The sequence below is a fragment of the Bactrocera tryoni genome, unplaced genomic scaffold (assembly GCF_016617805.1).
Source record: "Bactrocera tryoni isolate S06 unplaced genomic scaffold, CSIRO_BtryS06_freeze2 scaffold_11, whole genome shotgun sequence".
Lineage (NCBI taxonomy): Eukaryota > Metazoa > Arthropoda > Insecta > Diptera > Tephritidae > Bactrocera > Bactrocera tryoni.
In genome coordinates, this window is record NW_024395824.1 from 20,691,058 (window position 1) to 20,835,236 (window position 144,179).

Genomic DNA, 144,179 nt, shown 5'->3' on the forward strand with positions numbered 1-144,179 from the left:
GTCTTCGCCCATGACAAATTCCAGAAAAGTCCACAATTGCAAGAAAACACTGAGCTCAATAAAAGATAAGCTCCACCTAGACTTGATCTGGGTTCTTGGCCACAAGTACATTTTCGGCAACGAAAAAGTCGACGAGTTGGCAAAGGCAGGAGCTTTCCTCAACGAATCCAAAGCGGAGCTAATACCAAGCCCGCTGGGATCGATCAAAAAAGAGATCAATAGACAATTTCAACAAGTTGCAAATAACAGATGGGGAAACATAACGAAATGTATTATAACTAAACAATTATGGCCACCATATGACAACAATTTTCCATTTTTCTGTGAATGCCCAGCCCCATCGCAGATCTCACACAGAACACGTGGAATCCATCAAACACCAAACCTTAAATGGATTTCTACTAAAAGCATATCGGACATAAGTAGCTTCATCGAAACCTCAAAATGGTTTGAAAGATATGGTGCACTAATCGCATCAAAATGGCACAACCAGTGCTAATTGAACCGGAAGGATAACAGGGCTGCACTCTTACCTACCTACCTACGAACCTCAAAAAAAGCTGCTGAAAATACAAACAATCTACAGCTTTTCCCTGACTCATTTGCTGAATCAAGCATTTTGGTCATTACAATCTAAACTTAATTCGTCAATGTACACTTACCCTTGCCAGAAGAATCGAAGTCACTTCTTCCACCTGTGCCTTCCATGCCGCTTGCATTGTATTCTGAAATAATTAATTATATTATACATTTATGATAGACTATATCTAAAAACTTTAAATTATAGTAAATATTCAACCTCACTGTTTTTAATACATAAGTTCTAATCGAAAGAACGATCAATTCGTAATAGAGCCAATTCCTAGAACAGACAAATCTACGTTGTTGGAATTGATCTCATCCGACCAAGGGCTGTTATTTCAAGAATCTAACCACGTTTGGAGCAAATAAAATAGAGCTCGTAGAATACAAACGTAGAAAACAATGCCTGACAAAATTAAAAAAAATTTTTGCTTCTTTGAATTTATCAACTGATTCTAGTTAATTTGGGCGCGCTGAATTCAAATTTGCAATCAGTTTGTCTCCATCAGCTCTAGTTTTCATGATATAGCTTTTTTATACCCTCCTCTTAACTTATGACCTAAAAAAAACATTTCGCAAAACAATTTCGCATTAAAAATTTATCAACTGATTCTAGTTAATTTGGGCGCGCTGAATTCAAATCTGTAATCAATTTGTCTCTATCAGCTCTAGTTTTTATGATATAGCTTTTTTATTTTTTTTCTCCAACATTAATTGTTCGACCATGAAAAAGTTCGAATAGCAATTACCCGTCTGAAAAACAACAAGGCGGTGGGGGCCGATGGATTGCCGACCGAGCTATTCAAACACGGCGGTGAAGAACTCATAAGGAGAATGCATCAGCTTTTTTGTAGAATATGGTTGGACGAAAGCATGCCCAACGATTGGAATTTAAGTGTGCTCTGCCCAATCCATAAAAAAGAAGACCCCACAATCTGCGCCAACTACCGTGGGATAAGCTTCCTCAACATCGCATATAAGGTTCTATCGAGCGTATTGTGTGAAAGATTAAAGCCCACCGTCAACAAACTGATTGGACCTTATCAGTGTGGCTTTAGACCTGGCAAATCAACAACCGACCAGATATTCACCATGCGCCAAATCTTGGAAAAGACCCGTGAAAGGAGAATCGACACACACCACCTCTTCGTCGATTTCAAAGCTGCTTTCGACAGCACGAAAACGAGATGCCTCTATGCCGCGATGTCTGAAATTGGTATCCCTGCAAAACTAATACGGCTTTGTAAACTGACGTCGAGCAACACCAGAAGTTCCATCAGGATCGGGAAGAACCTCTCCGAGCCGTTCGATACCAAACGAGGTTTCAGACAAGAGTCGCCCTATCATGCGACTTTTTCAATCTGCTGCTGGAGAAAATAATTCGAGCTGCAGAACTTAATCGAGCAGGTACAATTTTTTATAAGAGTGTACAGCTGCTGGCGTATGCCGATGATATTGATATCATGGGTATAATGGGTCTGGCAGTGAACGAGGGCAAGACGAAATATCTCCTGTCATCAAACAAATAGTCGTCGCACTCGCGACTTGGCTCTCACGTCACTGTTGACAGTCATAACTTTGAAGTTGAAGATAGTTCCGTATATTTGGGAACCAGCGTAAACACCACCAACAATGTCAGCCTGTAAATCCAACGCAGGATAACTCTTGCCAACAGGTGCTACTTCGTACTGAGTAGGCAATTGAGAAGCAAAGTCCTATCTCGACGAACAGAAACAAAACTCTATAAGTCCCTCATTATTCCCGTCCTGCTATATGGTGCAGAGACTTAGAAGATGACAACAACAGATGAGTCAACGTTGAGAGTTTTCGAGAGAAAAGTTCTGCGAAAGATTTATGGTCCATTGCGCATTGGCAACGGCGAATATCGCATTCGATGGAACGATATACGGCGACAGACTTCGCCGGAGCCCGAAATATGGCTATCTGTAATACTAGATTCCAGCATAAATAAATACATACATTAATACATCAAGCTACTTGCCCGTAGTGTTCAGGACGTGCGTACGATCCGAGGTCCTAACATCGACTCGGACCACTATTTTGTTGCAGTCCAGATTCGTACACGCCTCTGTGCTGGAAAAAACGCTCGTCAACAAACACAAGGAAGATTCGACGTCGAGAATCTGCAATCACAACAGACAGCCGAACGGTTTTCTAGTCGACTTGCACTCCTGCTCTCTGAGAACTGTGGGACGGCATTTCAAACTCCCTACGTACAGCTGCAACCGAGACCATTGGTTTTCGGAAAAATGCAAAAGAACAGCTGGTACGACGAGGAGTGCCGTGTCGCAGCGGAGAGAAAGCAGACTGCCTACCTCGCAACGTTACAATCGACCACAACACGTGCGAGATGGGATAGATACCGAGAGTTGAAGAGGGAAGCGAGACATAGTGTTAGACAAAAAAAAGAAAAAGGCCGAAATGAGTGAGTATGAAGAGGTTGACAAGCTGGCCGACAGGGGTAATGTTCGAAAACTAAAATAAAAAATGCGGCGACAAACAGAAGCGAAGCGACATATTCATGTAGAACCCAAGGAGGTGATCTAGCGACTGGTGGCCAGAGCATACTAAAATTATGCAGGGAACACTTCTTCAGCCTGCTGAATGGCAGTGAACGCACAACGCTAGAAGGCGAACCCGATTCCCCAATTGATGACCATGGAGCGGACAGCGGACGGAGAACAACAAAGCGGCGGTGTTCGATGGATTGCCGGCCGAGCTATTCAAACACGGCGGGGAAGAACTGATAAGAAGCATGCATGAGCTTCTTTGTAGAATAAAGAAGAAGAAAAATAAATAGTATTACTTGGCGACCTCTGCATCAGCTTCACGGAATTTCTAGCGAAAGTTTTTACCTCCTTTTTTATTAACTGCCTTCAAAATCAATTTATCTTTTGTTAAAGTAATTTTAAAAAGCAAGTATATAAAGAGATTGTATAGATAACCAAACGTTTTTCTGTTGAATGGTCATCGGAAATCCCTTCCGAAGTGCAGTTAACCCTACGTTCTTAGCTGGACCATTTCTTTGGGTCAGAGCCAAGAAAAAAAATTTGGACCCAACGGCAGCAATTCTTTATATAAATACATAGCCGACAGCATTTGGAGTAAATTCAGAAAGAGTCTCGTAATATTACAAGTAGTACATGGTCGAATACTGCAAATAAGCGTAATTTGCTATACTATATTAAAGGTTAGAGGGCCAAAGCAAAGGTTGATGTTATTCGGCGTTAAATCATTTAACAAGTTTTGCTTAATTTCATAAAAAAATCATAATGGGTATATCAGGGCTAACCGAAGATCTGAGCTGATTGTATTTACCATTATTTATTTGCATTAACAGTGAAACCTCCCATAACCGGACACTGACGGGTCCATAATTTTTTCCGATTATCGGCGATGTCCGCTTATAGGAGTGGACGAATCAAAACTTTTCTCAAATAAATTAGATTTATTGGTCATTATTTACATATTTCATTTTTATTGTCAGATATTTCATAGTTATAATAAATTCTACATACATTATTTATTGGGAGCATACTTCATTTAGGTCTTCGGTTTCTTTATCAGATAATTCCTTTGTAACATTTTCGTCAATGATAATGTCAATATTATTGTCATCTGTAGTCACAATTTCGTTGATTAACAAGAAGTCGTCGGAATGCTGCCCTTCCACATTTTAATTTAAAATCTTTATCAAAGCCGATAACGTCAATATGGCAATATCGTCCTCTGCATCGAAGTTTGAAAACCAGCTTTTGAAAAGCAGTTTTTTATTGTTTCCATTGTTACATTGTCCCATGCAGTATTAATAAAATAAACAGCCTCCAAAATGTCAAATATTTTTTAAAGTTTGTTTATTGAAATGTCGTCTACTCTTGTCAATATATGTTTTATAATATTGCATCTGCAGTGACATTTGAAATACTGTATAATGCCCTGATCAAGGGGCTGACAAACGGATGTTGTATTAGCAGGTAAAAAGATCAACTTTATGTAATTAAGTTTAATATTCTGAGCGTGAATTGTGATATTGTCCAAAAATAGCCCATTTTTTATCAAACGTTAGTAGCGCTCACACGTAATTTCACGAGACATCCAAGCTTTCGATTTTTGACTTCCATTCAACTGGCGGCCTTCCTCAATCGCAATTTTTTAACGCTCGAGGGCATGTTGCTTCTCCGAACACTAACGGTTTTTCTTTATCTCCAGCCATATTGACACACAATAGCACTGTTAATCTTTCTTTCAATAATCGCTTCAGTTTCATCTGCGTTAAATATATGTATCTTCTGGTCTGTAGCCCAATAATAAGTCTGGTAGCTTTTGTTTGAATTGATGTATGTACATCCTCAGGGTTAACCTCAGCAGATTCTCCACATATGCATTTGAAAGTCACATTATGTCCTTTCCGCCATTTTTCCACCCATCCATTTGATGCCGAAAAAGCTTGAACTCCTAATTGACCCGCACAAATTGTCTATTTTTGAACCATCACTATTTAAGAAGTTTTTCTTTTTATTTACTTATGTTATCTCCACTCAACCATATCTCTTTAATGTCTTCCTTTTTTCAGAACAGTGACAGCCTGGGTTTTTCAAATATCGAATCATTAAAAGCAAACAAATAAAAGTAAAGAAATTTTTACTAACCTTTTTCCGAGTGCATGAACAGATAAATTTTCTTTCTCCAACACATTTAAAATTTCCATTTTTTCTTTAATAGAAAGTATTTTCTTTTTTTGTGGCATCTTTTCCCTGTTGATTGATTAACACGACTAAACGATTTGCAACAAATCGAATGAATCATAATTATTAAATTTTTCATGTCAATAGCTACAAATTATTACATATAGATCCCGTTGCATCATAACATGTTACTGTTTGTTCCGTTTTCTTTTGGTCTTCGTTATCCGCAAATAAGAGTTTCACGTCCGCTTATCAGAGGTTTTTACTGTTTTTTACACTTTCGTTTAGCAATTCAAATTTCTTGTCCGTTATCGAGAGGCCCGCGTCCGCTTACGAGAGGTAATGAAAATAAAAAGTAGTAAATAAGTAAGGAAGAGCTAAGTTCGGGTGCAACCGAACATTTTATACTCTTGCAACTTGCTAGAATTAAAGCCAGGGAAATATTTAAGGAGTAAAACGTTAACCAGAGGATCGCAATCTAAGAAACTTTATATATACATACACTATATATCTATAACTTATACAATGATCTATATATATATTCGGCATACAATTTGTTAGAAGAACCCTAATCATTATACATAGTCAATTGTATCCATTTTAGGCAGAATGGTATACTGTATGAGTAAAATAGGTTCTGAAATTTTCATTGAGATAACTCAAATATTGGCCGATATATCCAGCATAAAGTCATCAGGAAGTTGGAAAATCTTTATATTAGGTATATAGGCTCAGCGAAGAATTTACCCGATTTCAACGATATTTTCGATCAAAAGTCAACTTTACGTACACTGGGGTCCACATATTCGGTACAGAGGATTGGATTTGAACAATTTTTGTCATAAGATGGTATACATTAAAGGCATTATTCGTGCAAAGTTTAACCCCATTATATTAATTGCTTCTTGATTTGTGTACTGGGAAGTAAAAGAATTAAGTGGAATTTAAAATTGTGCTATATGGGAAGTAGGCGTGGTTATTGTCCGATTGACACGAAATATAGGATTTTAACAAAAAATTGGCAGTGCCGCGCCCATCGTTTAATTTTTACCCCGCCCCTATAAAGCCTTGTCATACTATCCCGGCTATAAATTTTTACTTTTCTGGCGCATTTAGTTATTGATTTGTCGCGCTTTTAATAGTTTTCAACAGTACCGTTATATGGGGAGTGAATGAGGTTCTTATAAGATTTGTACTCAGCAAATTTGATTATTGTACTTAAGTGGTTTAAGAGATATGTACATTAAACTTGTTAGAGGGCGGGGCCACGCCCACTTTTTCAAAAAATATTGCCCACAGGTGCCCCTTGTTACTGAGATTGTCTGTGCCAAATTACAGTTTTATATCTTAATTTGATGCTTAGTTACGGCCCTTGACGATTTGTGGGCGTCGTAGTCTTCCGATTACGCTCTTCTACGAATTCGAAACTTTTTTTTTGCTAAGGAACCCACATACCAAGTGTCATCGAGATATCTAAATTTTTACTCAAGTTACAGCTTGCACGGATGGAAAGACAGAGAGACAGTCATTTGGATTTCAACTTTTCTCGTCATCCTGATCATTTATACATATGTATATAACTCTATACCTATCTCGCTTAGTTTTAGGTGGTACGTACGTAACTATAATACTCTGTAGCAACTGGCTGCAAGAGTATCAAAATGTGTCCGGGTCATTAGAGGGTCCGGGTGTTAGATGGAAATTTGTTCTGAAGACGCAAAGTAGAACTTGGTCCTTGAATTTTTGTCCGGTTAAGAGAGGCGTTCGCTTATTGGAGGTGTCCACAAGTAGAGGTTTCACTGTATATTAAAAGTATGCTCTAGAACATGTTTCTACGATCATCGGTCGATTTATCTGACATAAATAGCGAAAATCATTATACTTGTATATACTGCTTAGATAGTCTTCCATATTGACCGATATGTACTTAGATAGTCTCCCATATTGGCCGATATGTAAGGCAGTAAACAGATAGTTAATAAGATAGCATCTTTATCTTAGGTATATTGGAGTTAGGGAAAATTTTGACATAACACTATACCTTTTTGGCAAAAGGACAAAATATCAGGAAAGTTCTCCTTCGTACACGCGTACGTAAACGCGAAAAAATGTAAACTTATTTTTTTGAACTTTAATTATAACCTTGGGATTAAACATTTTTTTGTTCAATCAGCTTTTTGGGGTTTCCAGATTTTTTTGGATGAAACCTTTTTCATTGCTATGTTTGGGATTAAAAATTAGTGTCTTCTCTTATCGCTGGCGACTAACCCCTACAAAGCCCCTGCATGAAGGATTACAGACTGCGCTAAAGATTAAAGTTGGCGACATCTCTAACAACATTTTATGAATTCGCGATCTTTTCTGGTATTACTGCCTCTTGAGGTTTTCCTGAGTAGGGTGCATTATTTGAGCTGCACCAGATATGTCGTAACACGGAACAAGCCTTTGCTATGCGTTAACATTCACGTTTTCACATCAGGAATCAAACAAACTCTAAACATTTTTTTCACTATATAATATCCAAAGAGAAGGATAGAGATATTTTAATAGTGGCAAAATCTCTGGATCAGGTCAACGAGTTTTCAGCCCATTTAGAAGATTTTTCAATATATAAATTGATTTGGGTGCAATAGTTCTTGTTTAAAAAAACTCTGGCAACTCATACAAAATTAGATCACGAAAATCTCAGAAATGATTTAATCGGATATGAAAATTAAATCTTGTTTTTCCTCATTGAAAGAGTATTTATCTTCTTCATTATCTGGTACAAATAGCACTTGTTGGCATGAGGAATTCTAGGAATGATTTCTAAGCTGATATATCGCTTTCTCTATTCTTGCTGATCGATCACAAAAAAACACCAAATTTTGAAACCCGTTTTACTTACTATTTGCATCACTTAGAAACTATTTTACACTTTACTCGTTTTAATTTAAATAGGAGAACGTTTGTTTGGTGCTTTAGCAACGATCAAGCTTGTAACAAGGTAGGATTTCAGAACAAGCTACGCTGTACCTAGAGGCAGAATTAACCAAGAAATAGGATTTCCAGACTATTATCGACGCTTTCGCGGCCGGCAATATTCGAAAAGGTCAATTCTAGTTTCTAAATAATTGAAAATGTTATTATTTAAGTTGCACGTTCCTAAACCATGATAGTAAACAGATTTCAACAGAACCATGTTTTCATTAATTAGATCGGGAGGGGGGCCTACCTTTTTACCCCTAGGCCAGGGTTTCTTTTTGTCGGTGTCATGTCCGACTGACCTTTTGTTTGAGTCTCTCGAGGACTTCCACGTAAAACTTGGCGTTCACGGTTTGTCTAGGAGGAATAAATTCATGGTAAACGATTCCTCTGATGTCAAAAAAGACAATGAACATCATTTTCACTTTGGATCTACTCATTCTTCCCTTTTTTGGCGAGGAGACGCCACCGTGTGCCACTCGGAAGATTGCCTCTTTATCTCGGGATCATACTCAAAGATCCATGACTCGTAACCTGTGATTACGTTATTCAAACGTTTCTGTCGTAGATTTACCGAGTTTCACGCAGAATTTAATCGCGTACCTCTGCTCTAACAAACGTTGCATTATCGCCTTGCACCACTCACAGAAACACGTCGAGAGAAAATGTTTGTCATTACTCTCCAGGTGCTCGGAAACAACTGACCAGTCGCTCAATCGTTAGCTAGGAACACCCTCTACCGAATACAGTAGGTGCGCGCACGCTTCGAAGTACAATCGCGGCGGAAGAAAATCAGCCGTATAACTTTCCGAACAAACCATATAGACTACTTTGGTTCACCTAACGGTTGTTTGTACCATCCTAAACAAATCGCGTCCGATATAGAGGCATATATGTATGTACACATATAAAAGATCGTTACGACGAGTCAAGTTGAATTTAGGGTGACTGTCTGTCCGTCCGTTTGTGCAAGTGTCAACTTGAGTAAAATAGCGATGAAACAACAATAAACCATAAGCTACGTCGACCAAACTTGCTAAGGGACTATTTTCACATCTCACCCTAAAATGGTTATGTTGAAAACTGCTCAAGGTGCCATAAATTCCTAAATAAATATGTCAGAAGCATACCATTTTACTACTAAAATTGAACCGTTTCAAGCGATGCGTTGTAAAAATTGGAAAATTTGCGTAGCGTAACAACTCAGGAACTACTCCATCACTTTCAACAATTTCTATGCGTAACGTTATATTTGTATTTTATCACAGTGTGAGAATATGCGAAATCACTTACTTCCCATTATCACAAATTTAAATTCCAATATTCTTTCACCACACAGTACACAAATTCTTCTTCTTCTTAATTGGCATAGACACCGCTTAAGCGATTATAGCCGAGTTAACAACAGCGCGCCAGTCGTTTCTTCCTTTCGCTACGTGGCGCCAATTGGATATTCCAAGCGAAGGCATGTCTTTCTCCACTTGGTCCTTCCAACGGAGTGGAGGTCATCCTCTTCCTCTGCTTCCCCCAGTGGGTACTGCGTCGAATACTTTCAGAGCTGGAGTGTTTTCGTCCTTCCGGACAACATGTCTAGCCAGCGTAGTCGCTGTCTTTTAATTCGCTGAACTATGTCAATGTCGTCGTATATCTCGTACAGCTCATCGTTTCATCGAATGCGATATTCGCCGTGGCCAACGAGCAAAGGACCATAAATCTTTCCCAGAACCTTTCTCTAGAAAACTCGTAACGTCGACTCATCGGTTGCTGTCATCGTCCAAGCCTCTGCACCATATAGCAGAACGGGAATTATGAGCGACTTATAGTTTGGCTTTTGTTTGTCGAGAGAAGACTTTACTTTTCAATTGCCTACTCAGTCCAAAGTAGCACCAGTTGGCAAGAGCAATCCTGCGTTGGATTTCCAGGCTGATATTGTTGGTGGTGTTAATACTGGTTCCTAAATAGACGAAATTATTTACAACTTCAAAGTTATGACTATCAACAGTGACGTGAGTGCCAAGTCGCGAATGCGACGACTGTTTGTTTGATGACAGGAGATATTTCGTCTTGCCCTCGTTCACTGCCAGACCCATTATACCCATGATATCAATATCATCGGCATACGCCAGCAGCTGTACACTCTTATAAAAAATTGTACCTGCTCGATTAAGTTCTGCAGCTCGAATTATTTTCTCCAGCAGCAGATTGAAAAAGTTGCATGATAGGGCGACTTTTGTCTGAAACCTCGTTTGGTATCGAACGGCTCGGAGAGGTCCTTCCCGATCCTGACGGAGCTTTTCGTGTTGCTCAACGTCAGTTTACACAGTCGTATTAGTTTTGCGGGGATACCAAATTCAGAGATCGCGGCATAAAGGCAGCTACTTTTCGTGCTCTCGAAAGCAGCTGTGAAATCGACGAAGAGGTGGTGTGTGTCGATTCTCCTTTCAAGGGTCTTTTCCACGATTTGGCGCATGGTGAATATCTGGTCGGTTGTTGATTTGCCAGGTCTATAACCACACTGATAAGGTCCAATCAGTTTGTTGACGGTGGACTTTATTCTTTCACACAATACGCTCGATAGAACCTTATACGCGATGTTGAGGAGGCTTATCTCACGGTAGTTGCCGCGGATTGTGGGGTCTCCGTTTTTGTGGATTGGGCAGAGCACACTTAAATTCTAATCGTTCGGCATGCTTTCTTCCGACCATATTTTGCAAAGAAGCTGATTCATGCTCATTATCAGTTCTTCGCCGCCATGTTTGAATAGCTCGGCCGGTAATCCGTCGGCCCCTGCCGCTTTGTTGTTCTTCAGGCGGGCAATTGCTATTCGAACTTCTTCATGGTCGGGCAATGGAACGTCTGCTCCATCGTCATCGATTGGGGAATCGGGTTCTCCTTCTCCTGGCGAACCCTTTGGGGGTTATACAAGAGTATGCTCCGGTTTTGAAACCTTCTGTAAGCCGCCGCATTTGTTCGTAGAATTTTCGAGCATTACCCCTGTCGACCAGCTTATCAAACCAAACGTACTCACGCATTTCGGCCTCTTTCTTTTTCTGTCTGCAAATGCGTTTCGCTTCCCTCTTCGACTCTCGGTATCTATCCCATCTCGCACGTGTTGTGGTCGATTGTAACGTTGCGAGGTAGGCAGTCTGCTTTCTCTCCGCTGCGACACGGCACTCCTCGTCGTACCAGCTGTTTTTTTGCATTTTTCCGAAAACCAATGGTTTCGGTTGCAGCTGTACGTAGGGAGTTTGAAATGCCGTCCCACAGTTCCCTTATACCGAGTTGTTGACGAGTGCCCTCAGAGAGCAGGAGTGCAAACCGAGTAGCAAATCGTTCGGATGTCTGTTGTGATTGCAGCTTCCCGACGTCGAACCTTCCTAGTGTTTCTTGACGTGCGTTTTTTGCTGCACAGAGGCGGGTGCGAATCTTGGCTGCAACAAGATAGTGGTCCGAGTCGATGTTAGGACCTCGGAGCGTACGCACGTCTAGAACACTAGAGACGTGTCTTCCGTCTATCAGTACATGATCGATCTGGTTGGTGGCTTTTCGATCCGGAGACAGCCAGGTGGCTTGATGTATCTTCTTGGGCTGGAATCTAGTACCACAGATAACCATATTTCGGGCCCCGGCGAAGTCGATCAGCCTCAAACCCATTTGGGTATGTTTCGCCGTGGAGGCAGAATTTACCGACCGTAGTGCCAAATATACCTTTTTTGCCCACCCAAGCACGATATTGACATCGTGGTGGAGGCAGCTCTCATAAGCACGCTCCAAGCGCTCATAGAAGGCATCTTTGGTCACATCGTCCTTCTCTTCCGTCGGAGCGTGGGCGCAAATCAGCAATATGTTGAAGAACATCGCTTTGATATGGATTGTGGCTAGACGTTCATTCACCGGAGTGAATGATAGTACTCGGCGACGGAGTCTCTCTCCCACCACGAATCCAACACCAAACTTGCGCTCCTTTATATGGTCTACTCGCCTCGTAATTGTCCCGTCCATCGTATTTCTTGGACGGCGGTCATGTCGCCATTATTTTCGTGAGGACATCAACCAGCTGGGCAGCGTCACCTTCCCGATTAAGGGTCCGGACATTCCAGGTGCATGCTCTGATATCGAAGTCCTTATTTCGTTTGCCATGGTCGTCATCAAGAGGGGGGTCTCTCATCCTCACAAATTACATTATAGAAATACATAAAATATTGCACAAAATATATTTAAAGTATACGATTTCACTCTCAACAAGTAAGAAAGCGCTGAATTCGTGTGTAACCGAACATTTAGTACTCTTGCAAGTTGCCAAAATCAAAGCGGGGAGATAAACCTTCAGATAACTTAAAAAAACTTTATTTTAAAATTGTTACGAAGGAGTTAGCAATTTTTCTCGACGTAATTGTGAATGAATAAATTGCAAACAATTTTGTGTCTTTTTAACTTGTTTTATAAGTCATCCACTAAAAACGTTTTATAACTATATTTTTCTTCCCAAAATTATATTAAAATCATCATCAAGTAGGTTAGGCTAGGTCCTCAACTAAGGTATATCTGACACAAAATCAATCGAAAAGGCTAAATTTTTTTGAGATGATGAGCAAAACGTCTGTCTGATGATCGGAATTCATTAGTTAGGAATATGAGGTGTTTACCAAAGTCGAAACCAATTCTATTCCAATTATAGGCTAAACCACATAATTTTTAAGAAAGCTTTTAACTTAATTTCACTAAAATATCACATATATTGACCAACCTAAAAGTTCAAATAGGCAAAAAAGTTCTGGCCTGACTGTGAAAACTTTTGGCATTAATCAGATATACGGGACAACATATAGTATATTCAAACAATTTTATAAAAACAATATAGATTTTATAAACTGGACGACATATTCGGCGTATGATTTGTTAGAATAACGAAAATGATGACATGTATGTAGTATATAGCAATTTGGGTAATTCGTGGAACAATTTAACATACTTTCGGCATTAAACTAAAGTATATCCAATAAGATACGTTTAGTTAATTTTGCAAAAATATCTTACATATTGAACAATAGGCGTCTTTTATTTGACCAGCATATTAAGCTATTACCTAACTTTGTAAGACTTATAACGGGATTCTGTAACCAGTCTCTATTTGAGACATTTTGAGGTAAAGTCTCAATTTGTGACTAGTTACTATTGACTGAACAATCTCTAGCCTTAGTCTCAAAATATTGCCTCGAATTCGAAACCTGATAGTTAGCAGGTCACAAAACTAAAAAGAACTCTTGTCTGCCATTTTGAATATACTGAGTAGAGATCATCATAGATATCAGATTGTCGTTTTTTATATTTTGTAAACAACTCAAACACGAAAAGGTTAAAAATAAATCAATTTTTCATAAATTTCGTAAATATTATGAAACAAAGTCAACTTATATTTTATTTTTATTGATAATTATGTTTTTAACTATGTTATAGAAAATTTAATATAACTTAAAATCTCAAATTTAGAGACTTGAGACTGTATCACAGCACAGAATCGCACGGTTAGCCAACATAATTATGACAACTATCATAGCTTGTATGTATATTGAACTAGAGGCATTGCCTTATTTCATTCTCAATAGCTATAATTTTTCAAAAAAAAAGTAGTTGACAATAACGATAAAGTTCATTTTGACAGATGAAAATGTGTAGTATTTAAGTTAAAATTAATACAAATCTGAACATTTGTTATAATTTTTTTGTATTAATATCATCAAATGAACAAAATAAATATACTTATATAGTCATTTAATATCCCGTTTGCACATTGAAGAATTCAAACCAGCCTTTTCTCCACATCAGACATTTTGAAACAAATTGAATATCAACTGACAGTTCCCGCACGCATTGCCAACACACTTCGTTTTTAAGCGAAAATATGAAATAAGCTTAATGCGTTTTATTTGTCCATGGTGTAGCTATTAGCTTATGATGGTCAAATAAAACACGGCTAATATATGTGGTATAAAGCCAACCAAAAAAATCTTATAAAAGGTATATGAGAGATTTGGGTACCATTGACCTGATTTTATCAATTTTTTACTATATCCTATGACCAGAAAAATATGCTCTCTGTGAGTTTCATTAAGGTACCACAACCTAGATGTTTGAAAATCCTAATTTTAGTTATATAAGGTTATATTACATATATCTAATTTTAGCTATATCAAAGGCAAGTTTTCACCGATTTCTGAATATGGCTTTGTGTTGTATGTAAATCAAATTGGTCTTGACTTTGACCTAAAATTCATATCCCAGATATTATGACTTCCAATTATTTGTTTGCCATTTCCCTCATATACCCAGTATATTAATTTAGCCCCTACAGATGTGTTTATATGAGTTTATATACCTCATATGAATTAATAAGAATGATTTTAAAATAAATTTTGCGCACACGAAGCAAAATGTACTAGTGAAACTGAGTGAGTCTACAACTTACTCATAATATAGTTTAATAAGAAAAATGTGTTTGTAATCAAATAATGCATATTAACTTCTTATTAAAAATGTTTATATGTTGTATATATACACATTTCATTATTTTTGTATATATATACATATATGTACATATACATATAAACATTTTGAGTAAGAAGTTAATATGCACTCCACATTTCCTCAGCTTAGTTCCATGCAAATTTTGAGAGTATAACATGTTCGGATAGACACGAACTTAGCTTATAGGGTAGTCGAAAGAGTCTTTTCGTATTTCAACATCAAATACATATGTACCATTTTGCTCCACCACCTTTTGCCATTAGAGACATTACTCCATTAGTGTACATTTTTCTGGTTTCTTGGCGAAAACCTGCGACAAGTAATTTTCATAGGATTCTCTTGAAGCGAACTTTACTCCATTAAAGGAGTTCTGCATTGACTGACAGAAATGGTAGTCCAATGATGTAAGGTCAGAGCTATATGGTGGATGCATCAAAACTTCCCTGCCAAGATTTCCCAGTTTTTGCCGAGTCATCAAAGATGTGTGAGGACAATGCTAGAGTCCTGATGGAAGACGAAACCCTTTCTGTTGATCAGTTCAGACCGCTTTTTTCGATTGCTTGACTCAATCCCATCAGTTGTTGACAGTAAAATGTAGAATTAATCGTTCGATCAGGCTGGAGCAGATCATAGTGAATGATTCTTTTCCAATCCCACAAAACACTAAGCATAACCTTTCTGGGCGTCAATATAGGCTTTGCGACCATTTGTTTTCTTCACCACCCTTGGACCATGATCTTTTTTGCACATTATTGTCGTATTTGATTAACTTTTCGAGCGAACCATTGTTGTGCTACACGAACTGATACAGCATCGTCTCCGTATACAAAAATTTCAAAATATAGCGAACTTCTTCATTATTTTCATTCATTTTTGAACAGCTGTAACATTTTTTCAACTTCCCCAAATTTATTTTTGGTTAAATGAAGCTTAAAATCCCGCCTTTCCAACACTATATAGTATGACACAATGCCTTTTCGAGTACCCAATATATTAATAATTGTTCTTCTTCTTCCTAATTGGCGTAGACACCGCTTACGCGATTATAGCCGAGTTAACAACAGCGCGCCAGTCGTTTCTTCTTTTCGCTACGTGGCGTCAATTGGATATTCCAAGAGAAGCCAGGTCCTTCTCCACTTGGTTCTTCCAACGGAGTGGAGGTCTTCTTCTTCCTCTGCTTCCCCCGGCGGGTACTGCGTCGAATACTTTCAGAGCTGGAGTGGTTTCATCCATCCGGACAACATGACCTAGCCAGCGCAGCCGCTGTTTTTAAATTCGCTGAACTATGTCAATGTCGTCGTATATCTCGTACAGCTCATCGTTCCATCGAATGCGATATTCACCGTGGCCAATGCGCAAAGGACCATAAATCTTTCGCAGAACCTTTCTCTCGAAAACTCTTAACGTCGACTCATCGGTTGCTGTCATCGTCTAAGCCTCTGCACCATATAGCAGAACGGGAATTATGAGCGACTTATAGTTTGGCTTTTGTTTGTCGAGAGAGGACTTTACTTTTCAATTGCCTACTCAGTCCGAAGTAGCACCTGTTGGCAAGAGCAATCCTGCGTTGGATTTCCAGGCTGTCATTGTTGGTGGTGTTAATGCTGGTTCCAAGATAGACGAAATTATCTACAACTTCAAAGTTATGACTGTCAACAGTGACGTGAGAGCCAAGTCGCGAGTGCGACGACTGTTTGTTTGATGACAGGAGATATTTCGTCTTGCCCTCGTTCACTGCCAGACCCATTTTCTGTGCTTCCTTGTCCAGCCTGGAGAAAGCAGAACTAACGGCGCGGGTGTGCCGATGATATCAATATCGTCGGCATACGCCAGCAGCTGTACACTCTTATAGAAGATGTTACCTTCTCTATTTAGTTCTGCAGCTCGAACTATTTTCTCCAGAAGCAGGTTGAAGAAGTCGCACGATAGGGAGTCGCCTTGTTTGAAACCTCGTTTGGTATCGAACGGCTCGGAGAGGTCCATCCCGATCCTGACGGAGCTTTTGGTGTTACTCAACGTCGGTTTATACAGCCGTATTAGTTTTGCGGGGATACCAAATTCAGAAATCGCGGCATAAAGGTAACTCCTCTTCGTGCTGTCGAAAGCAGCTTTGAAATCGACGAAGAGGTGGTGTGTGTCGATTCTTCTCTCACGGGTTTTTTCCAAGATTTGGCGCATGGTGAATATCTGGTCGGTTGTTGATTTGCGGGGTCTGAAGCCACACTGATAAGGTCCAATCAGTTTGTTGACGGTGGGCTTTAATCTTTCACACAATACGCTCAGAACCTTATATGCGATGTTGAGGATTCTAATCCCACGGTAGTTGGCGCAAATTGTGGGGTCTCCTTTTTTATGGATTGGGCATAGCACACTTAAATTCCAATCGTTGGGCATGCTTTCGTCCGACCATATTTTACAAAGAAGCGAAGAACTGATAAGGAGCATGCATCATCCTTATCAGTTCTTCGCCGCCGTGTTTGAATAGCTCGGTCGGCAATCCGTCGGCGCTGCCGATTTGTTATTCTTCAGGCGGGCAATTGCTATTCGAACTTCTTCATGGTCGGGCAATGGAACGTCTGCTCCATCGTCATCGATTGGGGAATCGGGTTCGCCTTCTCCTGGCGTTGTGCGTTCACTGCCATTCAGCAGGCTGGAGAAGTGTTCCCTCCATAATTTAGGTATGCTCTGGGCATCGGTCACTAGATCACCTTTGGGGGTTATACAAGAGTATGCTCCGGTCGTGAAACCTTCTGTAAGCCGCCCCTTTTGTCGTAAAATTTTCGAGCATTACCCCTGTCGGCCAGCTTATCAAGCTCTTCGTACTCACGCATTTCGGCCTATCTATCCCATCCCGCACGTGTTGTGGTCGATCGGAACGTTGCGAGGTAGGCAGCCTGTTTTCTCTCCGCTGCGACACGGCACTCCTCGTCGTACCAGCTGTTCTTTTGCACTTTCCGAAAACCAATGGCTTCGGTTGCCGCTGTACGTAAGGAATTTGAAATGCCGTCCCACAGTTCTCTTATACCGAGTTGTTGACGATATGAAATTTAAACGTTAATGACAGAAATATTTTAAATAAATAAAACAGTACATTACATTCAAAGAATGTTCTTTGCTTCATAATTTTTCCGACTGTATTTATTTAACTTATTAAAAAATGTTGCCTGGACAAGTGGATACCTTGCAGTGAGATTTATTAAGGGGGTAAAATGGTAAAAAAAAAACTTTTTTCAAGAATTTTTTTGTCACACAAATTTTTATTTGAGAGTTCAGGTTTTTCATATGTTATTCTAAATGTAATATAGCCAAGAGAAAAAAAAAATGTCTCAATTTTTCTTGATATCCGGTGGAGATATGGGTGACTAAAAGACCCCATCTTTAAAAGTGGTACCCACGATTTCTTCAATGTGAATGATCTGAAACGAACGGGATAAATTTTATTTTAGAGTACATATGAATAGCTATCTAATGACCTTAGACTGAAACAATGCATTGATAATTTTTTTTTGTGTTTTTTTTCGCCTGTTTTTAGTTACTAATTGTGTCATATATTTTAGATATATTAGATAGCCAAGTATTTTCTGAAAATTCCAAAAAAAAAATTAGAAAAATCGGCCAAGGAGATTGGCTGGAATCGTGGGTACCAGTTCAAAAAACATTGTTTCGAGAAAAATGCGTTTAAAGATCCAGCTGTGCGATTCGAGCGCACGACACCTTGCGGCGGATCTCGTTTTTAAAAACTTTCCATTACCATCTGAGTCAAAGGAAGCTTTCTACATTATTATTAAGGGTTTAAAGTAATCACAATAGCAAAAAAATTTTTTTCGATATTTTGAAAAATTTTTACCATACTACCCCATAAGTAGTATAAATTTTACAGATTTGCATTTATACAGAGAGTTATTGTGCAACTTACTTGAACCAGAAATGCCTTCGTCGCCACTGCCAAGATCAGACATGTTATTGTTGTAAAAAATGTTTTAAATGTTGCACCTGCTGATGTTTGTGTACATATATGTGCACATATGATTGTTTGTTATTGGTGTCCTTTCCTCTGACTTTAAAGAAAGCTGTTTTTTCTTATATAAATAGTATATATACACATATATAAATAGATATTAATTGTTAATTGTAAAATCTCTACTTATTTCTTTCCAATAATCTGTTGAACAATTTTTAAACGTCCAGCACTTAATAGAGTTTTCGTACCACAGATACTTACATAAATGTAATCTAAATAGCACAACGATTATTCGATATTTTTATCGTGCACCGGTTTATAACAAGTCGATGAAGTTCGCGTTATTTGTCGTTTTATGGTTGTAATATACATGGATTCCAGCAAGTTTTTCCAAAAGTTGATGTTGTTGACAAATTTATATTTCTTATTTTATTTAAATTAAATTTGAAAATTGGCTTTAATTCAATCTTTAACACTTTATTTATGTTGGAACGGTTAATAATTTAATACATTTTTCCATTCAATTCTTTATTAATTCAAATGAAACTTATATATTTTTCATCCAGTGCCAACTGTTTACTATCAGATATTCAAAACAAAAATTTCTGACTGAAACTTGCGCCACTCTCGCACCACCACTTTCCACCTGTGGATGACAGGAAAGAAAAGCCAAAATTATCGTAATTACTAAGTAATAAAAAATCAATGAAAAATAAATGTTAACGTATACAAAATCAATTAAATTAATTAAATCTCATACGATATTCTTAATATATATTCAGCCCCTCACGCTATCCATCGTAGATGTAAAATCGATCAATTTCGAACGTAAGTTCGAAATTTGGGGAGTGGCATTCACTGAATTCACTCGGAACCTTAAATTTTGAATTTTATCGGAATTTTTATACAAGTTTTTGCTAGCGGAGAAATAAATTTAAAAAAAGGAAAATGTAAATTTCTATTGAATTCAAACTATAACATATTTGTTACCAGTAAAATAAGTGCCCTAAAGAAGAAGCGGTAGCTTTTTGGAATAATATGGCCCAGGAACTCAACAGTGTTGGTCCGCCGATCAAGGATATTTCCAGCTGGAAGAAGGTAATATAATAAAAATGTAGTTTTTATTGTTAATTGTAATTTAAAACTTGTTTGACTTATTTTTTATTAGCTATTGCTTGACTGGAAGGCCTACATAAAAAGAAAATTGGTCGAAAATAAAAAGGTGGCGGCAGAAATAGGCAGCACCATTTCAACGAATTGAAGGAAGCGGTGATTATACTAACGGCATTAGAGACGAGTACAAGTGGAATTAAAAATACAGTGAGCATAGGATTACCGATGGCAGCCGACGTTGGCCGATGTATCAATGCCATAAGTGACCTGCAATCCAGCATTGCCTAGACGTACCTAAGTGATACATGTACAGCCAAATTAATAAAAGAACAACTTTCAATTCAAAACGAGTTTCAGAAAAAGGTTCTCGATAAGTTGGACGACGACTAGGCAGAGCAATGGAATAGCAAAACGATTTGAAAAAAGCGGAAGTGGAAGAAATTGAAAGGCACAACATAGCTATGGAGAATTTTATAGCTGCTAAGAATTCCATAAAACAGCAAATGTTAGAAGTAGATGAAAAGAAAATTGCAAGCTTTATCAAAAAAAAATTTATTAAATAAATACTATAAAACTAAAAATATTTTGATTTAATATTTATTTAAGATATCATATTCGTGTAAGTGTTGCACATATAGCTTCTCTGATTTGTGAAGCTACATCATTATAATTTAATAAAAAAATTTCAATATTTTCTGTAAAAATATTTGGCCTCGAATTATTTTCTAAAATATCATCATCGCGATAGTGAATACAAACGTTATGTAACGCTGCCGCAATATTAACAATTTGAGATGCCTTCCATGGCTCGTAGTGAAGCTCACGAGCACCCAGAAGACATCTAAATCGATTTTTAAAAACACCTATTGTTCCTTCTACAATATTTCTCACTTTTGCAGTATTTTGTTATATTTCTCTTCTGGGCTTCCTAAGGGAGGGGTATGGAATGGTGTCAATAACCATGGTTCTAGGGCATATCCAGCATCTCCTGTACAAATACAACACGATTTTGATGTTTGAAAATTTTTAAGGCGTTTTGGGAATTTTTGTAACATACGGTGTGTTCAAAAAGTATCGCGAATTTGGTGTTTTTTCAAAAATTATTTATTTATTCATGAATATCTATTTTGTCCCCTTCAAAGTAATCCCCATGAGATATTATACACTTGTGCCAACGGTTTTTTCAATCTTCGAAGCACTTCAAAAAATCATTTTTTTTTATCTTCTTCAGCTCCTCCTTCGATGCCGTCTTTATCTCGTCAAGAGAAGCGTAATGTCGTCCTCTGATGGGCCTCTTCAGTTTAGGAAACAAGAAAAAGTCACAGGGAGCCAGATCTGGGGAATACGGTGGCTGCGGCATCATTAGTGTGTTGTTTTTGGCCAAAAAGTCGCGCACAAGCAACGATGTGTGAGCAGGGGCGTTATCGTGGTGCAAAAGCCAATTTTTGTTCTTCCACAAATCCGGGCGTTTCTGGCGGATTGCTTCGCGCAAATTGCGCATAAATTGCCAATCGATATGTTTAGGTCCTCAGCAACTTCTCTAACGGTGATTCGAAGATTGGCCAATACCATTTTCTCCACTTCATTAATTTTTTCGTCTGTTGTTGAAGTGCTCGGGCATCCGGCACGCTCTTCGTCGTTCACATCTTCTCGGCCTTCTGAGAACATTTTGTACCACCAATAAACGTTGCTTCGGTCCAAGGTAGCTTCTCCGTATGCCACAGTCAACATTCGAAATGCATCCGCGCACTTAATTTCGTTTTTCACACAAAATTTGATACAGGTTCTTTGAGCCATTTTTCTGAATAGGTAAAAATCGAAGACGATCCAAAACACGTGCAAGCAAAGCAGCTGTCAACAATTAAATGAACATTCAAAATGGCCGAGCTTGTCGGCATAAGTGAGAGACATGAGTACCAGCATAACGCCACAAAAAATTCGAATATACATAACCCGCGAAAATTCAAAATTCGCGATACTTTTTGAACACACCTCGTATATGTATGTATGTATAATACCCAAAAGCGAAGTGTTTCAATCACTACTATACTAAAGTATCCTTTGTGGTTATAACAGAGAAACTTATCTTTAGTCGGAGCAACGATTTTAATATGTGTCGCGTCTACACACAAAATCGCGGCTGGAAATACCTTTCTGCTTCTCTTTTTTCATCGTTACTTAACTCAAGGTTTATCCACTGAGGGCACAAATGGGACTGAAGCAATCCCAATACATCTTTTAAGATGCAACAAAATGTTGACTGAGCCATTGAAATATCGACGTCTTTACCCACTCCATGCTAATAGCCTCCCTCAGCTGAAAAAATTAAAACCGACGACAATCGGTGATTGCGTGATAAGGCTGATGGTATATTCATTCAATTTCGTTGTTTAAATATGAACAAATACGTTTTATTTATTTGTTACTGTGACCTGAACATAACAGTTATTGAATAGACTAGTTTTTGTTGTATTATGGTTTGGACAAAACATATCCTTCAGAATTTAGAAACAGAACAAAGAAACATAAGAAGAGTATATTATTTTTCAAAGACGTTATTATACACATAGCCGAATCAAACTTTCAAATTTAAACAAATATGTACATATGTACAGTGAGGGAAATAATTACACTGTGGAACATTTTTGGGATTATTGTCTGGGGGATGAGAAATTCCAAGTCAGGGTGATGGTACTAGGTCAGTATAGTAAAACCCTCAAAGGGTTTGGCGTTCGTATGTGTCAGTTTTTTTAATGACCTTTTAAATTTTTTCCTTATCTTATCCAATGCTAACTACAGGGGTTGAAATGAAATTATAGCAACCGCAGATAAAAGTTCGAATCCTCTTACTTCTAACAATAATAATATGCAAGGAAGCTATGCAAATGTGGTGAAAGACAACACTGTGCAAATGCAACTGCCGCAAAATCCTCCAAATGGAGGTATTGAAACTATGATTTTAAATCTTACACAGTGTATGACACAATTTATGTCTACCATGCAAAACATGATCCAAGATTTAATAAAATCACAAAATCAAATGCTGCAAAATTTATTAAGTAAAAAATGAGCTTACTAAACATATGTATCGGGTGATTTTTTAAGAGCTTGATAACTTTTTTTAAAAAAAAAACGCATACAATTTGCAAAATCTCATCGGTTCTTTATTTGAAACGTTAGATTGGTTCATGACATTTACTTTTTGAAGATAATTTCATTTAAATGTTGACCGCGGCTGCGTCTTAGGTCCGAAGTTTTCCCTCAAAATGGCCATAGAATCGCGAGCTGTGTGGCATGTAGCGCTATCTTGTTGAAACCACATGTCAACTAAGATGCTAACAAACTTTTTGTTGCCAAAAATGGAAGAACTGAACTTGGTTGACATGTGGTTTCAACAAGATGGCGCTACATGCCACACAGCTCGCGATTCTATGGCCATTTTGAGGGAAAACTTCGGAGAACATTTCATCTCAAGAAATGGACCCGTAAGTTGGCCACCAAGATCATGCGATTTAACGCCTTTAGACTATTTTTTGTGGGGCTACGTCAAGTCGATATATGGAATGCTAACGGTGTTAACCAACATAAATTAGAGATTATTAGATTTCTGTCTGAAAAAAATATAGATGTAATGCTTATATCAGAAACTCATTTAACAAATAAAAATAATTTCAATATACCGGGATTTAGACTCTATGTCACAAATAATCCAGATGGAAAAGCGCATGGTGGCACGGCAGTGTTGATTAGAAATCGTTTAAACCACTATGCTCTAGAATCTCATGCTACACCACAGTGACAAGCTACAACAATATCACTAAAAAATCGAGGTTGTGACTTAAACCTTACGGCTACATACTGTCCACCTCGGTTTAAAATTACAGAAATCGAATTTAAAGGCTTTTTTGGAACACTAGGTCAAAGATTTCTAGCAGGTGGAGATTACAACGCAAAACACACGTTCTGGGGCTCACGTCCCATTAATCCGAAAGGACGACAGCTGTATCAAACTGTCATAAATAGGCACAATATCCATGAAATAATATCTCCTGGTAAGCCGACATATTGGCCTAGTGATCGTAAGAAAATACCAGATTTAATTGACTTTGCTGTGATCAAAAATATAGATAAATCGCACATAACCGCTGAAACATGTACTAATCTATCTTCTGATCATTTTCCTGTACTAATTAAGCTATGTGAACAACCCATATTCCTTAAGGGGTATTCTACTCTAGAATTTTGAAAAATTCGATTTTTTTTCATATATTTAAAGTTTAGAACATATCTTCGAAAGGATTTTTAAAAATTAAAATTATTTTAAGAGCTACAGTTACTTTAGTGACGCAGTACCTAGCCCGGTTCGGCCGTATCGAATTTTTTAAACGCCTTTTTCTCGAAACTACTTTTTTCCACACGGTACCGGCATTATCTCAAAACCTATACAACCGATTTACTTGAAATTTTGTGTGAACCTTCTTTATATTATCCTTTGTCGTTCCTATAAGCATCGTGTCAAAATTTTTGTTTTTAATATTTAAAAAAAAATCAGGAATTTCAAAAAAAAAGCGCAAAAAATTATATTTATTTTCAGGCAGTCGCCATTTTTCAAAAAAAATTTTTTTTTCGGGTTCCCTGAGGTAGGGACTATAACAGCATCCTTACTGATTAAGAATTTCTTTTGATTTTTTTTTCAGACCACCAGGAGAGTCAGGATCAATGTCACCAGGATGCGCCATTTTTTTCACACTTGTCTCTCCCCTCTCTAATTATTTTCATTTTTAATATTTTTTTGTAAATTTTTTTTTCTGTATTCTTGAGATATCAATAAAAACACCATAAAAAAATGGATAGTAAAAATATTAATTGCCTTTTTTTTACGACACTTTAAAAATTACCTGACATTCATGCTCCCAGAGTAGAATACCCCCTTAATCCAAAAGTGGATCTAACTTTTAATAAAACGAATTGGCTAAAATATAAAAATATACTTCAGTAGCCACATTAATACTGAGTACAAAACAAATACAGGAAGATATTGACGAAAGCATAAGAGAAATCAATGATACAATACCCAGGGCAGCTGTCTTAGCAACACCAAACAAAAACTATAAGCCGCTTGGTCTCAGAAAAATCACTAATAGAGAAATAGGAAAGCTTGTAAATGAAAAAAGGCGGCCAAGACGTGAATGGCAGATAAATCGTTCCCCTTCCACTCAGCTTTAATTAAAATCTGCTGTACAAATTAAAAAAAGCGCTTAAACGTGGGGAAGAATTGAACACTGAAATGTATATAAAGAGGCTGTATCCAAATTCAAACAAGCAAAATTCCCTTTGCAAAGCCCAAAAGTCCATGAAGCCACCAACTTACTCCAACATGCCTATACGAGACTTGGGTGGAAATTGGGCGCGAAGTGAAGAGGAAAAGGCTAATTGTTTTGCAAATCATCTAGAAAAGGTATTTCAACCTCATTTGCCAAAGAACAACTTTAAGTTGTCAATCTTACCAAACACAGCTAAAGAGTCGCTCGAGTCTTTTAAGACTTCACCTTCTGAAAATATTGGTATCATCAAAGAACTTAATCCCAAAAATTCGCAGGGACATGATAATACTTCCCTAAAAATGCTAATTGAGTTACCAATTATTGCTGTAGAAGTGCTCTCTTTGCTCTTCAATGCAATTCTTAGTTTCGGATACTATCTGATTTCATGGAAAAATCTTTTCTTTCTAAAGTATTGCTATCAAAGATGTCTCCTTTCCTCCACGAAAATAATACAATACATGCATCAATTCGGATTTCGTGCGAAACATGGCACAATAGAGCAAGTAAATAGAATTACTAACGAAATAAGGAAAGCATTTGAGCACAGGGAGTACTGTTCAGAAATATTTCTAGATGTAGCTCAGGCGTTTGATAAGAAGTGGCACGAAGGTCTTTTATATAAGACTAAAAAAATTCTACCTTTAAAATTGTATAAAACATTGGAGTCTTATTTAAATAATAGACAATTTATGGAGAAAGCAGGAGATTTCATATCTGATGAAAGACAGATAAGGGCTGGTGTACCACAGGGCAGCGTTTTAGCCCCAACTCTATACATCATATATACAGCAGATCCTCCAACAGCTAACAATGTATTACCTTTAACTTATGCGGATGACACAGCTATAGTGAGCCGTAGTAGTGTGCCACATTTTAGCATCAAGAATATTAGCGGAGCATTTAAGTTCTGTCGAAGAATTGCTAGCCAACTGGCGTATAAATGTGAATGAAAAGAAGTGTTAGCATGTTACATTTTCGCTTGGACCAAAATGTGCCCGACAGTAAAAATAAATAATATTTTAGTACCCCAAGCGAACGAAGTAACATATCTTGGTGTTCACCTAGATAGAAGGCTCAAGTGGAGAAAACACATATCTAGTAAAATAGCATGTATGAAGATTAGAGCTGCAAATTTAAATTGACTTTTAAATAAAAACTCTAAATTTAGCCTAGACAACAAAGTGCTTTCCTATAATGCGCTCATAAAGCCGAAAGCCGAGCGAGTCGGGTTTCTTTCTTACGACTAATATCACGATAGTAGTATTGAAAACCGTCGGGCCCATCTAAATTATGATTTTTGTTGTAACTAAATATGACGGATTGCCACAAGGTGTCCCATAAAAGATACTTTTCTGCAAATTGAAGTTGCGCCAACCTGTATCTTTGCAAAAGTCTAGGTTTAGCGCATCTCCTTTCATATCGAATGATGTTATCTGCTTTCAGGATTTGTTGAACACGTCGAGTAGTGACTGAAAGAGACAATTAGCAAAGAATTTGCGAGGGGCTTAGATCTTATTAAACGCCAAACGCCTGATTGGTCGAACTTCCCTTTCTTTTATTAAAGATAGTCGGTGTTTTACCATAGTTTTTGGGATCTCTTAGTAAGTTTATAATCGTATTCTTATTTTTTTCAATCTCGTTGCAATTTTTCGTTCCAGTTTCTGTGCATGCCAGTATTTGGAACTACTCTTTAATAATGAGTTTGGTACCGCGTGGCATTTCTGTATAAAAACTGATTCAAGGCAGGCATTAAATTTATTTATGCGAATACTTACCTTCTTTAATATAAATACACAAACAAACACGTATATGGTCACTCAATTTTCAACCGATCTGCATCTAATCGCGCCAAAGAATGAACTGTTCCATAAACTTATTTCGCTTTAGCTAATCCGAAATTTATCAAAAATTGACACCGACATTACTTACAAGTAACTGTTCATACCGTTATGTTAAGTAAGGCCACTACAAATGTACCCAGCTACAAAATAGAGCGGTCAAATAAACAGAATATTATTGCATTGAAGTATTGTCCCATATAATTATTTCGCGCACTGTATATAGTGCTTGACTTCAAAATAAATAATTTAAGGAGTTAAGAGCAGTAAGATTTTCAAAAAAGAACTTTTAATTTTGGCATTTCAGAAATATTTTCTGAAAATTTTAAATAAATCCGGCAAGTAAAAATTGCCCATAGTTTAAGTATAAAATCTCAAATTCGTTTTTCTCAAAACTATCAGCCCTATTCTGAGAAAACCACACAACTGGTTTGTGAGGTTTATTTTGTGAAGTTATTCTTGCTCAAACCTCACGAGAGAAAAGCACAAAACACTCACCACATGGGTCGAAAAGTACTTTGCTGTGAACCAGTTGTTTTACAAAAACAAACAAGACAAAAAATTAAGAAATGGAGACACAAGAAAAGTAAGTAAGTTCGCAAATTTATTAAATATGGTGCATGTATATTAATTCAAAATGTGAACGAACAACTTTGGAGCAGTTGCAGCACACATACATACATATTTACAAATAAAATCTTGTCCAAATTATATTAACATAAATATGTATATTTCTTTTTACTCATACTCAATAGGAAGTAAAATATACAAAGACCGTAAGTTACATATTTATTGTAACCGGCAAATACTTATATTTATAATAACGCCTTTGGAATACTTCCTCCATTCTATTTAACTAACATAATTCCAAATTTCTTCAAAAAATTGAAACTAACTAACCAAACACACCTTTGTCTTCAGACATCACAAATTTGAGAGGTAATTTCTGCTTTTAAAACCACCTTAGCATACGGAAAACCACACAATAGCGAGGGTGGTGATTTAGAGCGGGTGCCGGATTCAAAGCACGGCAGAGGTTTTAGATGGGCCTCGAACCCGACCCAGGTGGTTAGTGTGCCCATTCCACACTGCCAATTGTACTGAGAGTGCCTAGCATTTTCAGTGCGCTGATCAACGCATTGATTTGATCCGCTGTGCTTTTGAGCGCCATCGGGTAAGGCTGTCATCAGCTGGTACCCACGTTAAACACACCGGACGTTACCCAGAGGATAATGCTCGAAAATTTTACGAAAAACTGCGGCGGCTATCAGAAGGTTTCAAGACCGGAGCATTCTCTTGTAGAACCCCCAAAGGTGATCCAGTGACCGCTGCCTAGAGCATTCTAAAATCATGGAGGAACTACTTATCCAGCCTGCTGAATGGCAGTGAAAGTATAACGCCAGGAGAAGGCGAACCCGATTACCCAATCGATGACGATGGAGCAGACGTTCCATTGCCCGGCCATGAAGAAGTTCGAATAGCAATTACCCGTCTGAAGAACAAAAAGGCGGCGGGGACCGACGGATTGCCGGCCGAGCTTTTAAACACGGCGGTGAAGAACTGATAAGGAGCATGCTCTGTCTAATCCACAAAAAGGGAGACTCCTCAGTCTGCGCCAACTACCGTGGGATAAGTCTCCTAAGCCCTGCATATAATGTTCTTTCGAGCGTATTGTGAGAAAGATTTAAGCCCTACGTCAACAAACTGATTGGAGCTTATCAGTGTAGCTTTGGACCTGACCAAGTATTTACCATGCGCCAAATCTTGGAAAAGACCCGTGAAAAGAGAATCGACACTCACTACCTCTTCGTCGATTTCAAAACTGCCTTTGACAGCACGAAAAGGAACTGCCTTTATGCCGCGTTGTCCGAATTTAGTATCCCCACAAAACTAATGCGGCTGTGTAAGCTGACGTTAAGCAACATCAAAAGCTCTGTCAAGATCCGGAAGGACCGCTCCGAGCCGTTCGATACCAAATGAGGTTTCAGACCTACTTCTGGAGAAAATAATTCGAGCTGCAGAACTCAATCGAGCAGGTACAATCTTTTATAATAGTGTACAGCTGCTGGCGTAAGCCGATGATATTGATACCATTGCCGCAACACCCGCGCCTTTAGTTCTACTTTCTCCATTCTAGATAAGGAAGCAAAGCAAATTTGTCTGGCAGTGAACGAGGGCAAGACGAAATATCTCCTATCGTCAAACAAACAGTCGTCCCACTCGCGACTAGGCTTTCATGTCACTGTTGATAGTCATAACTTTGAAGTTTTAGATAATTTCGTGCACCTTGGAATGAGTATCAGCAACACCAACAATCCCAGAATGGAAATCCAACGCAGAATAACTCTTGCCACTAGGTGCTACTTCGGACTGAGTAGGCAATTGAGAAGTAGTCTTCTCTCGAAGAACAAAAAAAAAACTTACTATTCTCGTAAAAACAAAGGCTGACATCACCGCCGTCCAAGAAATGCGATGGACGGGACAAGGACAGAGACGAGTAGGTCCTTGTGACATTTACTACAGTGGCCATATAAAGGAGCGCAAGTTTGGTGTAGGATTCGTGGTGGGAGAGAGACTCAGTCGCCGAGTTCTATCATTCACTGCGGTGAATGAACGTCTAGCCACAATCCGCATCAAAGCGAGGTTCTTCAACATATCACTGATCTGCGCCAACGCCCCGACGGAAGAGAAGGACGATGTGACCAAAGATGCCTTTTATGAGTGCTTGGAGCGCGCTTATGAAGGCTGCCCCCGCCACGATGTCAAAATCGTGCTTGGCGACTTTAATGCCAGGGTGGGCAAAGAAGGTGTCTTTGGCACTACGGTCGGTAAATTCGGCCTCCACGACGAAACATCCCCTAATGGGTTATCTGTAGTACTAGATTCCAGCATAAGAAGATTCATCAAGCTACCTGGCTGCTTCCGGATCGAAAAACTAGCATCCAGATCGATCATGTTGTGATAGACGGAAGACACGTCTCCAGTGTTTTAGATGTGCGTGCGCTCCGAGGTCCTAACATCGACTCGGACCACTATCTTGTTGCAGCTAAGATTCGCACCCGCCGCTGTGCAGCAAAAAACGCGCGCCACCAAACACAAGGAAGGTTCGACGTCGAGAAGCTGCAATCACAAAAGACAGCCGAACGATCTTCTACTCGGCTTGCACTCCTGCTCTCTGAGAGCACTCGTCAACAACTCGGTATAAGGGAACTGTGGGACGGAATTTCAAACTCCTTACGTGCAGCTGCAACCGAAACCATTGGTTTTCGGAAAGTGCAAAAGGTCAGCTGGTACGACGAGGAGTGCCGTGTCGCAGCGGAGAGAAAACAGGCTGCCTACCTCGCAACGTTACGATCGACCACTACACGTGCGGGATGGGATAGATACCGAGAGTTGAAGAGGGAAGCGAGACGCATTTGTAGACAGAAGAAGAAAGAGGCTGAAATGCGTGAGTACGAAGAGCTTGATAAGCTGGCCGACAGGGGTAATGCTCGAAAATTCTACGAAAAAATGCGGCGACTTACGGAAGGTTTCAAGACCGGAGCGTACTCTTGTAGAACCCCCAAAGGTGATCTAGTCACTGATGCCCAGAGCATACTTAAATTATGGAGGGAACACTTCTCCAGCCTGCTAAATGGCAGTGAACGGACAACACCAGGAGAAGGAGAACCCGATTCCCCAATCGATGACGATGGAGCAGACGTTCCATTACCCGACCATGAAGAAGTTCGAATAGCAATTGCCCGCCTGAAGAACAACAAAGCGGCAGGGGCCGACGGATTGCCGGCCGAGCTATTCAAACATGTGGCGGCGAAGAACTGATAAGGTGCATGCATCAGCTTCTTTGTAAAATATGGTCGGACGAAAGCATGCCCAACGATTGGAATTTAAGTGTGCTATGCCCAATCCATAAAAAAAGGAGACCCCACAATCTGCGCCAACTACCGTGGGATTAGCCTCTTCAACATCGCATATAAGGTTCTATCGAGCGTATTGTGTGAAAGATTAAAGCCCACCGTCAACAAACTGATTGGACCTTATCAGTGTGGCTTTAGACCTGGCAAATCAACAACCGACCAGATATTCGCCATGCGCCAAATCTTGGAAAAGGCCCGTGAAAGGAGAATCGACACACAGCACCTCTTCGTCGATTTCAAAGCTGCTTTCGACAGCACGAAAAGGAGCGCCTTTATGCCGCGATGTCTGAATTTGGTATCCCCGCAAAACTAATACGGCTGTGTAAACTGACGTTGAACAACACGAAAAGCTCCGTCAGGATCGGGAAGCACGTCTCCGAGCCGTTCGATACCAAACGAGGTTTCAGACAAGGCGACTCCCTATCGTGCGACTTCTTCAACCTGCTCCTGGAGAAAATAGTTCGAGCTGCAGAACTAAACAGAAAAGGTACCATCTTCTATAAGAGTGTACAGCTGCTGGCGTATGCCGATGATATTGATATCATCGGCCTCAACACCGCGCCGTTAGTTCTGCTTTCTCCAGGAGCTGGACAAGGAAGCACAGAAAATGGGTCTGGCAGTGAACGAGGGCAAGACGAAATATCTCCCGTCATCAAACAAACAGTCGTCGCATTCGCGACTTGGCACTCACGTCACTGTTGACAGTCATAACTTTGAAGTCGTAGATAATTTCGTCTATCTTGGAACCAGCGTAAACACCACCAACAATGTCAGCCTAGAAATCCAACGCAGGATAACTCTTGCCAACAGGTGCTACTTTGGACTGAGTAGGCAATTGAGAAGCAAAGTCCTCTCTCGACAAACAAAACCCAAACTCTATAAGTCACTCATAATTCCCGTCCTGCTGTATGGTGCAGAGTCTTGGACGATGTCAACAACGGATGAGTCGACGTTGCGAGTTTTCGAGGTGGTCTGATAAATATCATAACCTGGCGACCTATGCTAACTCTCGCATCAGACCACCTGCCCATAATTATCTCGATCGAGAAACCTCCCGATTTCGTTTCTGTGGACAACCGTACCTTCATTAACTTTAATAAAGCTAACTGGGTCGGCTTCACAGAATTTACCGAAAACACCTTTAACGCTCTACACATTCCTACGGACGTATGCGTTGGCGAACGTCGATTCCGCAAGGTGATCGCAGCAGCTACCGCTCGCTTCATCCCGGCTGGAAAAATAGCGGAAATCCGCCCTAATTTCCCAACCGAAGCAGCCGTTTTAGCTAATGAGCGCGACACCTTACGCCATGCCGATCCCGGGGATCCCCGAACAAGGGATCTCAATTTGGAGATTCGGCGTATGGTAAAGCAACATAATCGGACGAAATGGATAGAGCACCTGAAGTCCTGCAACTTCTCTACCGGTGTGAGTAAGCTTTGGGCTACTGTCAAAGCTTTGTCTAACCCGAAGAAACACGACGACCGAGTTGAGTTTCAACTGGCAGTTTACACTGCACCCTTCGGTAGACAAAGTCAAGAGATGTGTTTACCGACGTCTGCGCAAAATGCCAAACGACTGCGCGCCACTAACTTTTCAACAAAGCAAAATCTTCCAAATCCATTGGCCCTGATGGAATCAACACGCTAATGCTAAAGCATCTAGGCTCGACGGGAGTAGGCTACCCGATGTGTGGAAAGTCGGAAGAGTGGTCCCACTACTGAAACCTGGGAAACCCGCCAACAAAGGGGAATCTTATCGACGGATAACTCTCCTCTCCCCAGTAGTGAAGACACTTGAGGCCTTGCTACTCCCGACCTTCACTCACCACCTGAGCTTAGCCAGCCACCAGCATGGATTCCGAAAAGTGCACAGCACCACCACAGCACCTAGCGTCATAAACGCCCAGATAGTTCGTGGCCTCAACCAGAAACCACCCTGCGAAAGAACGATCGTCATAGTGTTGGACCTGTCAAAAGCTTTTGACACGGTCAACCACACAACGCTACTGCAGGACATGGAAAAAACTACGCTCCCTCCAGGGCTAAAGAGGTGGACCATGAACCATCTGAACGGTCGTCAGTCATCCGTACTATTTCGAGGCGAAACATCTAAATTGAGAAGAATTAAACAGGGGGTTCCGCAGGGTGGTGTTCTCTCCCCGCTACTGTTTAATTTTTACATCTCGAAACTCCCGCAGCCACCAGAGGGGGTTCCATAACCTCGTACGCAGATGATTGTACGATATTGACGTCAGGCAATGGAATCGATGGCATGTGTTTGAAGGTAAACAGCTACGAAATCCCATTCAACAAATCCACAGCGACCATTTGTACGAACTGGACGAAGGAGTATAGACTTGAGCTTAATATTGAAGTCGATCGCGTGAAAATTCCGACTGTAAATAATCCTAAGATTTTAGGTGTAACTTTCGATAGTCTATGCTCCTTCACTCCCCATACGACCGCGATTATCGCCAAGGTACAGAGCCGCAACAAAATCCTCAAGTCGCTAGCCCGCAGCACATGGTGAAAAGACTAAGAAACGTTGTTGGCAACATACAAGGCAATCGGCCGGCCGGTCCTCAACTACGCAACACCTACATATATGGTCGCCTGGGTGCAGTGATATGCAGATGAGGAAACTCCAGACTTGCCAGAATACTGCACTCCGGACCACGACGGGATGCCTTTTGATGTCTCCTATGAAACACCTACACAGAGAGACGCTTATGCTCCCGGTTAAGGAGCATAATAAACTCCTCTCCAGGCAGTTCCTGCTGGGATGTTTTCGTAGAAATCATCCTTGCAGTCATCTGCTTGGAGCGGAAAAGCCTCTTAGGAGCATCAAAAGGTCCTTCCTTGACTACGTCGACGACGTCGTACAGTACGCCGACCGACTGACATTCGACAGGTACTGACCGCCATTCACAGTGGAGCCATTAACACCTTCACCGACTCCCTTTCCGTGAATGGCGTTCTTGGAGTCAAACCACCACCCATCGCAGACAAAGAGCTCGAGTTGCTGCGAGAAACGCGAGTGACCCCAGCGCAGCTTCGTTCTGGATATTGTAGCAGGTTAAACTCTTACCTATCCAGAATTGACCCAGACATACCCATTGTATGTCCTGCATGCAACGAGTCTCCGCATAACACTGACCACCTCTTTGCATGCCCTACCAACCCCACTCATCTAACACTCTTTTCCCTTTGGTCCGACCCCGTCGAAACAGCACGTTTCCTGGGCCTCCCGTTAGTCGACGTGATGACAACACAGATAACCCTTACCATCTTAACGGGGATTGATAAACCGTTAAAACAACAAGATATACGGCGACATTGACATAGTTCAGCGTATTAAAAGACAGCGGCTGCGCTGGCTAGGTCATGTTGTTCGAATGGATGAAAACACTTCAGCTCTGAATGTATTCGACGCAGTACCCGCCGGGGGAAGCAGAGGAAGAGGAAGACCTCCACTCCGTTGGAAGGACCATGTGGAGAAGGAATATCCAATTGGTGCCACTTAGCGAAAAGAAGAAACGACTGGCGCGCTGTTGTTAACTCGGCTATAAACGCGTAAGCGGTGTCTATGCCAGTAAAGAAGAAGAAAAAGGCGAGTATGTGTGACTTCATTTTTTTATCCTGAGAACCGCCTCTATCTGTCCATACCATCAGATCCCCAGAAATGGTAATCGTGATCCTTTCTGCATCTGATCCTTTGGGCGCGCTTCAAAAATCTAATCCTGGTCATACGTTTAGTTTTCAAAATATGTGAAGTGAACCAAAAAAACTTGTAGATATATTTTGACTTTGGAGTTACTTTTCCAGCACTGCACTGCTCAGACAGGATGTCGGGCGCCGCATGCGTGCGGCAACCAAGAGCTACCACCTCCTAATCCAGGGTGTTATGCGACTCCCGTGCCCATTGGGTGATTTGCAGCCAGGAGGTGAATTCGACACTATTTTAACGGAGCCTTTCCAAACCCGGGCCGAATTAGGAAGAAACGGTGGGCTTACCAGGTCATGGGGCTCCGGCACGGCGGACCTTTGAGTTCCCCTTTACTTATATAGACCCGACCGCTCACCTCGTTGAGCCACGGTTCACACGAAACAGATGGACGACGACACAAAAACTAAAAATACAACCAAAACTAGGCAAAAATCATTGCAGATGACAAAGGACAACGGTAATAAAAACGGAAACAACAGCGGTACTTATGCAAGCAAGGATGCTAAACGCAAGTTTAGTTTTCTGGATGTCCTATCACCAGAGGAGCGGGCCAGAGACGATGAAGACGACATGCCCTCATGCAGCGGTGCTCAGCAGACGACATCCATTGCAAATAACGCAGCGAACACTAGCGCAACTCCCCAAAGCAGGACCAACTGCTCGGACTCAGGGGAACGAACTTGCGCATCAGGAGGTACGGGCAGAAGAAGAGGCGCAGGGGAAGACGGCCCCCTCCCCAACCAACAGATCGTCCGGGTGGCCGGGGCTGAGGAGCTCACCACTCTGCAAGACCTTCTCATGGAAGAGGTGTACAGGGAGTGTAAGGCCTGGTAGCCTTCCATGAGGTGTTCTTCAAGGGCAGGACTATGCAGGTCGATTGCAAGGATGAGGAAAGTGCTAGCTGGCTACGGAAGATAGCTCCCAAGCTTGTGGGCTGGGAAGGACAATCCGATCACGCACTGTACGACGGTAGTCCTCCGCAGATGTGCGGGACAACCCTGCGAGTTTGCTTTGGTGCGTCAGATATCAAAAAAGAGGAATTAATATCTCGGCCTGGCAAGTGGTCGATAGCAAAGTGGAGGGTTCCGGATGGAGGTTGAACTTGTGTGTGAACGACGAGTCCTACACATTCATCCGGATGGAGGGCTTCCGTCTGAGTTATCAGTTTAGCACGGTAATCATGAGACCCTAAAAGCCGGAGGCTACCGAAAAGAACGGTACAGACAAGAAGATGCAGGTAGACGAGGACGCCACTCCTACCAGCACCAAAATGGCGGAGCAGGTTGCAACTGCGGAGGCCACATTAGAAGTCCCAGCGGTGGATCCCACCGTTGAAGAGGAGGTGCTACTCTCTACGCAAGAGCTCCAGATGGACTTAAGGACCTCAATGGTAATGCGAGGGACGAGCCAGATTAGGATCAGTACCATGGGTCCACAGAAGAGATGTCAGGGGCCCCAACTTGGACAACAACAAGGTAATCTGGGATCTCTTCAGTGGGAGACCCCGAACTTGTATAGTAGTTAGGAGGAATATTGATAACTTGTATATTTCAGAATTCCTAACACAGGACCTGATCGCTGTGCAGGCCGGTCACAGCGAAGGTGCGGCCTTCGTTCTGGCAGCGGCCTATTTTCCAGGAGGCACGCATGCTGAGACCCCCGAAGCTGTGCAGGGCCTGGTAAATTACTGCAGGAGGAACAAACTGCCCCTGGTACTGGGGTGTGGTGCGAACTCTCACCACACTGAATGGGGTAATACTGACTGCAATGCACGAGGTGAGTCTCTCCTTGAATTTATTATTAGTAATAATCTAAGTATTGAGAATGCAGCGTGCGAAACTAGAAACAGGAGGGAAGTGCTGGACATCACCCTGAGTAACGAATTCATTTCGGGGGTGGTCTCACAGTGGAGGGTGTCGTCAGAACCTTCATTGTCAGATCAAAGGATCTTGAGATTCGGGCTAGAGGTGGTCACGCAAATCCCCCCCAAACGTATTGCCAAAAACACAAATTGAGCCACATATCGGGATACGTTAGAGCTAAATCTTAAGCCTGGTCGAGACCAACGGTCTGATACACTTAGTCGAGACCAATGGTGCTTGGCTAGGACAAGTGGTGTTTACATACATTTGTATGGAAATACGTGTTGTATTTACGCTCATGTATGTGCAACATACATTTTTGAAATTTCTTACCTTTCGATTTTGTTGAAATCAAATTGACTGCCTTGTTCACGCTTGAGAAAAATTACATTTTTTCTTAACCTTTTAAAACGCTCTAGTGGCTAAAGTATTTGACCTAGGTGGGTCAAATAATTTGCACCGGTTAGGTAATTTAAAGAGCTTTAAGGAAATGTGTAATTCGCCCCCAAGGCCCCACCGGGGGCGTGGCAATAGGCGAAAACGTTTTCACCATGTCCCCCCTTTTGTTTCACTACAGTTGGGGGGGTATGGGGCCGGGGGGGATCAAAACCATTTTGCAAGTTAGTTCATCCCTACCAGGGCATTGGCAATTTTGAGAAAAATTACATTTCTCTTAACCTTTAAAACTCTCTAGCGGCTAAAGTATTTGACCTAGATAAACATACAAACCAATTTGGACATGTAACGAACATGAAAACAGATAAACCGTGCGAAGTGATAGAAACATACCAAAGTTCATATATTTTCATACCAAATATATGGGGTCTAGCCAAGCACCAATGCTGCACTAAGGTTTGTAATATTATAATATCCTTTTTTCGTCCTTTTCGATACGATATCCTTGAATTTTTTTTCTGAATTCTATAGACAACAAAATTCTAGGAAGCTACCTAGAAGCGCAAGTCGTTTGCTCCACTCTAAATATATTTAAATAACATTTAAAAACAAAATATGCCTGGCCAGACCCGAGGGTCTCGATGAGGGTTAAAGGGGAGAGGAAGTTAGTCAGAGGTACAACGGCCTTGGGACTGGAGAGCAGACAATCTGCTCTGAATCAGGCCGTCACAAGCGCGTATAACTGCAGCTGACCTCTAAAGACGATCACCAAAGGTGCAAGTGCTAGTGGTCAAGAAAACTGTCGGTACTTAGATCAATGGTACGTAAGCTCTTCAATAAAGCGTACTAGGAACTGGGAGGAGTACAGAAGCAACGTAACTGTCTGTAATACGGAGATTAGGTCTGCAAAGCCGGAAAATTTTAGGAATTTCTGTGAAAACGTATCTTCAACATCGGAGGCAGCAAGACTGCACAAAGCTCTGGCTAATGGGAAGACGAAGAGAGCTCTAGCGATTAAAAAATGCGACGGTACTTATACGACCAGTGCAGAGGAGGCACTCTTGCGAGCGCATTTCCCGGAAACAATTGAGAAAGATTAGTGGCTACCTGTAGTAGAACGTAAGCCGTCTCACTTAGATTGGGTAGTCGCTAGGAAACTGTTTGCTGCGGACTCAGTCAGGTGGGCTACGGCCTCGGTCGCTAAATTCAAGTCCCCGGGGGCGGACGGCATCTTTCCAGCACTTCTGCAACAAGAACAGTAGGTTCTGCTGGGTTACCTTGTTCAGATGATGACAGCCTGGCGCTGGCGTATATCCCTGAACCATGGAGGACAAAGATGATCTTTATACCGAAAGTCGGAAGGAAGGACTACTCACTGACTAAATCCTTTTGACGGTTTAGTCTAACTTCCTTCCTACTAAAGAGTATGGAAAAGATCGTGGACCATAAATTAAGGTACGAGGCGCAGGTCTTTGCCTGGCCTCAGGAACCTAACACTCGGGGCAGAGAGATAGAGATGACCAATATGGTGAAAAACCTGGGTCTCACGCTATATTCCAAGTTGCGGTGGAAGCAGCATGTTGACCTGACCATTGTCAAAGCCACGAAAGCACTGATGGTGTGCAATCGGCCTGAGGGTGTCAACCAAGGATTATCAGATGGTTGTACACCATGGCAGTGCGAACAATTATCACTTATGGAGCGGTGGCTTGGGCTCTGAAAGCAGCACAGACGTCGGTAGGACTTCAACTATCGAAGCTGCAAAGACTCGCCTGCGACTGCATGTCGGGAGCTATGCACACATGTCCCACGGCGGCACTTGAAGTCTTGCTGGAATTCACCCGCTGCACCTAGTAATTGGTGAAGTCGCCAAACACTTCTTCTTCTTAATTGGCGTAGAAACCGCTTAAGCGATTATAGCCGAGTTAACAACAGCGCGCCAGTCGTTTCTTCTTTTCGCTACGTGGCGCCAATTGGATATTCCAAGCGAAGCCAGGTCCTTCTCCACTTGGTCCTTCCAACGGAGTGGAGGTCTTCCTCTTCCTCTGCTTCCCCCGGCGGGTACTGCGTCGAATACTTTCAGAGCTGGAGTGTTTTCGTCCATCCGGACAACATGACCTAGCCAGCGTAGCCGCTGTCTTTTAATTCGCTGAACTGTGTCGATGTCGTCGTATATCTCGTATAGCTCATCGTTCCATCGAATGCGGTATTCACCGTGGCTAACGCGCAAAGGACCATAAATCTTTCGCAGAACTTTTCTCTCGAAAACTCGCAACGTCGACTCATCCGTTGTTGACATCGTCCAAGACTCTGCACCATACAGCAGGACGGGAATTATGAGTGACTTATAGAGTTTGGTTTTTGTTTGTCGAGAGAGAACTTTGCTTCTCAATTGCCTACTCAGTCCAAAGTAGCACCTGTTGGCAAGAGTTATCCTGCGTTGGATTTCTAGGCTGACATTGTTGGTGGTGTTTACGCTGGTTCCAAGATAGACGAAATTATCTACGACTTCAAAGTTATGACTGTCAACAGTGACGTGAGTGCCAAGTCGCGTATGCGACGACTGTTTGTTTGATGACAGGAGATATTTCGTCTTGCCCTCGTTCACTGCCAGACCCATTTTCTGTGCTTCCTTGTCCAGCCTGGAGAAAGCAGAACTAACGGCGCGGGTGTTGAGGCCGAGGATATCAATATCATCGGCATATGCCAGTAGCTGTACACTCTTATAGAAGATGGTACCTTCTCTATTTAGTTCTGCGGCTCGAATTATTTTCTCCAAAAGCAGGTTGAAAAAGTCGCACGATAGGGAATCGCCTTGTCTGAAACCTCGTTTGGTATCGAACGGCTCGGAGAGGTGCTTCCCGATCCTGACGGAGCTTTTGGTGTTACTCAACGTCAGTTTTCACAGCCGTATTAGTTTTGCGGGGATACCAAATTCAGACATCGCGGCATAAAGGCAGCTCCTTTTCGTGCTGTCGAAAGCAGCTTTGAAATCGACAAAGAGGTGGTGTGTGTCGATTCTCCTTTCACGGGTTTTTTCCAAGATTTGGCGCATGGTGAATATCTGGTCGGTTGTTGATTTGCCAGGTCTAAAGCCACACTGATAAGGTCCAATCAGTTTGTTGACGGTGGGCTTTAATCTTTCACACAATACGCTCGATAGAACCTTATATGCGATGTTGAGGAGGCTAATCCCACGGTAGTTGGCGCAGATTGTGGGGTCTCCTTTTTTATGGATTGGGCATAGCACACTTAAATTCCAATCGTTGGGCATGCTCTCGTCCGACCATATTTTACAAAGAAGCTGATGCATGCACCTTATCAGTTCTTCGCCGCCGTGTTTGAATAAAGCTCGGCCGGCAATCCGTCGGCCCCTGCCGCTTTGTTGTTCTTCAGGCGGGCAATTGCTATTCGAACTTCTTCATGGTCGGGTAATGGAACGTCTGCTCCATCGTCATCGATTGGGGAATCGGGTTCTCCTTCTCCTGGTGTTGTGCGTTCACTGCCATTCAGCAGGCTGGAGAAGTGTTCCCTCCATAATTTAAGTATGCTCTGGGCATCAGTGACTAGATCACCTTTGGGGGTTCTACAAGAGTACGCTCCGGTATTGAAACCTTCCGTAAGTCGCCGCATTTTTTCGTAGAATTTTCGAGCATTACCCCTGTCGGCCAACTTATCAAGCTTTTCGTACTCACGCATTTCAGCCTCTTTCTTCTTCTGTCTACAAATGCGTCTCGCTTCCCTCTTCAACTCTCGGTATCTATCCCATCCCGCACGTGCAGTGGTCGATCGTAACGTTGCGAGGTAGGCAGCCTGTTTTCTCTCCGCTGCGACACGGCACTCCTCGTCGTACCAGCTATTCTTTTGCACTTTCCGAAAACCAATGGTTTCGGTTGCAGCTGCTACGCGCAGGAGTTTGAAATTCCGTCCCATACACTCTGCTCCAAATGACAGCAGAGGGGTTTGGCAAAGGTAAGGTAATCTCTTCCCAATGTATGGAAGAGCTAAGTGGCGTCATATCACTGGCTATTCACGGATTACCAAAAAGGTAAATGTCACCAGGAAGTTTAAGATTACCCTCAGCAGTAACGCCGAATGGAGTGACTCCGCTCTCGAGCTACTACTTAGGGACAATACTATCAGGTGGTACACCGACGACTCGAAAACGTCGGAGAAAATTAGCGCAGGGGACGCAGGACCACGCGCAAAACTCTCCATACCTATGAGTATGTTTCCGAGCATATTCCAAGCAGAGGTATTTGCTATAAGTCGGTTCGTAGAGTTAAGCCTCCAACGCAACTATCGCAATAAATGTATAGCTATACTAAGCGATAGCCAAGGGGCACTCAAATCTTATATCTTCATACGAGTTAAAATCACAATTGGTGCAGGAATGTATAGAACGACTCACTCAGGTGCCAGGTCACAAAGATATAGCCGGGAATGTACTGGCTGATGAGCTTGCTCGCTCTACAGCATAAAGGAGCTGCTCAGTAATGATGAAGCAGTAGGTAGGTAGAGGCATTGGCAACAAATGGTTACAAACTCAAAAGGATTAAATATGAAATCAATCAATCTCTCAATCACACATCAAAAACCTTTGGGCTCAGCTAAACATATTGGTAAAGAATGGCGAGGTTTCTATAAAAAAAAAAAAAATTATTTGTATATATTAACGGTATACCGAAATTAGTTGTCACCATTTTTCGACCGCTAAAGAAACTGGAAACTCAAACGGTCATACAAATTTTTTACCAGAACGTGAGGGGACTACGCACCAAGCTCGTCAGTTTTTTGTTGCCTTATGCAACACAGAATCATGGCTTCACCCAGAGATCTATGATGGGGAAGTAATAGACGACTTGTGTAACATCTTCAAGAAGAAGTAGTTCCACAATTAATAACGTACGAGGATGAGGCGGGTATTCCCATTTTCGATGATAATATCGAACAAACCTATATTAAAATCAAACTCTGATATCATCGTACGATGCATCTACTTTTCACCTAGATCATCACTTGACGCCTACCAGACACTCAAAGACACGCTCCAATACTTAAAAGAACAAGAAAAAACGTTAACTTCGGCTGCACCGAAGCTAATATACCCTTCACAGGTTCAATTCTTTTAGTAACTATGTGTTTAAGTAAATCTAAAGACGTAACCGGTCAGTGGTTTTCATCCAAAGGAATACATTTCACTAGTTCTTTTAGTCAGGTTGTTTGCTAGAAACATTAAGGTTATTTAATAGAGAAAAGGGATGTTTTAGACGTTTATGGTTATTTAAAATTTCAAGAAGATTTATTATTAACATAAACTTTATGGAAAAATTTCGGAGATTATATTGTTACCTTAAGCAGTAGTCCATGTCAAATTTCGTGAAGATACCACGTCAAATGCGAAAGTTTTCCATACAAGCCCTTGATTCCGTTCGTTCGGTTTGTATGGCAGCTATATGCTATAGTTAACCGATCTTAATAATTTCTACGGATATTACATTGTTGCTTTAGAAAAAAATCTATACAAAATTTCGTCAATATATCTTGGGGCCTATTCTGTAACTCGATTCGAAAATGTATTCTATTCGAAATTCGGATCTACTTTATCATTATGCGAAAGTAGTACCACCCTGTGCCAGCAAAAATACGTACAATATTCGTTTTTGCTTTCTACAACTCAAAAGCTAACGAACATTTTATTCGAAAATTGGCTTGAAAATCCGAAAATCGAGTTACAGAATATAAAAAATCCGAATTCGAGTAAATTGATTTTCGAATCGAGTTACAGAATAGGCCCCCTTGTCAAATGCAAAAGGTTTCCATACCAGGACTAGATTCCGATCGTTCAGTTTGTATAGCAGCTACATGATATAGTAAGCCGATCTAAACGATTTCTTCGTATATTACATTATTATCTTAGAAAATAACCTGTGCCAACTTTTGTGAAGATAGATTGTCAAATGTGAAAGTTTTCCATACAAGAACTTGATTCCGATCGTTCAGTTTGTATGGCAGCTATAAGTTATAGTGGTTCGATATCGACAGTTCCACCAAATCAGCAGCTTGTTGAAGAGAAAATGACGTTTGCAAAATTTCAAAAAGATATCTTAAAAACTGAGGGACTAGTTCGAATATATAAAGACAGACGGACATGGCTAAATCGACTCAGGTCAACATACTGATCATTTATATATATAGTTTATAGGGTCTCCGACGCTTTCTTCTGGGTGTTACAAATTTTGTGGCAAACTTAATATACCCTGTTCAGGGTATAAAAATACAAAGACACCAATATCCTTATCATTGGTGATTTCAACCTTCGAAACAGCTCAACTCCAATTGACTGTAAGAACCTTCTATATGAAGGATTCTCTTTAAAGGAATGCCGACAATTTAATACTGTTCAAATCGACAACAATATTCTTCTATAATATTCTTCTTTTTGTAACCTGGCAATTTAATACAGGTCACTCGGGCGATTGCCACAATAGACTCACACCATCCTGCCCTTGACATCACCATTGAGCTCCAGCGGACCTCAAGCCAGTAATGCTGAATATGGCAACCTAAATGCCTTTTATCTAAACGTCGATTGATCTAACCTGCACTCATTACCTTTCCTAGACAGCAAAATCAGAGTCTTTTATAACATTATTCAAAAAGGTATCTTAATTTGTGTTCCAGTTCGTACGCTAGTCACTTTACTTACTGATTCACTACCGAATTAAAACATTACTTAAGAAGAAAGCGCCATTCACTTTCCTAGACAGCAAAATCAGTCTTTTATAACATTATTCAAAAAGGTATCTTAATTTATGCTCGTCGTAGGAAATCGGACGGCAGACTATGGAATTGAGATTCGAAATGAGCTTGCACCGATTGCTACCATTAACGAGTTTGATGGTAGCACCAACGACGTCTACAAAACACTGTTGTCTCTAAATACGAAGAAGGGCGCTGGTCTGAAGGGCTTGCCAAATATCTTTTCCAAAAATTGGACTACCAGCCTCAGTGAACATCTCGTAGACATATTCAGTTTCTCACTCCGAAATGGCACATTCCCAACTGCTTGAGAATCTTCCTGTGCCTGTACTATTCAGAAGCCCCAAGGTCTAATGCTTCTAACTATAGGGCAATTTGTATACAATCCGCTCGGGCTTAACTCTTTGAAAATATAGTTTGTCATCAAACCATGTCGTTGGCGGGACATCCACTACTTTCAATTTATTAATTTATGTAAATTATCTACTCGAAGCTCTAAATAACGATGAGACTGTTCACATAGTCTACACGGACTTCGGCAAAACATTTGATAAGGTAGACCCATAGTATTCTTCTAAATAAACTAAGCAGATACGGCATTCGAGGTAACGCACTGAGATGGATCCACTCATTTCTTATTGGAAGGAAATTTCAAGTAAAAATTGATGGGCATCTATCTACCAAGAATGATGTGACTTTCAGTCTGAACATCTACTTTATGCAGACCAGGAAGGATTTCAAGAATCTCAATTCATTACTACACCTTTTTACATTTCTGGTTCTTTCAATCTTGGAATACGGTACCGAAATTTAATCTGCTTTTGCAGACACCGCAATAAAACATATCGATAAATACAAATGAAACTCGAAAAGAGCTACCTTTATGACTTTTCTAGAGGGCATAGTTCAATAAATGACATCTACGACTATTTCAACACAACAGTCGTTTCTAAATGGACTTCTGCATTGGATTCCCTTATTCCAGGAATCATCGTATATTTCTATACCCCTAGTTTAATGATATTTTTAAATTAAAGATGCATTTAATTGCTGATCCTACTTCTTATAAACATGTTTTGTAATGTCGATTGGAGTCTATATATTTAAATAAATGAATAATTATAGCCGGCGGAAACTTACAGTTTACGTTTAATTAATTAAGGATTCGGTAAAAGTTTAGAATAGCTTAAAAAAAATAACCTAGATCGGCTTGATTGAGGATTTCCTCCGGTAAATTTTCTTGTGCTAGTATGCAGCTCTAAAGAAATCTAGTACTAATGTTTAATACATTTTTTCAATAAAATTCGTATTTGGCAATCATTATTATGAAGTATAGCTCATTTTGGAATGTTGTATAAAACTTACCAATCATCAACAACATTCCTTAAATCGCAATGAAAGTATTTTTGTTACTATACACATATATAAATACATATTACACAAAGTTTATTTTATTTGTTTATTCTCTTGCTCTTCTAATGTGGATTATTCACAATGCGCAACCAGCTGTCAAAATTACTTAAAGAAATAATGCATTTTTTTCATGAGCAATTACTTAAGAGCTGTATAAGATCCTTTATAGCCCTGACAGACGACAGCGCTAATATGCATTAGCGGGCTTAATTTACATTTACTTGCGCATTTGACCCATGTGTCAACAATCTGGCAACCTGTGTACAAAATAGCAATAGCCAAGGAGTGGCATCTGTACATGAAGAGAGTCGTCGAGTGGCGTCGGTTGCATACACACGTAACGAACAGCGAAATCTATTTTATTATGTATTTCTTTATTTTCTAAACTTTGTAAAACTAACTTTAAAAGATTAAATAAACTATTTGTATAATATTAATTACTGAAAAGAGGTCTCCTGACCAGCCTCAGAAGTGAGATTAAAATCTACGTGTACAAACGTAAAGTCGCAGTTGTGAAAAACAAAAAAAAAACGTATTTCTTAAATGCGTAGAAAATTCCAAAGTTGAGACTCCGCTGGCAGAGTTCTTGGAAATCGGGGCTCCGCTGAACATTCGTTGTGAAATTATTTGCCGTTAATTTAAAATTGTCTCGTTGCTTCTCACAAGTTCAGATTTCCTTTCGGTTCGTCGCTCTTCATTCAGCAGAATAAGCTGAACTACACTCGCTAAAAATTGAAGTGTGGTTATTTCACTCAAGCATGCACACATATCGTTGACGAAAAACAATACAACGATCGTTTATCACATTGTCGCCACATATTCGTAAATCGCCGCTTATACAACAACACGGAGAGCAATGCAAAATTTTCTCACTTACGTTTCACACAGCCATACGCTCGCATAATGTTTTTAACGTTCCACAAATTCCATTGATTCGCCTATATCATTGGAATGTGTTGTGCCGTAGTCACAACATAAACGAATACAACGAAAATTAATCGTGTGTTTGTTTTGCTACGCTCGTTTATTATTCAACGCGCAAGCGTATTTTGCTCGCTGATATCGTAAAACTTCAACTCGTTGAACATCGGTTGCAAAACAAAACGTGATAATGGAAAATTTGCGCAATAACAACGTTGTTGATCTAAGACAAATGTGTAGAGATGCAGGAATCGCCTGTGGTAGTAACAAAAATACGCTCATAAATCGTCTAGAGAGGTATAGACATAACGAGGAGCATTACGAAAGTGCTAGTTCGGTATTGTTAGAACAAGTTTCTGAGTTAGAAAAGACAATTCGCGAAATAGAACTGCGGCAAAATGTTGCAGCAACATCTTCAGACTTTGTACCACAACGTATTTCGTCACCATTGGATACAGATACACTTCTCACATCCTCGAACGTACACACCGTGCAATCAGTAGTACCCCCATTGCAGGTACCAACCACGCAAATGCAATTCCCTGTACCTCTGTTGCCGGTACCGACCTTACAAACGCAAATACCGGTATCCTCGCTGCAGATACCGGTCACGCAAACGTATTAGCAAGTAGCTTATTCAATACCTGAGCATACCCCTAGGTACACGCATGTTCCTGTTTATCCAACTTGTCCCGTAATATCTGATCCACAGTATGCGCCAATCCACCACCAGCAAAATTGGCAACCGCGTCCAATGTTTAATGTGCGCGAAAGAATTGATCTATTGCCATCGTTTAATCCAATTTCAAAGATGTCATTAAATGCTACACAGTTTATTCAACGCGTCGAAATGCTAAGTAATGCATACAGTATCGATGACAATTTTCTACTTTTTTCTGTGCAACAGAAAATGCAAGGACCAGCCAAGCAATGGGTCGATTCCTTGCCTGTTGTATACACGACCTGGCCCGGTTTTCAAACCGATTTATTGAAGATTTTCCAACGTTACACAGTGTCGCCGATGCCCATATTAAAATGTCGCAAATGAGAAGAGGGGAAAACGAATCTCCTCAAGAATTTTATTATCGCATGGTAGCTTACGGCAATAAACGTGGTATTTTTGAAAACGATATTGTTGTTCACATCATCAACGGTATTAATGATAGTGATTTGAAAAGAAAAATGTCGAACAGTTATACACGCTGTATTGATTTGTTGCGTGATATAAATAACTATTCCATTTATAACGACGTAAAAATAAACACGCATTCTAAACCAAAGCCAATACAATCCATAAATTCTACGTTCGGTACGCGTAACACAATTCCTAAATTGAATGAGAATATAGTGTTACAACTGTTCAAAAACGGGGCATTATTCCATTAAGTGCCCGGAGCCACAGAAAAAAATTCGTTGTGCAAAATGTCAACGCACTAACCGTACAACCGAAAAGTGTTCCGAAAAATCAAACCCTGTAAGGGCAATCGAGCCAGTGAAAAACGAAATCTCTGACGGTATTTTAAAGCAAATTAAAGTTAATGGTGTAAGTACAAATGCTTTCGTAGATCCGGGAAGCAGTCGTACTCTTGTCAAAGAAAGTTTTGCGATAAAACTCGATAGTATCAGTACATGCTCTATCACACTGAACGGATTCGGTGGAGGTAAATACGTATGCGATGCAAAAATAAACGCAATCGTCGAAATCGACAATGAGAAGGTTGAAAGTGACATTTTAATCGTGAAAGACAATTTATTAGACGAAAATATCTTGCTTGGAACTGACTGTTTATGTAGAAACGGTAGTCGACTAGTGATTGAGAACGGTGGTTGTCGTGTCGAAAATGCTTTAAGCAAACGTGCCGACACAACAATCGATAAAAATTATTTAATTAAACTCGAGCAAATATTTTCGTCGTACCGTGATGTGTTCTCAGAGAAAGTTTCTGATCTTGGTCGTTGTAAGCTAAAGAAAATGGAAATTGAACTGAACTCGCAAACACCCGTAAATATGAAGCCGTATCGTATCCCTTCTTCGAAAAGACCAATCGTCGCCGATATCAAAGAATTACTCGAACATTAAATTATACGACCATCCGAATCTCCGTACGCGTCACCAATCGTTCTGGTTGAAAAACAAAACTGTGAGCATCGTCTTTGCGTAGACTATAGGTGCCTAAATAAAATTACAACCAAAATGTCATACCCAATGCCAGTTATGGAGGAACACTTCGCACAACTCGCAGCTAATAAATATTTTACAACGCTAGATTTAAGAATGGGGTACTCTCAAGTTGAGCTAGAGGAGAAATCGAAACAATTCACGGCATTTGTCACCAATGAAGGGCACGACGAGTTTAACAGAATGCCTTTTGGGCTGGTCAATGCTCCGGCCGTGTTTCAAACTATTATGAACACGTTGGTGGCTAAAATGAAAACGGGTGAGGTTTTGGCGTGTCTAGATGACGTCATTTTATCCAGTCGTACGATTGAAGAAGGTTTAAAGCGTATTGAAAAGTTCTTGACTCTCCTTAGAGAAAGCGGTTTGACTTTGCGAATCGTCAAATGCAAATTTTTAGAAAGTAAAATCGAATACCTTGATCGCGTGATAACCGAGAATGGTATAATGCCTGGGAACCGTAAGCTATCAGCCATCTCCAATTTCCCAGCGCCGACGAATATCACAGAGTTAAGACGTTTCCAAGGACTCACGGGATACTTTAGGAAATTTGTCCCTGAATTTTCATTAATCACTAAACCTTTAACAACAATGTTACGAAAATCCGAACGCAACTCATTTCGCTGGAATAAGCCACAGCAACAAGCATTTCAACGTGTTATCGATATTTTGACATCCGCTCCGGTGTTGGCCCTTTACGATCAAAATGCGCAGCATGAAGTACATACAGACGCTAGCAGTATCGGCCTCGCAGGTGTCTTAATGCAGTCGTATGATGGTAAAGTGTGGCAGCCAACTATGTACTACAGCCATCATTTCACAGAACCCGAAAGCCGATATCATTCATATGAGTAAGAAGCTCCCGCCGTTGTCGAAGTGCTAGACCGTTTCCGCATATACCTTCTTGGTAAAAAATTTCGACTTGTGACCGATTGTGCAGCCGTAGCCAAAGTTCGAGATAACAAAGAGCTCAAAGCAAAAATCGCTGGATGGTGGCTGAAATTATCCGAATTCGACTTTGAAGCAGTACATCGTTCCGGTAGCAGGCTACCACACGTAGATGCCATGAGTAGAGCAGCTGACCAGCCCGCTGAAAACGTGGAACCGGTAGGTTCTATCCTCGAGATACAAGCCGACGTCAACGGTTGGCTTTACACTATGCAAATTCAAGACGAGAAGTTACGAGAAATAGTCGCCATCCTACGAGGTCATGTTAAATCTGATCGAGAAACAGAAATCAAGAAATATTTTCGAATCCAAAATCACCGCTTTTATCGTCTAGAAGACGATGGCCTTAAATTCGTCGTTCCAAAAGCTGTACGATGGCGTATTGCTCATCTATACCACGACAAGATTGGTCATCATGCGTTAGAGAAGACTGTATTCGTAGTAAGTTTTGGTTTCCCCAAATACGAAAATACCTAAAGAATTACATCGCCGCGTGCATTGATTGTTGCTATCGAAAAGCCCAATCCGGTAAAGTCGAAGGTGTAATGCACAACGATCCGATAGAACCGATACCGTTTCGTGTAATTCACGTTGACCACCTAGGTCCATTCATTCGCAGTAAGAAAGGAAATTGTTACATTTTGGCTATATCCGATGCCTTTTCTAAGTATTTTATAGTTAAAGCGGTGCGCGACACGCGGACGATTCACGTAATAAATACCTTAAAGGAGATAACTAGCTATTTTGGGTTACCGGCTGAACTATTTTCTGATCGTGGTACTGCTTACACATCCAAAACATTTACGGCCTATTGCGAAGAGAACGGGATAAAACGGCTGTACGTACCCCGCTTTCGAACGGTCAAGTCGAACGCGCAAATCAAACAATCCTTAGTTATTTGCGGACGTCTGTAGATAATCAAAAAGAATGGAACTTAATGTTACGAAATTTACAATTTTCTATTAACTCGCAGAAAAATAAAACGTCGGGTTATAGCACAAACGAACTCATTTTTGACTTTAGCTTACGCGATCTTGCATACAATCAGTTAGTTGCCCCCGTACATGAAGACGTAGACGAATCTACCAATAATTTTCCGATAGTTGAAAAACGTACCCTTGCACCCAAAAATATCGAGCGCGAAAGAAAAAAATTGAAAAAACGATTCGATGAAAGGCATTCCCTTCCTCGTATATATCACGAAAACGATTTAGTAGTCATAGAAAACGAAATTTCCGCAACCGGTGAGTCGAGAAAATTAGAACCGAAATATCGTGGGCCCTATCGTATCGCGAAGGTATTGAAAAATGATCGGTATTTAATAGAAGACGTGCCGGGTATGCCAATAAAATCGCGAACTTTCTCATCCGCTTACGAGTCAAGCAAACTTAAGCCGTGGTGCCACAACTGTCCCGAACTTGATGTCGAACTAGTTCCCGAAAACTACGATGGCGCCGAAATCGAGGTCGATTTCCTGTCAGGAAAGGCCGACTGTCAACAATCTGGCAACTTGTGTACAAAATAGCAATAGCCAAGGGGTGGCATCTGTACATGAAGAGAGTCGTCGAGTGGCGTCGGTTGCATACACACGTAACGAACAGCGAAATCGATTTTATTATTTCTTTAATTTCTAAACTTTGTAAAACTAACTTTAAAAGATTAAATAAACTGTTTGTATAATATTAATAACTGAAAAGAGGTCTCCTGACACATGTTAATGAAAGTTTGTAATGCACAAGAATTTCGTGCATTTAGCTGAATTTACCAGAATTGAGTAGGCTCAAAACTGGCCGATTTTTGCTATTTTTTAACAGATGTCGCTTGAAGTCTGCTGCCTCCTTTGCATTTACAGCATCAGAGGTAAGCAGTTTTATATTGCTAATTAAATTATGTTCAAGTATATTAACAAAAACAAATTTTAATATTTTTAGATGGCAGGAAATAAACAACGCACAGTTTGCTATCCATTTTTCCAATATTCTTAACTTTTTCGCACACTTTTTCCGCATTACAATCAATTATTGCTTTTAATTTAACTCTATTACCTTTCGACGTAATTAATAATAAACGAATTTTTTTGTTAAATTTATATTGATTTATCAAAAATACCAAAATTTCTATTAATAATTTATCTTATTCATTTTTATTTTACTTTTTTCTTTTTAAATAAATAAACAAATTTCACTATCAGCTTTCTAAATGCACAAGTCTGCCGTCTGTCACCATAAAATTTCAATGCGCATTAGCGTTGCTTAAGGCGCATTAATTTTGCTCGTCTGTCAGGGCTATTGCCCTATCTACATATCTTACAAATGAACCAAAGTAGATAAAAAAGCAATTAAAATCCCAATGACAGGCCGTAAAACGTACTTGAAAAAAAGTAACCCTGGCCGAGCCAATACCGGGATTTATCAAGAGAAAGAAACTCCTGAAAGATTTTGCGTTACTCATCACCGATAATGAATTTTTTTATGCATTTTACTCGTTTACAAAATGTATTCACATTTGTTTTGCCTGCAACCATTGTTGGATTTATCAAGAGAAAGAAACTCCTGAAAGATTTTGCGTTACTCATCACCGATAATGAATTTTTTTATGCATTTTACTCGTTTACAAAATGTATTCACATTTGTTTTGCCTGCAACCATTGTCTTATTGTATGAATATATGGATTTCAACGAAAGTTAAATTTGAATTAAAGTAAGTTTTGCACTATTTAATACAAATCAAATCTGCAGAACCGAATTAGTGAAGTGTTAGTGGATATACACCCAACTCTTTTATTACACGGTAGATACGTTCCTCAGAAATCCGTGTAAAAAAAACCGTGTAAAAAAGGAGACGTTTCCTATGGAAAAAGGGGGCATACGTTCCATGTCATCTTAAAACCGTGTAAGATTAAATAAAGAACTATAACTATTTACTTCGAAAAGCCGTTATAAAAATTGTTGAAAACTATAAAATTTCAGATATACATACATACAAATTGTATGTTCATATGGTATTTTATTGAGCATTAAAACTTAAAATACAGAATTCATACAGGTGAAAAATTGGTAGATTAAGCAAAAAACAAAAGAAATCTGTTAATCCAGAACTAAGAACAGAAAAATCAGAATAGAAATAAAGAATAAATATTAACCTTCTATATAATTATTCGTCGCTACTAGATAACAAGCGCCATTGTTTGCGACGAACTGGACTAAAGTCGGTATTATCGCTAGAGATATCCATTAAAGCAAATATCATGCGAAAAAATGTGTAGGTAAGAGATATAGAATAAGGGGATTTCCCAGTTACTACTATGTATGTTCATTTCAGCAATGGTGCTAAGTGTGGTAAAAACAAACATAATTACAAGACAGTGGTTTAAAAACCGTAGATTAAAAAAATTTTACAAAAAAAAATTTTTCTCAACCGTGTAACTTCAAATCCGTGTAAAAAGAAACCGTGTAAAAAAAAAAGAGTTTGATGTAAATGTTAAAAATATATCGTCACCTAAAATGCAAAATAACGTAACATTTTCGGAAATTTACTGGGGAAAAAATAAAACCCGTTATAAAATGGAAGATGCGTGAAACAAAATTAAAATATTGGTTAAAACAGGATTATATCTGATAGCAGAAACTAAAAATGTGGGGGGTATGTAATTTGAAGTAGTGGATCGTAATCAATGAAACACTCAATTTTGAATTTTTTGATCATACGTTATTTTGCATTTAAAGTGACGATATGTATGTGTAAAATTGATTATAAATCAAATGTTTCAAAAACCATAAGTCAGCGGCAATATATGAATATATTTTCTTATTTTGGAGAACCTCCTCCATCGGCACAATCCCATTTTATACCCGAAACCGGGGGTTGCTATTCTAAATCCCAGCCATTTTGCGCTTGAAATATACCCAAAATACGTATTTATAGTGCGCTAAAAAAAGTGTATTTTGAAACTTATGTTGCACATCCATTTTGGAGTGACTCGGCAAAACAATACCCCTGATCGATGCAACACCGTGTAGTTCACAATTCTTTCGCGTCCTACTACTTTCGGCATTAACGGCCTTAGTGCCTTATCGAAGTGATTTTAAATTGGTCCACGCTAAATCTCTTGGTGCGACTCTGATTTTGCGGCATCTACTTGTCAGCATTCGAAATCTATTACATTATGACAGCTAATTTAGTGCGCAAAGAGAAGCAATGAATCTAATTCCACCTGAAAATCGACTTAACAAATGAAAAAATGTGTCCATTATTTCTATTATATGGAAAATATTCAAAATAAGACGGCTGTTATTTCAAAATACTAAATGACAATCTTTACTTATGATAAATATTAAGTGATGTGAATTCTTGAAAGGCAAAAACAAGGGCTTAAATTTAATCTAATCCCTTTAAATTTTCGGTCTGAACATGGTAAGTATATAAATATTTTCCTTGCGATTTAAGGGGTTACATACGTCCAGCAGCACCAAAAATGCGCTAAAAGAAAAACTGTTTTCAGAAGGGATAACAATAGAAATAAATATAAAGAAATTTATACAATGTTTATTGGTACCTACTTGAAGTTTATAAAAAAAATGCATATTAATTTTTCTTTACAAAAATTAGTACATAAAATATCACGTGACCCAAAGTACAATGAAAAAAAGTTGCTCCACGGTCTGCATGTAAAAATGCATGATTTGTAAAAATAAAAAACATTCTTGTAAAATGAAGTTGTAGTTACAGTCTGTCGAGCCGAATTTTTTAATTTCGAAAAATTTTCCAATTTACGGAATTTAGAAAAAAAGTATGCGTTTTACGTCATAAATGTCACAATTTAATGTTTATAAAATTTTTTAATACAATGATCGAAAATCCGGCTTGACAGACTATAGAGAAAACATTTTCGAATATTTAAAAAAAATCGCATCAAAAAATGTTAAAAACTGTATGAGTTATCATGCAGACCGTGCCGGGAAAAGTAGTTTCGAGAAAAACGCGTTTAAAGACGGCGAACTTAGCCTAGCTAGCCTCGAGCGCACAAGTTCTCAAGGCTGTATCTCCGAGACTATTTCTCGAATCAACTTTAGGACAAAATTCTAGAGGTGTTGTAGAATTTAATAAGACAATAAAAAATCCATTTTTTGAAACCCCTAAACCTATGTAAACCCTTAAGGAATGTGGTTGATGATCGGTAAGTTTTAAACAACATTTCAAAGTAATGATTTTAACTAATTTAGGATGAATTTAACGATTACTTTGAATTTCCTTCAAGAAACAATTGTTGATTTCATGTTTCTTCGCAAAACCAACGTTGCCATATTCGCATTTTATTGAAAAAATATATTGAAATTTAGTACTGGATTGTTTTAGAGCCGCATACTAGCACAAGAAAATTTACTGCAGGACATTTTCTTGACCATTTCTTAATCGTTTCTTTATATGAAGTTTTTACATTTCTTGTGAGCTGGAAACTACCCTTTAACAAACAACTGTAAAAAATCTTTATAATTTAAGTAGAAATTATAAAATCTGTTTAAAATTTACTTTCTTCAACAATTTAACGGTGTAATATGTATTTATGTAAAATGTCGGCTAAAACAGGGTTGTAATTATATTCTTACGTGTCATTATAGGAAAATAAACATGGGTTTTGGTCTGACATATTATTCAGGCATTGCAAATAATTTTCTGCGTGTGTTTGTTATTGTGACGTTGCACACAGAGGAAAATTCTGCAATTCGTGCGTCGTGCAAGGGTTTTGCAAGAGCAAGAGAATACCGCTTCGCTACATCGAAAATGATATTTTTTCAGTAAAACCAAAATTTAGAATAATTGCCACTGACTTATGGGTTTTGAGATATTTGCATTTAAAGTTCAAAAAATACAACTATTTAAAATTCATCTTTCTCCGAATTATAATAAATTAGTTTTTTGCATAGAAATCTTTACTGCGTTGGCGGCCTTTAGCCGCGTTTCAAAAAAATAACCCTGGCCGATCCACCATCGGGATTTATCGAGATAATGAAAATTCTGAAAGATTTGTACATTATTCATTACACGATAATGAATTTTGTATTGACGGTATAATCTTTCTTTTTTACTTATTTTTACTCGATTATAAAATATGATAACACTAATTTTTTGCGTGCTTGCAACCATTTTCTTATTCTATTGAGCTCCTTTTTGCGTTAGCGGCCTTAGGTCGCGTTTCAAAAGAAGGCCGCTAACACAAAAAAGAGTTCAACGCAAAAGAACTGAGGACGCCCAGGTGTTGTTCTGACCGAGGGTTATTTTTTTGAAGCGCGGCCGAAGGACGCCAATGCAGAAAGGAATTATATGCGGAAAACTAATTTGTTATTTATCTATTTGTTTTCTTTATTTCTTTTGGTTCTTCTGTAAAATATGAACGTAAGGTAGCACTGATTAGTAGTTAGAATGCAACCCTTTTGTTATTGTGTGAACAAAAATAATTGAACAGAAGTTAAATGTTGAATAAAAGTTATTTTTGCATTATCTATACTAATATTATAAAGAGGAAAGATTTGTACCTATTTTCTTATGTTTGTAATGAATAGGCTCAAAAAGTACTGGGCCGATTTAAAAAATTCTTTCAATAATAGAATGCTACATTCTTCCAATTTGACATAGTCTACATTTCAATTTGAAAAGAATAAGGGATCCTTGGTAAAATTTTAACAATTTAACCGAAGGTGTAGAAAAATGAGTCTTAAAATGTCTTTCGTCGAATGCGCTGCCGAAACTTTTAGCGATAGAAGAAAATAATGTACAACATATTGAAGAACATCATAATGTCTACAAAAAACTCCGGGGTAGCATATGTCCAATTATTGTAGTTGTCACTACAACTTTTTTTATTTTAAACATTAATGAAAATGCATGAATCGCCAAACCGTATGTACGCTCATAACTTTCATACGACTGAACCAAATTTGATAATTTTTTTTTTTAAATGTTCGTTGAAGTTCAAGGATGGTTTTTACGGAGAGAAAAATTCGAATAATTGCCGGCCTAAAAACAGCCATTTCTTTTTCCCATACAAACGAATGAATGTTTGATTGTTAGTAACGCTAAGAGAACGGCTGAACCCATCTTTATGAAATTTTCAGAGGTTGTTCGTTGGGGATCAAAGAAGGTTTAGAAATAAAAATACCTTATACTTTTCATGAAGAAAAGTCGGGAAATTGGATAATTCCAAAAAGAAACTTTTTTACATACAAATTTTTTTCAATTTTTGTTTGTTTTGTTTTTCAATATTTTGATTTGTAAATTATTTGAATCGTTCAATTTCGGTCGCTTGCTTTTTATTCCGGTTATTCAAAAAAAAATTATTGAAAATTATTCAGTGAACACTTAACGTGTGTTTCACACAAAGAGGTCAATTGCAGATTGAAATTTGTTACGAAGCCACGAATAGATCGCCCTAATATCGGTCGGCGTTCTTTTCGTCGTCAACGTATGGCAGCCCAAGGCAAGAAGTACTTCCAGGATGCGGTGACAAACTTGCGGAATTATGGATCGCGGTCAATCAGCAAGCGATCGTCATAATGTCACAGCATGACTTTTCAAACAACAGTTACGATGTTTGATTGACTTTTCTTGAAGCAACGTATATGTGGTGCTGTTGGGAGCTAGATGTAGAGGTTTTCCGCATTTTTCTTTGGATTGTAACCATCATCGGATCAAATTGATGAAATCATTTCTGCGGAAATTCCTGATGTAGAGAAAGATCCAGTATTATACGAAGTGGTGGAAACCAATATGGTTCATCTTTTCGGTTTGTATGTCTGACAATAAATGCATGAAACACTATCAACCTGCTTTTCTTTCGGAAACACAAACTGGAAATGATGGATATCAACTCCATCGGTGTCGCCCACCAGATAGCAGAACATTCAGCAATCAACTTACAAGAGTGAATATCGAAGTTGACAACACATGGATCGTACTATATTCACCGTTATTGTCTAATTCACATTCACAACTCATATCAATGTTTAATATTGCAGTTTGGTGAAATCGATAAAATACGTTTGAAGGTACGTCACCAAAGGAAGCAACATGGCGATTATTGGTCTTGAACGATACGGTAGATACGTGAACTGCAATAAAGCACTCTGTAGGATATTTACTTTTGCAATTCATGAAGGTTTTCCGACTGTTGTGCGTCTCGCAGTTAATTTGGAGAATGGGCAAAGAGTGTATTTCAACCCAGAGAATACAGTAGAGCCAGTGGAAACACCGCCAGCAACAAAATTAACATTGACGAGTTTTTTCTAAACTTTCGTCAGTGATCCGTTTGCGAGAACATTGTTCTATTCGGAAATCCCCTGATATTATACATGGAATGCATCGTCGAAGAAATAGTTGTGCAGAAAGCAAGGCCAACCAGTAGATTGACATCCAGATGTGTTCTCAACTAATGCATTAGGACAAATTTACACAATCCACCCGAAAAACGATAATTGCTTCTACTTTCGGTTGCTATTGATTAATGTACGCGATTCAACTTTATTTGAGTCATTGCTTACTGTGAAGGGTACGGTGTGTGCAAGTTTTGGAGAAGTGAGCCAACAATTACAATTGCTGAAACACGTTAATCAGTGGAATGAAAATGAAGCTCGCATACTTTTCGCGATAATCATTTCGACATATCAGCCTTCAAATCCGCGTCAATTATGGGATACGAACAAAAATGACATTGCCGAAGACATTTTACATCGCCTTCGCTAAAAATTGGAAATGGTACAATTTCGGTTGATACTTCCGGTGGTTCGATATCAATTGCATCTTCCCTTTATCAACTCACGAAATATGAACTCATCGCAAATGTTCGGATATTTGCCAAATTATCGTAACTACAATTCCTTAAGTGCTCGCGCAATGTTGGCTGCCAAAAATACCGATGTTGTTGACTTAAACTGGAAGATTCCGGGAGACTTGCGCTCATACAAATCGATCGATCGTCTTGACAATGAAGACGACGCCGTGAATTATCCAGTGGTATTTCTAAATTCTTTGCACAGGCTTGGTATGTCATTGCATCGTTTGCGTCTCAAAGTAGGATCGGTCGTTATTATGTTTCGCAATCATCATGCCCCGAAACTGTGTAATGGAACCCGACTGATTGTGACGCACCTATCGAATACAAGAGGCAGAATGCTTGATTCTACGAATTCCTTTGAGTTCTAACGATTTACCATTTCAGTTCAAACGTATTTCGTTTCCAGTGAAAATTGCTTTTGAGATGACAATCAACAGGACCTAAGGATAGTCGCATAGTGTGACGCATAATTTGGAAGTGCTATGTTTTTCACTCGGAGAAACACACATTTTAAAGATGAATTTTTGAACTATTAATGCAAATATCTCAAAAACCATAAGTCAGCGGCAACTATATATTCTTGATCTGGAGGACCTCCTCTATCCGTACATACCTATTTTTACCCCAAAATCCGTGGATGCTATTCTAAAATTTACCCTTTTAAGTAGTTGAATTGAACTTTAAATGCAAATATCTCAAAAACCATAAGTCAGCGGCAACTATACATGTACACACATATATATTTTCTTGATCTCTAGGACCTCCTCCATCCGTACCTACCCATTTAACTGCGAAATCGTGGGATTTTTGTATTATTTCTTTTAACTTATCAAAATGATTTTCACTTAATTTTTGGGGTCGGCTTTAGTATACCATCCCACGATTTCAGGGTTAAAAGTGGTATGGTTGGATAGTGCTGATGCTCCAGATTAGGAATATATATAATTATTGCCGCCGCAAACTTATAGTTTTCGAGATATTTGCATTTAAAGTTGAAAATTTTGCAAATTTAATTTTGCAATTTCTCGACTTATGGTTAGTTTTTCTTCCGTATTATCCACTTTTTATACACTTACAATTCACTACAATATTTCTACATATTTATTTTTTATTAATATTTTAGATGTTTGCTTAAAATAAGCATTTTATATTTTACATAAATATTATTACACGTACAATAACAATAAGTCTTCCGTGTTGTCAAATAATAAGTATTGCCATATCTACACATTTATCAAACGAATAAATAATAGGTTTATACGCCAAATACATAAATCATTATCCTTTTTCTTGCTATATCATGAGTAATAATCAAAAAAGGAGTTTTACTCGAAAAAAAAACCCTGACACACCCTGGTGCTGGCACACCCCGGTGTTGGATCGGCCAGGGTTATTTTTTTGAAGCGCGGCCGAAGGCCAACGCAAAAGGAAGTTTTACTCGAAAAAAAACCTGATACACCCTGGTGTTGGCACACCCCGGTGTTGGATCGGCCAGGGTTATTTTTTTTTTGAAGCGCGGCCAAAGGCCGCCAATGCAAAAAGGAGTTTTACTCGAAAAATAACCTGACACACCCCGGTGTTGGATCGGCCAAGGTTATTCTTTTGAAACGCGGCCGAAGGCGCCAACGCAAAAAGGAGTTTCAATCGTAAAAACCTGACACACCCAGGTGTTGGTCGCCCGGGATAATTTTTTTCATGCATTTCAGTTTTTTTTAAATTTATTTTTATTGTTTTCAATCATTTGTGATATGGTAACACTTATTATTTGACAACACGGAACACTTATTGTTATTGTGCGTGTAGTAATATTTATGTAAAATATAAAATGCTTATTTTAAGCAAATATCTAAAATATTAATAAAAAAATAAATATGTAGAAATATTGTAGTGAATTGTAAGTGTATAAAAAGTGCATAATACGGAAGAAAAACTAACCATAAGTCGAGAAATTGCAAAATTAAATTTGCAAAATTTTCAACTTTAAATGCAAATATCTCGAAAACTATAAGTTTGCGGCGGCAATAATTACATATATTCTTAATCTGGAGCATCAGCACTATCCAACCACACCACTTCTAATCCTGAAATCGTGGGATGGTATACTAAAGTTTCCCCAATTTTTGTACTTCTTCGGTAAATTTTAACTTAAAAATATCATAAAGTAGTTATACCCTCGCATTCATGCACTTTACACTTATTTAGTACGTGTACACATGGCCATGTGTAGTTTCATGAAGGTAAAAGAAAAACATTTTAACCAAAACATATTAAAAAGAGATATTAACGGTAATTTTAGGGACGCAAATATGAAACACATCAGTTAGTATGAATATCTACACACATACATGTATACTAGTATATAGTATAGTAGGATATATACATATATATAGTAGAATATATATATATATTATATACATATACTTATATAGTAGGATATATATACATACAGCCATTTCACTTGGGATTCATTTATTGGTTATTTTATTGAAACAATTTCTTTTCGCTGTTATATTTTAAATAATCGTTCCACAAATTATTTAATTTGTATTTGTACACATGTTTCCATAGCCACATACATTTTGTTTCAATCTCAGTTGGGCCGAATACAAGTAGCATTCATAAATTTACAAACACACTTACGTCTTTTATACGACAAATACAGGCAGATTCAGATTTGAACAGCTCAGAAATATAAAACGAACGAATAACTATTATCGAGTAACGCTGGGCAACGAAAATTAGTAAGATACAAAAGGTAGATAAACTTGCACACATAACGATATAAAGAAAAACCTTGAAGGTTATACGCCACACGATATATTATAAAAAGTGCCAATAAAACTTCCATTAATCAGTAATACAGGTTATCTTTTGCCTCCATAAACACTAAGCTTATGATTCCATTAACTGCTTTCCTTATATTGCGTATACAATGCGTTCATATTTTAAGTGTTATTCATATGTAGTTTTGATTTCTTTCAAACATATTGAAGTTATTCATGCAATCTTTCTCATGAATAGTTTGCCGTTTGTTCACAATTTAATCAGCGTATAAGAATTCATTTAGCAACTGCTGACATGATTCCGTTCAAAGAAACTTTATTTTCTTTTTAATAAATATGTTCATACTTAAACTAAAGTAAACCAACCGTGCGACGAACTTTGCAGAACAGCTAGCATTCAAACCGACTGCCAGGGATATTTATCTCTGCTGACTGTTTTAATGACTGAGGGTCGAACCAAATAACCGAATGACAAGACACGGCGAAGAACCAGTGAGCAAAGTTTTTTCAAAGAGATAGATATGTATTTTACTAAGTGAGAGCGGCAGATACTGCCGTGAGAAAAAACTAACTTAATGTTTGATTGTGCATTCTGATTTTAGAACTTCAACAAGTGATTCAATAAATCGGATATTAAACTTCCAACATTTCGTTTCATATGCAGGAATAAATATGTTTTAATTTATAAAATATGAATAATTTCTCTTTTAGCGCATATCCAGAATAAATAGCACATAAACTCAATCTGTTTGCATACCCACAAGTGAAACCTTTGTATTTAACACGGGCGCAAGAATTATAGAATACAAGATTACGCCAAGTGCCATGTTGTGACGTAATTCTTTTAAGTTTATAAGAAGCAGCCTAGAATAGCATGGAAATTGTAAACAAAAACACAAACACTTTTGTTAATTCGCGAAATTGACTCAATTTTAAAAGCTTATAGTGAAAGAGTTTTAGAGAAATTAATGATATAATGTTGCCGAAAAAACATTTTAGTTGTAGTTTAATAAATAATTTTATATATTGACAATATAACTGCCAATTAAATTAATCATTGTAATTACGAAGTATTCAGCAATTTAATTTTATTATACACTAATATATAAGTACATATACATATTAATAACAGTTTTGATTTATTTAAATGAAATGATAATGAAAATAGGGTCGGGTTTAGTATCGCGCCGGTTAATTTTGGTTCACTGTACCTAAACGAAAGAACCAAATTTTAAATTTTAAACACGCATGTATGCTTAAATTATCGAACTTTATTTTAAAACATATTTTATAAAAATCGGTTCACAAATTTTTCCACAAATTCACTTTAAAAAATGCTATTTTTTGCAAATTTCTAAATATATGCTAGTGTATTTTCATCTGTTGTGCATTGTACCAAGCCAATTATGGATACATTTTCACGCACATATATTACTTATGAATTATAAAAACCACTAGTAATGTTTTTAATTACTCTTGATGGTTAATTTCTTTGTAAATCTTTAAATAAAATACACCTTTTTCTGCATTGAGTTCAGTAATGCGGATAACCAAAATGACTGCCTAATTTGAACTGTCAAATTACCGAGAAAGCACGAACAAAAGGAATAAATTAAACCCACTTAGCAATAAATGTATGAAGTGAACGCGAAAAGGTGTTCAATGCTAAAATAGGCTATGTTCATAAATGCATCATGACTTGCAGCATAAGCAACAGTAGCAACACTGCAAGTTTGACGTTTGATACTTCTTTTACAATTTTTGACAATTTGCAGATACATTTGTTTGCATTTTTGAACGCATATAGTACTAAAATGGAAATTTTGCTGAATCTAACACTAGACGCAAAGAAATGATAGATTTTCTTTAAATTTAAGAAAAAGAAGGGTATTGAATTCAAAAAGAAAAATTTGTAGGTACAAATGTTTGTCTTTTAAAAGACAAAGTATTTATAGAACAAACTTTCGGGATTTTTAAGAAACAGTTTAAAATTTTAAATTATATTGAAGCTTCGAGCATTAACATTACCACACTTAATGTAATACTCGCTTGCGCTATCTTACACAATTTTATCATAAATAAGAGAGGTTATTTTGAACATATTAACGATACAATAACACATGCCGATATGGAAACCAACAATGAAATCGAAGGAATTCAAGATGCCCCCATTCGCCGAGTTGGTTCAGATGATATCAATGGAATCGATAGAAGAAACTATTTTACTACTCTGTTTTCAGCATAAAAAATTTACTTTACCCCACCTTCCTTTATTTGAATAATTTTTTTTATTACTTTTTCTGATGAACTTCATTTTAATTTTTATTGTTTTCATTTATATTTTTAACTTCGGTCACAACTTTCTTCCACAATACATTTTTTTTCCTTCTACCCGATTTAAACTCGTCCTCCATATTCAACTGTACTCTTAGCAATAACTGTGTCTCCGCATTACTGAGATTTTCACTAAAAATTTAAAAATAATAATTTATACAATTATTATTAACATAATTTAACTAAATTTCAATACAAAAATTAAAATAAAACAGTTTTGCACTTTTCGTCAGACATCGTAGTTAAATGCAGTAAACAATTTTTTGATAGAAATTATGAGTGACAACTGATAGAAGTGTTGTCTTTTTGAACGCTTGATTATTGCAGTGCTGCAATATTGGCAATATTGGTCACGATGCATTTACGAACATAGCCATACTGTGGATGGCGTAGCCGGTGTTGGACCGGCCAGAGTTATTTTTTTAAAGCGCGGCCGAAGGCCGCCAATGCAGAAAGGAATGAAATGCTAAAATACTGACTTATAGTTTTAAAGATATTTGCATTTAAAGTTGAAAAATTGACAACTTTTACATTGATAATTTGTATATAGTGAATAACTTTTTCACTTATATTATGCACTTTTCACTTACTAACACTTCAATATAACGTTTCTGTATATTAATATTTGTTGTAAATAAAGCTTTATTTTAATTATTTTATTTTAGTTAAAATTCTCTGCATTTGCACAATAAGAAAAGGGTTGCCATGGTTATTTTTTTTGAAGCGCGGCCGAAGGCCGCCCACGCAAAAAGGAGTTCAACGCGAAAAAATTCTGATACACCCTGGTGTTGGATCGACCAGGGATATTGTTTTTTGTAGGTTGTTGATTTTCGTATTTGGGGTATAATCTGCATGAAAGACTTTAGGCCAGGGATAATCGGATGCCCAACTTATTCCAGTGAGAGCGCCTCAAAATAAGTGTTTTTTTATAACATTTTGCATTATGGCCAGATCGAACAAAATAAGAATTGTTGGGCATTTTAAATTAAAACACCCAACATTTATTACGATTGCAAATTATTATATATTGGACTTTTAACATATGACGAAACTACTTAAATCCTTTTTTATGATTTTATGGTATATTAAAACAACTGACTTTTGATCTTTCAATACTTAACAAGGTGAATTAAGCTTGTTAGTTCTCAATAATCAAATGTTGTAAATCATTTGTAATTGAAAATTAATTCTATTGTTTTAAATTTTTATTAGCGATCTTGAACAGCGGCAACAAATTCCTCCGTTCACATATTTTTTTGGTAAGATTTCAATCTGGCCATCGCTCGTTTCCAATTGTTAAACGTCAAAACCAGAGATAAAGAGATGTCAATACTGGATTCCTGGTCAGAACCTTTCCAATCTAGTCAACTATCAAAGTTTTGGTGGTTTTGACGTTTAGCAATTGTTCTCTCACTTCCAGTGAGAGAGGAGTTGGACATCTCTTTATCTCTGATAATTATGTTGGCTTGTCATAAGCTATCATAGCTTGTATACTGAACTAGACGCATTACCAGTTCATCGCTTTTTTTCATTCACAATAGCAAGGTTTTTCCCAAAAAAAAGTAGTTGGCAAAGCGAGAAACCTCATTTTGACAATTAAAAATCTAATACCATGTTCGGACTGACACTTAATCACACGATTTCGGCTGTTGAGTGGTTTATCCCACTAATCTTATAAATTTGTCAAGATTTCGCCATATAAAAATGACAGTTCAAAATCACTTCATCGGAGTGATTTGAAACTGATCCACGCTAAATCTCTCTGTGCGACTCTGATTTTGCACCATCTACTTGTCAGCATTGGAAATCTATTACATTATCACAGCTGACTTAGACACTGCAAAGGAGAAAAAATGTAAACAAACAAATTTTTATTAGAGCAAAGAATCTAGTTTCTGCTGAAAATCGACTTCCCAAATGAAAAAACGCGTCCATTATTTCCATTATGTGGAAAATATTTAAAAGAATACGGCTTTTATTACAAAATACTATATGACAATGTTTTCTTTTGATAAATTTTGAGCGATGTAAATTCTTGAATGACAAAAACAGCTGTTTTTAATCTTTTCAACGGCAGTAAGAACATTGTTGGGTTATGAAATGCTTAAATGTAACCTAATCTTTTAAATTTTCGGTATGAACATGGTATAAACAAACCAAAATCACAGATTTTTGGGATAAGTATTAAGTTAAAATGAAGACAAATATGGACACTTGTTCTCATTTTTTTGTATTCTAGACTTCAAATAACTAAAATAAACATAATTGTATAGCATATTAATATTCCGTTTACAAATTTGAAACTTCAAACTAAATTGAATATCAGCTGATTGTTGTTGTCCGCATTACCAACCTAATTAGTTTTTAGCGAATATATGGAATACGCTGAGTGCGTTTTATTTGTCCATGATTTAGCTATTAGCTTGTGATGGTCAAATAAAACACGGCTTCATAGTGGGATTCTGTAACCAGTCTCTAGTCACCATTTGAGAAATTTTGAGGTAAAGTCTCAATGTGTGACTAGTTACTATTCACTTAACAGTCTCTAGCGTTAGTCTCAAAATATTGCCTCAAATTTGAGGCTTGATAGTTAGCAGGTTACAAAACTAAAAAGAACTCTTGTCTGAAATTTTGTATATACTGAATAAGGATCAACATAGATATTAATCAATTGTAGTTTATTTTTATATTTGGTAAGCAACTCAATCACGAAAAAGTTAAAAATAAATCAATTTTATACCATGTTCAGACTGACACTTAATCACACGATTCCGGCTGTTGAGTGGTTTGTCCCACTAATCTTATAAATTTATCGAGATTTCGCCATACAAAAATGACGGTTCGCTTCATCGGAGTGATTTCAAACTGATCCACGCTAAATCTCTCGGTGCGACTCTGATTTTGCGCCATCTACTTGTCAGCATTGGAAATATATTACATTATCACAGCTGATTTAGACACTACAAAGGGAAGAAAATGTAAACAACCAATTTTTTTTACAGCAATGAACCTAATTTCAGCTGAAAATCGACTTTCAAAATGAACAAGTGTTTTCTGACTATGTTATAAAAAATTTAATATTCAAGTGTAAAAAGATCTCTGAATAAAATCGTCTCAAGTCTCAAAAATTGGCTCTAACTTAAAATCTCAAATTTAGAGACTTGAGACTTCACAGTACAGAATCGCACGGTTAGCCAACATAATTATGTTGGCTTGTCATAAGCCATCTTAAAGCGCGATTCTGTAAGCGGTCTCTAGTCGCTATGTGAGATATTTTGAGGTAAAGTCTCCACTTGAGACTAGTTACTATTCACTAAACAGTCTCAAGCGTTAGTCTCAAATTTGAGACCTGACAGTTAGCATTTCACAAAACTAAAAAGAGCTCTTGTCTGCCATTTTGAATACACTGAATAGAGATCATCAAAGATATTAATCGATTGTCGTTTTTTTATATTTTGCAAGCAACTTAAACACGAATAGGTTAAAAATAAATTAATTTTACGTAAATTTTTTAAATATTATGAAACAAAGTCAACATATATTTTTATTTTTTATTGGTAATCATGTTTTTTTGCTATGTTGTAGAAAATTTAATATTTGTTATCGCCATATTTATTTTCATTCAAGTGTAAAAACATCTGTAAATATAGAAATGTAATAGATTTTGCGACTTATATAAAAGCAAAAATCGTGTCAAGTCTCAAAAATTGTCTCTAACTTAAAATCTCAAATTTAGTGATACATATGTGACTGTATCACAGTACAGAATCGCACGGTAAATATCATGCGAACAAAATGTGTAGGTAAGAGTTATCGAATAAGTTGATTTCCTAGTTACTACTATGTACGTTCATTTCAGCAATGGTGCTAAGTGTGGTAAAAACAAAGATAATTACAATACAGTGATTTTGAAACCGTACTAGATTAGAAGTTTTTTATAAAAACAATTTTTTTTTCAACCGTGTAACTTCAAATCCGCGTAAAAAAGAGTTTGGTGTATACGAATACATATAGTAATTTAATATCCCGTTTACAAATTAAAGAATTGAAACTAACCTTTTATCGCAGTTTGTATATTGAACTAGAGGCAGCTATAATTTTTCCAAAAAAAGTAGTTAGCAATAACGACATAATTCATTTGACATGACAAATGAAAATGTAAGCCAAAATTAAAAAATTGTTTGTTTTGTTAAAGTTAAATTAATACAAATATGAACATTTGTTGCATTTTTTTTTTGCATTCTTCTTCTTTACTGGCCTAGAAACCGCTTACGCGATTATAGCCGAGTTAACAACAGCGCGCCAGTCGTTTCTTCTTTTCGCAAAAAGGCGCCAATTGGAGATTTCAAGCGAAGTCAGGTCCATCTCCACCTAGTCCTTCCAAGGGAGTGGCGGTCCTCCTCTGCTACCCCCGGCGGGTACTGCGTCGACTAATTTCAGAGCTAGAGTATTTTCGTCCATTCAAGGTTGCTCCGTATCCTCCGGACTCGAGTCCAACCCGGGCCCGAAGAAATTTTTCTGCTGGGTTTGTGCGGAAAAGCTTCATCCAAACTCCACCTCGGTCAGGTGTAATACATGCAATAAATGGAGCCATCCTAAGACCTGCTCAGGCCTTAAGACACTACTACGACACTATCCTACACGCCACGTCCCCAGGATCACCCACAAACTCCCGCGTCAAACCGTCATTCTTCAATTCAACTGCAACCGACTCCAGAGCAAGATCGAGGAGATAGTTGCACTTATGAACCGGGAACGCGTATTAATAGCTGCGATCCAAGAAACCAAGTTAAACCGCCGCTCAAATCTTCTGAGCTGTGCCGGTTTCAACGTTATACGTAAGGATCGCGAGCGAGATAATGGTGGTGGCCTAGCCTTCATATTGCACAACACCGTGCAGTATCTTCTAATCGATAAGGACATTGACCGCAGGGATACTATCCTAAAATGTCAGGGTATAGTTATCCGATCAGGCGATGTTGAGCTCGAAATATTTAGTATTTACATTCTCCCAGTTACATGTTGCCCTACAGTAACCCCTAACCCCTTTATACGCACCACGATCTTTGGGATTCCTGCCTGTCAAACGATCGTAGGGTGATGGAGTTGCGAAACAGATTGACGATTCGACATTCTGCACAGTGAATGACGAAGCCCCCACCAGAGTTGTGGGCACCTGTAATAATAGGTTGTCAAAAAAGTCTTGCGGTATTTTCGCTAGTTGGCGCTGAAAGCGCGTAGTTCTAGTTTTATTCGTCGCATCGGGTCATGCTATACCATTTTGTAAAACTCATTTCACGCGCTAACACGTGTTTGATTGATTGTCGTTCGTGAGTTATAGCGTCGCAAACATGGAGCAAAATAAAGAGAAAATACGGCATATTTTACAGTACTATTACGATAAAGGCAAAAATGCATCTCAAGCCGTCAATAAAATTTGTGCAGTTTATGGACTCGATACAGTTTCCATTTCCACCGCAAAACGATGGTTTCAACGTTTTCGTTCTGGTGTAGAGGTGGTCGAAGATGCGCCACGCTCCGGAAGGCCTGTCGTCGACAATTGCGATAAAATCGCTGAATTGGTCGAAAGAGACCGGCATAGTAGCAGTCGTAGCATCGGTCAAGAGCTGGGCTTGAGTCATCAAAAATTCATTTCAATTTCAATAAAAAAAAAAATTCAATAAAAATACCGCAAGACTTTTTTGACAACCCATTATCTCTCCCGATATGACCATTGCTAGTGGTGGTCTGATAAATAGCACAACCTGGCGACCTATGCTAACTTTCGCATCAGACTATCTGCCCACAATTATCTTGATCGAGAAACCTCCCGGTTTTGTTTCTGTGGACAACCCTACCTTCATTAACTTTAATAAAGCTAACTGGGCCGGCTTCACAGAATTTACTGAAAATACATTTAACGCTCTACACATTCCTACGGACGTATGCGTTGGCGAACGTCGATTCCGCAAGGTGATCGCAGCAGCTACCGCTCGCTTCATCCCGGCTGGAAAAATAGCGGAAATCCGCCCTAATTTCCCAGCCGAAGTAGTCACTTTAGCTAATGAGCGCGACACTTTACGCCATGCCGACCTTGGGGATCCCCAGCCCCGCGGACGAAATGGATAGAGCACCTGAAGTTCTGCAACATATCTACCGGTGTGAGTAAGCTCTGGTCTACTGTCAATGCTTTGTCTAACTCGAAGAGACATGATGACTGAATTGAAGTTCAATTCAATAGTCATGCTTCTTCGGACCCGCAGAATTACACGAGCTATTTTTGCCGCCAATTCAGGCTGCACCCTTCGGTAGACAAAACCAAGCGATGTGTTACCCGACGGCTGCGCAAAATGCCAAAAGATTACTTTCACCGATGAGGAGCTTCAGAATGTCATCAACAAATCGAAATTATCCAAATCCATCGGCCCTGATGGAATCAACATGCTTATGCTAAAGCATCTAGACTCGACAGGAGTAAGCTACCTAATCAAGGTCCTCAACCTGTTGCTGACCACTCTTCAAATACCCGATGTGTGGAAAGTCGGAAGAATGGTCCTACTACTGAAACCTGTCAAACTCGCCTCGCATCGTCCGATAACTCTCCTCTCTCCAATAGTGAAGACACTGAGGCCTTGCTACTGCCGATCTTCACTCACCACCTGAGCCTAGCAAACTACCAGCATGGATTCCGAAAAGTGCACAGTACCACCACAGCACTTAGCGTCATAAACGCTCAGATAGTTTGTGGCCTCCACCAGAAACCACCCTGTGACAGAACGGACCTAGTACCGTTGGACTTGTCAAAAGCCCTTAACATAGTCAACCACACAACGCTACTGCAGGACCTCGTGAAAACTACGCTTCCTCCAGGACTGAAGAGGTGGGCCATGAACTACCTGAGCAGTCGACAGTCATCCGTATTATTTCGAGGTGAAACATCTAAACTGAGAAGAATTAAACAGGGGTCCCGCAAGGGGGTGTCCTCTCCTCGGTACTGTTTAACTTCTACATCTCGAAACTCCCACAGCCACCAGAGGGAGTTTCCATAACCTCGTATGCTGATGATTGCACGATATTGACGTCGGGCAATGGAATCGATGGCATGTGTTCAAAATTAAACAGCTATCTCTCCGACCTAACACTTTCCATAGATATATTTGTAGACTTGAGCTTAATATTGCAGTCTATGGCGTCGAAATTCCGACTGATAATAATCCTAAGATTTTAGGTGTAACTTTTGATAGTCTATGCTCCTTAACTCCCCATACGACCGCGATTATCGCCAAGGTACAGAGCCGTAACAAAATCCTCAAGTCGCTGGCCGGCAGCACATGAGGAAAAGGCAAAAAACGTTGTTTAGAACTTACAAGGCAATCGGCCGGCCGGTCCTTAATTACACCACATCAATATGGTCTTCTGGATGCAGTGATACACAGATGAGGAAACTTCAGACCTGCCAGAATACTGCACTCCGGACGACGACAGGATGCCTCTTAATGGCTCCCATCGAACACCCACATACTGAGATGCTTATGCTCCCAATTTAGGAGCAAAAATAACTCCTCCTCTAAGCAATTCCTGCTAGGGTGTTCTCGTAGAAATCACCCTTGCAGCCACTTGCTTGGAGCAGAACCGCCTCCTAGGAACATCAAGAGATCTTTCCTTAACTACGTCGATGACATCGAATAGTACGCCGACCGGACTTCCGACGCAGCTAACTTCCGACGGGTAGTGACCGCCATTCACAGTGGAGCTATCAACACCTTCACCGACTCCTTTCCAGTGAATGACGTTCATGGAGTCAAATCACCATTCATCGCAGACGAAGAGCTCGAGTTGCTGCGAGAAATGCGAGTGACCCTAAAGCATCTTCGTTCTGGATACTGTAAAAGGTTAAACTCCTACCTTTCCAGAATAGAACGCGACACATCCAATATATGTTCTGCATGCAATGAGTTTCCGCATGACATTGGCCACCTCTTTGCATGCCCCGCAAATCCCACTCATCTAACACCCCTTTCCCTTTGATCCGACCCCGTCGAAACTCCACGTTTCCTGGGCCTCCCGCTAGATGACGTCGACGACAACCTGGGTAATCCCTTACTATCCTAACGGGGACTGATAACCGTTAAAACAACAACAACATCGTGAATATTTAGTGACTTATAGAGCTCTGTTTTTGTTCATCGAGAGAGGGCTGTACTTCTCAACATCGCGTATACTTAGTCCGAAGAAACACCTGTTGGAAAGAGATATCCTGCGTCGGATTTCGAGGCTGACGTTGTTGTTGGTGTTGATGCAGTTTCCCATGACGTGGGTGCCTAGTCGCGAGTGAGACGATTGTTTGTTTGATGACAGGAGATATTTCGTCTAGCCTTCTGCACTCTAGAGAAAACAGAACTAACGGCGCGGTTGTTAAGACTACTGATATCAATATCATTAGCATACGCCAACAGCTGTATACTCTTATAGAAGATTGTATGTTCTCGGTTTAGTTCTGCAGCTCGAATTATTTTTTCGAAAAAGAGTCACCTTGTCTGAAACCTTGTTTGATATCGAACGGCTCGGAGAAGTTCTTCCCGATTATATCGGAGCTTTTGATGTTGCTCAACTTCAGCTTACACAGCCATATTAGTTTTGTGGGGATATCAAATTCAAACATCGCGCCATTAAGGCAGCTCCTTTTCGTGCTGTCAAAGGCGCCTGTCGATTCTCTTTTCACGGCTCTTTTCCAAGTTTTAGCGAGTGGTGAATATCTGGTCAGTTGTTGATTTGCCAGGTCTAAAATCACACTGATAAAGTCAAATCAGTTTGGTGACTATGGGCTTTAATCTTTCACACAATACACTCGAGAAAGCTTTGTACACGATGTTGGGGATTCTTATCCCACGGCAGTTGTTGCAGATTGTGGGGTCTCCCTTTTAGTGGATTGGGCAGAGCACACTTAAATTCCAATCGTTGGGCATGCTTTCGTCCGACCATATTTTACAAAGAAGCTGATGCATGCTCCTTATCAGTTTTCGCCGCCGTGTTTGAATAGCTCGGCCGGCAATCCATCGGTACCCGCCGCTTTGTTGTTCATCTGCTAATTGCCATTCGAAATTTTTCATGGTCGAGCAATGGAACGTCTGCTCTATTGTCATCGATTTGGGAATCGGGTTCGCCTTCTCCTGGCTTTGTACTTTCACTACCATTCAGCAGGCTGGAGAAGTGGTCCCGAGGCAGCTGGTAATCTTTCATTGGGGGCGTGGGAGCACATGCCTGGAGAGGGGTATTTCGCTTTCTCACTTTAGTTCGCTTTCAAACGAATGTTCTTAGGCTAGCCAGAGGATACTTGGTGAAAGACCGGAAGTCGTGAGTTGCTTGAGCCACATGTAAACGAATCGTTTCTGGCCACTCCCAAGTGAATGCCGATCAGAGAACTTTACTCAGTTGCGTGAGCTTCTACACATGACTCCATTTTTTTTTGTATTCTTCTTCTTCTTAATTCTTCTTCGAGTTAACAACAGCGCGCCAGTCATTTCTTCTTTACGCTACGTGGCGCCAATTGGATATTCCAAGCGTAGCCAGGTCCTTCTTCACCTGGTCCTTCCAACGGAGTGGAGATCTCCCTCTTCCTCTGCTTCCCCCGGCGGGTACAGCGTCGAATACTTTCAGAGCTGGAGTGTTTTCGTCCATTCGGACAACATGACCTAGCCAGCGTAGCCGCTGTCCTTTAATTCGCTGAACTATGTCAATGTCATCATATATCTCATACAGCTCATCGTTCCATCGAATGCGATATTCGCCGTGGCCAACGCGCAAATAACGCGCGTAAATCTTCCACAGAACATTTCTCTCGAAAATTCGCAACGTCGACTCATCAGTTGTTGTCATCGTCCAGGCCTCTGCACCATATAGCAGGACCTGAATTATGAGTGACTTTGGTTTTTGTTCGTCGAGAGAGGACTTTGCTTTTCAATTCCCTACTCAGTCCGAAGTAGCACCTGTTGGCAAGAGTTATCCTGCGTTGGATTTCCAGGCTGACATTGTTGGTGGTGCTTACGCTGGTTCCAAGAAAGACGAAATTATCTACGACTTCGAAGTTATGACTATCAACAGTGACGTAAGAGCCAAGTTGCGAGTGCGACGATTGTTTGTTTGACGACAGGTGGTATTTCGCCTTGCCCTCGTTCACTGCCAGACCCATTTGCTTTGCTTCCTTGACCAGTCAGGAGAAAGCAGAACTACCGGCGCCGGTGTTGATGCCGATGATATCAATATGTTGGCTGTTGTTCTTCAGACGGGTAATTGCTATTCGAACTTCTTCATGGTAGGGCAATGGAACGTCTGCTCCATCGTCATCGATTGTGGAATCGGGTTCGCCTTCTGCTGGCGTTGTACTTTCACTGCCATTCAGCAGGCTGGAAAAGTGTTCCCTCCATAATTTTGGTATGCTCTTGGCATCGGTCACTAGGTCACCTTTGGGGATTCTGCAAAAGTATGCTCTGGTCTTGAAACCTTCTGATAGCCGCCGCATTTTTTCGTAGAATTTTCGAAGATTACCCCTGTCGGCCAACTTATCAAGCTTTTCATACTCACACATTTCGACCTCTTTCGTTTTCTGTCTGCAAATGCCTGTCGCTTCCCTCTTCAACTCTCGGTATCTATCTCAGCCCGCACGTGTTGTGGTTGATCGTAACGCTGCGAGGTAGGCAGTCTGTTTTCTCAATGATTTCGGTTGCAGCTGTACGTAAGGAGTTTGAAATGCCCCCCAAAGTATCCTTACACCTTGTTGTTGACGAGTGCTCTCAGAGAGCAGGAGTGCAAGTCGAGTAGAAAATCGTTTGGCTATCTGTTGTGATAGCAGCTTCTCGACGTCGAACCTTCCTTGTGTTTGTTGATGTTCATTTTTTGCCGCACAGAAGTCGGTGCGTATCTTGGCTGCAAAAAGGTAGTGGTCTAAGTCGTTGTTGGGACCTCGGAGCGCACGCACCTCTAAAACACTGGAGACGTGTCTTCCGTCCATCACAACATGATCGATCTGGTTGGTGGTTTCTCAATCCGGAGACAGCCGGGTGGCTTGATGAATCTTCTTATGCTGGAATCTAGTACTACAGATAACCATATTTCGCGCCCCGGCGAAGTCGACCAGGCTCAACCCATGTGGGGATGTTTCCTCGTGGAGGCTGAATTTACCGACCGTCGTGCCAAAGATTCTTTCTTTGCCCACCCTGGCGTTAAAGTCGCCAAGCACGATTTTGACATCGTGGCGGGGGCAGCCTTGAAGAACCTCGCTTTGATGCGGATTGTGGCTAGGCGTTCATTCACCGGAGTGAATGATAGTACTCGGCGACGGAGTCTCTCTCCCACCACGAATCCCACACAAAACTTGCGCTCCTTTATATGGCCACTGCAGTAAATTCCACAAGGACCTACTCGTCTCAGTCCTTGTCCCGTCTATCGAGTTTCTTGGACGGCGGATATGTCAGCCTTTACTCTAACGAGGATATCAACCAGCTGGGCAGCAGCACCTTCCCAATTAAGAGACCGGACATTCCAGGTGCATGCCCTCAATTCGTAGTCCTTATTTCGTTTGCCATGGTCGTCATCAAAAGGGGGGTCACTCATCCGAGGCTTGTTGTTTCCTTTCATTGGGGGTGTTTTTTTACGTGGCGGGTCTCAAAGCCAGCGCACTACTCTACGTAGGGGAATTTTCGCTTTCTCACTTCAGCTCGCCTTCAAACGGATGTTCTTAGGCTACCCAGAGGATACTTGGTCAAAGACCGGAAGTTGTAAGCTGCTTGAGCCATATGTAAAAGAATCGTTTCTGGCCACCCCCAAGTGAATGGCGATCAGAGAACTTTCCTCACTTGCGTGAACATCTACACATGACCCCATCCTCATGTATTGTATTAATATCATCAAATCAACAAAATAAATATATTTATATAGTAATTTAATATCCCGTTTACAAATTGAAGACTTCAAACTGACCTTTCTCCACATCAGATATTGTGAAACAAATTGAATATCAGCTGGCTGTTCCCGCCCGCATTGCCAACACATTTCGTTTTTAAGCGAATATATAATATGAAAAAAGGTAAGTGCGTTTTATTTGTTCATGATTTAGTTATTAGCTTGTGATGGTCAAATAAAACATGCCTATTGGCATAATCTTGTGTTCTATCAGTCTTGCCCGGACGTTACACGATCAAGGAAATGCTTTCAAGTTGCAATACACTTTAATTTTCCGATCTTGAACGCCGTCTTGGTCTCAATTTTCCCATTCAAGTCGTGGATAACAGCTGATCACATACTTTTGCAAACAAGTGCTATGCAATTGTTGGGATCATGAATATTTCGCTACGTTGCAGTTCCAATAAATCTCAAAATTGATATAAATGGACGGTTCTTATTGAAGCGGCAGAATTATGCCGAGTTGACAGTCCTTGGCTGGATAAAAATGCGAGTCCGTTCCGGTTACGTAGACCCGACTGCCGTAGACGGTCGTGACGTAAGCTTCACGCAACTTTATAATCAATTTCACTGCCCCATTTTCATACCCAATTTCCAATTATTTTATTGAAATAGAATGGGGAACTATTCTTCTAAAGGCGTTATCTATTTTAACTATACGTATTTGTCTATTACAATGAATATGTAACTTGCAGTCTTTGTACATTTTCTTCCTTCTAAGTATGAATAAAAAGACATACAAGGTCTGTCGCAAAAGAAACAGGACTGTTAAAAAAAAACAACAAAAAATTAATATTTTTCAAAAGTTATATATTTTTATTCAAAGTGGTTTCCTTGTGTTTCGATACAGCGTTTAGCCCGGTCAATTAGCATTTCAAATGAGTGTTTAAGGTCATTTTTCGGAATGCTCTTGAGAATATCGGTCGTCGCCTTTTGGATAGCTGAAATGTCCTGAAACCAGTGTCCTTTCATGGGCAAATGAAGTTTTCCAAATAGGTAAAAATCATAGGATGCCAGATCAGGTGAGTGATTAATATGGAGATTTTTGTCAAAAAATCAGTGACAAGCGTCGACCGATGACACGGCGCATTATCGTGCAACAGGCGCCAGGACCCTGCCTCACGGTATTGTGGTCGAGCACGACGAATGCGTGACAAAAGACTCTTCATAACACCAAGGTAAAACACAGCATTAATCGTTTGGCCAGGTGGGACGAACTCTCGGTGTACAATACCCTCGGAATCGTAAAAACAAATCAGCATTGTCTTGGTTTTTGACTTCTGAAGACGACTTTTTTTCGGTGATGGCTTCGGTCCTCACGACCTTCTTCGAATCGCTTAAACCAATCATGCACATTACTACGGGATAGGCACTGATCACCATAAACCTTTTTCATCATTTTAATTTTTTTTTTTTTTCAATATCTTTTTATTTATTGAATCTGCTTTTTGTTTTAAAAGCCTAACAATTAGTTATAAAATCTTAAATCTATTTAAAACTAGACACGCTCAAGCAAGTGATTGGTTTTGGTGATACATTGCTCCTTAGTACGCGGGCATATCTCTTCTTTTAAGGCGTGTTTGATTGCAGGAATGTACCAAAGCATTAGCCAAAGGGTTTGGGTGATCACGGAGTTTAGATATATATTTAATTCTACTGTCTTCCACTTCTTTCCTTACCATAGAAATACCGAGGTCTTTATGGATATTTTCATTACGCATGTACCATAGCGAACACTATTGATTGATCTAAGCATTTTGAGATTGGAACCTTTGTATTATGTCTATATTAGTTGCACAGGTCGTACCCCATAGTTGAATGCCATACATCCAAATCAACTTTTTATGGGACCGCTTTATATAAAAGCACTTTGTTGTCTAGGCTAAGTTTGGAGTTTTTATTTAATAGCCAATTTAAATTTGCAGCTCTTATCTTCATGCAAGTTATTTTACTAGATATATGTTTTCTCCACGTAAGTCTTCTATCTAAGTGAATACCAAGATAAGTTACTTCATTCGCTTGGGGTACTAGAATATTATTCATTTTTACTGCCGGACACATATTTGGTCTAAGCGAAAATGTAACATGCTTAGACTTTTGTTCATTCACATTTATACGCCAGTTGGCTAGCCATTCTTCGACAAACCTTAAGTGCTTGGCTAATATTCTTGATGTTATTATGTGGCATTTGTTACGGCTCACTATAGGTGTGTCGTCCGCAAAAGTTGAAGTTAATACATTGTTAGCTGTTGGAAGATCTGCTGTGTATATGATGTATAGTGTTGGCCCTAAAACACTGCCCTGGGGTACACCAGCCCTTATCTGTCTTTCATCAGATATGAAATCTCCCACTTCTACCATAAATTTTCTATTTTTTAAATAAGACTCCAATGTTTTATACAATTCTGGAGGTACAATATTTTTAATCTTATATAAAAGGTCCTCATGCCATACCATATCAAACGCCTGAGCCACGTCTAGAAATATTGCTGAACAGTACTCTCTGTGCTCAAATGCTTTTCTTATTTCGTTAGTGATTCTATTTACTTGCTCTATCGTGCTATGTTTTTCACGAAACCCGAATTGGTGCGTTGGTATTATATTATTTTCGTGGAGGAAAGGAGTCATCTTTGATAGGAACACTTTTTCAAATATTTTAGAAAGACAGGGTAGAAGACTGATTGGTCTGTATGAAGACGGCTGTGTTAAGTCTTTCCCAGGTTTGTCTATCAAGATAATCTGAGACTTTTTCCATGAATTAGGACAGTGTCCGAGATAAAGAATTGCATTGAAGAGCAAAGAGAGCACTTCTACGGCAATATTTGGTAACTCAATTAGCATTTTTGGGGTAATATTATCATATCCTGGTGACTTTTTAGGGTTAAGTTCCTTTATTATTCTAGTAACTTCAGAAGTAGAAGTCCTAATAGACACATGCGACTCGTTTGCGGTATTAGGCAAGATTGGCAACTCAAAGTTGTCTTTTGGGCAATTGGGTTGAAATACCTTTTCTAGGTGATTTGCAAAGCAATTTGCCTTATCCTCATCACTACGTGCCCAATTACCATTCAACTGTCTTAGAGGCATGTTGGAATCTACTGGTGGCTTGAAAGACTTTTGGGCTTTCCAAGGGGAGTTTTGCTTGCTAGAATTTGGACACAATTTCTTACTATAATTTTCGGTGTTGTGTTCTTCTTCGCGTTTAAGCGCCTTTTTTAGCTTTCGTACAGCAGATTTCAGTTGAAGCAGAGTTGAAGGGGAGCGATTTAACTGCCATTCTCGCCTAGCTCTTCTTTTCTCATTTACAAGCTTCTCTATTTCATTATTGGTGATCTTTCTAAAACCAACTGGCTTATTGTTTCTTTTTGGTGTTGCCAATACAGCTGCATTAGTTATTAGGTCATTAATTTCTCTTATATTTTCATCAATGTCCCTTTCTGTATTTATTTTGCAATCAATATTGATATGGCTGCTGATATACTTTCTATACTTCAACCAGTTAGTTTTATATGATGTTAGAGAAACTTTTGGCTCAAATATCATGGGCTGTTCGTATAGCTTTATTAGTACAGGAGAATCATCAGATGATAAGTCTGTACATGTATCAGCTGTCATAAGCGATCTATCTATATTTTTGACTACAGCAAAATCTATTAAGTCTGGTATTTTTCTTCTATCACTGGGCCAGTATGTCGGCTTACCAGGAGATATTATATCCAGCTTATTATGCTTATTCATAATAGTGTAGTACAACCGTCGTCCTTTCGGATTAATAAGACGTGAGCACCAGTACGTGTGTTTTGCGTTGTAATCTCCACCTGCAAGAAATCTTTGACCTAGTGTTCCAAAAAAGTCTTTAAACTCGATTTCTGTAATTTTAAAACGAGGTGGACTGTATATAGCCGTAAGGTTTAAGTCACAACCCCGATTTTTGAGTGATATTGTTGTAGCTTGTAACTGTGGTGTAGCATGAGATTCTAGGGCATAGTGGTTTAAACGATTTCTAAGCAATACTGCCGTGCCACCATGCGCTTTTCCATCTGGATGATTTGTGACATAGAGTCTAAATCCCGGTATATTGAAATTATTTTTATTTGTTAAATGAGTTTCTGATATAAGCAATACGTCTATATTTTTTTCAGACAGAAATCTAATAATCTCTAATTTATGTTGGTTAACACCGTTAGCATTCCATATACATATGTTTAGTAAGCTCATTTTTTACTTAATAAATTTTGCAGCATTTGATTTTGTGATTTTCTTAAATCCTGGATCATGTTTTGCATGGTAGACATAAATTGTGTCATACACTATGTAAGATTTATAATCATAGTTTCAATACCTCCATTTGGAGGATTTGCGGCAGTTGCATTTGCACAGTGTTGCCTTTCACCACATTAGCATAGCTTCCTTGCATATTATTATTGATAGAAGTAATAGGATTTGAACTTTTCTCTGAGGTTAATATAATTTCATTACGGGATGTTTGTAACATTTGGTTACGACGTGCTTGAATGCCCTGTGACAACTTCGATTTCAAATGTTTATATACAGGACAACCCCTGTAGTTAGCAGTGTGATTTCCTCCACAATTGCTACATTTTTTATTTAATTCTTCTTTCTTAAGGGTGCATTTAGAAGTGGGATGTAAATCACCACATACCACAACAAACACTTCGTAGAGTGCGAGTATGACTTTAGTACGTCTAATATTCTTGGCAGTTAGCAAGACATTGTACCGGACCGTTTCTTTTATGTGGTTCTTCCACAGTTACTCTACGATGCAGCAAATATTTCAAAGTATATATTGATGTGTTTCATTTTTTTTAAGTTGACTTGAGTTCGGCTTGTCAACTCAATTTTAAACATTGGCAATGAGGTACTTTGTTTCTGTTAAATATATTTACAACTGTTTTAATTCCAAAACCACATTCTTCCACGCTTTCTTTGACTTCACTAGAGTCTACGGCAGACTCTATACCCTTGATTACAACAACTAGGCCCTTAGAGCTCTTCAGTTGATACGAATAATAATTTTTGTTTTTATTTGACAAAAATTTAACTATTTCCATGAAACTTTTTTCAATGTACGACTGAATTTTTGTTTCGCCTATATTGCCTTTTTCAAAGGCACTATATGAAAATTGTTAGTGCCAACAATTTCACTTAATTTCGCAACAAGGGTATTACTGCTACGTTCGCGCAAATATATTGGAGGTGGTTTGGCATTAACGACTATGGTGGTACCCTTCGCATCGTCGTCTGAACCATTGCTTAGTATGGCAAATCTGTTGCCATTTAAAACTTCCGTTTTATTTTTATTTGGTGTACCGCTTTGAAATTTTTTTGGATTGACCGCTGCCTTTGAAGGACTTAATTTCCTTTTTATATTGACGTAGCGGTCAATGCCTGTTTGTACAGACGGTCCTTTTTTTATTACGTTCTCACCTTGCGTTGTAATTTTCTTCGCTGTGCGCTTGCTGGTACCTGCAGACTGGTTGCTGTCAGTGCATTTGTTGTTCCACGATTGTTGTTTTCTGCTGCTTCTGCTGACTGCGTTCTTTGCTGCGTTCCCTTTTCTGCTGATCGTCGCGATGACTCATCATCGCCGTTACCCTTTTTATTGCCAGTAGTTGTTGTCGTTGTTGGGTCGACAAAGCTGAAGTAGGCATTTAGGGAAATCATTTGAAATGTTTCAGTAAACGTTTTCCCAAGTTTAAAACAAAATTTAATATTTGCTCTTTGCATTTTACGACCGATGACCAAAAGCTGCTGTCACTTTTTGATCGATAACATCGATTGTAGTTATCCAATTTTCTTAAAATGTTTGCAAAATGTCAACAAGAGATCAAACTTTTTATTTCATATACCCACCAATAGTTGACGCCACCAGAAACAATTATATTTAAAAAGTTCTGTTTTTTTTGCGACAGACCTTGTATACAAGCTCATGTTTAAATAATTCGGACAAGATTTTATTTGTAAGAATGTATGTATGTATTTAATACATTTGCGAATAGGAATATATTTTTGTTTAAATAATATACTGTAATGATGCAGCTGCTCCTAGTTGTATGTTCACATTTCGAAATCCTAAAAATAAATAAAATCTTATATACAAAAATAGCTTAGGTTTTTGTCTGTTCACTATAGCTGACTAAACCGTTGCTTGGAATGAAAAATGGCCTGAACCTCTTTGATAGCAATCTGATAAGGATGGTTTGTAAAAAAAATTCAGCAAATGTTCATTTTTAACCGACTTACGAGCGAAAATTTCCAAAAAGTGACTTTTTCATACAAAATTTTCTTTTTAATTTTTTTTGTTTTGTTTTCGAATTCATTTATTTGCAAATTACTTGAATCGTTCAATTTCGGTCGTTTGTTTTTTTTTATTTCGGCTATTCAAAAGGTAAATTATTGTAAATTATTCAGTGAAAACAACATAAGGCAATGTACATTGCAAAATTAAAAGATTTTTAGCTTATTTACATTCACCAGGTTTGAATTGTCAAAAGTTTTCCGGCGAGTAAGAGGTGAATTTAGGAAAGCTATTACTATGTTCGGACCGACAACGAAAACATGTTTTCGTGGGAAAAACTGGTTTTCGCACGAAAACTTGTGTTTTCGTCCATATAAGATCTGTCAAACGAAAACACAGTTTTCGCTGAAAACTACTTGAAAACTTATATTCCACTCATTATAATCGGTGCCTGCTCTAGTTTAATTGATTTTATTGGAGACATATTTTGCCGCCTCTAAATTGTCACTTGATATTGGTTTACATTCCATATACAAACACAGCTCTAAGTTGATATTGTCATATTAGGGGGACTCTCTTGCTCTTGCAAAACCCTTGCACGGTGCACGAAGTGCACAATTTTCCTCTTGGTGCAACGGCACAACAACAAACACACGCAGAAAATTATTTGCAATGGTTGTAAAATATGTCAGACCAAAACCCATGTTTATTTTCGTGCCGTCATATATCACGGTGCTCTCTTGGCCTTGCATATTTCGGTATCTTGCAAGAGCAAGATAATCCCCCTATTGATAGTTGTCAGTGAAAACTCATCGAAAACAGGTGCAATTGCTCTTAAAAGCTTTAGTTGATCAGAAATCATTGCCTTTGTGTCTTCGAACTGGTCTAGGCAGTGTTCATACTTGGTGTATGCCGAGGATTTAAAATTTTCTGGTAGATCTGAGTCGTCAGATTCTACGATTGCGTCATATGCCGCTTGGAGACGTGTCCAGAAATTGTCTAAATTATCTTTTTTGATTTCTAAGACCGATTCAGAATTGTCTTGAATCGGTGAAGATGAGAATCGAGTGCAGTATCGTATCAAACTGTCACTCTCAGCAATGAATTTTGTATAAAAAATATCTTTACCCCTCTTTATTTTTGCAGCACCTTGCTTTGAGCGTGTAGCTTCTGCCGGTGTGCATGGACTTTTTTCGTCTGAAATCATCTTTGGGACTTTTAGCAACTGAGTTGTTTTAGATTCCTTTGAGTCTGAGCTCATTTAAAATATGTATATAATAAATTAAAACGTCTTAGTGAAAACTAGAATTGTAGATGTTTTGAAAATATTTCGTAAATTAAATGCTGAATAGAAGACTCTTTTGTATGTAAGAATTTCAAAAAATCAATAAACGCAATGGCTTTTTAATAAGCCGAGATTTCAAAATACTTTCGTGTATACAGTATATGTATGTATTTATGTATATAATTAGACGAGAACTCTTTTGGGTAAATAAGAGCTTTGAACGAAATTGAATAAAGATAACGCTTTACGTATTTCGGAGTAATAATATGCGCAGTCGCGAACTCTTTTAAGTTAATAAGAGTTTTAAAATGAAATAAATAATTAATCACTCAAATTTGATTTAATGATTATTATTATTTGTTTTTTTTTTTTAATGACCGGAAATTATATTAAGTATTTTTTATTTTTCTTGTATATATTTGTTTTATATATTTTGTATGTCCAAATGTCCTATAGGGTATACCTATAGGTGGATTTTTTATTTATTATGTGCTAATGAGCGCTCGTTGTAGAGATCACTGCACTTTGTACATATGCATGTATGTACATATGTATTACGCTTTTGTTTTTTACACAATCCTGCTTGTTTTTGTTGATCAAAAATCAAGGGGTATTGCGGGAATATGCCAATGTGGACTTTGAATATAGTTTATACGCAATCCTGCTTGGTTTTGTTAGACGAAAACCAAGGGGTATCGCGGAGCATATGCCAATGTGGACTTTGAAGCAATTAGCGTATCTGCATACGTGACAATACACTTTTGTACAAATTTTATATGTTACAAAAATCCTTTTTTTATATGTATTTATTTTTATAATTTGTACCCAATGTCGATTGGCTATTTCTTCCAGTATATTATATATTGAATATACTTATATGCGCCCGTATGTATATATATGTATATATGCGTATATGTGTAAATATGTTCGCGGTACGAATGAACCACGAAAGAGAATTAAACGACCGTAGGTAATTTTGGTAAATTCACTTGATAGTAAGTATACAATTTGTATAGCTGCGCCGCTTATACATAAGTATGTATATGTGTACGCAGTGAGAAGAGGCCGCGAAAAGAAAATATAATGATATTCTGACTTTAGAAATAAATATATGCGTATATGATTTCAATAGTAGATGAGCCAGTTATGCTCTTTATAGGTTTTTTGGAATATACGTGAATTATGTGTACATATGTATGTGTGGTATAAGATTTAATTCGCAAATACGCTCTTGTTTGTTGTTTTTTTCTTTTTTCTGTGCTTGCCGTAGCTTACTTTAAGCAATCCTGCTTATACTTGGTTAAATATAAGGAGCTGGAAATTTCGCAAATTTAAATACTTGAATTTTTATATTTTTTTTCTCTGGGTAGTTTTGTGTTATAACACAACGGTAAGCATTTACCGGCAATCACTAATCTGTTATATACAGTACCAAACTGCTTTGTTAGCGGTTTTGGTTTTTACCGGAGAATAAACCGAACTCCGAAAACAGTTTGGTAACGGTTTTCACTTGCTCTTGCCTGCGCTTGTGCTTGCGCTTGTGCCTGTGCTTGTGCTTGTGCCTGTGCGTCTTTCTCCAACCCTTGTGTTGATGGTGTTGTTGGGTTTTTCTTCTTCCTCTTTTGTTTCGATTTGGTTTTGTTTTCACCGCACTGTGAAATTTGTTTGTTATGACAACTTTTAGTTTGCGCACCACAATTTGTCACCTCACTCTTTGTTTTTTTTTTTTGTTTCACCTTACATACATGTGTATATGTATGTATTATATATGTATTTTATGTTTAGCCCCGCACGTTTGTTCAATTTTTCACACTTGGTTTGTCCACAGGTATTCACTTTTTTAACATATACAATATACGTACATACATATGTATGTATATTAGATTTTGTATATAATTTTTTTTTCCACTTTGTTATCACCGTATTTACGTTGTTTGTAAATTTTTTCACACAGGTTGTTCCCTTTTTTCCAATTTTTTTTTCTTTCTCACCACCGCTTTCCTCTTTTTTTTCCAATTTTTGTCCACAGTTTTTCACTTTTGGTTTTTCTGTTTACACTACCGGCTTTGTTCTCCACCGGGACTTTTTTCTTGGTCACCAACGGCCAGTTGTTACTACCGTTTGGGAATTTTTTGTTTTACACTGTCCGGTTTCCGGTTCCGTACCGGGACCTTTTCTTTTTCGTGTCACCAACGGTCAGGTATTACTACCGTTTTCCACACTTATCTTCAATTTTTTTCACTTTTTAATTTTTTCCTTGCTTTTTTTTTCACTTTTTCATATGTATGTCCACTAACGGTTTATTTTGTAAAAAGTTTCACTTCACTACCGGTGTCTTTACACAAATTTTTTCACTTTTTTGTTTCACCCGTTTTATACTCCGGGTTCTTTTTTTCACTTTTTTGATTTAGTTACCGCGTTACCGTGACCGATTTTTATTATATTTTTTATTATTTTGTTATTGTTACCACTACTGCCGTCCGGTACGGCTTCGAAGGACCATATTTAAAATAGAAGTCTTCTTTTTTTCGAAAAAAAAACCTCGCGGCACTTACCCTTTTGTGTTGGCGAAACGATTTCAAAGCGGGAAACTTGGTTGATACTCGTATGTACGTATAAGCGCACGGATCGTATGAGAAAGAGGTCGGCGCCTAGTCCGTCGGTCCCTTTTGTTATTTTTTGTGCGGTGTCCTCATGTGTGTTGAATTCGTGATGCGTTGGTGTGTGTGGGATGAAATGATGACGTGTGGAGTTGGTGTGTGTGCGATGAGAGGATGATGTGTGGAGTTGGTGTGTGTGCGATGAGAAGATGATGTGTTGAGTATGGTGTGTATGCGATGAGAGGATGATGTGTTGAGTATGGTGTGTATTGTGAGAGGTGTAGATGTATTATTTTGAGAGGGGGTCAGGTGCTCATTTAGCCAGCAATGAATCTAATTTCACCCGACAATCGACTTAAACAAAAAAATGCGTCCATTATTTCCATATATGGAAAATATTTAAAAGAAGACGGCTTTTATTACAAAATACAACATGACAATGTCTTTTTTTTAATAAATGTAATATTAAACGATGTGAATTCTTGAATGGCAAAAACAGCTGTTTTTTCATCTGTAATGTAAGCTAACCCAAATATTTAAGTTCACAAAAAATGTAAACAAATAGATAAATTAAAAGCAAAAAATTTCATATTAAATAATTAGTCTATTATTTCGATTGAATGCGAATATTTAAAAAAAGACCACTTTTAAGACATTTTTCTCGTGAAAATTTTAAAGAATTTGAAATTTTTTCCTTGAAGCATCGTAAAACGATTTTTGACGCTACAGCTACACGACTAAGAAATTTTTTTCAAGCTGATCACCCAATTATCCAAATTGACAGCCGTGACATAGTCTGGAAGCAACTTGTTAATCAATAATCGTTTGAAGATACTGTTGTCATGGAAACCACTTAAAATTGTTAAAAATTTTGCATTAAGTTAATAGTTAGTTTAGAAAAGATATGAAAAAGAAAATCAAAACAGTGCAGAGAGAAGTAATGTTGGAAGGAGCAGACTCTTTAAATACTAAAACGTTATTTTGGTATAAGAAGATATGCTATGTTCGGACCGACATTGAAAACATTTTAAAAAACATATTTGTGGGTTTTGGAATCTAAGTCGTTCGGACCGACAATGTGTGTTTTCGATGTTTTCGATGAGTTTTCACTGACAACTATCAATAGGGGGATTATCTTGCTCTCCGTGATATATGACGGCACGAAAATAAACATGGGTTTTGGTCTGACATATTTTACAACCATTGCAAATAATTTTCTGCGTGTGTTTGTTGTTGTGCCGTTGCACCAAGAGGAAAATTCTGCACTTCGTGCACCGTGCAAGGGTTTTGCAAGAGCAAGAGAATCCCCCTATTGATAGTTGTCAGTGAAAACTCATCTATCTATTTGTTTACATTTTTTGTGAACTTAAATATTTGGGTTAGCTTACATTACAGATGAAAAAACAGCTGTTTTTGCCATTCAAGAATTCACATCGTTTAATATTACATTTATTAAAAAAAAGACATTGTCATGTTGTATTTTGTAATAAAAGCCGTCTTCTTTTAAATATTTTCCATATAATGGAAATAATGGACGCATTTTTTTGTTTGTTAAGTCGATTGTCGGGTGAAATTAGATTCATTGCTGGCTAAATGAGCACCTGACCCCCTCTCAAAATAATACATCTACACCTCTCACAATACACACCATACTCAACACATCATCCTCTCATCGCATACACACCATACTCAACACATCATCTTCTCATTGCACACAACACCAACTCCACACATCATCCTCTCATCGCACACACACCAACTCCACACGTCATCATTTCATCCCACACACACCAACGCATCACGAATTCAACACACATGAGGACACCGCACAAAAAATAACAAAAGGGACCGACGGACTAGGCGCCGACCTTCTTTTCTATACGATCCGTGCGCTTATACGTACATACGAGTATCAACCAAGTTTCCCGCTTTGAAATCGTTTCGCCAACACAAAAGGGTAAGTGCCGCGAGGTTTTTTTTTCGAAAAAAAGAAGACTTCTATTTTAAATATGGTCCTTCGAAGCCGTACCGGACGGCAGTAGTGGTAACAATAACAATATAATAAAAAATATAATAAAAATCGGTCACGGTAACGCGGTAACTAAATCAAAAAAGTGAAAAAAAAAGAACCCGGAGTATAAAACGGGTGAAACAAAAAAGTGAAAAAATTTGTGTAAAGACACCGGTAGTGAAGTGACACCTTTTAAAAACGGTTACAAAATAAACCGTTGGTGGACATACATATGACAAAGTGAAAAAAAAGCAAGAAAAAAATTAGAAAGTGAAAAAAAAGTGAAAAAAATTGAATATAAGTGTGGAAAACGGTAGTAATACCTGATCGTTGGTGACAAGAAAAAGAAAAAGTCCCGGTAGAACATGACCAGTAGTGTAAAACAAAAAAAAATCTTCAAACGGTAGTAACAACTGGCCGTTGGTGAAAAAAAAAGTCCCGGTGTAGAACAAAACCGGTAGTAAAACAGAAAACCAAAAAGTGAAAAACTGTGGACAAAAATTGGAAAAAAGAGGAAAGCGGTGGTGAGAAAAAAAAAATTGGAAAAAAGGGAACAACCTGTGTGAAAAAATTTACAAACAACGTAAATACGGTTATAACAAAAAAAAAAATATACATATATACAAAATCTAATATACATATGTACATACGTATATTGTATATGTTAAAAAAGTGAATACCTGTGGGCAAACCAAGTGTGAAAAAATTGAACAAAAGTGCGGTGCTAAACATAAAATACATATATAATACATACATATACACATGTATGTAAGGTGAAACAAAAAAAAAAAAAAAGAGTGAGGTGACAAAGTGTGGTGCGCAAACTAAAGGTTGACATAACAAACAAATTTCACAGTGCGATGAAAACAAAACCAAATCGAAACAAAAGAGGAACAAGGAAAACCCAACAACACCATCAACACTAAGATTGGAGAAAGACGCACAGGCACAAGCTCAAGCACAGGCACAAGCGCAGGCAAGAGCACAGGCACATACGCATATTCTCATATTATCCCCAAAAACCCCTGGCGGAAACCAACGTGAGTTGTATCGTTCCTTTCAATTTTATATATCACTTTCATATGCATATGTATGGTTTAGTATCTAAAACTTAAATTTACGGTTCAGACCAAAATTCAGGTCGAAAAATAAGCGAAAACCTTTACCAAACTGTTTTCGGAGTTCGGTTTATATTCCGGTAAAAACCGAAAATCGCTAACAAAGCAGTTTGGTACTGTATATAAAAGATTAGTGACTGCCGGTAAATGCTTACCGTTGTGTTATAACACAAAACTACCCAGAGAAAAAATATATAAAAATTCAAGTATTTAAATTTGCGAAATTTTCAGCCCCTTATACTTAATCAAGTATAAGCAGGATTGCTTAAAGTAAGCTACGGCAAGCACAGAAAAAAGAAAAAACAACAAACAAGAGCGTATTTGCGAATTAAATTTTATACCATACATACATATGTACACATAATTCACGTATATTCCAAAAACCTATAAAGAGCATAACTGGCTCATCTACTACTGAAATCATATCCGCATATATTTATTTCAAAATATATACATTTAGTATATACATATATTCTAAAGTCAGAATATCATTCTATTTTCTTTTCGCGGCCTCGTCTCACTGCGTACACATATACATACTTATGTATGTATAAGCGGCGCAGTTATACAAATTATATACATACTTACTAACAAGTGAACTTACGAAAATTACCTACGGTCGTTTAATTCTCTTTCGTGGTTCATTCGTACCGCGAACATTTTTACACTTATACGCATGTATACATACATATATATACATACGGGCGCATATAAGTATATTCAATATATAATATACTGGATGAAATACCCAATCGACATTGGGTACAAAGTATAATAATAAATACATATAACAAAAAGGATTTTTGTAACATATAACATTTGTACAAAAGTGTATTGTCACGTATGTAGTTACGCTCACTGCTTCAAAGTCCACATAGGCAAATATTCCGCGATACCCCTTGGTTTTCGTCTAACAAAACCAAACAGGATTGCGTATAAACTATATTCAAAGTCCACATTGGCATATTTCCGCAATACCCCTTGATTTTTGATCAACAAAAACAAGCAGGATTGTGTAAAAAACAAAAGCGTAATACATATGTACATACATGCATATGTACAGAGTGCATTGATCTCTACAACGAGCGCTCATTAGCACATAACAAATAAAATATCCACCTATAGGTATATCCTATAGGACATTTGAACATAAAGCATACATAAAAGAAAAATACATAGAAAATCCAAATACATAAAATATTTCCGGTCGTTAATAAATAATTAAATCAAATTTAAGCGATTAAGTAGGTATTTATTTCATTTGAAAACTCTTATTAACTTAAAAGAGTACGCTATTACATATATTATGAAATACGTAAAGCTTGATTTTTATATCAATTTCGTTCAAAACTCCTATTTACATAAAAGAGTTCTCGTCCAATCAAATAAATACATATACATATATACGAAAATATTTTTGAAATCTCGGTTTACTAAAAAGCCATTGATTTTATTGATTTTTTTGGAAACTCTTACACACAAAAGAGTCTTCTATTCAACACTTCATATACGAAGCTTTTTCTAAACATCTACAAGTCTAGTTTTCACTAAGACCTTTTGATTTATTCTATACATATTTTAAATGAGCTCAGACTCAAAGGAATCTAAAACAACTCAGTTGCTAAAAGTTCCAAAAATGATTTCAGACAAAAAAAGTCCGTTTACACCGGCTGAAGCTACACGCTCAAAGCAAGGTGCTACAAAACTAAAGAGGGGTAAAGATATTTCTTATACAAAATTCATTGCTGAGAGTGACAGTTTCGATTTTCATCTTCACCGATTCAAGACAATTCTGAATCGGTCTTAGAAATCAAAAAAGATAATTTAGACAATTTCTGGACACGTCTCCAAGCGGCATATGACGCAATCGTAGAATCTGACGACTCAGATCTACCGGAAAATTTTAAATCCTCGGCATACACCAAGTATGAACACTGCCTAGACCAGTTCGAAGACACAAAAGCAATGATCTCTGATCAACTAAAGATTTTAAGAGCAATTGCACCTACTCCACAACCGAGGGTAGAGCTGCCACAAAAACAAGCCCAAGAGGCAAGTTCAGGCATTCACCTTAAAGTGCCAGTATGCGACACAGATATATTTCATGGTGGTTATGAACAGTGGCCGTCCTTCCGGGACATGTTTACAGCTGTGTACATAAACCATCCTAAATTATCACAAAGCGCAGAAATTGTATCACCTCAGATACAAAACCAAAGGTCAGGCAGGCGTAATAGTCAAACAGTTCGCTCTCAATGACGAAAATTTCAATTTTGCTTGGGAAGCTCTTAAAGCACGTTACGAAAACGAGAGAATATTGGTCGACAAGCAAGTGACGATACTAATGAATTTACCAAAAATTCAGAAAGAAACCAGTGAAGAATTCATAAAGCTTCAATCCACGGTTTCAAATTGTTTGTCTGTTTTATCAACACAGAATATTCCCACAGATAATTGGGACCCCATTCTGGTAAATATATGCACAGCTGCATTACCAGAAAAATCGTTACTTTTGTGGGAGCAATCGCTCTCATCGCGAAGAAAGTGCCCAACGTGGCAGCAAATGAAAGAATTTCTTACTACCCAATATGAAATTGCAGAAAGGGTAGATAAAAAACTAGTCAGAACGAAAAACGTTCAAAACGACCTCAATAGAAGCTTCAATAGACCCCAAGCAAGTAGTCACAATAATTTAAATAGAAGCTTTTTTAAAAATCAATCGTTCACTTCTGAACAATATAAGCAAACGTCATGCGAACTTTGCAGAGGAGGTCACAAACTAAAATCATGCGAAAAATTCAAAAAAATGAATGTTAGCGATCGAAACAATTTCGTAAGAACGAAAAAATTATGTACCAACTGTCTGTCACATGCGCATACGCTTAAAGATTGCGAAAGCAAATTTAATTGCGTTTACTGCCATAAAAGACATCACTCTATGTTACATATAACCAATTTTTCCAGCTCACCCCCAAACAATGCAAACGTAAAACGAGCAACAGGATTAGTTGCCACAACAAATTCTGAAAACTGCCAAGAAGCACCATGCTGCTCAAAGGCGATGAAAACCCAAACGCTACATAGCGAAAACCACAGTAGGGTACTATTACCCACAGCAGTTGTCTCCATCGAACACCGAGGAGAACTGTTTAAACTCAGAGCCTTAATAGTCCAAGGATCACAACGATCATTTATAGCGTCTAGGGCACAAAACAGGCTACAGTTACCAACAAAACTGGCCGACTTTGAAATCACGGGAATGGGCGGAAGAGTTGTTCAAAACTCAAATAAAATCTGCCCCATTACCCTCTTTTCCTCCAAAGCGGATAAGCGCATACAAGCAGAAGCTATTGTCTTACCGCAATTAACCAACATGCTACCAAGCTATCATATAAATAGCAAGCATTGGCAAAAGGTTTCACACCTAAAGCTAGCAGACCCAAACTTCAACACCCCGCTCAAATAGATCTTCTATTAGGCAGCGATCTCATACCACAGATAATACTCGAAGGTATTGAGAAAATTACTAATACACTTCTGGCGCAAAATACCATTTTCGGATGGGTCCTAAGTGGACTAGTTGCGGAACCAGTCACAACATTGACAACTCAAGTTGAGGAAGTCTCAAATGAGTACCTCAATTCACAATTGAGAAAATTTTGGGAATTAGAAGAACTCCCCCCCATATCAGTCACAACCCCTGAAGATCAGTATTGTGAGGATTTTTACAAAGCCACAACTACTAGATCCGAAAACGGTCGGTACGTCGTACGACTACCACTTAAGCAACACACTCGCCTTAGGTCACTCTCGCACCTCTGCAATACACCAGTTTCTAAGTATGGAAAGAAACCTACTTAAAAAGGTGAACTCAAATCAGAGTATGATGGTGTGTTAGAAGAATACCTCCATTTAGATCACATGGAGGAAGTAACCCAGGGGAGAAAATCGTCAACGGCAAATACTACTCCTTTTATCTGCCACATCACGCAGTAGTGAAGCCAGACAAAAACAACAAAAGTAAGAGTTGTTTTTAATGCCTCGAAAACCACTAGTTCAGGGAATTCCCTAAATGATATCCTATTTACGGGGACCCACACTCCAACCAGATTTAATGCTTCTGATATTAAACTGGCGTATATTCAAATACGTATTCAATGGGGACGTTGAAAAAATGTATCGGCAAATAGTCGTACATAAAGACGACCAAGATTTTCAACGTATTATGTTCCGAAGATCCCCCACCAGTCCTTTACGCGACTTCAAACTAAAAACAGTTACATTTGGCGTTAACTGTGCACCATATCTAGCCATTCGAACACTCCACGAATTGGCAGACAACACAAAGTCAGAATTTCCTCTGGCAACTGAAGTGTTGAAAACTCAAACGTATGTAGACGATATTCTGTCTGGAAGTCACACTCTTCCACAAGCATACGAGGCCTTATCACAGGTAATAAAAGCCCTCAATTCCGCAGGGTTTCCATTAAAAAAGATTACGGCAAATCACCCAAATATAATCAAAAATATTCCAAACGAAAATTTGTTGGACACTAATTTCCTTATATTCGAAAAGGAAAGTACAACAAAAACACTAGGCATCCAATGGAATGCGATATCGGACCAGTTCTCATACACGACAGAGTCCATATCCGCATTATCAGCCATAACGAAAAGGCAGATTTTATCCTCGGTGGCAAAACTTTTCGACCCCGCAGGATGGCTTTCGCCAATTATGATCCAAGCTAAAATCTTAATACAGGAACTATGGCTAGATGGAACCGACTGGGACGAACAAGTGAAACCTCTTCGCTTAGAAAAATGGTCCCAGTTCGCAAACAATCTGAATGATATTTCTCAGATACAAATTCCACGATGGGTAAACTACTCCCCCGAACACAAAGTCGAATTACATGGCTTTTGTGACGCCTCAGAAAAGGCATACTGCGCTAATATCTATGTGCGCACGCAAAGTGACTTCACGACCACAAGCCACTTATTAGTAGCAAAAGCAAAGGTGGCACCTTTGAAAACTATAAGTCTCCCACGACTTGAGTTATGTGGCGCACTACTACTGTCAAAATTAGTAGCCATGGTGCAAATGCACTTAAATATGACAAAGTGCAAACTATACATGTGGTCCGATTCAGAAATTGTACTAGCCTGGTTGGAAAAACCACCACATGCATGGAAGACGTATATTTCTAACCGAACGTCTCAAATTCTTGACCTAGTGGGATCAGCCACTTGGCGTCACGTAGCCAGTGCTGACAATCCTGCCGATCTAGGTACAAGAGGGTGCAAGTCACTGCACCTTGCCACTACCACCCTCTGGTGGAATGGCCCCGATGGTTGATAGAATCTCCTGATTCTTGGCCACAATCCCCCGTGCGCAACATTATCGCCCCAGAAGATCGAAAAATCGCCACCTTTCACACATTATTGGATGATACCGACATCCTTGAACGATTTTCATCGTTTCCAAGAGCTCTCAGAGTAGTTGCTTATATGTTCAAATTTATAGAACAACTCAAAAGCAAAGTTAAGGGATCACATAATTTCCCATGCAACACAGTGACGCACCTAGAGTTACAAAAGGCAAAGGTCGCACTAATAACATATACACAAGCGCGCTATTTCAGCCGCGATATATCGCTACTAAGAGAATCGAAGTCGATTGATAAAAAGAGCTCACTCTTAGTCCTCAACCCATTTCTGGACACGAAAGGTCTGCTTCGTGCCAATGGTCTAGCAAGCCGACCATTCAAGCCTAACATATAACGAACGCCATCCCATAATAATCCCAGAGAGGACACCATTTGCCACACTGTTCCTCCACTACATCCACAATTTAATGCTACACGCCGAATATCGTCTCATGCAACAGATGGTACGCCAGGAGTATTATATCCCCCCACCGAGTGGCGGCTTGGCCGCATAGAAAAGCTACATTACAGCTCCGACGATCACATACGAATCGTTGATCTCCGTACGCAAAACGGAACGCTAACCAGACCGCTCGTGAAGCTATGCTTCCTGCCAACTTCCGATGATCGCAAATCCGAAAACATCAAAAATAAACCGGTATTATCGCTACACAATAAACGAACCAAATGAAACCAATAAAACGCGAGAAAGTACGCAAATAACAACCAGTCGAACGAAGAAAACTAACACGAATCGGTCAATCATTACGACGACCCATTCATGCCACATATCGTGGCACGATGGTCCATATTTAATTGTATGATAGATTTATAATCGATAATCTTCATTACACAGATCACCATGGATGTTGATACACCAATCGCAACCACGTCAACACCTCGGGCTACCAATGCGCCACGCACCGGGCCTACTCCAGCGCCCCGAACTGTGGTGGCAACGAAGCCCGGCAATTGCACCGGCAATAACGTAGGCACCTGTACCGGCAACCGCGTCTGTAGCACGAACTTCGGAGACCCTAAGGTGTCCCATCTGTCGGAGCCCACATCGCCTGCATCATTGTGGGATATTTAGGGGTATGCGACCCGTGCAACGGCAACAAGTTGCACAGGCACACGGACACTGCCATAACTGCCTGTCACATAGACATCTGACTCCGGAGTGTGAGTCACGAGGGCGGTGCCAAATATGCCACAGGCCGCATTACACGCTGCTACATCGTAGCGTGGCTCGCGAAGTGAATCGGTCACCCCTCCATCGCGGCCGCATGCCCCGACTCCAGCCCGCAGGTCGTGGCGCACACCAGCGCGACGGACCCTTGTTGCGGCGTCGACAGCCTGGGCCACCACCTCGCCGATCTACGGGTCTGAGCAGCGTTGTAGCAACGCTGCAACAGCTGCAGCGCCTTTTGGGCTAAAGAGTCGTTTAGGGGGGCCGGGATGGCTAAATGAGCACCTGACCCCCTCTCAAAATAATACATCTACACCTCTCACAATACACACCATACTCAACACATCATCCTCTCATCGCATACACACCATACTCAACACATCATCTTCTCATCGCACACACACCAACTCCACACATCATCCTCTCATCGCACACACACCAACGCATCACGAATTCAACACACATGAGGACACCGCACAAAAAATAACAAAAGGGACCGACGGACTAGGCGCCGACCTCTTTCTCATACGATCCGTGCGCTTATACGTACATACGAGTATCAACCAAGTTTCCCGCTTTGAAATCGTTTCGCCAACACAAAAGGGTAAGTGCCGCGACGTTTTTTTTTCGAAAAAAAGAAGACTTCTATTTTAAATAATTGCTTTAAAAAAATTTGATTGTTTACATTTTTTTCTCTTTGTGGGGTCTAAATCAGCTGTCGTAATGTAATAGATTTCCAATGATGACAAGTAGATGGCGCAAATTCAGAGTCGCACCGAGAGACATAGCATGGATCAGTTTCAAATCACTTCGACGAAGTGATTTTTAATTGTAATTTTTGTAAGGCGAAATCTGGATAAATTTATAGGATTAGAAGGGTAAACCACTCTACAGCCGAAATCGTGTGATTAAGTGTCGGTCTGAGCATGGTATTATTCTGAGAAAACCTCACAACTGGTCTGCGAGGTTATTCTTGCTCAAATCTCACAACTAAAAACACAACACAAAAACAAACAAGACAAAATAAAAAAATGGACAACCAAGAAATGTGAATAATTCTGCAAATCTATTAAATTTGGTGCATATACTATATAATAGTTGCATTTATTTTTATTATTTCAAAATGTGAAAGAACAACTCAGGAGCAGCTAGCATTACAGGGTATTATCTATATATATAAAAATGAAACCCGTTTTCCGTTGTCACTAATTCTTTTTTGTTGTATTTGTTATTATTAGGAGAAGGTTCTTATGTAAAAAATATTACGAAAGTTGCCTGAAAACGCCTAAAAACAGTCCTTTTCTTTTTCCCATACAAACGTTTTATTTTGTATATACATATGTAAGTAAAAATGAATGTTTGGTTGTTAGTAACCAAATCTTCATGAAATTTTCAGAAGTTGTTCGCTGTGGATCTGGTTGGGTTCAGAAATAAAAAAAAAAACTTTTCCTAAGAAAAAGTCGAAAAATTGGAAATTTCCAAAAATTGACTTTTTTCACACAAGGCACATGAACGAGTACTCCCAGGATGCGATGACATACGTGTGGAATTATGGATCGGGGTCAATCAGCAAGCGATCGTCACGTTGTCACAGCACGACTTTTCAAACAACAGTTACGATGTTCTTCTTTGGATGGTGAATAGTGGTTCCACCAGATCAAATTGATGAAATTACTTCTGCGGAAATTCCTGATGCAGAGAAAGATCCAGTATTAAACGAAGTGATGAAAACCAATATGGTTCATGGACCTTGCGGACACCACAATCCCACTTCGGTTTGTATGTCTAACAATAAATGCACGAAACACTATCCACTTGCTTTTCTTTCGGAATCGCAAACTGGAAATGATGGATATCCACTCTATCGTCGTAGCTTATCAGACGACCATACAACTTAGAGTAGTGAATATCGAAGTTGATAACATATGGATCGTACTATATTCGCCACTGTTGTCTAATTCACATTCAAATCTCATGTCAATGTTTGATATTGTAGTTTGGTGAAATCGATCAAATATGTTTGCAAGTAAGTCACCAAAGGATGCAACATGGCGGTTATTGGTCTTGAACGATACGGTCGAACTGCAATAAAGCGCTTTGTAGGATATTTACTTTTGCAATTCATGAACGTTTTCCGACTGTTGTGCGTCTCGCAGTTAATTTGGAGGATGGCCAAAGAGTGTACTTCAACCCAGAGAATATAGTGCAGCCAGTGGAAGCTAATTACGCAGAAAGGAAGGCCAACCAGTAGATTGACATCCAGGTTTATGGTATAGGAAAAAAAATTACATTGTCGAAGACATTTTACATCGTTTTCGCTAAGAATTGGAAATGTGTCAATTCTGGTTGATACTTCCGGTGGTTTAATATCAATTCCATCTGCCGTTTATCAATTCATGAAAGATGAACTCATAAAGAATATTCGGACATTGGCCAAATTATCGTAACTACGATTTCTTGAGTGCACGCACAATTTTAGCTGCCAAAATTACCGATGTTGTTGACTTAAACTGGAAGATTTAAAGTCAAATTCCGGGAGACTTGCGCTCATACAAATCGATCGATCGTCTTGACAATGAGACGAAGCTGTGAATTATCAAGTGGAATTTCTAAGTGCTTTGGAGAGGCTTGGTATGACACCGCATTATTTGCGTCTCAAAGTTTGATCTGTCATTATGTTTCGCAATCTTCAAGCACCGAAACTGTGTAATGCAACCCGACTGATTGTAAGGTAGCTATCTCATAGAATGGGGCAGAATGCTTGACTCTACGAATTCCTCTGAGCTCGAACGATTCGCCATTTCAGTTCAAACCTTTTCAGTTTTCAAAGAGTTGTACAATTTTCCATATCAGTTCTAACGCATTCCGTTTCCAGTGAAAATTGTATTTGAGATGAGAATCAATAGGACACAAGGATAGTCGCTAGAAGTGTGTGGCATAAATTTGGAAATGCTATGTTTTTCACACGGCCGGTTATACGTGGCGTGCTCAGGAGTTGGAAAACCATCTTCTCTGTACATTTACGCACCGAAACAGACACAAAAAAAATACTGTTTATCTAGCTTCGTTACATTGAAAAAATTTGGAAAAATCGAAAATAAATGATTTTCAACACAATATAAATTCAACTTTCTTTTCATTTCAAAACACATAATTTCAGGCAGGACAACGAACTAGCTGACCCGGCAGTTTCAACATAAATATACTTTTATCCGCACATGTATTAAATACATACTACTGTGATCAAATTGAAAGAAGAATTTTGGCTGGTAGTACTATCAGTGACATCTATACTACTTTTCACGTCAAAATATTCATTGGTATTTGAGATATGCGTTGTTTTGTGGGGCTCTAAAAGTGAATTCTTCGATTTTTACTATGTCAGATTTATGTTTGTTTATTGAACAAAGAAGTGCATTGGTTTTTCGTGATCATTTCGCCACATTTTCAACTAATATCGTCCCGCAACCACCACATTCGCGTGATTTACCTTTGCGTAACTTCTGCTATTCAGCAAATTCACATGATCACTCCGAGGACACCGTTTTGACTCAATTGAGTATATAAAAGCTCAATCGAAGAAGGATCTGATGGCCATCTGGACGGAGGATTTTTCCAAGTGCTATGATGACTGGAAAATTCGTTGGCATAAATGTATTTCAGCGGGAGGAGATTACTTTGAAGGAGATCAAATAGACAAAATTCACCTTTCAATTTGATTGTAGTAGTACACAAATATTTACAAATTAAATTTTGTCTGAATTATTTAAACGTAAATATGTTATGTCTACTACGAAAAGCCAGTCGCCCATTACAAATTCCAGTATAGTCCATAACTACAAGATTGAACTAAGCTCAATAAAAGACTAAGCTCCAACTAGACTTGATCTGTTTTCCCGGTTACTGGAACATTTTCGGTAACGAAAAAGCAGACGAGCTGGCAAAGGCAGGAGCTTTCCTTAACGAATCCTAGGCGGAGCTAATGCCAAGCTCGCTAGGATCGATCAAAAGAGAGATTAATAGACAATTTCAACAAGTTGCAAATAACAGATGGGAAAACATAACAAAATGCATCATAACTAAACAATTATGGCCAACATATGACAAGAAAAAACCAACAACTTATTAAATAGGTTTAGGAAAAGTATCTACAGAGTAACAGCTACCACAACAGGGTACTGGTCATTTAGAGAACATGCGTTCAAAATGTGTATGCCCTACAACAACATCTGCCGAAGCTGCGGAAAGGAAACAATTTTCCACTTTCTCTGTGAATGCCTAGCCCTATCACAGATCCGACACAGAACACTTGGAATCCATCAAGCACCAAACCTTGAATGGATTTCTACTAAAAGCATATCAGACATAAGTAGCTTCATCGAAAGCTCAAAATGGTTTGAAAGAGAAGGTGAAACGTGATAGCAGATAAAGAAGGTTCTACGAATAGTGTATCAAAATGGCACAGCTAGTGTTAATTGAGCCCGAAAAACAACAGGGCTGCACTCCTACCTGCCTATCTACCTACTTATTCATACTTAGAAGAAAGTAAAATCTACAAACAACATTATATGAAACACTTTTCTTACTCTCTCTATTTGCAGTTGGTAGCGAGCTGGCAACAAAACACAATCAGGGTCCCGTCAATCAGCTGTTAGTAAAAAAATGTGTGATGACAGAAGAATAGAGCTAAAGCGAACTTCTAAAATCAGTTCGCTGTAGAAATTTTGTAGAATTAGACGTCGGTACTTTGTAAAATTATTTATATCAATGGTGATGTGGAAACCGCAAAATTTCTAAATAATTATTTAATAATGCCCAACTTCAATTTATTTAGAGTGGCATCACTGATGAATACTTTGAAAAATGCGCATTTTGCCAGCGGTCTCACCAAGTAATCTTCGTATCACTTTATCTTAGGGTTGGCTTCAAATCTTCTCGCTGATGAGAATCTCACCTATGGGGAAGATGAACAATCACATGTAAGTAAGAGTTTCAGTTAAAATTGTCAAAAGGCTATTGAGAGTATAATGTCAAAGGTAATGCAAAATTTGCTATAATGCTGTGGAGAAGTTGCCGATAATCAGTAACGGAGATTTTTTTTTTAACTCTGTTCAACAAGAATTTTGCCGTATTATCAGAGATAAAGAGATCCTAGACCACTGATAAAAAGTATATAACAATCAAGATTAAGTAAATTTGTGAAATTTAACTGTATTTGATGAAACGTTGGTAATGTGAAGCATCAAATTAAGTAATTTTGTGAAATTTAAATGTATTTGATGAAACCGCCGTTCAAATTCGCTAATAAAAATTTAAAACAATGAAAATCAAACAAAATGCGAAATTTAAATATATGTATTTCATGAAACGTTTTGCAATTTGATGCATAGTGGAATCAATTTTCAATTACAAATGATTAAAAACATTTATTAATTGAGAACTAACAGGCTTAATTCACTTTATTAAGTATTGGAAGATCAAAAGTCAGTTGTTTTAATATACCATAAAATCATAAAAAAGGATTTAAGTAGTTTCGCCAAATAGTAGAAGTCCAAGATATAATAATTTGCAATCGTAATAAATGTTCTGTGTTTTAATTTAAATGCCCAAAAATTTGTTTGATCTGGCCGTAATGGAAAATGTTATAAGAAACGCTTATTTTAAGGCGCTCTCACACTGGAATAAGTTGGGCATCCCATTATCCCTGGTTGACGTTGTGACTTTGAAGTTGTAGATAACGTCTATCTTGGAGCCAACTCAAAAAATGTCAGCTGCAGAATCGCTCTTGCCAATATATGGCAATTGAAAAGTAAAGTCCTCTCTCGATGAAGTGAAACTAAACTATTTGGTTCAGAAGCGTGGACGATGTCGACATCTCACAGGACACTACTATGAGTTTTCGAGACAAAGTTTTTGTGGAAGATTTATGACCCTTTAAACATATATGAAGGCGAATGTCTCAGACGATGGAACGATGAGCTGTACAAGTTATACGAGGAAAAGTGGCAAACTTAATATCGAAAAATATTGCGTAAGAATTCATCATGAATTGTTCGAATATACTGAAAAAAATTATTTTAAAATTTGGTATCTTATTAACCGATCTTTGTTGAAGGTCGTGGAATTAGTTGCAAGCTCGAGATATTTATATTAAAATTAAATCAAATAATATATCGCACTTGGTACATTAAAGTTTAATTTCCAAATTTTAGTTTTTAGCAAGAAAATAATGTGCAGTGGTCATCTCTACCCACTGTAAAAATCGTTCAGTGATTTGTCTAGTCTTTCGTTAAAAAAACCGTTATGACTATCTTTTTGTTTTCAGAATGACTTCTTTCGACTCAACAGTTTGTCGTCTCTACTGAAAATGTTCAAATTTTGAGTTGTTACACTTTAACGTAACAAGTGCGATATGTGTGATATAAGCTCAATAAAACAGTCATCACAAAAGTTAAGTATTGTGAGGAATTCCAGAAACCTGGTGGGCGCTATTGAAGCGATGGGATCCCTATTCGGATATATAGATCCAAAGTCTTTTAATGGGCGTCCTCAGATTTTTCTGCAATATAGAATCAGGTGCACAGGAGTTTACGACTCCATCTCGCAAAAATTTCAGCTTCCTTAACGGGGCATCTCGACAGGATAAAATCTATGTCTTGCGAACTGTCAAATCTATTGCTATTGCCATTGCCAAATCTGTATGTGGGCATTTGTTATCATAAGATAATCATTTGCGCAAAGGCGTAGGGTAGGTATGTAGGTTCGAGCTGATGTAGCGCATGCTTTGAGCTCTTGAAAAATTTATTTTATCATTTGCGAAGGTAGCATTTGGGTAGGTATGTAGCTGATGTAGCGCATGTTTTGAGCCCTTGAACTGTTTAAGTCTTTTATGTGGAAAATAAAAAAAGGATAAAGATCCTTTTTTTTACAAATTTATTTCTAGGAAAAATAAGATAATAAGAAAAAGATCCTTTTTTTACAAACGTATTTCTGGGAAAAATAAGAATTCATATTTTTGGACTACTATGTCATATGAGCAATGATATTTTGATTTTTGCTAGTATAAGTATATTAAATTTAAGATTTCGCTTATTCCCAACCCAATTTGCATAATTTTTCTGTAAATTAACAATATTAAACTAAATATTAATTTTTTGAAAAAATATTATTTTGAAAATGTACTTTATTTTTATAATATAACACAACCGTCTTAATACTCGCTCTTCTAATTTTCATATTACCGAAATGAAAATGCCGTCGGCATATGTGCAAATGGGATATGCTGCATCTTCGAAATTTTCATAGAAATGAAAACTGCGCTGTCAAACTGCTGAAGTGACAGCTTATAGCTTACGATATATGGCATACGAATTAGTTTGCGATATATTGTAAGATATAAGCAATGTGGAGTCTCCACAGGCAATAGGCACGGCAATACAGTTCGCAAGACGTAGATTTTATCCTGCCGAGATGCCCCGTAAGGGGCTGTACCCATATTTAATAGGTGGCCAAGTAAAAATAAAAATCTACCTCGCCATGTGGTCGTTTTAGCCACAAGTCAATGTTTGGGATCAGTCGGAACATGCATTGTCTATTTCAACTGACTTCCAATTATCTTTGCCATCTCTTCACCCCCTCTGCTCGAGCATTTCCTTTTATGGTTTGGGTTGGTAAAACTTTCATAGGCTTCTTCATCACCTTGGCTAGGAGATTTAATTGGTGTGAGGACAGCATTATACGATATGCCGAGCATACACTGAATACACAAATGGAGTAAATAGAAAAAAATCACGTCTGATTAAAAACAATGAAGAATCTTTAAACTCTTACCTCTGGTATGGGAAAAATAAAGATCTTCATTGAGCTGAGAATTTTTTCATTCTAATTTTGATTTGGATTATCAAATTTTTAATTCTATCTTACCAAAATTAAAGTATGTGGATATGTGTATGTTTTTTTATATATTGCACGCAACATGGAGTTGTTTTTAATTCATAATATGTGCGTATATCTGTTCATATGTATATTGTGTGTGGGTAATAACATTAATGACCCTCAAACTCCAATAAAGGAGCTGTGGAATGTTGTAGCTAGAAAAGTGAAACCAAAAACCGTAAAAATATAACCTCAGACGATATTGATTTCTGAGAATAGAAGTCTTACCTATGCTGATACTCTTAGGGAAAATTAAATCCTACTCTACTTAAAGAAAGTTACCCGAAAACGTAAAGCGCAAAGGGCTGAATTGCTGCTGCATCTAAGCGGTTCAGCAATGTCAGCCGACTCGCAGAAAACAATCAGTAAATGGCTTGGTGACCTAGGAAGCATTAAAATACTGACCAAGGAAACCATTATAGAGTCCAAAGAAAAAATTACAACTAAGGTCGAAGACCTTTATGTGCTACAGGGAGAGTTGGGAACAACGATATTGAAATGTACCCTAACTCTCCTCAACTGGAAAACACTTACCCTTCAAATGACTTTGTTCGAATTAATGATGTTAACACCCATAGTTGCTATTTGCCTCCCAGCATCAATGACGCTGAATTTAAGAACATAATCGATCATCTAGTGACTGATGTCCGAAGTAAAATTGTTTTAGTAATAGCCGGCGACTTTAATGCCAGAGCTATTGAATGGGGATACAAAAAAAAAAGGAATATCTGAGGCAAAACTTTACTAGGAGCTTTTGCTTTCCTTGATCTTGAACTCTTAAACACCAACCAACCCACATTAAACAAATTTGGTCAGCAGTCAGTGATAGATCTGACTTTCGTTTAATTAAGTCTAGTTCGTAGAACTCAATAGGAAATAAGTGATCATTATATTTTCGTAATCACTATATATTCGAAATAAATGCCGCATATACATATACAGCAGATTGAACTTTTGACCGTGACCTCTTCGAAGACGCATTTAAACCCACTATTCTACTCGAGAAGCCGCTCTATAATTACGACCCGTCTTAAGAGAGCATGTGACGCATCAATGGCTAAACATACACGACGCAACCATCACCCAACCAAAGCAAAAAGCAGCATCTTATATTGCTGCAAAACCAAACAAGACTTTTACAGTCTCGTCCTATTTCCACCATGCTGCATGCTAGACTCCACTGGAAAAATCTTTCAGCGAATTTACGTTTACACTCAGTATTTTTATACTGTGTTTTCTTCCTTGACCATACAGATACGATTTATCAACATATTCTCCGCATTAGAAGCATATCGTTCCGTCTTTCTTCTTATTTAGTTTTTGATCTTCTTCTTTCACCACATATTCCTCAGCTTCGTCTTTTAAAATATGTTCGAATACTGAAGCATCGTCCTCATCTTAAGCATTTCAATTTTCAATTTCTTCAAAATGTTAAAGTTTGCGACTGTTTAAGAATGCACATGACGTAGAAGAACACCGTAAAGTCCGAGAAGTATATATATGCATGTAAAATCTTTTGAGTTAAATATACATATAACATTTAGCACTAAATTTAATGTATGTGAACTGCAGGGAACGCCATTGAACTTATTACTTCCATTATCATAACCGTGACCATGCAAATTTTCTAATGGTAGGGATAATTCTTCTAGCATAACAAGCAGTGCATTTTTGAGTCCAGCACCCGTGGCATGCGTCAAACGAACGAAACACCTAACATTTTTTCTAATATTAACTTCCGGATGCTTATCATTGTTCATAATGTCAACGACTCATCATGGCGTACGACAGGTCTTCAATCTAATATTATTGAATAATATTTATCAGAGTGGATTAATTTTTCCCTGCATTGCCATATATTCGACAAATTAAAAAAAAATTGTCGTTCCCATTCGAAAATATTTTGTCACCATTTCCTCGAAAAAGGTATGAATTGACTTCCAGAACCTTTACTAATGCAACAAATCTTTTAACAAAATGCTGCTAGTAATGTTCTTGTGTTCTTATTAGGCGATGGTTTTCTTTATCTATTGTTTGATTATTTTTTATGCTCTTGCAACCAGTTGCTACAGAGTATTATAGGTTTGTTCATCTAATACTATGTTCGGACCGACAACGAAAACATGTTTTCGTGGGAAAAACTGGTTTTCGCACACACAAACACACGCAGAAAATTATTTGCAATGACTGTAAAATATGTCATATGGCCTTGCATATTTCGGTAGAGGACTTTTGCATTTTGTGTCATCGTGCAATCTTGCAAGAGCAAGAGAATGCCGCTATTGATAGTTGTCAGTGAAAAGTCATCGAAAACACACATTGTCGGTCCGAACATATAAGTTATCACGAGAAAACGACACACCCTAATTCCCGTCGTAATAAGAGCCTACCACTCTGCACATGTCGCTAAGTTAGCACATTTTGCGTGAGAACATTGGCCAGACAAGTAAACTAACACCATGCACGAGGCGCAAGGTCAGCAAAACGTCAGCAGAGGAGCCACAACGCGATGCGGGTTGGTGGCTTGAGCCAAGTTAGGGATAATTATAAGCTTCCCTTTATACTTGACAACTAAGCCGAGATGACGGCAAATAAAGTAATTTTGAATTGACCATTACATTTGAATAATTGGCGCCCAACGTGGGGCCCGCGAGTGAAAAGTTTAATAGAAAAATATAAAGTTCTTAACTCGACTCGTGTAACTACGACAGCTGGCTCACTTAAAATCAACAACAATCAACTACTTGGACTCAACGTTGACTTAAAGAAGAGGCAACCTTTGGCCCGATCAACTAACCGGAAGAACCTGAACCTAATTTTAATCTATTCAAATCCAATGGAAGGGTAAGTGAGATGCTCGTTTCCTGGAATAAATATAGAAATAATTGTGAATAAAATAAAGGAAAGTGACAGAACAAAAATTAATGAGTAAAAATTAATGAAGGTCTGGAAGACCTTCTTAGAAATTTAAAGTTAGGAAGTCAGAAAGCAAATATGAACACAGAACAAATAAGCGAGTTAATTAAGGCGGAAGTTAGAAGTGCTTTGGCAGCACAAAGGTTGGAGTTCGATAGGAAGTTAGGAGCAATCCAAAACCAGGTGACGGGCAGCAGGCCAAATGTAGAAAAATATCTAAAGGTATCTGTAAATCCACTAGTGACATGTGACATAACGCTTGATGCGATCAAATCACTTCCCGAATTTCATGGTCACATAGGCACATATGTGTCATGGCGCGAGCCGGCGCATAATGCTTATGAACTGTTCAAAAGGTACGATGGCAGTGAACGACACTACCAAGCAGTTACCATTTTGAGGAACAAAATAAGAGGGGCTGCCGATGCGGTCCTCTCATCGTTTAGTACTGTGCTAAATTTCAATGCCATTATAGCACGTTTAGACTTTTCGTACGCGGACAAACGTCCCGTATATCTTATAGAGCAGGAATTATCTACCTTAAGACAGGGTTGTAGGTCCTGTCTGGAATTCTACGATGAGGTAGAAAAGAAGCTAACGTCACTAGCTAATAAGACTATAATGTCTTACGAGAGTAGCGTGGCAGAAATTATAAACGAGAAATATCGGGCAGATGCCCTAAGAGTTTTCATTTCCGGCTTAAGGAAGCCCTTATGCGATATTCTTTTCGCTTCACGACCGTCTGACCTTCCGTCTGCTCTTGCTTTAGCACAGGAGGTAGACTAAAACCATGAGCGGTATGCGTTCGCGGCCAATTTTGCTGCCAGGAACGTCGAGGGCAACCACATTAAAAAAAATAATAATACAATTTCAAGCCAGAACAACCATAGGACAAACACTTATGATCCACCCTCAGCTCATAAGAGCCCACACTACTATAGTAATAGGCAGTACAAACCCGGACATGCACCTCATTTTACGGAAAAACAAAGGGTAAATAACGGACGTGACAGCGACAGACTAGTTAGAGTGGAACCAATGGACGTTGATCCATCCTTATCGAAATTTAAACACCAATCGTTTGACAGAGACCGAGGTGCCTATCAAGGAAACAGTAATAGAACGCAACAGGGCTATCAACAAAAACGTCCAGCACATTCTGGACGTTACACAGGACCAAAAATCCAACGTGTTAATCATCTGGAAGAGGAAGTTGAGCTACAGAGTGAATCATTGTACGGTGCAGAAGCCGAACAAGCGGCGGATGACGTGAGTTTAGATCAACTTAATTTTTTAGGGGAAGGTCCCTCCTATCCTGGATTTCAAAGTCCCTAGGAGGGAAGGAAGTGAAACTCCTTATCGATACTGGTGCGTCGAGGAGTTATATGAAACCAACACCGGCTTTAAGGACACAACATTTCAGGGACACATTCTCTGTAAAATCTATTCACGGGGTTACTTCTATCATGGAAAAATGCTACATAAAAATATTTGGCGTAGTGGCAGAATTTTTCATCTTACCGGACTTAACATCATTTGATGGCGTGATTGGGCTCGACATACTAAACAGGGTCCATGCGAACATTGACCTTAAATCGAACACAATAAATCATGATTTTGGTGAGGAGGAAATCTTCTTCATTTCCAGTCATGACGTAAGCCATCGTAGGCTTCAAACAAATCTAGTACCAACAGACGTTAGGGAAGATTTTTCTAGGATGATCAAAAGGATGAATGGGGTTTTTGCTGACCCCAATGAGGCACTACCGTACAATACAAAAGTGATAGCAACAATTCGCACGGAGGGCGAAACACCAGTTTACTCAAGATTATACCCGTATCCACTGAGTGTAGCGGATTTCGTGGACAAAGAAATCAAGGACTTGTTAGCAAATTGAGTTATCCGGCCATCAAGATCACCGTTTAACAACCCTATATGGGTGGTAAAGAAAAAGGGGGTAGACGAAAACGGACAGGCGAAGCAGAGATTAGTTATTGATTTTCGGAAGCTCAATGAAAAAACTATCGGTGATAAATACCCAATTCCTGACATAACAGGAATTCTTTCCAATTTGGGTGGTAGTAAATACTTCACCACTTTGGATTTAAAATCTGGTTTCCATCAGATTAAACTATTGGAGCGTGATAGGGAAAAGACAGCTTTCTCTGTCAAGAATGGCAAGTATGAATTTTGGCGGTTACCTTTTGGATTAAAAAACGCGCCGAGCATTTTTCAACGCGCCATAGACGACGTATTAAGAGAGCATATTGGGAAAAGCTATTTTGTCTATGTAGACGATTTTATTATTTTTTCGGAAAACAAACAGCAGCATCTGAAGGATATGGAATCAAATTTAAATGAATTATTTAGGGCCAACATGAGAGTGTCGGTTGAAAAATCCAAATTTTTTAGGACTGAGGTCGAATACCTGGGGTTCTTGGTTTCACAAGGAGGAATAAAAACGTGTCCAGACAAAGTCCACACAATAAGAAGCTTCCCTGAGCCCACCACTCTAAGGAGACTCAGATCATTCCTAGGTTTAGCGGGTTATTATAGATGTTTTATAAGGGATTTCGCTAAAATATCAAAACCATTGTCGAGCATCATGAGAGGCGAATACGGTCGAGTTACTGCGTCCCAATCAAAAAAAATCAGAATTGATTTGACGGATGAACAGAAAAAGACCTTCGAAACAATTAAAGAAATTTTAGCGTCAGAGGATGTAACCCTGACGTATCCAGATTTTAACAAACCATTTGAGCTAACTATTGACGCGTCGGCTCATGCTATAGGCGCCGTCCTCTCTCAGGAGGGCAAACCGATTACCATGATTTCTCACACTTTGTCCGGGAGCGAGGAGCATTACGCTACCAATGAAAGGGAATTGTTAGCTATTGTATGGGCATTGAAAGCTCTTAGAAACTACGTATATGGCGTAACAAAACTTAATGTTTATACTGACCACCAGCCGCTGACCTTTGCGGTTTCGGATAGGAATCCTAATTCGAAAATTAAAAGATGGAAAGCCTTCATAGACGAATGCAACGCAAAGCTAATCTACAAACCAGGAAAGGAAAATGTGGTGGCAGACGCTCTATCTAGGCAACATATAAATGCTTTAGATAACACGAGCGTCGAGACAATTCATAGCGAGGAATCATCAACCCATACAATTGAAAGATCGGAAAAACCGGTAAATTGCTTCCGCAACCAGATTATTGTGGAGGTAGGTACAGAACCTCAAAGAAAAACTTTTATAATTTTTGGAAAAAAGACAAGGCATATCATTTCTTACCGAGAAAAAAAGGATTTATTAAAACTTTTACGGGAGGCCGTAAACACAACAGCGGTAAACGCAATACACTGCGATCTGCACGCACTTGCACAGTTTCAACACGAACTGGTCGAAATGTTTCCAACAGTTAAATTCAGACATACGGAGAAATTCGTTAACGACATTACGAATCCGAATGAGCAGCAGGAAATTATCGCTGCTGAACATAACAGAGCGCATCGAGCAGCGCAGGAGAATACGAAACAAATTCTATAGGATTATTTTTTTCCAAAAATGGAGAAAAAAGTTAAACAATTTGTGGGAAATTGTCGAACTTGCTCGCGGGCGAAGTATGATCGGCACCCAAAGAAGCAGCTTATTGCTCAAACGCCCATACCAACATATTGTGGAGAAATTCTTCACATTGACATATTTTCTACCGGGTCCAAGTTCTTCTTGACGTGCATCGACAAGTTTTCAAAATTTGCGATAGTACAGTCGTTGAAATCAAGAACGATAGTAGATGTCAAACCACAGCTTCTTCAGTTACTCAACATGTTTTTCGGTACTCAAATAGTTTATTGCGACAATGAGCAGTCGCTGAATTCACACAGCATCAAAGCTACATTAAAGAATCACTTCAATATCGACATTGCGAATGCTCCACCACTACATAGTACATCAAATGGTCAGGTGGAGCGATTCCATAGCACACTAATGGAAATAGCACGATGCCTTAAACTTGACAAAAATCTTGATGATGTTGAGGAAATTGTCCTTTTAGCTACGATTGAGTATAACAGGTCCATTCACACAGTAACGGGGATGAAGCCCCTTACCGTATTTCGTTCAATTAAAGATGACAACCAAATACCATGCCGCTTAAGAAACGCACAGGAAAGAGAACTAACAACTCATAATAAGAACAGGCAGGATAGGGAGTTCCCTGTTGGAGAAAAAGTACTTGTTAAAAATAACAGGAGACTAGGCAATAAGCTTACGCCTCTTTATACTGAGGAAGAGGTGGAAAAGGACTTGGGTACAACAGTTATAATAAAAGGGAGGAGGGTCCATAAGGACAACCTTCGTTAAACATAATCTAGAACCTAGGTGTTTCTAATGATAAACAATTAACAAAAAAGTTTCATATATGTTTTTAGGATTTTCATAACTTTGGCCATATCAATATCGGCAACGACAGGAAGGTTAATCGACTATACCAATGCAAGGTACATTCCGGTGGTCGGTGAGGACCTTGTAATTAGGGAAAATTCAGGACACATCAAGCATGTTACCAACTTGACACTTTACGAATTACTGAGAGACGAGACCATTAATGTCACAGACCACTTTCCTCAGTCACATATGAGGAAGTTACTAGACGCGGACATAAACCAGATAAGTCGACTGATACAAATGATAAACGCTCACCACAGACAGGCGATAAGCCTGAATGCCATAGGGACAGCCCTGAAATACATTACTGGAACTCCTGACCATGACGACTTCAATAGATAATGAACACAGAAGAACAGCTAATTAACTCGCAGGACAGACAGTTTACCATAAACACTCAAGTACAGAAAGAAATCAATAACCTTACCATTACAGTAAATAAAATCCTGAAATTAACAAAAGAAAGAGAAATAAACACCGGTCACCTTTATGACATACTTCTGGCTAGAAACAGAGCAATTATTACAGAATTAAATAACATTATAACAGCTGTCACTTTCGCCAAAATTGGGGTCTTAAGTCCCATTCTCTTAGACAGTAACGAAATAAATTTCATAACAGGAGACGAGCACTTCATTGACCTTACCGTGGCCGATGTTATGGCAGTAGCTAGAATTAAGATATTACAGTATAATAACATAATTTACTTTTTAATAAGATATCCGATTCCTATGTTTAGATGTAAGAAAATTACTATCTTACCAGTAGCTCATGGCCACCAAATCCTGCACCTTGAAGAATCCATCTTAGCCAAGTGTTATAACCATACCGTAGCCGTAAAGAACTGCAGCACACAACACTAACGTTTTGCTTACCATCTCCGACTACATCATGCGCTCTGCAACTACTGACTCGCAACACCGCTAATTGCAGTACAACATTTAACAACCTCACACCAATTTCACCGATAAGTGACGGCCTTGTTGTCATCAATGACCAATTGGCTGTCATCGAGGAAAATAATGAGGTCCCTATTACGGTCAACGGAACATACCTCGTGGTCTTCAAAAACAACGTAAAGATTAATGGTACGACTTTTTATAACGAAAATTCTACGTTGCCTCTAAAACCTGAAACTCCATGGGCTTTTACAATCAACTTGACGCAGCACACAGAAATATTAAGCGCTTCTTACCTTCACCATGTGAATGTAGAGAATGTTCAAAGGACCAATCACCTGCAGCGATCAATCCATTATGGCCACGTTACAGGTTTCTCAGCCTTTGGTGCCTTATTAATCATGACATTCACTGTTTACGTCCTTCTCAGGATAAGGAGGACCAAGAGAGAGATTATCATAGCCAGGTCCGTTGAAACTGCAATTAAAACCGCTTCTTTGAGGACCGAGGACGTTCCCCATTTAGAAGGGGAGGAGTTATCGCGAGAAAACGACACACCCTAAAGTTATCGCGAGGAAACGACACACCCTAATTCCCGTCGTAATAAGAGCCTACCCCTCTGCACATGTCGCTAAGTTAGCACATTTTGCGTGAGAACATTGGCCAGACATCAAAGTAAACTAACACCATGCACGAGGCGCAAGGTCAGCAAAACGTCAGCAGAGGAGCCACAACGCGATGCGGGTTGGTGGATTGAGCTAAGTTAGGGATAATTTTAAGCTTCCCTTTATACTTGACAACTAAGCCGAGATGACGGCAAATAAAGTAATTTTGAATAGATCATTACATTTGAATAATTTATATATATGATATTCTGTGCGCAATTCAACGAACTATTCACAATCAACGCATAGCAACGTATCCCATACAACAACAACTATTGGGTGCTGCAATTTACAAATGTACTACATGTTAATAATTTTTGTAATGAAGTAATTTTGTAAATTATTTTTTATATTATTTAAATAAAGTAAAAAAAATTTAAATTATTAAAAGAAAATTAGCCAAAATGTTGCCTTAAAACTTATGCGCTCTAGGCATTGCTTCACTTGCCATAGGGACGGGCCGGTCAAGAGATTTCCTCAGTCTAAGTGCTGACTTCGCTGGCAGTTGCTTACAAAACAACTGGTGGCAGTAAGTGTAAAAATATATTTAGTGCCTGGCTCGGCGTTGAGAGCTCTACTCATTAGTCCCAAGTACCTTGCCTTATCTTCTACTGATAGCCTAGTATCATTTCATAATGACGGCATAATTTCTGGAATTATGTGTTTCTTAGTGAGCAATACTAGCTTTGCTAGAATTTAAGCTTAGTCCTCACAATACGGGTCTTATGTCATTTAGTATTATCTGCATAAGGTTAGTGAGGGCATTCAGAAATTTACTTCTAATCGAAAGTGCCACACCATCAACGTAGGTCACAAGATTTACTCCTTTCTTTTCTAGATCTACCAACATTTTATTCATTATTAAGATCCAGAGGCTTTGAGATTACGTTCCATCTTGAGATGTCTCTTTTCGGACAGTTCTCCTCATCATTGAAACTCCTAGCTATGAAATTATTTTCCTGTCTCCTGTCGGTTTTTACCTACCTACTACCTTTGTTGTATAACAAAAGCTTAGCAAGTAGTAAATACATTAGTTAAAGAGCAGCTCACCCCTTTCGTTGATGCCTGTGTTGCCCATTGTGTTGTGTGCATTGGATTCACTTCCAAATATAGTGAAACACATGGATGCTTTGCTGTTATGTACCATCTCCTTCACCAACTGCTATGATGCAGCTGGGATCCTTCATATCGATAGCTATCAGCCTGGCTCCGAGGTAAACCTTTCCAACCGTACGACCTTACTTATAAGTATCAATTACTGCTACTCAAATAAAGCCATTTGAAGGTTAGGGATTTTCCAGTTGCGGAGTCTTCGGGTTACATTTATCTGTAATAACAGCTTTATTTCTTTTCGCTACACCACTTCGCACATTCACCGATTTTACACGGTTCCCTGAGTAAGGTCAAATCGATCTGCTCCATCACATATTTATTGTAGGGTTTGTGCTACCTTCTTCTACATGAGGCATATGACGATTGCGATTTCAATGGTACCTGCTTTCAAGCAAAGAAAGCATTCTGGTCTACTGGGTCAGTCCTGATGTTCACTCTCACCACATCTTCGACACAATTTAATTTAACCCTAGTCCTTGCATTTATGAGGGTCCTCTGGGTGAGTATTGTAATGCTTGCTAGGTAATGCGAGTCGGCACATTGATGAACTGCTTAATTGCAGCTGAATTTCAGCGCCTTGAATTTTGGTAACCCACTTTTCGAATTCACTGAGGATGGAGTCGGACTTAACTTTCTTAAGAATCTCAGACTTCCATTCATCTTTTAGAAAATAAAATTGTCTGAGGTTAAGTTTTTAGGGGTTTTGCGGTTTTTAGTTTGACTTTCCTAGAAACAATATCCCACCGCTCTTTCATTGGAGCTTGGGGTTATTCCCTTGACGGTATGTAGTTGATCGCTTAGTGCTTTGTTTACTCTTTAAATTCAGCTAGTGCTTGTTTTTAATACGCTTTTATTAGCTTCACTTGTATGTATGTAACTTTTTTAAGTGGTGCTGAAACCTAGAATATTTGAGCGACACTGTAGGAAGGCGATAGTAAGTTTAAGCACCTCACCAAAAAGATGCGCTTAAAAGTATGCAACATCTATATAAAACTAGTTTTGGTGATATTTGAATGAGCTTTAGAAGAAATGATTCGATTAAGAAGTAATAATTCGTAAAGTCGTTAATAGAACTTGATCGCAAATAATATAACAATAAGTCAATGAAAGGTTACGAGTAGATATTAAATGCTGCCTAATTATCGATTTACTTAACCCATACTACATGTCATAGTTCATATTTTAACAAATTTGGGGTTTCTCACATCAAACTAAAAAATTAAAAATAAATATAGTTTAAAAAAACTAAAAAACATGCTTTTAAAACATATCAAACTAAAAAGTGAAAAATAATTCCTGCATTATTGTGAGAAAAGCGTGAGGTGCTTGGTCATATATCGAGCATTCCACGCTTTTCTCACAATAATGCTGGAATTATTTTTCACTTATTAGTTTGATATGTTTTAAAAGCGTATTTTTTAGTTTTTTTTTAAACCATATTTATTGTAGTTGCGATATCTTATCTTTGATATTTCGCTTGGTTGACCAGTGAGGTCTGCTTTAGCAACGCTCGGGGTTACCAGCAGATTAACTATGATGATGTTATTAGTTGGTCACGTGGTTTTATCTGTTGTTCATACGTTAAGCAATTGATGTAACGGTGTTAAGCGATTGGATGTTTGGTGTTATTACCAGTAGACCTGGTGATTGGGGAATTTTGTTGCTCCGTTGCTCTCAACTTGGTGGCGGTTATGATATTTGTTGTTTTCGTTTTAGTTGACATTTTCGCAGCTACGTAAACAATAATCCCTTAACTCTGTTGTTGAGCAGAGATTCCTCAGAAATTTCTCTTAAAGCGAATTGTGGATGTTAAGAGGTTCAAAAGAAAATACCTAAAAGAGGGAGACGGCAATACGCGTATCTGCGAGTGTGCTATTTTCGTATTCCCCCTTCTGCGGATTTCGCCCAAAATTATTAGATATTTCAAAGTAGAAAATAACACTTACCGCTTCTTCGATTTAACTGTAGATTGTTAAAGTAAAGGTTTGGTGGTTGTGTGTATTCTCTGCGTTTTCGCGCACTCAGACTCACCATAAATTCCAATGTTGATCGTTCTAGAATCTAGATGCTGCTGTCAATTACATCGCAACATGAGGTGTTTATACCCTCATTGGTTTCCTGAGAAGAAAAACACTTAATCTGTTTACTTGTACGTTATGCTGTGCATTTGCAAAATTTCTTCACCACTGTTCGCTAAAGCGTTCTAGTTTTCTAGATTATGATTTGCATGAAGGTATGCTAATGAAAAATATACTATATTATTACTTGTATTTTAATATACCTGTTGCCTTTATTTAAATTTCGATAATTTTTGTATGTAAAATGAAATCGGCTTCTGCGTTGTTTTGATGAAAATTGTCAGTGCATTTAAAAACCAACAGTGGTTATTTTCGAATTTCACGCAACTAAATACATAGCTACGAAATGCGAACAGGTGTTCGACACAAATATATTGAATTTTCTCTACTATAATAACTTGTACTGTATACATTGAAGCTCATTATTTCAATTCATTATATTAGGACAGTATCAGGAGATTGTGGAAGTGATAACTTGCGGAATACATATCATACCAGGTTGTTGAACGACCCAATAATGTAGTGTATATGGAGTAAAATGAAGGCAGTTCTTCTATAACAGCTTGCAACGTGTTCAGAGCACTCAGAGCGCCACCTGATAATTAAGTGGCATCACCTACTACTTTTTGTAAATTTTGGCACTCTGCAATCCTGTCATACATTAGATGTAACAATTGCTTAAATAAATAACATTCGCTTTTATAACGTGAACAAAACAACACGCATTCGGCTTTTTGTTCTATTTCGCTTTTCATCGCTATTCGTTCGAGCGCAAAAATTCTTGCGCGACGACATACATTTGTTGGTGACCCCGACGTGATACCGCGTGCAGTTAGTTATTTTTCACACTTTGTTGCTCCTTTCGCAGTACCGTGTACAGATCACCAGATCCTACAGTTAACTCATCGCGGTTAATAGTTTTGTTGTTCGTTCGTTGGTTTTTTTCCTATTTTGCCGTGCAAAAATATACAGTGTACAAATCACGAACTTCAACTGTTAATTTAGTAAAACAGTTTCATTTAAACCGTATTAATATAAACAGTTTGCTGTGCAAACAGTTACCGCGCAACATTCGAGCAGTCAAAAAAAAATTTCGTTCTTAAAAAGAAAAAGTGAAGCCATTTTACGCAAGCTAAATTCAACACCACTTAGTATGAAAGAACTTAATTCCATGGATCACGCAGAGCTGTCAGTCAGATCAGAACAGCTCGATCGTATTCAACATCAATTCGAATTAACGCAGTCACAATTGGAGGAAGAGGACCCTGATGAGCTTGAAACCACCACTCGCGATGAATTCGCTGCGACTTTCATCAGAGTTAAGGCAGCGTTTACGAGGGAGTTAAGCAAGTTGGATCCTCAAGTAATGTCATCTACGAGAAATCAACCTTTACAGGAGCAGCCATCGGTCATTGTGATGAAACAACCAAAGTCTCGTCTGCCGCAGTTGCAGCTACCATCATTTTGAGGAGCGTATACTGATTGGCTGAATTTTTTTGGCATGTTTCGAACAATAGTACACGATGACACAGAATTGTCAAACTTGGAAAAATTCCAGCATCTTCGTTCATGCCTAAAGGGAGCAGCACTGGATAATATCCAATCACTTGAAATGCGTGACGAAAACTACACAATTGCTATGAAATTACTTAGTCAAAGATTTAGTAATCGACGTTTGATTTTTCAGGCACACATTCAAGAGCTATTCGGATTGCAGAGGGTGAGCACTGACAAGAAATCAGGAGAGTTGCGTTCGCTGGTGGACAAATTAGTATCGCATGTTCGAGCCTTGCATTCGTTGGGTACGATCGAACAAATAGCTGATTGTTTGCTTCAGTATATCGCTGCACAGAAATTAGATCCCGAAACACACGCATTGTGGGAAGAAAAGATTCCAGTTGAGGAGTTACCCACGTGGACGGATATGGCTACGTTCTTGCAGAGGAGATGTCAAACATTAGAAAATGTGACTCATGCTATGGTAACAAAAACACCTAGCACACAGGTGAGCTATACAAAGTATCGTAAAAATGCGTTTGTTGTTTCTAAGACTTCCATCAAAAGTTGTGCGATTTGTCAAAAGCATGACCATATTGTGTACACGTGCCCACTATTCGCAAGTTTGAGTCCAAGTGACAGGTGGAAGGAAGCCAAAAGAGCACATCTGTGCATAAATTGTCTCAAACCAGGACATCAGGTGCAGCAATGTAAATCTTCTACATGTCGTTGTTGTTCCATGAAGCATCATACCCTGCTGCATTTTACTCAAGTCCACCCAGCCGCAACTGGTATTTCTGAAACCACACCTGGTCCATCACAGCCAGCTGTCCTCGTCACAAGGACATCAAAAAGTCGCTCACCTTCGCCTCAGTCACGCTCTTGTTCAACTGAATGTGTGCTTCTTGCAACTGCTATTGTTTTCGTTCGCAACAGTGTCGGATCGCTAATACCATGTCGCGCGATCCTCGATTCTGCTTCACAAATCAACTTTATAACGACGAGATTAGCAAATAAATTACAAATTAAAAAATCTAAATCATCGTTAGCAGTTTCCGGTATCGGAGATTCGGAATTTATTATTAATTCTAGCGTCAACATTTCAATTCATTCTGTACATAACAGCTTCAGTGCCAATTTAGAATCTGCCGTAACTCCAACAATCACCGATTATCAGCCAAATTATCCACTCGAAATCTATGATTGGGATATTCCAGCGAATATCAACTTAGCTGATCCCGAGTTTCAGAAGCCCCAACGTGTGGATCTTCTCATAGGTGCAAGCATATTTTTGATTTGCTTTGCATTGGTCAAATTCGTTTAAAATAATTATATTCTCCAAAAACTCGTTTTGGATGGATCGTATCGGGTGGCCAAAGCACATCGCCAAAGCTATCATCGTTTACAACAACAGTAACAACATCTCTTGAGTGTGATGCAGATCAGCCATCTACCAATGAACTGGTGCGTTCAGTCGTATGCTGACAGGCGAATATTCGGTTCGCTTACCTCTAAAGCCCAGTATTAGCCTTCTTGGTGATTCCTACGAGCAAGCGTTACGACGGTTTCTAACTCTTGAGAGGCGTCTCGAACGTAATAAGGAAGTAAAATTACAATACGTATCTTTTATGAAGGAATACCTCGAACTTCAACACATGTCTCCAGTATCGAAGCCAATACCATCGCTACCCACATATTTTATCCCACATCATTGCGTGTTCAAAACGATAGCACAACAACAAAGCTTAGAGTCGTATTCGACGGCTCAGCACAGACTACAACTGGTTATTCATTAAACAATGCGTTGATGGCAGGTCCAACCATTCAACCAAAGTTAGCCGACACTCTCCTTCGTTTTCGTGCAAATCCAGTCGCCCTAACAGGAGACATTTGCAAAATGTATCGGTGCATTCGAGTTACCGCACCTGATAATTACTTGCAATGCATACTTTGGAGGGACGATCCAAAAGATGACATAAAAATATTCAAACTCGATTCGGTTACTTATGGGACAAAGTCTGCACCATTTTTGGCTATTCGCACCATGCATCAACTTGCGGTCGATGAAGCAGTTTTATACCCCATTGGCTCCAAAATAATTTAACGCGATTTTTATGTCGACGACTTAATCACTGGTGCGCACACCATTGAAGAAGTAAAAGAAATAGTGAAACAAACCTCTGAGCTGTTAGGTAAAGGAAATTTTAAAATTCGAAAGTGGTGTTCAAATAAACCACAAGTGCTTAGCAATGTGCCGGATACAGATAAGGAGAAATTAATCAAATTCGATGATGGAAGTGTTTTGACAAAGACGCTTGGACTTCAATGGAATCCCGAGGCTGATATTTTCATATTTTCGTTTACTCCTCGCCAAACCAATAGAAAAATTACTAAGCGCTCAGTTTTGTCGATTATTGCTCAACTTTATGATCCATTGGGATTAATTGGACCCGTAGTGTGCAAGGCAAAAATATTCCTTCAGCGACTGTGGGTGGAGAAGATCGATTGGGATGAAAGTCTACCAATGACTTATCAAACAGCATGGCTTCAAATTTACGATGAGTTTAGTAGTATAGGAAATATGACATTTCCACGATATGTTGGCTTACCAAAGTCTAGCTTGGAATTACATGCCTTTTGTGATGCCAGTCTCTCAGCTTACGGCACCTGTATCTACGTAGTATCTCGTTTAGGTGGACACGCACATTCCACGTTGCTCTGTTCAAAATCAAGGTTGCGCCATTAAAAACGGTCACAGTTCCTAAACTAGAGTTATGTGCAGCTGCGCTTCTGGCTCAAATAATTCAGTCTATATGCAATTTACGAATATTTAACTGTCGGTTCTTTTGCTGGTCGGATTCCACAACGGTTTTGTCATGGATCAAGGAGGAGCCTTCACGTTTTAATATTTTTGTCGCCAATCGCATTACAAGTATACAACATTTAACAAATGGCATGGAGTGGCGGTATGTACCAACACATCTGAACCCTGCAGACATCTTGTCGAGAGGTGCATCGCCCATTGAGTTATCAAACTCTTCACTTTGGAAATTTGGACCCCCATTTCTGCTTGATTTGGAAACAAATTGGCCTAAAAGTAGTATTCGCGTTAGAAATTTACCTGAACGGCGAAAAAATGCATTACTTTCGTCAACTGCAGTAACTGATATTTCGCTTGATTGTAAATATATAAACTCCTTTACAGTAATGCAGCGCATATATGGTTATGTCCACATGTTCATCAAAAAGGACCATTCTGGTATTCTTGATACAACACACATTCAACAAGGAACCTGGTATTTACTTCGCATGGTGCAAAGAGTAAATTTTTCTTCTGAATACAAAGATCTTAAAAGGTCTGTGCCAATAAGTACTTCGAGTACTTTGACGTCCTTGTCACCATTTTTAGACTCATTTGGACTTATTCGAGTAGGTGGTCGTTTAGAAAAAGCATTTTTGGATTACCATTCACGACATCCAATCATTCTACCCAAGGGACATCCCCTAACAGAATCTATTATAACACATTTTCACCATCAGAATTTACATGCCGGACCTCAAGCATTACTTGCTGCAATACGACAACAATATTGGCCCCTGGGAGGAAAAAAGGTGGTGAGTCACATAATAAGCAAGTGCGTGCGATGTTTCAGATTACGACCCAAGATTTGCGAACAGATTATGGGAAACTTACCAGAAGACCGCGTCCGTCAAAGTCGAGCCTTTCTTATCACCGGAGTTGACTATTGCGGACCGATCTGAAATAAGAAGCAGACCATCAACGAAATGTTACATAAGTCTCTTCATATGTTTTACAACGAAGGCGGTTCATTTGGAAGTCGTAAAGGATCTATCAACTGAATCCTTTCTAGCAGCACTGCGTCGTTTTTATTGTACCCGTGGAAAACCAAAGATCATTTGGTCTGATAACGCAACAAACTTTGTTGGAGCAAGAAATGAAATGGCAGAATTACAGCAACAATTTCTCAAGCAGCAACATGTTGAAGCAGTTTATCGTTAGTGTCTTGTTGAAGGAATTGACTGGAAGTTTATTCCACTTCGGTCTCCTCATAGCGAAATTCTATTTCTGGCGAATTGTTGGTTCTGCAGTACCCACTTTTGATGAACTTAGAACACTCGTATGTCAGATCTCAGCAGTCATTAACTCTCGACCACTTTGTCCAATTACAGAAAATCCCGATGATTCAGATGTTCTCACACCAGGCCATTTCCTTATAGGTGCATCACTAACGTCTATACCGGAACCAAATCTTTCAACAATAAACACCAGTCGTCTGAGCAACTGGCAGCGAATACAATTCATGCAACAGACTTTTTGGAAGAGGTGGAGTTCCGAATATTTATCACTTTTGCAACAACGCTCACGATGGCGATATCCAAGGAACAATCTCCCAATTGGAACTCTTGTCCTTATAAAGGATGAAGCATTGCCACCACTCAAATGGCTGCTTGGAAGAGTCACTAAGGTCTTCCTGGGGAACGATTCTAAAGTTCGTGTAGCTGAAGTTAAAACGGCCAATGGTATTTGCAAACGAGCCATCTCTAAATTGTGCGCTCTTCCCATCGATGATCATTTAGCTGGCGGTATGACTCGCCATCGGGGGGAGTATGTTCAGAGCACTCAGAGCGCCACCTGATAATTAAGTGGCATCACCTACTACTTTTTGTAAATTTTGGCACTCGGCAATCCTGCCATACATTAGATGTAACAATTGCTTAAATAAATAACATTCGCTTTTATAACGTGAACAAAACAACACGCATTCGGCTTTTTGTTCTATTTCGCTTTTCATCGCTATTCGTTCGAGCGCAAAAATTCTTGCGCGACGACATACACAACGTTTGGTGCCGCAAATTTGTCTAATGGGGACGATCAGACTCAGATGGAGGGCAGTGTGGCGAATGCTATAACAAAATAGAATCGACGATAAATTTCCAGAATTAATTAGACAGCGAAATTCGTAGTTGCCAGAGTGTTCTTGCGACGATGTGTTGGTAACAATCTGCTATGTATGGTGCTGCCGGATTGTCAGACACACGTAATTTGAATGTTGCTTAATAAAGAGCTTTAAGTCCGAAATCCTTTACTCGAATAAAGAGTAATTAGAGTTCAGTTGTATAAATAAAGATAAGTCTATAGCCAATAAATTAGGCCTTCTGTTTAACAATCCAGTGATTGTACTCAAGGCTACAAGAAATCCGTTACAATACAAATTTCACACCAAAAATTTGAAGTGATTAGAGTACATTTAATCATTTAAAATATTCAAAATTTCCGTCCGCGATGACTTCCAATATGTTTGCAAAATTCTTCAAGTCAAACTACCGTACTAATTCTCCTAAAATACTTCCTATCAGCATGAGCTCTACTCTAGCAAAATTAACAAAATTTGATCCTTGATCACAGACTAGTTGACAGGTATTCCCTGGAGTTTCTCATCACTTTAAAAACATACGTACTTCTGATCTAAGAATTATGGACGAAAAAGTGTGCAACTGGTTGGGAAAAGGAGTTATTTTGTTCTGGTTCTAACTTCAATTCGAAACCGATGATAGTCAAACAACTGACGTTCAATAACAATTTTGTGGGAAATATATTTTGTGAATATGAGTGTTTTTATTGTTTCTGCTTTTTCAATATACCGAAATGATTGGAAAAAATAATGACAAAGTTGCACGACGCATTTTAAGAATCAGTGTAAGTTAAATTACATACGTTTAAACTGTATGAACAATGTTAACATGACGCATCTGATTATTTACAGATTTAGAATATTATTAGCGGTATAAGGCCTTTAAAAACGACCATAACCATTGAGCTAAAATTAGCAGCCACGTTAAATTTCTGGCGAAAGAAAGATTTCAGAGATCCATTGGAAAAGATTCCCATATCGCGCTTGACAGAACGATTGTGTCGAAAATTTTGGATGGGCAATTCAAAAGCCAGTCAGAGTTTTTTGTGAAGTTTTATATTTCCTACTTTTAATACGCTTGCAACATGTTACTACAGAGTATAATAGTTTTTTTTCATGCAATGGTTATTTGTATTACACCGAGATAGATATAGATATATATGTAAGTGACATATCCTAATGTTTCATTGGAGACTTTTGCCAGCAAAAGCATCGAATGCAACATTGCCAACATGCTTCAATTCAGCATTTTCGCCATTGAAAGCGGTCCCGCACATTAAGCGGCACCATTTGTAAAATCGTTTTTGTCACTTCACACTCTGATTTCATCATCCCACTCGAAAGGTCATAATTGTTGGTTTTCACTAAAAGTGTTGTTTAATATAATTTAAAGCTATTCAAATAAAATCTATTTTTGTTAATAAAAAATATTACTGGCGCAGTCGGTAGGATCTGCGCAAAAGATCCTAAGTAAAAGAACCTATTCGTCTATTCGTCTAAAAATACCCTGAACAACGAGTCGGGCTGTACCTTTTTTTGTTTTTAAAATACACACAATCGTGTAATAAAAAATAAACTAAAATAAAAAAAAAATAAATAAATAATTAATTTTGATACGTTTTAAATGGAATAGCTTTTCGGGTTGGCAAGGAGCACAATATATGTAGTGAAAAAAAAATCGTGAAGGAAAAGTTTACATGCTATGGAACAGGAAGATCGGATTTAATGAAAAAAACAGTTTTTGGTTTATCATACAAGGCAAAAAGATTAAAACCTTAACATCGTGCATTCGGTGACTCGGAACAACGTGTTAGTGAAAGCACGTGGTAGTGGAAAAGTGAAAGATATCGTTTAACATCGTGCAAAAGAATGTATATCGTAAAAAACAATTTCATTAAAACTTAAACATCGTAAAATAAACATTTGATAACCCTAAACATCGTGGGAGTGGAAAAATGAAAGAGAACGTTTAAATCGTGAGGAAAAAATATCGCAAAGAACAAATTATCGTAACAAATAAAACTAAATTGTTTAACATAGAGAGTGTATAGCCAACGTAAAAAAAACGTGAAAAGTGAAGAAAAAATATCGTAAAGAACAAATTATCGTAACAAATAAAACAAAATTGTTTAACATAGAGAGTGTATAGCCAACGTAAAAGAGAAACGTGAAAAGTGAAGAGAAAATATCGTAAAGAACAAAACGAATAGTTTAACAACAAGAACGTAAAAGTGTAACGTCGAAGCGAAGAAAACGAAAAAATTATCGTAACAAACAAAACGAACTACGTTACGATCGAACAGTAGAACAAAAATATCACAATACGTTAAAAATAAAAATAAAATAGAACACAAAAAAAATAGAATAAAACAAAAAAGGAATAAAATAAAATCAAAATAATTAATATTCGATAAATTTTTCAACAAAAACTCTATTCCACAATCCTTAATAACAAAAAAAATTGCTGAAGAGAAAACGAATGCAGATTGTCGTAAGTGCGACTACCTACTTGGTGAAACAAAATCAAAAGTCCAAAGGCAACATTACAAACGAAGGTGAATAAAACCAAAGCAGACAGTTGGACGAACTAAGCCAAATTATGAAATCAATTAAAATTAAAGATGCAAACAACAAAATGGAGCGTGAAACCAGAGAAATGGCGATTTAAAACATCAAACTTATTCAACCAATTGATGGTGATCGAAACTACTTAGCACTCTCTATTCAAGGGGTCGACGCGATCATGCCACAGTCTCCTGTTATATCGGAAGAGACGAAAGTATTCTATCTACACTGTGTCATAAAAATACTCAGAGGCGCTGCATTGAACGTGGTTAGGCGAGAGCAACCACCAGATTGGATGACGCTGAGGCAGTTACTTATAGATTAATTCGGAGAACACACGGCAGTTTCAACACTAATCTTAGAAATAAGCAATATTAAATTTAAAAACAATGTTAAGCTACTATGCGAAGAGATTAATTTAGAAGTTTGTAAAGTAAAGGATGTTATCAAACTAAAAAATGAAACTTGTTCAACTAAAATATTTTTGTATAATGAATTAAATCAGATAAGTTTGAAAACATTAAAAAGAGAATTGCCAAACTATTTAACTGCGTTAATAAACGCAAATCTTGCTACCGACCTTAAGTCAGCAATTAAAATATTAAAAGAAAACGATGTTTATGAAAATAATAAACAATTCTCTAAACAAAAAACAATTCAAAGAACTAACGCAAATTCGAAACTACCTAATTATATGAATAACAATAATAATAGTAATATAGAATATTTTGCAACCAATACGAATTAATTTCCAGTTCGTTCCAATTACAACACTTTTTCAAAAAATTATCCATTGTCCAATCAAAATAATTATTATAAGAATAAACCATTTTTCAATGAACATAGCAATCAACAATATACTTTACAAAATAATAATTTCCCACAAGTTAGGCATACACCTTTCAATTCTGCAAACATTTATACTAATAGAAACTTAAATAATTTAAAACAAGATAAGATTCATGGGTCAAACCAATCTCGATTAAGACGCTTTGGCTATCCTGAACCAATGGAACAAGATGAGGTAAATTTTCACTTAACAGCCTCGGAAGGCCCCCCACAATTGAATTGAAATTTAATAAAAAATATTATAAATTTTTAGTCGACACAGGTTCATCAGTTAGTTTAATAAAGCCTGGAATATCCAACGAAAATATTATTTATGTTCAGCCAATAACATTAACAACAGCAATAGGAAAAGTTTGTCTAAATGAAACCCAAGAATTGTTTAGCGATGAACATATGAAAAAACTGAAATTTTTCGTTTATAATTTTTCGAATATCTACGACGGTTTACTTGGTTGTAATATACTTAAGCTACTTATAGCTAAAATCGATCTGGAAAAAAATATGATACATATGAATGGTGTTCGGTATAACTTTTTCAAGAATAAATCAAATTCTGTAAATTTTGATAATTGCCTTCAAGAATTAAATATAAATTAATTATATAACACTAAAGATAGTGAAAGATATGCGTGCGCTCCGAGGTCCTAACATCGACTGGGACCACTATCTTGTTGCAGCTAAGATTCGCACTCGCCTCTGTGCAGCAAAAAACGCACGCCAACAAACACAAGGAAGGTTCGACGTCGAGAAGCTGCAATCACAACAGACAGCCGAACGATTTTCTACCCGGCTTGCACTCCTGCTCTCTGAGAGCACTAGTCAACAACTCGGTATGAGGGAACTGTGGGACGGCATTTCAAATTCCTTACGTACAGCTGCAACCGAAACCATTGGTTTTCGGAAAGAGCAAAAGAACAGCTGGTACGACGAAGAGTGCCGTGTCGCAGCGGAGAGAAAACAGGCTGCCTACCTCGCCACGTTACGATCGACCACTACACGTGCGGGATGGGATAGATACCGAGAGTTGAAGAGGGAAGCGAGACGCATTTGCAGACAGAAGAAGAAAGAGGCCGAAATGCGTGAGTACGAAGAGCTTGATAAGCTGGCCGACAGGGGTAATGCTCGAAAATTCTACGAAAAAATGCGGCGGCTTGCAGAAGGTTTCAAGACCGGAGCATACTCTTGTAGAACCCCCAAAGGTGATCTAGTCACTGATGCCCAGAGCATAGTTAAATTATGGAGGGAACACTTCTCCAGCCTGCTGAATGGCAGTGAACGCACAACACCAGGAGAAGGAGAACCCGATTCCCCAATCGATGACGATGGAGCAGACGTTCCATTACCCGACCATGAAGAAGTTCGAATAGCAATTGCCCGCCTCAAGAACAACAAAGCGGCAGGGGCCGACGTGGACTACCGGCCGAGCTATTCAAACACGGCGGCGAAGAACTAATAGGGAGCATGCATCAGCTTCTTTGTAAAATATGGTCGGACGAGAGCATGCCCAACGATTGGAATTTAAGTGTGCTATGCCCAATCCATAAAAAAGGAGACCCCACAATCTGCGCCAACTACCGTGGGATTAGCCTCCTGCCTCAACATCGCATATAAGGTTCTATCGAGCGTATTGTGTGAAAGATTAAAGCCCACCGTCAACAAACTTGATTGGACCTTATCAGTGTGGCTTTAGACCTGGAAAATCAACAACCGACCAGATATTCACCATGCGCCAAATCTTGGAAAAAGACCCGTGAAAGGAGAATCGACACACACCACCTCTTCGTCGATTTCAAAGCTGCTTTCGACAGCACGAAAAGGAGCTGCCTTTATGCCGCGATGTCTGAATTTGGTATCCCCGCAAAACTAATACGGCTGTGTAAACTGACGTTGAACAGCACGAAAAGCTCCGTCAGGAGCGGGAAGGACCTCTCCGAGCCGTTCGATACCAAACGAGGTTTCAGACAAGGCGACTCCCTATCGTGCGACTTCTTCAACCTGCTCCTGGAGAAAATAGTTCGAGCTGCAGAACTAAACAGAGAAGGTACCATCTTCTATAAGAGTGTACAGCTGCTGGCGTATGCCGACGATATTGATATCATCGGCCTCAACACCCGCGCCGTTAGTTCTGCTTTCTCTAGGCTGGACAAGGAAGCACAGAAAATGGGTCTGGTAGTGAACGAGGGCAAAACGAAATATCTCCTGTCATCAAACAAACAGTCGTCGCACTCTTGCTCTTGCCAACAGGTGCTACTTCGGACTGAATAGGCAATTGAAAAGTAAAGTCCTCTCTCGACGAACAAAAGCTAAACTCTATAAGTCGCTCATAATTCCCGTCCTGCTATATGGTGCAGAGGCTTGGGCGATGACAGCAACCGATGAGTCGACGTTACGAGTTTTCGAGAGAAAAATTCTGCGAAAGATTTATGGTCCTTTGCGCATTGGCCACGGCGAATATCGCATCCGATGGAACGATGAGCTGTACGAGATATACGACGACATTGACATAGTTCAGCGAATTAAAAGACAGCGGCTACGCTGGCTAGGTCATGTTGTCCGGATGGACGAAAACACTCCAGCTCTGAAAGTATTCGACGCAGTACCCGCCGGGGAAGCAGAGGAAGAGTGGAGAAGACCTCCACTCCGTTGGAAGGACCAAGTGGAGAAGGACCTGGCTTCGCTTGGAATATCCAATTGGCGCCACGTAGCGAAAAGAAGAAACGACTGGCGCGCTGTTGTTAACTCGGCTATAATCGCGTAAGCGGTGTCTACGCCAATTAAGAAGAAGAAGAAGAAAGATAGTAAATTTAGACTTGAACATTTAAATTCAGAAGAGTTAAATAAATTAAAAGAACTTTTAAATAAATTTGAAAATATATTTTATAAAGAAGGGGACAAACTCACCTTTACTCATAAAATAAAACATAGAATTAAAACGGTGCATGAAGATCCAATATATGTTAAGTCGTATAGATACCCTGAAATTCATAAATCAGAAGTAAACAAACAAATAAAAGAAATGCTTGAAAATCAGATCATTTCTCATAGTAATTCCCCATATTCAGCACCAATTTGGGTGGTACCAACGAAGTCAGATGCTTCAGGTAAAAAGAAGTGGAGGATTGTTGTCGATTTTCGCAAGCTCAATAGTATTACTATCGATGATAGGTATCCCATCCCAAACATGGATGAAATTTTCGAAAAACTAGGTAGGTGTATGTATTTTTCAACAATAGACTTAGCGCAAGGCTTCCATCAAATAGAAATGGATCCGGCAGATAGGAAAAAAACAGCTTTCTCTACTCAGAGCAGACATTTTGAATTTTTAAGAATGCCTTCCAGAGACTGATGAATACAGTTTTAGATGGTTTAATAGGGAGAGATTCTATGGTTTACTTAGACGACATTGTAGTATTCAGTACGTCATTACAGGAACACATAGAATCTCTAGACAGAGTTTTTCGTAAATTAAACGAAGCAAATCTGAAATTTCAGATGGACAAAAGCGAGTTTTACAAAAGAGAAACCGAATTTCTTGGTCATATCATAACGCCAGAAGGTATTAAGCCTAACCCTAATAAAATTAAAGCTATTTTAAATTATCCCGTTCTTAAAACGGAAAAAGAAATAAAAAAAATTTCTTGGTTTGGCAGGATTTTATCGTAAATTTATTCAAAACTTTTCTAAATAACTAAACCTTTGACTAACTGTCTTAAAAAAGACAATAAAATAAATAGCTCAGACGAGAAATTCGTGGAAGTGTTTATAGCTATATAAAATAGCTATAAAAATCTTAATTACTAATGATCCAATTCTGGTATATCCAAAGTATGAGAAAATATTTACATTGACGACTGATGCGCCAAATGTGGCATTAGGGGCAGTGTTAAGTCAACAGGGACCACCCAATTTGGTTTGCTAGTCGCACACTCAATGAACACGAGCTGCACTACTCAACTACTGAGAAAGAACTTTTAGCCATGGTTTGGGCTACTAAATATTTTAGACCATATTTATACTCAACTCCACAACTTTAGGGAACCAAACTCCAAGTAACAAAGATGGAAGATTCGGTTTAATGATTATGACTTTGACGTAAAATACATATCAGGTAAAGAGGTAAAGAAAATCGTGTAGCAGACGCTCTTTCTCGTATTAAAATTACGGAATGCTTTTTAAATGAAGAATCTGAATTTAACGTAGGCACTGTTCATTCTGCCGATGAAGATTCCGAAAGTTTTATTAAGATAACAGAGCGACCATTAAATGTATTCAAAAATCAAATTAAATTAATAAGAGATGGTAAAAACTCAACCACAATAACGAAAGTTTTTTTTAATAACCTAATTGTAATTACATACAAAGAATTAACTACAGATTATATTAAAGATATAATTAAAACCCATTTATTAAAAAATAATACGACAATTTTTATGCCCAATGATACTGATTTTATACAATTTCAAATCGTTTATAAGACACTAATAACAACAAGTCGCAACAAGATTTATCGGTGTACAAAAGAATTAGAAAACATTACAGATTTTGCAAATTTTAAAAGTAAAGTACTTGAAATCCATTTAAGTGGACTTCATCAAGGTATAGAGAAGGTTGCAAAATGTTTTAAATTACAGTATTATTACCCCTATTATCTTAAGGAAATCACCAAAATAATAAACGAATGTGAACTGTGTAATCATTGTAAGAACGATCATATTTCTAACAAAATGCCGTTCAAAATTACATCGCCAATTTACAAAATAAGAGAAAAATATGTTAAAGATTTTTGGAAATAGAATAATGAATATTATTTAACGTGTATCGATTTATACTCTAAGTTTGCTTTGATTGCTGATTTGCTGGCTGGAATCCAAAAAAGCATTGCTAAAAATTTTTGATTGTATGGGTCCTCCAAAAACTTTAAAAATCGACCAAGACCAAGGTTTAAATAATATAAACATCAAACAACGGTGTAATTCATTAAATATAAAAGTAGAAGTAACCACCGGTAAAACTGGTATAGGTGATAAAGAGCTAAAATATTTAGAAATTGAACAAACACTTTTCACTTATAACCATATAATTGTTCACTCTACTGCCAATGAAGTTCCATATACAATCTTTTTTAATAAAGAGTCACCAAAACAAGACCCTCAAATTATTAAAGAAAAAAGAATAAATAATGTAAATAAAAAACGTCAAGAAAAAGATATTGACACAAACTTTGTAAACGCAGAAGTTTCGAGGAAGAGATTAGATAAACTTAGTAATCTATACAAAAAGTTAGTCTTATTAAAACTGAAGAAGATGGCGAACATCATATTGTATAGTTTAAAAGTCAAAATGTAAGAAAATATAAAAACCAATTTAAAAGAAAAAAGAAAACCAACTAAAAGTAAATCTAAAAATTGAAAATTATATCTTATCAATCTTACCATTCCTTTTTACTTATTCATTATTACTTAATCATTTTTATATGCTAAAAACATCTTTAAATATTGTAAGAATTCTATTTAAAAACTTTAACTTGTAAACAAAGAAAAATTGCAATGAGGACGTTGCATTATTTTAAGATGGGAGGAGTGACATATCCCAATGTTTCATTGGAGACTTTTGCCAACAAAAGCATCGAATGCAACATTGCCAACATGCTTCAATTCAGCATTTTCGCCATTGAAATCGGTCCCGCACATTAAGCGGCACCATTTGTAAAATCGTTTTTGTCACGTCACACTCTGATTTCATCATCCCACTCGAAAGGTCATAATTGTTGGTTTTCACTAAAAGTGTTGTTTAATATAATTTAAAGCTATTCAAATAAAACCTATTTTTGTTAATAAAAAATATTACTTGTATATAAATGATCAGAATGGTGAGACAAGTTGAAATCCGGATGACTGTCTTTCTGTCCATCCGTGCAAGCTGTAACTTGAAGAAAAATCAGGATATCTGATGAAACTTGGTACACATGTTCCTTAACAAAAAGAAAAAACCTACAAAGTGTATAACAAAGCACTAAATTAAAATTTGGGACTGTCGTAGTAGATGGGGGCACCTGTGGGCTAAAAATTTTTAAAAAGTGTCCTCGCCTTCTAATAGGTTTAATGTATATATCTCCAGACCTCTAATGCTACAACAAGTAAATACGCTAAAGACAAATCTTTTAAACTCCATCCAACACTGTAGAAATCGATGAAATCGAATGATAACCCAGTTCATTTCTCATATAACGGTACAATCACTATAAATCAATAACTAGTACGACAGAAACATAAAATTTTACACCCCAAATGGTATGAGAGGGCTTTATAGGGGGCTGGGGTAAAAATTGGACGAAATTGGACCCACCCGACCGATTTCATTCAAATGTGGTAAGTGACATTTTTCTCGAATTCCTATGGTTGAACATGACCACTGTAAATCTAATGTAAGAAGGAATAGGCAAAAGTCTTCAATGGTGAAATTAACTGGAGAGAATACACATATATGTATATATATGCATATGTGTGTGTAATTGCCTGGTATGCCACGATCGGCATCTGTCTTTATTATTAGTTTTCGTAGTGGGCGAGCGTGTGCAGACGTTAAGTGAAAATAAATTAATATCTATTTGAATTTTGAATTTAATATTCCAAGTAGTATTTTATTTAATTGCCTATGGGTTTGCTGCAATTATATAATCTATTTATATAAAACAATAGGTTATGGGCCCAGACACATGTGGCGGTTATTTAATTTGTTCTTTGGTTATATTAATAAAATAAGTGCAAGTTTAAACTAGTGAAATAACTGTGCAAAGAGTTGCAGTGAATAAATAAATATTTGCAGACACATAAAAACATAAACGTTTGAATTTCACAATATTGCGTATTGCGTATTGCACTGTACACACAGCACAATTATCAATCAGGAAGCAACTATTGGCATTGAAGTTAAAAGGCGACACAAATTTATTAAATCATTTTAATGTATTTGACGAGCTAGTGACAAGCTTAATTGCGGCAGGTGCTAAAATGGATGAAATGGACCAGGTATCCGATTTACTTTTAACTCTTCCATCCAGTTTTGATGGAGTAATAACAGCGATCGAAACCTTATCAGAGAGTAATTTAACGTAAGCGTTAAAACCCGTCTCCTCGATCATGAAATTAAATTAAAAACAGTCAGTAAGGACACGAGTGGTAAGGTATTGCAGGCTGTTAGTTTAAAAGAAAATAAAGAGATTAAAATGAAACCAAAATTTAAAAATAAGAAACAGCCATTTAAAAATAATTTTAAGCCAGATTCTAAATGTTTTCATTGTGGCAAGGCAGGCCACTATAAAAAGGATTGTTTTAGTTTTAAGAAAAGTTTAGATAATCAAAACAAAGAAAAGCAGAAACAGGCTCAATTAGCAAATACTCAACCAAATCAGGGATCTTTTTTATGATGAGGAGTATGAGTAGTTTGCCAGAAGAGAGCGACATTTTGTTTATAATTGATTCAGGCGCTTCTGATCACCTCATAAAAGATGCTGCATCGTTTGCTGATTACCAATCACAATCTCTTATCAGTGAAGAAAATGCAAGAAGCTGGTATGATCATTGAGTTTAATCCAGGAGGTGTCAGAGTCACAAAGAATGGCCAATTGGTTTTCGATGGAAACAGTGAGTAAAACGTTTCGGTTAATAAATTTCAATTGAATCATTAAGTATATCAATCAACAATTAAAAACAAGGCTGAGTATCGTTTATGTCATAGAAGGTTGGGGCATATTAGTTTTGTCAAATTTATGGAAATTAAACGTAATGATTTATTTAGTGATAATCATTTAATAAAGAACATAGAGTTAAATACTGAACCATGTGAGGCTTGTATTAATGGAAAGCAATCGAGACTTAAGTTTGAAAATATTAAAGATAAAGAAAATATAAAACGACCTTTATTTGTAGTGCATTCGGATGTTTGTGGTCCGATAACACCTTCTTCAATTGATAATAAGAATTATTATGTAGTTTTTCTAGATCAGTATACACATTATTGTGTGACTTATTTAATAACATACAAGTCCGATGTATTTTCTATGTTTAAAGCCTACATGGGCGTTTTGACTCATATGAACAGTTACTCTCTGCACACGTATTCTTACGCTCTTATTTCAGTCGCTTTTGAGAGCGAAAAAACCAGTTTTGCACTGTGGGATAATGAATTGATTTTCCTGCCAGTTGCGCTGCAGACAGCAACGAGGTAACATAAGTAGTCGGTATGTTGATGGTTTTTTATGCCCTAGTATATTTTTGCCCCATTTGAAATGTATAACATAGATAAAATGTTATAATTTCAGATACCTTTGGTGGGGTGAATTACGAGTTGACTACTTTTACTAGCAAACTAGTTAGCGGAAATTTTAAGATAAAGTTGAAATTGTGGAGAATTATCTCTCTCAATACCCTTATATTTCTCAAAGTATTTATGGAAGGTATTATAGTGCCTCCTAAAATTATATGCCCGGGTCCCCTTTACACACATATTACACAAAAGACATTGCATATTACCAAGGCATCGGAAATCATAAAGCAATATTTGTCATTCATTTTGAACAAACACATAGTATAGGTACGGGCATAAATAGTATCATAAAAAAATCAAGCAGCGCACGATGCTGCTTCGCTGTTGTTTGTTAATCAACTGACTGCAAATGTTCTTTGTCCCATGGTAGCCACTTTACGCTCGCGGTTACCAATACATCCAAACATTTCATTTGCCCATCTCTGGTTTAAAGACTTTGTTGCAAAAGGTGAAGCTCACTTTAATGTGAAAGTAGTAAACCTATATATTGACAATGGTAGGGAATATCTTTCTAATGAAATGCGAGAGTTCTGTGTAGAAAAAGGCATTAGCTATCATTTAACGATTCCCCACACTCCACAATTAAATGGTGTAGCTGAGCGTATGATCAGAACGATAACTGAAAAGACTCGGGCAATGATTAATGGAGCTTATATGAGTAAACAATTTTGGGGTGAAGCTGTTTTAACAGCGACATTCTTGATAAATAGAAGTCCAAGTAGATCATTGCATAGCGTAAAGAAAACACCATATGAGATGTGGCATGACAAAAAGGCAACTTTGAAATACCTTAAGATATTTGGTTCAACAGTATATGTTTACAATAAAGTGAGAAAGCGAGAATTTGATGAAAAGTCAATTAAGTGTATACTTGTTGGATATGAACTAAATGGTCTCAAATTGTGGAATGTGGAATCAAGAAAGTTTATGACAGCTAGAGATGTTGTGGTGGATGAAACGAGTGTTTTAAATTCTAGGACTGCAGATAGCTGTCCTGAACAGCTTGAGAACTCTGTCATGGAACTTGAAAGTAATAATCAAGTTGAAGGCTCTGTGTTGGAAAATGCGGATAAAGGGCAAACAGTTGAAACTTTGTATGAGAATACAAGGAATGAAGAGTCAGTTATTCCACTGGGAATGGAAGGAAATATTGAGAAATCTGATATTTTAAATACAGATGAGCAGCCTAGTGAAAATTCCACAAATCTAGATAATGCCGATCCAGTTATAAATACTGGAGATAACTCGCAACATTCTCACGTAATCAGAAGAAGTGAAAGCTTAAAAGATAAACCTAAATTGTCATATAGATTATTAGAAAAATGCCTAATGAATGCTACTATAAAACAAGATGAATGTGGTAACTTAGTTAGGTACAAAGCTAGACTTGTAGCACGAGGCTTTACCCAAGAATACTTAACAGATTATGATGAAACATTTGCACCTGTTGCACGAATATCTAGTTTTCGCTTAATGCTAGCGCTTTCAAACCAATATGGTTTAAAAATGCATCAAATGGATGTAGAAACAGCATTTTTAAATGGAATTTTAAAAGAAGAAATTTATATGAGAGTTCCTGAAGGGTTAGTACATAATGATAATACAGTCTGTAAATTAAATAAAGCTGTTTATGGTCTTAAACAAGCAGCTAGGTGCTGGTTTCAAATGTTTGAGGATTCTTTAAAAGAAGTAGGATTTGTAAATACAGGAGTCGAGCGTTGTATTTACATAAAAGACAAAAGAGATATTTCTAAAAATATCTATGTATTTTTATATGTTGATGATGTTATAATAGTTACTGAAAATATTGTTACAATGTCTAAATTTAAATCATATTTAATGAGTAAATTCAAAATAATTGACTTGTTAGATATTCGATATTTTTTAGGAATAAAAATAGAGAGAACAGAAGATCAAATGTATATGAGTCAATATAAATAATGTGTTAAGTAAATTTAATATGCAAGATTGTAAACCTGTCAGTACACCACTTCCCAGCAAAATAAACTATGAAAATTTAGCATCAGATGAATTGATTGATGCACCATGTCGGAACGTGATTGGTTGCTTAATGTACATAATGTTATGTACACGTCCATACTTAAGTGCATCAATAAGCATATTGAGTCGCTATACAAATAATAATAATAAGGAACTATGGCAATGCCTAAAAAGAGTTGAGGTACCTAAAGGGTACGGTTGATTTAAAATTAACCTTTAAGAGAAATCTTAATTACGAAAATATTATTATTGGATATGCAGATTCTGATTGGGCAGGAAGTGAAACAGATAGAAAAAGTACAACTGACTTTCTATTTAAAATGTTTGAGAGTTGTTTGATTAGTTGGTGTACAATGAAACAAAGATCAGTAGCAGCTTCTTCGACAGAAGCAGAATATATGGCATTATTTGAAAGTGTGAGAGAGGCATTATGGTTGAAGTCGTTAATCTTTGAAATTAAACTTAAATTGAAGATTAAACTTAATATGAAGACAACCAAGGATGCATAAGCATAGCCAATAATCCAACTTGCCATAAACGAACAAAGCATATATATATAAAATACCATTTTACTAGAGAACAAATCGAATGTAAACTTATATCTCTTGAGAATATCCCTACAGAAATGCAGTTGGCTGATGTCCTGACAAAACCATTACCTACAGCCAGATTCATTCAACTACGGCAGCAACTGGGACTTAATGAATAAACTTACTTTTCACAACATGGATATTCTGAATAATTCATAAATTTTTGAATATAAAATATATTAAAATGAATTTAGCTTTGGATCTTTAAAAACTTTAATGAATTTAATTTTTTTTGAAGATATAATATGTTAAAATTAATTTAACTTAAGATTTTTGAACTTTAATTAACTTGAATATAAAATATGTTAAACTTAGTATATGAATTTATATTATTATGTATAATTATTAGTATTACTAATTTTGAATGGTCTGATTAGGTTTCCTTAATCCTTTGTAGCAAATGCTGGACCATGAATAATTGTATCTCCCCAGAAAGCACATGCTCGTCGTATAAGAAATTTTGTAACTCTTGAATAACATTTAAATTTTTTTTCATTGAAACTTTTGAGGAGGTGTGTTGAACATGACCACTGTAAATCTAATGTAAGAAGAAATAGGCAAAAGTCTCCAATGATGAAATTAACTGGAGAGAATAGACATATATGTGTATATATGCATATATGTGTGTAATTGCCTGGTATGCCGCGATCGGCATCTGTCTTTATTATTAGTTTTCGTAGTGGGCGAGCCTTTGCAGACGTAAAGTGAAAATAAATTAATATCTATTTGAATTTTGAATTTGATATTCCAAGTAGTATTTTATTTAATTGTCTATGGGTTTGCTGCAATTATATAATCTATTTATATAAAACAATACCTATATTACAGTACGCACTACAACCACGCCTATTTCCCATATAACACAATTTTTAATTTCATCTGAATCTGTCCAAATCAAGAAGCAAATAGCATAACGGGACCACCTTATGGCCAAAAATTGTCCAAATGTAACTAAAACTATTTTTACCCCAAAAATCAGTCTATATGTGAGATATATATTTGAAACTCAAGGTTAATCCCTTCCTGACATTCCAATGGTATGTCTGTGTGTTAAAAATAAGTTGAATAGGGTCAATACTTCTCTTAGCTCCTATATTTTAGATTTTCCGGGTGACTTTATGCCGCATATATCCGCCGAGATGTAAGTTATATCAATGAAAACGAGAGAGGCTTTTTGATTGGTGTTGGTAAGTGATGTACCTTAATGAAACCCAGGGAACATTTTATTAGCACGTGGCAAGCCAATGTCCGCATATGACTTGGAGATGGATGGCTTCAATGATTGTCGTATCCCAATGGGTATCGTTTTCTAGTAAATTGAGTTCTTCTCATGGATGACAATATGTTGGGAATATTATACTATTAACAGCCCGTACTATTTCAAATGATGTTGGCCCACACACATTTACCAACAACAAACGCAAATAGAAGCCTTCATCATTATTTGGATGAACTGTATACATACGAAAAGAAGCATCAGTAGAAGGCACATCCGGATAACCAGGACCGCTTCGCCTTGCTTCCGTCGTTGAAACTTCTTTGATGAATCATTCCAAATATAATAACGTAGCATCTTTGAGTAAAGCAATGTTCGTGCTAACGGATGGCTTTGGCAGATCATACGTTGAGCAAAATTCTAATCTTCTTTCGCTACTTAAAACCGATGCCAATTTGTCTTTAATGTTTTTGAAATAAGTGGTGCATACGGAAAAATTCAATTTTTGTCGACAACGAAATCCATTCTGTTCAATTTTGTTGTGGTAGTTCAACCATTATCATCTGGTGATCGACGTCGACACAGTGAATAATCATTGCTGCTAGTTAGTGGATAAAGATGGTAGATTGATATATAGTACTCCAAACCCCAAACAAATAATTGTCACCATTTTAACGAATCATCAAGTCATATGCGTAATCCTCGACAGCGAAATAGCTCAGCTATGCATAGCTATGTCAAGTTTAATCCAACTGAAACACTTCAGAACAAATAACGCAGATGATCTTCCGGGCTGCGAACATGCCACATATAACCACGGCAAAAATAATAGTTTTCTATATTCAGACCACAAACTTTTAAGGATCTGTTTATGGTCATGGCGAATGCAAGACGTATCGAAAATTGAAGTCGTTTAAGCTCAAACGGCATGTTGGTTGGGATCATCTTAGAGTGAGAACTTTCTTATAAATCGCATTACTTATCAATTTTCTTATCATCAAACTCTATCTGTCGCAAAGTTTGGTTGGTTTATGTTTCGGAACACACGTTGCAAGTCGGATGATGTTTTCGCAAAGTGAAAATGGAAAATGATATCGTCCCACGGGACCGTGATAAAAAGTATCATTTAAGTTAGTTTTGATCACTTTCTATAACTCCTTCTGCGGTAGCGACGGTGTTGTCGACTACTCAAAGTTACTTTGAAATGTGTTAGTTATTTTGATAAACTTTCTATAACTCCTTCTGCGGTAGCGACGGTGTTGTCGACTACCCAAAGTTACTTTGAAATGTATTAACACGTTGAGTTTCGTTAGCGTCGGTCTCTAATTGCTTGAATAAGCATTTCCCACGCTCATGTGCCATGCTCATGCAACGAGTTGAACATCGAATTACAACGGCTGACCAAACATTTAATTTGATCGCGCATGAAGTGAACGATGCAGACTGCATGCATTGCAATTTTTGGCAGCATGGGAACTTCAGAACGTTAACTATTGTTAACTACTCCCTCCTTCAAAAAATGATCGTCCTCGGCCATACCCAACCTTTCCATCACTTGACGCGCCGCCTTAGAAGTTTCTCTTCGCCGCCTACGCTTTAGTAAGATGATTGATCCAGCAAGGATTACGGCGATTGTGGCACAAATTATTGCGGTTACTAGTGGTGTAGCAATCGTTCGTATGCGTAATTCAGTGATGTGCCGCAAGTTTGCTTCACTTAGCTTGTGGAGAAATGGTAGGCTTAGCAGAGTATGATGGGAGGTTATGTTGATCCGTGCTGAGGCAGCTTGTTGTGGTAGTCTCATTGCGTTCGAATATAACAAGATAAGTGCCATTAATAAACATTTCAGGGCCATTATCTATGCTAGCCTTGACTGTTACATCATTTATCAAAACTATACCATCGTCGACGACGCCAATGGGGGATAAATCGCTGGGCTTGGTGGCACAGTGTGCTACAGCGCCGGAGTGTAGGCTTTGTGCGCAAGTTTCAGTTTCGGCTTCTTTACAGAACGTTACCATTGGCGTATCAATGCAGGATATAACAGCAGTAATGTTGCCTCCGCAGTCAGCTATAATGTTGTCCAGTAAATGTAATATTCGGCCAGCAAGCGATACGGGAAAAATAGTAATCTTTTTACACAATAACTTAGGTCTAGGAAAACCGATAATAAAACTTACAATTTCCTTACTTGCTAAAACCTTAACTCTAGCTATGCTAAACAATTGGGTTATTGTAACTCTTCCGAAACTCTCCTTCATAACCGTCTCCAAATCATCTGCATCAATAATAGCAGGGTTTATTATATTAAATTTAGCCAGTGTGATTGCAATTATTAAATTTTGAATCTCTAGTGTTAAAATTCTGTTTCTAGCCAAAAGTGTTTCATAGAGGTGCGGTGAATCTATATCTTCCCTTTTCTTTACATTGAGAATTTTATTGACCGTATTCGTGAGGGCGTTAATCTGCTCCTGAGTTTTGGAATTGATGACGATCTGCCTATTGTTTGACTGTATTAGCTCTTGCTCCGTTAGTCTTGTTTGTAGTAAGTCATTGAAGTCAGGCGTGCCGGCTATTACCTTCAGGGCGGAGCCTAAAAAGTTTAGGCTCCGAGCATGCCTATGTTGTACTCCTAATGTCCCTAATAAAGTACGTAAATGTCTGGTGTCTACTCTAGGATCTTCCTCATGTGTGATTGTGGGAAGACGCTAATCAGGTCTGTGGTTTCTTGTATGTTTGTTCATATTCCGCTAAGTTTGATATGTGCTTTATGTACCTCGTCTCGTTCCAAATTACTGCAGTACCGTCCAGGATCGGTATGTAGTCCGCGTGCGCGTAGTCCGTTAATTTGGAAGCTGTCAGCGCAACCCAAGTCAAAAGTGCGAAGATGGGCGTATGCCTGAAATTCAAAATAAAAACTATGTCGAGAGTTTCACTAGAGGTTGTCCTTGTGGACCACCCTCTCTTTAATAAGAACGGTTGTTCCTAGATCAGCGTCTATCCTTTCCTCGACGTACAGTGGAGTGACCTTGTCGCCTAGTCTCTTGTTGGACTTTACCAGGACCTTTTCTCCAACTTCGAGATTCTATTTTGGCGGTGGGCATTACTCCGCTCCAGCTGTTCTTGTTGGGCTTTCTCTAGTCTGGCAGCAATATCCGGGAAAATGTGTAAGTTGGCATGGATAACCTCAATCGGCATCATGCCTGTCACTGAATGGAACGACCTATTATATTCCACGGTGGCCTGAAGAAAGAGTTCAACTACGTTTTGTCTGGCGATTTCCACGAGGGTGCTGTGGAATCTTTCCACTTGTCCGTTTGACGTACTGTGCAACGGTGGCGCATTTACTATATTGATGTCGTATTGGCTTTTCAGCAATGACCGAATTGTATCTGAATTAAATGAAGGTTCGTTGTCACAGTACACAGTTTCTACTTTAGGAAAAATATTGATGATTTGCAGAATGCCCGTCTTTATATCTGCGATAGTACGTGACGCCACTGGCTGAACCAAGGCAAACTTAGAGAACTTGTCTATGGCTGTCAAAAAATGCTTTCCTGCAGTTGAAAAGATGTCAATGTGGATCATTTCTCCTATACGGGAAGGTATAGGCGTAACACCCATTTCTTGCTTCTTTGGATGCCTATCATACTTCGCCTTTCCACACATTTTGCAGTTTGCAACAATTTCTGCCACAATTTTGCCCATTTTCAGGAAATAGTAACCGAGTAGAATCTGCTTTACATTCTCCTGGGCGGCTCTATGTGCCCTATTATGCTCCATCGTTACTATCTCCTTTTGCTCGTCTTTGTTAACAACATCTGTTACCATGTTCTTGCAGTGCCAGAATTTGGTGGCAGGGAAAATTCTGACCAAGTCATCCTGAATGCGTGCCAAAACGTGCAGTTCGCAGTGTAGAGCATTTACTACGTCTCGCCTTACGACTTCTTTTACTACTGCTAGCAATTTCTCCCAGTCGTTAAAGATGATCTGATGAGGAGTCTTTGTGCTAAACAAGATAAATGTCCGTTTTGTGGGGGTAGAAGACTCTTCTATAACTATCTGATTCCTGAAGCAATTCAGGGGCTTATCGATAGTCTCAATCACATGAGTTAAAGATACTTCACTGTGTGCTGTCGCTGCATCGGATTGTGCTGACTCCTGTAAAACGTTAATACTTTGACGCGATAATGCGTCCGCAACGTAGTTTTCTTTCCCAGGTTTGCAAAATACCTTTGCGCCACTCTCTTCAATTCGCGCTTTCCAACGTTTTATCTTGGAATTTGGGTTTCTATCCGAGACCGCGAAAACTAGAGGTTGATGATCTGTAGAGATTCGTATGTCACTCTTACCGTAGAGGTAGTGTCGGAGGCTGCCCAAGGCCTAAACGATAGCTAATAGTTCCCTTTCGTTTGTCGCGTAGTTTATCTCCCTATCCTTCAGCGTCCTCGAGATAATTGTTATGGGTCTACTTCCCTGGGATAGTACTGCACCTATGCCACTTGAGGAGGCATCAGTAGTCAAATCGAATGGTTTTGAAAAATCTGGGTAATGAAGAAAAACAGCTTTGGAAGCAAGAATATTTCTAAGCTTATCGAACGCAGCCGTCTGGATTTCATCAAAGGATACCGGGATATTTTTTGAACGGAACTTGCTAACTCTTCCGCTCTCACCTCTTAACAGGCTTGTTAAGGGTCTTGCTATTGCTGCGAAGTCCTTTATAAAGCACCTATAGTAACTCGCCAGACCAATAAAGGATCACAGCTCGAACAAGTTGCTTGGTTGCTTAAAATCTCTGATTGTCCTAACCTTGTCTGGGCTAGTTTTTGTCCCCTCTTTCATAACAATAAATCCCAGAAACTCTACACTTTCTTTAAAAAACTGTGATTTCTCCTTTGACACCCTCATATTGGCATCATAAAGGCTCTTTAGTACTTGTCCAACATGGTGTACGTGGTCTTTTTCGTTTTCGGAAAACACTATTACGTCATCGACGTAGACATAGCAGGTTTTACCAATCATATCACGCAGAACATCATCTATGGCCCTCTGAAAAATGCTGCAAGCATTTTTTAACCCAAAGGGCAAACGGCAAAATTCATACTTTCCTCCGTTTACTAAAAAAGAAGAATTTTCCTTATCGTGTTCTGCTAACATAATTTGATGGTATCCAGATTTCAAGTCTAGGGTGGTGAAATACTTGGCCTTTCCCAGGTTTCAAAGTATCATACTGATACTCGGCATTGGGTACTTGTCTGCGATGGTTTTGGAGTTCAATTTTCGGAAATCTACCACCAACCGCTTATTACGCGCGCCTGTGAGGTCTGTGCCCTTTTTCCCGACAACCTATATGGGGTTGTTATACGGAGACCTAGATGGTCGAATGATACCATTTTTAAGCAGATCCTTAATTTCTTGGCTCACAAAATCAGTAGCTCCCATGGGGAATGGGTACATTTTGGAGTAGACTGGCTCATTGTCCTCTGTGCGAATGGTGGCAACAACATTGGTGTTAAACGGGAGTAACTTGCTCGAGTCGGCAAATGCCTTCAAGTGCTTTGTCCTCATCTGTAGAAAATCTGCACGGACGTTGGCTGGAACTTCAATGTCTTCAATTTTTGTGCAATTGACTTGAGCACATTTGTGGAATCTCAGAGTTTCAGATCCACCATTAAAGTAGATCAATTCTGACGCGAGGTCAATAGTGGCCTCCGCCTGTGTCAATAGGTCGAGTCCCATTATGCCGTCAAAAGTTCTGAGACCGGGTAAATGGAAAAAAGGGCTTTTTATGCCAAACATCGTAATGAAGCTTTTACTCTCGATTTTGTTAAATCCGTGAATTGATTTAACCACAAACGGGGTCTGTAGTGGGACAAAGAATAAAAGGCTTTTATTAGGCTTTATATAACTTTTTGACGCCCCGGTGTCAATTAAGAATTTCAACGATTTCCCTGCTACTGTTCGTTGGATGAACGGGAGCAGGGATTCTCCGCTAAAAAATTAAGCGCATCTTCTTCATATTCAGCTTCTATTTCTGCCGCTGCATCATAAGCGGTTTGATCGTACTGCTTTTCATACACTTCGCTTCTTTCTTCCGTCAAATGGTTAATCCTCTGGCGTCTGTAGTCCGACGTTCTTTGAGAATTCGCAGGTCTCTTGAACGCACCCTGTGGTTGACTATTGCTAAAGGGATGTGCTATAGGTAAGCTTGAGCTATGCGTAATCTGGTTGTTCTGGTTTGGAAAGTTAGTGCTCTGATGGAACCTCGAGGATGGATCGACTTCCATTTTCTCAACTTGGTCGCGCTTTGGAGGGCGAGCTCCTTGCTCCCTGGTGAAATAAGGGTTTTTTCCAGTCCTGTACTGAATGTCGGACTACTTCTGATAAGATCGGTTTTGGGGTTGTCTGAGGTTTTTTTCCTCCAACGATCTTGCGAACTGGGCCGCAAATACGTGCCTGTCGTGATTTCCTTCTATTTCCTGGGCCATTGCAAGAGCCGAGGGCAAATCTTTGGGCTGGGCCGAAAAGAGAACATCCGTGAGGTTTCTCCCTAACCTAACCTGAGACGAATACGCGCAGCGCATCGGCCCTATGCTTGTCATTCATGTATCGTGCCTGGTCGGTATCAAATGTCATTGTAGTTTTATTTGTGAGAAGTGTGAGATCTTTCTCAACCTCCTCATAAAATTGAATAATCGACAATTGTCCTTGCCTTAGCGTTGCTAGCTCTTGCTCGAGCAGATGCAATGGTAGCTTGTCTGAATATGTAAAATCTAAACGGATAATGATATCGTCGAAATTAAGAACCGTGTTGAATAATGCTAAAACTGCATCAGCCGATCCCCTAACTCTGTTGCGAATTATGAGGACACTTAGTAGTGTTTTGAACTACCCACGTAAGTTTTAAATATATCATACGCGGCCATAGCTGCCTGCCGCCAGGAGACATATTGCTCCTGTGAGCCATCGAACTCTGGAAGTGATTTAACTGCATCCAGACCTTTATGACATTCTACCCCGTCTATGATTTTTGTTGGTTCGTAAGTTTTAACTTCAGCAGCTGCCACATTTGTGGCCTGAAACCGGTTTGTAAGCTGCTCTAGCTTAGTTTCAAAGTCTTTCCTTTGTCTGTCCAACAGTTCACTAGTCTCAAGTTCGCTCATGCAAGGTAGTTAAGATGGCACGGACGGGTCGCGAACGTAAGTGCACAAAAAACGA

General features: G+C 38.4%; 2 protein-coding genes across 13 annotated transcripts; one reads left to right on the forward strand and one right to left on the reverse strand.

Moving 5' to 3' along the window:
* Positions 1-636: 636 nt before the first annotated feature.
* On the reverse strand, positions 637-62,463 carry LOC120779675. Of its 12 annotated transcripts, XR_005705705.1 has the most exons (6): positions 61,114-61,196; positions 19,729-19,826; positions 19,499-19,655; positions 19,000-19,384; positions 18,694-18,847; positions 637-725 (listed from the first exon to the last, which is right to left on the reverse strand). XR_005705705.1 is itself a non-coding variant. In XM_040112033.1 (4 exons), exons 1-4 carry the CDS (start codon positions 62,274-62,276, stop codon positions 19,286-19,288), a joined length of 336 nt encoding a protein of 111 aa, XP_039967967.1. In that variant the 5' UTR covers positions 62,277-62,463; the 3' UTR covers positions 19,000-19,285. The 12 variants fall into 12 exon arrangements, 4 of the variants coding, with proteins under 4 accessions (XP_039967967.1, XP_039967966.1, XP_039967968.1 ...); XR_005705707.1 differs by lacking the exons at positions 19,499-19,655; positions 19,729-19,826; positions 61,114-61,196 and adding an exon at positions 62,265-62,358; XR_005705710.1 differs by lacking the exons at positions 19,499-19,655; positions 19,729-19,826; positions 61,114-61,196 and adding an exon at positions 62,222-62,237.
* Positions 62,464-116,641: 54,178 nt separating this feature from the next.
* On the forward strand, positions 116,642-117,805 carry LOC120779852. Its single transcript, XM_040112211.1, has one exon. It carries the CDS (start codon positions 116,909-116,911, stop codon positions 117,803-117,805), a length of 897 nt encoding a protein of 298 aa, XP_039968145.1. The 5' UTR covers positions 116,642-116,908.
* Positions 117,806-144,179: the final 26,374 nt, after the last annotated feature.

What these genes read in the sequence shown, in the direction of transcription:
- LOC120779675 (XM_040112032.1), bottom strand. Translation starts at nt 60,739, where the DNA reads ATGTGTGCAAGTTTATCTACCTTTTGTATCTTACTAATTTTCGTTGCC. An exon ending in TTAGGGCACTTATTTTACTG is followed by an intron (nt 19,656 to 19,728) that starts GTAACAAATATG and finishes TTTCTCCGCTAG; the next exon opens with CAAAAACTTGTATAAAAATT. An exon ending in TTACATCTACGATGGATAGC is followed by an intron (nt 19,385 to 19,528) that starts GTGAGGGGCTGA and finishes TGTCATCCACAG; the next exon opens with GTGGAAAGTGGTGGTGCGAG.
- LOC120779852 (XM_040112211.1), top strand. Translation starts at nt 116,909, where the DNA reads ATGGCTACGTTCTTGCAGAGGAGATGTCAAACATTAGAAAATGTGACT.